Genomic DNA, 144,179 nt, shown 5'->3' on the forward strand with positions numbered 1-144,179 from the left:
TACGGTATGTTGCACTGCTGGCTGGCTGCGTGGGCAGCCATGTTTTTCAACTTATTTTCACTCTGGATAATTATCTTAGGGAAAATAAAATCTTAATTGTTTTGACACTGTGTTTCACACTACACAGTAAAAACAGTATGGACGTAATGTAAGGTGGGTTGGAGAAACAGGCTGTGACCCAGAGTAGGAAGAGACAGGATTTCTGTTTGAGTTTTCCTGTAGCAGTATGTCCACCCGAAAGCTGATTAGCAGTGTCCGGGGACAGGTGGTGCTAGGATACTTCTGCCACTTAAATTTTAATAGCATGTGAGTCAAGATATCTCCCCTGTCTGAAAGACTTTTCTACCTTATTTCTTTTCTTCTAGGGGAGGAAAACCACCTGAAAGATAGCAGAAGAAATCTTACTCTTCAGCTTGCTGACCTGTGTATCTGCTTTAGAGGGAAAAGGCAGCAGATGGAACATGTGGCCTTCAAAGGATTTATTTCACTTGAGCTGTAAGTATGGATGTTAAGAAGGACGTATGCAGAAGGCATGCGATCCCAAAACACTGCTTGGAATAAAACAGATCAATGTATGTTAACAGATTAGGTTTAAAAAGCGAGGCTAGTCAGCGACCCTCACCTGACACACATCTCGAGATTGTCTAATTGTGTGTAATAGGGAAAGAATTCCACAATATTTGCTATTTCGTGCTGGAAAACAAATTAGCTGAGCTTTTTTAAATGGCTTGTAGCCTGGCTTGTGATTTGTCAGAAAGGAAAGCTCTTCCATTATTTAAAATAACACTTAAGAGAAAAAAATATATTAGCAGCCAAGAGTTCGATGATTCTTAAGTTTGGGGCTACTTGCAAACATAAACACAGTATCGCAGTTAACAGCGTTTTCTGTCCGTGTGTGATTTAAGTTTCCATTCCACGGTATGAGCTGTTGCAGTAACCATTGCATGTACATTTTATTTCCTTGAGAGTTCTTTTTCCAAGCAAGGAAGACTTGAATTGCCAAAAATGCCCCTTCAAGCCTGTCCAGGACTGGGAACAGCAGTGTCCCTCTATTGTCAGTCTTGGCCACAGCCACCTGAAACCCCGTGTGAGCCGCGAATCTCTGCAGCCTCGGGGTGAGAAACGCCCACTTATGCCATGGAAAATCTCTGCTGGCTTTGGTAGGTTTTCCTTTATGAGCAGCTACGTCAGCTGCCAAAAGTGAGGGAAACGCCATAGAACGGTGGGACAAATGTGCCATGGTAACTTTTCATTTTCCTTAAAAACGCGTCCAGTATAAAATACGCAAGTGATGAAAATAAACAGAAACCTGAAGGTGTCTGAGGTGCGGTGAGTTTTACTAACGGGACGTGATCATGGTAGTTGTTTGCAAGAGGAACGTTTTCTCAGGCATTCGGACAGCTGGTACCTTCCAAGATGGCACCGTTTACACCTAGCCAGGAGTTTTGCTGGAGTTTTGATGGTTATCAGACTTGCAGATGACATCAAGCTGTCATGGCTTCCATATGCAGTCGGCCTCTTGTTGGCTGTGGTGTGACCGGCAGTGCTGGGAAAGAGCATCCCCTCTGATAAAGGCCCCACCACATTCCGTATGTGTTGCCTTTGAGGTGCTGGTTCTGCCGGCTGCTGTAGGCATAAACGAGACCTCATTATTGCGTTTAGCTGTGAACCCCTAACGATGCCGTTAGTCCCACCGCAAATCTCTCCCAGACCTTGTGGGAAGGAGAGCTTCCCGCTGGGTTTGCAGAGATGTGCTGTTGTCTGGAAGTTCTGGAATTGCATCTGGACCCTGGTAGGGGAGCAGAGAGGAAAACGTGCCTTTTTCTTTTTTTTTTCTTTTTTTTTTTCTTTTATTATCTTTCTGCTCCTGTTCCATGAAATGTTCCCCAAGAGTTGCTGTATTTTTCTTACGGAGAGATAGTGCTAAAAGCCTATTCAGCCTGGGTGCAATCTAAATAAGTAATGACGGATATCTTGTGATGAGCCCCACTGTATAATAGAGACCTTCCGAAGGGCTGTCTTTGTCCCTGAAAATGTGCCATTTCACATCTGAGACAAAAAAAAAAGAGCATTCTCAATCTCTTTTGAAGTGTCTAATTAGATATAATATATATGATGTTCCTTCTCAAGTGCATGAGGAGAGTATATTTCTTATTTGGCTAAGTGCTGGTAAAATCTCAAGCAAAGCTACACATTAAAAGAAAAATATTATTTTCTGATTTTACAACTTCGCTATTTAGTTGTTTTGCTAGTGTTCAATAATGATTATGTTTTGGTTTTCCATATAACGTACTTTCTAGTGTGAATTACGGAAAAGAAGCAGTGGGGTATGGACGGATGGGATTCCTTCTCCAGGGCTGTGTTTGCACTGTGCTTTTAATCTTACAACGGGCAAAATTAATGTGTAATGAAAAACATGTTCTGAGGAGTGTTTTAGTATCAAAAAAGTGCTGTGTGTATTTGTTCTGTTAGGTCCCATCCATCATTCATCCCACATGAAGTAACTGACCTTTTTATAGAGTCCTTCAATTTCTTTCTTTAAAATATGTTCTTACTCAGTTATAAATTATGGGCTTCGTGTAGGAATCACTTGATGAAACTTGCAGCCTGTGTGATGCATGAGTTTGGACAGACCATAATGGTCTCTTCTGGCTCCAAAATCTATGAACCTTTGAAAATCTCATCTAATTTAATAAGTGCAAAAGTACCGTGAGGATTTCACTTGGGTTCAGTGCTGCCACAGGGATAAGTAAGAAGAAAACAGATACGTTGGGTCAGACCAGCGTGAGGAATTGTGTTTCCAGCAGACGTTGAAGGCAGATACTTTGAGGAGGCTTATTATCTTATTTTTGAGTTGTGCTCAAAATATTTCTACTCATTTCCTTCTGACTGGGCAGAGTATATAGCTATGGAGACTCTACTTGTGGGGGTGATTATGGGATGCACCAAAACCATTCTTGGGTTTGTCCTCATTGGCAATGTGAGAGAGGACTGTTATGCAAATGGGATTGTACCTTGTCCGTTAGGTCAGGCTCCCTCAAACCTGCTGGTCTGGAGTAAGGCATTGCTAATTGTCCTTCCCTCACTTGAAATCAGCCTTTCACATGAAGAAAGGAACCCCAAAATAAGCTGTGCATCTTTGTCACCCTGCTGTATCCATGAGAAGAGGGCCAGCTTTCTTTGCTTATTTTTATTTCTCTGGTGAAACGGTATTTTTAAGTACTGTGAACCAAACTATTTAATGCTGAAGGAAATTCGATTCACAGAATTGACCTATGAAGCAAAGATCAAGTGATCTACTAATGATGCTCTTTAATGTGACCTTCATGATATAGACCTTTTTCCCTTTACTGATACCTTCCTAAAATGAAAATAAAAAAGTGCTATTTCCATTTTCATGCACCTAGATAAATCCTGCCCCCAATATCTAAACTGCAGTTATAGTGTGTAACTCCCATAGATTTCCTAAAAGACTAAATTCCTATGTTACAGTTCCCTAGCAGATCTGCTAATGGAAGTAATTTCTTCAAATTTATCTCTATGTGGCCAAGTCATGAGAGAGCTGGGGCTGTTCAGCCTGGAGAAGAGGAGGCTCCGGGGAGACCTGAGAGCGGCTCCCAGTGCCCAAAGGGGGCTGCAGGGAAGGTGGGGAGAGACTCTTCAGCAGGGCCTGGTCTGAAGGGATGAGGGGCAATGGTTTTAAACTAAAAGAGTGGAAATTTAGATTGGATATAAGGAAGCAATTTTTTACCCTGAGGGTGGGGAGGCACTGGCCCAGCTTGCCGAGAGAGGGGCGGAGGATTCCCCATCCCTGGAAACATTCCAGGCCAGGTTGGCCGGGGCTCTGAGCAACCTGATCTGGTTGGAGATGTCCCTGCTCCTGGCAGGGGGGTTGGACTGGGTGGCCTTGAAAGGTCCCTTCCCACCCAAACCATTCTGTGATTCCTGCCTCATTTTACTCCTTCCCCTCCTTTAACACAAAGCACGTTTCACCTGGAGAAGCAGCAGTTGTCACCGTTCAGGATGCAACTCCAGGGTGAAAGGTGCCTATAAAACTTAAGTGGTGCAGACAGCATACCGCATTTGCCTGATGTAATTATTCTCCCTCCTGACCCCCTATGTCCACTGGATTAATCAGTGACACCTCACGCTGAACAGCCAGGGAGGATTTTGACAGTGGGAAGCAAAAAGGAATGAGAAGTGACAAAAAAAAAAAAAAAAAGGAAAAAAACCAAGAATTAAATCTTACGCCTTACTCCTGCAGGTTTGTATCATTACCCATTTACAAAGCACAGTCATCATCCCAGCTTCATTTCTTTTGTGCCTTCCTCTCGTCTGAAACAGCTTTGTGTGGGAACATATGGTGATAACCTGAAAAATACTTCCTGGAAAATTCAAGTCGGGGAATAAAAGGAATCTGAGCTTTTCGAGATACTTCTCTTGACGTCTCAAGACAACAAGTGATATTTGATGACACGTTGCACCCGTACTGCTCGGGTCGTGCTGGGTGCCTAAATCATCACCACAGGCACTCCAGGTGTGCCTACACTGGCATTCCGGTGTGGAAGCACTTTTGAAGCAAATCTCCTGATTTTCTTGCTGACAACGCTCTGGTTCACAGTGCAAAGAGCCCAGCCCCACGCAGCTCGGGGTGAGCTGGATGATTGCCTCCAGAATGGATCCTGTGATCCAGCTGCAAATGGCTTTTCACTCTGCCTCATCCAAAATCAAGTAAAATACAGAAATGCCAACCCTGACCAGGAACGGAGTGGCTATTGGGATGGCTGCCACACTTTCGTCCTCCAGCTCTGCTCCCGCTCCGCGGTGTAACGCCGGCAAGGGCAGGCACGGCCGTAGCGCTTCAGTCCAGCGTGAGCTGGGAGCACTCCGCTGTTTTCAATGTGACAATTTACAAAGTCAGGCGTAAGTACAATTTAAATGCTTTGATTAATCTGAATTTTCCCTTTCGGGATTGCAAATGCAATATTTGCCTTTTCATAGCTTTTTTCTTTCTTCTTTTTCCTCTATGCCAGTTACCCCGACCCTCCGCATCTCCAAATTTCGTCACAAATCCAGTCAAAATCACTTAGCTGGAGCCTGACCTTTAAAGAACTACAGTTTTTGGAGTCAACCAACTAATGCACATGATCTCCAGCAGAAATAAAGTCAGGTGTAGGCAAGTTAGTTTTTTAACCAAAGACTTTAAAAAGAACCCAAAAATTAAAATTAAATTTTAATTTGTTATTCGTTCCCAAGTTTAATTATGCAGTACTCCTCCAGCAATAAATGTTTTAGTCTAGAGTGATTGTTAATTTATGAATGTATTCTGTATTGATTTTTGAGCAAAGCTATTTAAGAAACACTACCTTTCTTTCAGCATTTTATCTTTAGCAGGCTCTGGGTATTTGAATTTCTTATCTTCCAGTTCTGGTTCAAGGATTTATTGGAGCAAAGGCCAAATATAATTACATTAAAATATGAAATAAGCCTAATAATTGCAAGCAGATTTCTATGACACAAGAGATGAAATGGTGCCATTACAGCACATAAGCTGTCCGTAAGGAAGAGATGCCAGGCTTTTCAAAAAGCTTTCACTTTTTTAAAAAATTTTTTTCTTTTTTTTTTTTTTTTTTTTTACAGTAAATTGATATTAGGACACTGTATCAGAAATGTGGGGTTTTTGGGTAAAGAAATCTGGGTTTTAACTGATGGGAGAGCAATACGTTTTGGAAGTGACTTGTTTTGGGGATTTTTGTTTTGTTTTGTTTTTGTTTTCTGGGATGCAGAGCAGAGAAAGGCAGGTGTCAGATTGGGAAGGTAAGGGGAGAGCTTACAGGATTCAATGATCAGATGTGATTTAAAAATTTTTTTTTTGTCAAGTCAAGATCATTTTGTAAGGCTCTGTAAGCTCCCCCTTCACCCTCAACCAACCTTTTATTGAGGGGGCTGGCAAAAAGAAGACAGGAAAGAAAGATGCCTGGCATTGCAGAAGCAGAACAAACAATAATGGAATAATTGTGGGTTTTTTCTTGTTTCTGTAACCCTGCAAAGAAGAATGCTTTGTGGAGAAGTTGACAAAACAAAGTGAAACAACCCTGCCAAAAAGGCAGAGGATGTGTTCTGTTTAGCATCAGTTCATTCCAAGAGATGCCCCCAAATACAGAGTTATGGGAGGAGGGTTCACTGCAATAGCTGCAGAAAATTAAATTCACACAGAAGTTATTTTCTGCAGCAAAGTGACCTTGCTAACCAAACAAAAGCAATCCACCTCAATTTTTATATTATTTTTGCAAAGGTAGGCAAAATGTCATGCTCAGGTGGTTTTTCACATGACTATAAAGTCAGTTGGGAGGAAAACCAGAGGTGTTTCTGGGCATACCTTCACGTAGCTACGTCCTCCTTGTGCTGGTCCTTAAGTTTGCATCACGCTCTTTGGTGCGTTTTTTTTTATATCATAATTTCCCAAAGCAGCTTTGCTATTTGTTTTGTTATATTTAACAGCTTGTCTAGAAAACAGCTCCACTTGATTACAGCGCAGCCAATAAACAGGGTAAGTAATTAACTCAAGGCATATTTGCCTGATTAGCTGCAGCTATCTCTTATCTGAAAAAAAAAAAAAATCAAGTATTCCACATTATCTGGAGTACTTTCCCAAGCAGGGAGACAAGTTTTCTTGCCCATGTGGGTTCTCCACATTGAGTGCAACTCCTCTCCAAGTCCCAGCGGGATATGGCAACTTGGAAGTAGCGTTAAATTGCTTCTGGTCTGGACCTGTTTTAACTGGGGACATCTGCAGACCTCTTGGCTTGGGCATTGTGCCTTTTGCGAGAAGGTACCTCTGCAAGGTCGCATCCCGCATGCTCTGCGGCAGTGTGTCGGTGCACCGTGGAGGGTATGCTCACCAGGGACATGTGCAGGACCCAGAAGGTCCTAACGCGACTTGAAATGAAATTTCATTTTTGCATTGTGAGATCATGTATTGATCAAAAATCAGTATTGTAAATTCAATTCGTCCTGATGCACGACCACAGGCAGTAATACAGATTGGCATTTTTGAGTGAAATTTATTTCCTCCATAGTAAAAATACAGGACAAGGTCTGAGGCAACGAATAAAACAGCTTGTATATAGATACAGCAAAGACCCGGCCTGACTGTGCCTAACTAATGAGTGTTTTCTATTATTATACAAATGTAGAAACCTTAAACTTAGGAAAAATAGAGTTTTGCATTAAAAAAATGGTTCTGCATTAAGAGGAAGAAGATTCTCCGTGTGTAGGGAGTGTCCTCTGCCCATTGGTACCCATGTCCCAAGGGCTGCTCGTGAGGCAGGTGGCTAACGGTCACTTCATCCCTGCTTTGGAGATGGCCTGTCATCTACAATGACCTCTCTTGTCTTTATTTGATTTTTTTTTTTTTTTCAGTACTTGTGCTTTCTGTAGCAATTTGAGATTGAAGACTATCAACAAAGTCAATGGCTTTGGAGTATCAACGGTTGAAACGAAGAGGGTTTTGTAGACAGGCGGTAAGACTTGCTTCATTTTACAGAATAGGAGTAATTCCAGGGAAAAGTCTTGCAGTCATTTCAGCTTCTTGCTGTGATCCACCCCCTCCCCATTATATTATGTATTTTTATGTTATAAACCAAACAAATCTACCTGGCTGTAAAGTTTTATGTAGTCAAACTGTTTCACAGTGAGAACAATCATAGTGTGATCTTAAATGGGACAAGCGAGAGAAGTCTAATTGCTCATTTGAGAGAGCTCTTTTATGGATTCCTTGAAAAATAAGAAATAAAACCTCCAGGTATGGCAAAGAGAACAAAGTTTCATAGTGCAGAAAAAAAAAAATCCTTTGTTGCAATATTTATTTTGCCATCCAGCATATAAATAGTAGATGAGTGAGGGAGAGCGCTACATGCCTTTTAACCATGTAATCCAGAAAACAACGCTTTTGTTGAGTTTTGGGTTTTGCAATTCCCAAGGCTGTTACATCATTTATTGCTCTGTTGTTACTTGTCACACCTGGTTATTGCAGTTTTTATCAGCTGCGTTGTGTGATGCATCATGGAAATTGGCTACGGCTGGGGAAATGTTGAATAAATACAGACAAATGCTGTTAATGGCCATGTTTCAGAGTCTGTGGAATTGGATATTCCATTTGCTCCCTTCCCAAAATGTGAGGGGGCTGAGCGGAGGCGTTCCCATGGCAGCTTGTCTGGAGGCACGCGGGGGGGGGAGCAGGGGGAGCGCGCTGTCCCCAGCACCCGTGGGAGCACCTGGGGATGGGGCTGGGCGTTTCTGGAGCATGACGAATGGAAATGTGTCTTGCCTGGTGACTGGCAATGCTGCAGGAGCTTGCTGGAGGATGTGGTATCCTGCTTTATCAGCTACAGCAGTAAAAAAAAAAAACCCGCAACCCATAAAACCCCAAAACCAACCCAAAAGACACCAAAACAAAACAAACTGGAAAGTATGTTTCAAGTAGACATCTAGGAATCTAAAACATGTGTGGTGTGGTTTAAGGAAGGCCAGGTTGCTATAGGTATTTATATGCACATAGATTTTGTGGAAAAAAAAAACCCCTATGTACTTACAAATAGGAGATTCTGGTAGTTCATATTTCTTATTGTGATCCTGATTCGCCTTCAAAAATGAGCTCCTCTGCAAGCACGATTTTACTGCTCCTCTTCTCACTCCCCACATTTTTAGTGGTGGTTCTCCACTGTGTTGGCTCCTCTCCCCTCTTCACCACGAGTTTGTTCATAACTTGTATTGCGGTGGGATAACTTTGGCAGCACTCTTTCCCCAATGTGGTGCTGTTTCTTGACTGGGGCAGTCTCTGGGATCTCCCCCTCTGCGTGGTGGACGTCCATCTCACCAGCCCTGGCCCCAGCACATCCCACCACACCGTTACACAGCCTGACAACGTTCCCTTTTGTCATCACTGCTCTGAAGCTGCTGGTAATTCATCAGACGCCAGCATTAACCTTAGCAATTTACTTTGTTCTGCTTTCCTAGGCAATTAAATTTTAAACAAATCCATTTTTTTCTCAATGTTGACCCTCATATTTGACTGCTGGAAGAAGCATTGCTACAAATAAAACTATACTGAGAACATAATGAAGCTGGTCTGAAATTCATTTCAAATTCAGATGACAAAAGGTCACCTGTTAAGCAAGCTAATCCTTTTTAATGCATGCTTCAGTGAAAAAGTGTTTATTTCTGCTATGAAGTGAATATTTAACCTAACCCAAAATCTAAGTGTTTTGAAACAGGTTTTTTGGATTATTCCAGAGCAGTTGAATATGTTCAAACATGAAGTATAATCTAAAGAAGCCAGATTTCTCCGCGCTCCCTGTCCTGCAATGGTACTTGAGCACACCAGCCCTCCCGTTGAATCTTAGGTGTCGTTTAGTCGTTTTCAGTGGTAATCTACACTTAAATCATTACTGGTGCTAAAGTGCCTGACCTACTGCAAGGCAGGCTGCACGACCTATGGCGAGGGTAATGATCCAGATAGGCAAAGTGGATGGAGATCCTTCAAGTGGCTTTCAAGTGATGAAGACCCCTGCCAGTGACGGGCACAGTGACGGGAGTGTCAGGCTGCACAAGGTGCTCCCACCCCCTTTCCTCCCATTTTCCCTGTGGGAACAGACTTGTGTATCTCTCTGATAGTTGTTCTTCATAGCTCTGAATTTTTCCTCTTGTGGTTATCCGTGGCTTTTGAGAACGTACTTTTCCTTTGAATTTGGATGTGGTTCTTCTCAGGTAGAAATAATTAGTTACAGAATTTAATATGGCAGGTTGTTATTACAGACCAGCTTTAGCGATTTGGGCGCATCCCTCCCAAAAACTCAGGTATTTTTTGTTGGTTTTTTTTTGCTAGTATGGCTGAAAGTTCACCAAACACAGACCCTGTGGTTAGGATGTCCATGTCCTGCTGCTGGGGAGTCATCGCTAAAGTGAGGTCTGCAGTTAAAAGCAGGTAAATGAGGAGGGAGCAAGGCCGTTCTGGAACCACTGTGAGTTTACCTTCTTCAGGTAACAGTGATCTCTGGAAATGATCCTAGAACAAGGTCCCCAGATGGAAAAACCATACTTTATCCTACCAAACAGGAGGAGCAGCCGTAGTGACGGTGAGGTGAGGAGCGAAGGACCGCAGTTTGTGAATCTTTGGGCGGAGACTTCCCTGTGCATCCCGGCTCCTTGCTTTTTGGACTTGGTCTCCAGGTAGGATCTGTGCTCGGAAAACTCAGATTCTAGAGCTGAAAAACTGCAGAAAGAGCATGGGTTCATGGATTAGGCCATGTCGTCTTGCTCTCAGCAAGTTACCCCATAAAGCTTTCTACCATTTTTCACCTTGAGTTTAATATCGGATCAACATTAATTTTTTTATATATATAAAGAGTGGTTGCTGCTCCTAACACTTTTCCATTGTTTTTCATTAACTCTGTATGCAGATTCAGGTTGTTTCCAGATCACCAGGAGCCTTGGGCTTTCCATTTCATGCTGTTCGGCGCACACGCCGCAGGGCTCAGCACGGTTCTGCTATTTACACGTCCGCACCACAGGGTGATAGGAAAACCCTTCCAACAGCTTTGTTGGCATTAATATGAAATACGATGTGCAACATAAATATTTTCTTTTTTTAAAAATCTGAAAACAAACTTCCCTTGAAGCTTCAAAATCAATAATCTAACATAATTGCTTCTCATAAATGGGTTTCTGGACGGACGCTGCTATTTCAAAGCGTGACTCTTCTCTTGCTAAATAAAATAATGCTAATCTTATAGCAAGAACAATTACAAGCAGGGTGTAAGCTTCTGTGCCTTCCTTTTTAAGGTGGAAGAGTAGGGGCTGGGGCTTGTGTGTTCTGTTTCAGATGATATAAATTATTTGCATAACAATGGAAAAGTTTAATTTCTCTTTTATACTTGAATTTAACTTTTCATTGAAGAGACATGGTAATGTTTGCCTTGCCTGTGAGCCGAAACATTTGCTTAATGACTACAAATTGCTTTGAAAATTCTGCATTAAATGCTTTGATCGTGCCACGTTGTAATTACCAATTGCTTCTAAAGCGTGGAACAGTGAGTACTGCTGGTCGTGACTCCCCAGGAGTTTCTCCCTCCTTGCTTGGTCAGCTATGAGTGAATTGAAAAATCCTAGGATTTATATACTCTCCCTCCATATGTAGTTGTTACAGGATTTTTTTAATATCTATATAAAAGTATATATATAAAAATATATATAATATAGATAACAAATAAGAACTTCCTCCTTTTAGTCTTGGACTGATGTGGAAGAATGACAGAATGACAAAAGTGCATAGAACAATGAATTCTGCTGGAGGCTGCGGCTGGCTGTTGCTTTCCCTCACTCACCTTTGCAGTAACGGGGTGGGAGCACAGAGCTCTCCCTCAGTCACCCACACCACCTGGGATCCTTTGGCTTGCTCCTAGAAGATCCTCGAGTATATCCAAAAAATATTTATCCATAATGACATAACTTACCGTTAGTGCCCGGTACAGCTGGCCCCTGTGATGCACCCAGGTTGGGTGGTCACCAGGAGAGTCCTGGTGCACTGACCTCTTGTAGGAGTCCTTTTCAGAGGGACAAGGGGATGAAGCACACCTCTCTTTTCTTGCAGAGACCAAGGACAAATTAGTTGCTTCTTATTCATGCCCTACGTTTTGGTACGTGATTGAATTCCACTTTAATCAAACTTTGATCAAAGTATTTTTCAGTTAAAGGGAAGCATGTCATTAAAACCCAGAAAATATTTTTTTATATCCTAGGCACACATATTTCTGATTCTCAGGGTTCCATTTTTTTTTTTTTGTTTGCATTTTTAATAGACCTTGTTTTACTTAATTATTTATGCAGGGTGCCATGTATTTTTTTTTGGTTAGGAAATCAATCTTCACATTCTGAAGTCAAAATTCATTATTTCCAAGTGATACTAACAAGGCCTTGTCCGGAATTTGACCTTGCTAATTAACTAAAGTTTGAGATATAATTTTTTGGTTTACTTTGGGGAGTTTTTGTTCACCTTTCCAACACCAAGTATTTATTTGTTGAATTAAGTTCATCAAGCTACCCAGACATGAACAGAAATACTTTAGATTTGAAATATTGGAGTGGTGATGAAGCAGAACCCCTTGTTTTCAGTGAGTGAACTTGCTCAGAAAAGCTGAGATAGATGTCTTCAAAAGTAGCAAGCCAATATTTTTTCTTATTTATCACTGCAACATGAAACAGGTGAATTTTGTGTGTTTATCTGAAACAAGAGCTTCCCCTAAGCAGAGATTTTATGGCTTCAGTTTTCATACAGCATGTCTAGACCCTATTTGCTAGATGGTCTCTTCTAAAGCACTTTTATACATTGAATAAAAAGCCCCTGTGATCCAAGCGGAGGGACTGGCACTGGTTTTCTCTTTTCCGAGATGCGGGTTTGTAGCTGGCAGTAAGGGATCGTTTAAATTGGTACTGGCACTGGTAGGGAGTGGATGCCCGGGGTAGATCTAGTTGTAGGATATTTTCTGGCACATAAAATTTTCCTTGCTCAAAGAGCCTGTGATGGAGTTGTTCAGGCTGGTGTCACTGAAAAATACTAGTTATCGAAGGTTGTTTTCTGGATACAGGGTGTGTTTCTGCAGAGATCTGATGAGGAGTTTTGTTGTCACCAGCTGGGATGAGCGACATCCCTGCAGGTACTTAGCTATGGTCCTGGGTACTCCAGAGTAAGGTTAAGGCATTCTCTTAATCTCCTGTCCAAAACAGAGCCCAGGCGTTGCTCCTCACCCTTCTCTAGATCTGTTCCTGGAAGGTGAGACCTGGTGTTGCAATTTCCTCTCCTGGATGGGCTCCTCTGGTCTTTGCAGTTTTCTCTGTGATGGTCCCTTCATACCTCAGTGGCAGGTGACAACTGACACCAACAGGCTTGGGCTTCAAAGAGGGATTTTAGGACAATTACTCCCTAGATGGCATAAAGGAATACAGATACAGGGAGAATGTAAGACCTCCCGTTATTATTTCTTGCCTTGATTTTTTTAGCAGGCTTGAACATTTGTTGCTGTTTGGTTGGAGTTTCCATGGCAGGAGGTCTTACCTCCCTTTTGAGCAGATTGTACAAGACGAGGCAAAGGAACAAATATCAGAAAGTTTCAAAGCAGATGTCCTTTTTGACTTTTAATTTATTTTCCTTATGGATGAATGGAGAACTAATTTGTAAATAGATGTGTCACTTCTGCCAGCTGAAAAAAAACCACTACAAAGCAAAATCCCCCGCTCTCACACAGGCTTTGGGCTGCAGAGCTGTTCATGCTCACATAATTAATATTATGGCACGTTTTATGTCCTTTTAAGCTCTGTCTAAGTAGTCAGGAATCAGGATTCATTTTTCTGGGTAGCCTGTGAAGTACAGTGTGATGTGTTAATGGTCTGACCCCTCGGGTAATTTAATTATCTGTCAAGTCCATTCCTCTGTGCAGCTAACTGACCGCCTCAGCGGTCTGCGCACGGGCAGCTTTGGCAGAATTATTTCTGTGGCACTACCTGAGACCCTCTACATGACGCCCTGTGTGTTCTGGGTCTCTACGCCTCCCTGGGAGCCCAAATCTGCCCAACAAGGACTGGGAGCACAGGGAAGGTAAGGTGGGGTGAACGCCTGTGAATTCAAACACTGCTCTGCAGACACAGCGTGCTTTGCCCTCCAGAGAGGCTGTCATTGGTAAAATACCACCCCACCTACACTGCGTACCATGAACAACCACTACTGGGGCTCGTAGCAGTCAGAACGAAGGGAAGCGAGCTAAATAGTGCGTCTTTAATTTGAGTGGCCTTGAACCGTGAAATCTGCTTCCTTTGGTTACACGTTTGCACTCTTCATCAGCTGAAATTGCATACATCTCTGTCTTTTAAAAACCTTATTCAGTCAGAAAACATTAAGCTTGGAGCACTCCAGTCTTACATCATCACCGTTTGCACCATGTTATTGTTAATTTTAAAAAAATGGAGTTTGACTCCTTTAATCTATGCACAAAAGCTGCTTCAGCATCAAATGCCTTCACAAGGCATTCAACTAGAATCATAGAGTCACAGAAGGGTTTGAGTGGGAAGGGACTTTTAAAGCCCACCCAGTCCAACCCCCCTGCCAGGAGCAGGGACATCTCCAACCAGATCAGGTTGCTCAGAGCCCCGTCCAACCTGCACACCCTCTCTGCGCAGCCTCTCCCGCTGCTCCGCCGCCCTGCTGCCAGAGACAAATTTAGCAGATAAAATACAATATATGGATCAAATGGGCCTCTAGTCTTTATTTTGTTACATGACAAGAATAATATTGTGCACTAGATTAAACAGAGCCCTTCTTTGCTTCCTAATGCTTTAAGGAAAATTTATGAGTAATGAAAATGTGTTCAGAAAGATAAATTTGTATTTTGTTGCCTTGATTTTTATCACAGTTTCGATGCTGTCATTAAGCTTGACTGTAAATAACTGCACAAAAGAGCTTCTGGAAACACTGGGACTCTGGGTGGTTTCAGACCTGAATAAGCCCTTTTCATAAAAAATATGGAAAAACATTCCACAGGTGGTATAAATTTTATATATTCTTGATATGACTTCATTAAAACAAAGATACAAAAAAACCGGAATGACTAAGTTTTCAGCAGCCAGTCCTGAGAGACTCTTTTACCAAAGAAATTCTTTCAGGAGAGATTAGTGGTTCTGATTGAGATGGTTTATATCAGCACATGACAGCTGAAGAGCCTTTTATAGTCAGAAAAGCTTTTAGGATGTTGGAAAATGGCCGGACTTCAATAACGTTAAGCCAAATTGCCCTTCCTTCAAATGAACATCTCTATTGCTGTACCGCTAGAGAGGCTCGGCACATAATGGTTCTCTTTGCTGTCTTTATGGGGTCCACTTCTTCTCTCGCTCTAAAAAGTTCTCAGCAGGATAGTTCTAAAGGTCACTGTGGCACCGCGTTAATTATTGCTAAATCAAATCTTGATTTTGTTATTGGTTACGTGGTGTCTTTTTGATTGTTCTACCTCATGCTGTATTTTTAGGAGGTGACTTATATGGAATAGAGATGTACTGAACTCCTTATTCAGACTCTCACATAATGACACGTATTTTCTGGAGGGAGAGTAACACGCTCTAATTACCATCTTGTGCCCAGGATAGGGGAAGGGAAGAGAAATCAGCTAAAAACGCTAGGCAAAATTCCAAGCTTATTTCAAATTCTCTTTAATGCTCAAAGCCTTTTAGAAATCTTTAGAAACTCGTGATGAAGATCCATTTCATCATTAAATCTATTCCTGTGTTACAAATGAAGAGCTTTTCACCCTTCTTAGGTGAATGGATTACTTAAGACTTTCTTTATAAAATGTAGTTCTCTGCCTGGTATGCTCCCGCAAAGATGCGGTAAGGGTCTCGAGCAGGATAATACCAGTTCACATCCCTTCCCAGTGATACAGGAATTCCCCTGGTGACTATTACATTATCTGCACCATGTGCCACCATGTCCCTGCATGAGCTTCTTTGCATTTACATATGTAAGGAATTGGGTATTTGAGTTCACATCTAATTGTGATGCTAATTGATGGAAGGATCTTTGAAGCAAATGTTTACATTGTATGCAACAAAGAGTAAACAACTTAATGAGAAAATTTGATCAAATTTTTGGTGATTGATCAAGTCAAGAAAATCTTGTAGATCTTGACAGTTGACACTCTGCAACAGGCTGTGATGAAGGGTTACCTCAGAAGAGCAAGAAGTCACAGCCACTGCGCTGTTTTCTGTAGCAAAAGTTCCCCAAAATGAGACTATATGAAAAGGAAACACCAAGAATTTATAATTCTGGTCTTTGCAGTGACGGTCACTGTTTCTGATGGGCGTGAGGTTGTGGTCACAGGTTGGGATGGGAGGTCTTGCTTGGCTGAGGGACGCAGCCAGAGGGCTTTCCTGCTGGAGCTCGATGCCATTTGCTGTGGCGAGTCAGGGCTCATGCAGTTGCAGCCTCCACTCAAACCAGGAAGGGAAGAGGAGTTCTTTAGGGAAGAGGAGTTTCTTTTGCATTTCCTTGTGATGCACCTAAAAGTATCCTTCACTTTGTTTATTTTAGAAGATGTGGGTCTGTATGTAAGTATTTTTAAAGTTTAAAAAAAAAACCCACAAAAAAATGCCGAAACTGGAAAGCTCAGCCTCCGCGCCAGGACATCACTTATAACCAACCTTGGATGGTTGCTGCCAATTTTCTGTTAAATTGAGCAGAATAGGTACCAGCAAAGGGAAAATAGGTGCGGGAAAGCACAGCTTCGGCTGTTTTTCTGGGCTGCTTTTGCCATTTTACCTGCACACTTGGGCACTGAGCAATTACAGGCACAATACCTCTTCTTAGGTATTTTGACTCTGTGGGTTTATTTTTCCTTTTTATTTATTTATTTATTTTTTTTTTTCTAGTCCATAATTGTGAAAGCCAAAACATGACCTAGCTGGTAGCTTTTACGAGGGCTGCCAGCTTGAGTTGCTGCATGCAAATGAATGTCTGGCCTTCAGAAGACGTGCTGTGTTTTGTTATTTATACGTGCCCCTCTTGGGACAGAGGGCGTGTGTAGGGGAGGATTTATTCTTGCTCTTAGGCTCGGACTGAGAGGGATCTTGAGCGAAGGCTCCCCGTGGAGCTGGGCACTGGCTGTAGGGCCGGTGACTGACAGCAGGTGTCTACAGCACCGTGTCACTGATGTCACCTCTGCCGATGAGCTGCCCTGCAACACTGCACCGGTAGAGGGGTAATAAATCTGCAAGGACTGGAAAATCAAATGAGTATGTACGCAAATGAGTTATTTCAGCCCATTATCCTCTAACATAATGGCAGATAAAATAACCGTAGCACTGAAAGGCGTCAGGCTTCTTGACCCTCAACTCATCTCTTTTTCTCGCCCTTCCATTTCTGCACAACCTGCTAAGATCCCATGGCTGAATTCCAGCCTACCCACACCCAGAAGTGTTTGCCGTTCTGTACATTATTCATCAAAATGGAAATGAGATTATCCTTGACATTTCGCGAGTGCCAGGATCAGGGCAGTGCGTGGCTGTTGGCTTCATGAACTCAAAGGTTAGCTCTGCTTTCCTGACGGCTGAGAGGAGCTGAATTTTCTGCTAGGCACAAAAGGAAGATGTCTCTTACTGGAGATCTGTTTTTCTTGGAGGTTTTTTTCATTTGTTTGTTTGTTTTTTCTGCTTGCACATTATGTATTTGAATGAGCAGGAAGCGAATGCTTTTTGTTCCCATGAGTCTGATCCAGCAGTGCAGGGTTTTATTAGACTGTTCAGGGTGAATTTTCTTGATTGTATCACAATGGCAAAAGTGAAGAGGAAGATGCGCTTAAAGATAATGAATACTGAGACTACATAAATGTGAGCTTCTGTGAGTAGTTTGCTTGCAGCTATTATATTCAAGTGTTATAATGTATCTGAGAGGCGCTTAGACTGGTGGTCAAGGCTGGATAAAATGTTTGTGATAGGATTTGATGAAAATATTTTTTTTTCAAGGTCACTACCTTTTTTTTGAATGAATAAGAATAGCAACCAACAGCACTAGCGGAACAACTCGACTGGTTGTAGTCTAGAGTGCACGCAGCTGCAACTGAAGAGGGAGAGCAAATCTCGCTTTCTGAGCCCCGCAGCCTGCTTCGTAGCAATTTGTTATTTCTATGGGATTGGCATGCGGTGGGGTTGGTGTTTTAATTTTTTGAACTTGAAGTTTACTAGTGCCTTAAGACTTGAATTTAGAAATATTGGTAGAAAGCCACCAGCTTACTTGCTGCTATGCTATAGATGTGAATGACTGTATAGCTTAACCCCTCATATTAAATGTTCCTCCTTAAAGATGAAGAGTTTGAGTCTCAGGAGAATAAATCAATGTGTAAAAAGTGTCCAAAATGGTCCTTTTCTTGGCCATGGTCAGGCAGTTGCAAATGTGTCTGGTTTTGTACGTTAGTGTGTGTGCAGTACTTGCTCCGGGGATGTTATTCTATGATGACTTGTTTGGAAATGGTGATTTGGGAAAGCAGGAAAAATCATGTGAATTTTGGCAGGTGATCTGTGCCATTTTCACAGGTATTTGAAATGCCCTGCCTTTAGAGATGTGTCATGCTATGTGATGCATAAAAGAAATGCAAGAATGAAAGGGATGTGTTTCACCAGTTTTAACTCTTCTGGATCTGAGAACAGCGGGACTGAGATGTGAGGAAGATGCTGTTTAGTAAAATTAAGTTCAAGTGAAAAAATTTGGATGGACATGAAGCAAATCACAGATTATTTAGTTTCTCATTAAAAATAATAATCATGTGCTGATAGTGAAGACAACAGAACTCAAACTACTTAAAGCTGTTCTATATGAAGTAATGGAATGTGTAGAACGCATTTGTTGAATTGAACTGGACTTGCTGCTGTCCCCGGGGGGCACTGGTAAGAGAAGTGCTTTTTGGGTCCAAACTCTTTGAGAAGAGTGCGTTATACTCTGCAAACCACTTTGTCTTTGGTTGAAGATCTGCAAGCAGAAAACCTCTGATATTGCAGTCAGATCTGCCCAAGACTATTGCTAACTTGCGTACTGCCCCGTAAAATTTTACATTCCATGAACAGAGCAGTGGGCTCATCAGTTGGGCAGCCCTAAAACATCATCCGCTGATGGAGTCTGGTCTCTTGCAATTTTTACCGTCTTCATTAGACTCTGAATTGCAGTAAGTAGAGCTGGAAGCACACTCAGGAACGTATAAAAGCAGAGTCCTTATCAAGGAATGAAAGTTGGTCTTGCTGGCAGTAAGGAATTTTGATTCCAATTTAGGAGCAAATTAAGTGCTTGGGACTGACAGACAGATGTTCAGGCCCGAGGAGAAGGGGTGAGTCTATCGGTGCCACTCTCCAGCTGTGTCACATGTCCTGGGAAATGGGAGGAGACCTTTTGCGGTTGCTGGACTGGCTATGGGGAAGGCCCACAGTAGAACAGACCATCTCTCAAAATGTTCTCCACAGATGTATCTCCACCTGCAACTGCCGCAGACCTCAGAAGGGCACTGCAAAAAGTGCTGTGAAATAGAGAACTTGAAAAATTATGTTCATTCAACTCTGTAACTTTTTAGTACGTCTCAGCCCCTGCATTTGCAAATGAGGTTGGCTTTGGATAACAAAATCTAAGCATATATTGTAAAAAAGGCAGGGAAAAGAAGCTTGATATTTAAGATTTTTTGCATTTATGCCTTGATCCAGTTCTGCAAGTTTTATGATGCAGTCGTCTTGTAGAAGCACTCTGTTCAATGATAGGTTGCGTCTGTGGAAACAGTGCTGGTTTTGACTTCAATGATATATTCAACGTGTCAAAAAGCAGCATCTATATTCATAACCTGGAGAACCGAGCCTTAAATTTTATTGCTTGCTTTTCAATAGGCCCACTTAACTGTGTGAATTCCTTTTCTCTGTCTACTTTCCTATAAATCTGTGCAAGTTTAGCAGTGTCATCATGTGTTGTGGTCATTTTGAACTCAAACTAATTGGTAAGTTGACCTAGCTGACGGAGGCACATCAGGTTACCAGTGGTTTGTATCAGTTATTTTATTCAACTGGAGATGCTGATGATCTAGATAGGTTTTGACAATCTTGGAAACAAAAAATACTTGCCTTGTTTTAGTGTTAAAAAAAAAAAAAGAAGAAAAAGAGCTCTGATAACCTTTCTGTGACTAAATTCGATTACAGAGATGCTAGTCAATGCACTGAGTACTCAAGTATTGATTCCTTGGGAAGGAGGGAAGATTGCGAGGCAGCAGCGGTGACTGAAGAGCTTCCCAACCTCCCTGGTCCCATGACACCGTATTTTTCTGCCCATATATACCAAACATGGTTTAAATTATTAAGCATATGTGTGTTGAACCTTTATATTGCAAATGTATACGAAGATTGGACTGAAGCTGAAGCAATTCCTGATCTTCAGGGCTTGACTTTGCCTCATTTGTAAGGTTATTTTGGAGTAACTTTGATTTTGAGGATATACAATATAAACACACCTACACAATGTTGCCATTGGTTAAATTCTGTATTGTGTTGTACGCACTACGTCATATAATACAATATAGCTGACCTGAAATTTGCAGGAAAGGAGATTTATTTTCTATTGAAGAATCAGAAGAAAATGAAGAATTAAAAAACAGACTAGTCCTGCAAAATACTTACAAATATTTCATCTATTCACATAAAAAATGTGTAAATACTGATTGTTCATGCCAGCAATTCTAAGTGGTGTATCTGTTTGCGTGAGGGTTAAGTCTGTAGGTTCACATGCTGCTGTTCTTATTTTAAACTACGGTATGGCAGCAAAGTGCTAAGGAACAGTTGGTCCCATGAAAATTTCAGTACACTTATTTAACCTCTTCCACAGATCTCTCGAATTTGTCAGGTTACAGCAGCCACAACCCAAAACTGTGTTTCTCAAATAAGTTTTGAGTCATGAAGTTCTTAATTGCACAGTTGTTTTGTACTAATGCTCATGGCATCGGTGCAATTGAAGCAGTAATAGTTTTCTCTTCATTTTGTGCCAAAATAAAAACGAAACACAAACTCTGTGGGTGCAGATTACTGCAAGCACAGATGGATGGTGTAGAAACTGTTGAAACACGAGATTGATGATGTCCAGCATTGCTTCAGTGGTCAAAAAATCTTGATGATGAAATTAATCCTTTTTCAAAATTGACATGATACTTTACAGCTAGCGTGTAATGTCTTTTACGTATATACACACACATAACTAATCTGCCAACAATGTTTAAATTACTGTGCTTCCGGGATTTCAATTTTCTAAAGACTAAAAACTTAATTGCTGATGTTCCTTACATGTCTTCCTGATTTTGAGATTTGTCCATGTTGACTAAAGCAGGTGCTTGAGTGGCTGCATGGCACTCGATTGCTGACTGTAGTCAAACCATGACAAGACTTTAGGTCCATTTTTTTTTCCTCTACTGATAGTTTAGGCAGTACTGTGTTCCAAGACAAATATTTTGGAAATAAATGTTCAAGCTTGCCTGGCTGAGCTTTCAGAGGTTTTTGGGAAAGGTTATTATTTTGGAGACTTAGAATCACAGACTGGTTTGGGTGGGAAGGGACCTTCAAAGCCCACCCAGTCCAACCCCCTGCCAGGAGCAGGGACATCTCCAACCAGATCAGGTTGCTCAGAGCCCCGTCCAACCTGGCCTGGAATGTTTCCAGGGATGGGGCATTCACCACCTCTCTGGGCAACCTGGGACAGTGTTCTACAACTCTCATTGTGAAAAATTTCTTCCTTATGTCCAGTCTGAATCTCCCCTCTGTAAATTCAAAACCATTATCCCTTGTCCTGTCACTATGGGCTGTGTTAAAAAGTCTGCCCTCATCTTTCTTACAGAAAAGCGATAGTTTGTAAAAGATGGATCCAGCTGAACTGTGGGATTTATGCACATTTCTACTCTAGCCTCACTGAGTGCTTTCTTGAGCCTTTTAAATTTGGCTGCAAGACTGCAAAACCTTACTACTCCTGTAAGTATTTTAGAAAATGAAACTACTTTTTAGGCTAGTTTATTGAAATTATTGGGACTAAAATATTGCTGAGTAATCTTTAAGTAGTTTTGAAAGAAAATTTTCTCTAAACCTTTATAAAAACAAATGTTGATGTTGATTGCGGTATAAGCTACAGCCTGAACCTGACTTTAGCAAAAAGATCGATCTTGAGACAAGGTTGTACTCATAATATCTGTATAGAGAAGTCGTAAGTCCTTAATTAATTCCCACATCTGATTATTACGTATTTATTGTTTTTTAGTGATACCCATTTCATGGCTTTTATGAAAATATTTTGTGAAAAATATTTTTTGATATATATAGTAAAAAATAATCTGCTTCTTTCACTAGAAATTCTGACTGTTCAGCCTTAACGGCCTGATTACTGTTGTCACACCCAACAATTTAATTGAGCAGTTTATTTTGTACATGGCAGCTTACTGTCTAATACAGTGGGAGAAGCAGATTTTTCTTCTGTCATCTGTGTTAATAAGAGAAAGGAAAGTACCGCGTGTTCTCTCCAGAGTTTGAACACTTCCATTGGTAATTAAGAGCCAACATGTAGATTGCTTAATTAGACATCATTTTATTTAAAAACATTAATGCAAAGTCAAGGCATTTTAAACTTCACTGTGCAGTTCTGGGGTGTTTTTCTTTATCTCACTAGAAGAAGTTTGCTCAGCGCTTCAGCTAAATGGAAACCAGTGCCTGATGTTTATCGTTTGACACCTGCCTGTGCCCGTGCAGATGTTGAGACAGTCCATAGCACCTGAGATCCCCGGTGCGATGTTGTCCTTGCTGGGGTAGCCCAACCAACTGTTGGTGGAGGGAATGCATTCCAGACAGGCAGGCAAGCCTGATGCAGAGGACGCATGAGAACCTGGCTGTATCTGATTCTGAACGGATGCTATCAGGAAAGAGGCAGGGTGAATCCAACCAGGGGTTCCCAGGAGAGGCGGGGGCTGGAGCTTAGGTAGATGGGCTGGAAAGCCTGTACTGTGACCAAGGTTTTAAGTGCAGAAGTGAACTGAAAGGAAGAAAATAGGTTGATGATTTTCAACACATTAATTTTCAAATGTTCGTATACTTCATCTGTGCCACACAGACACCAGAGATTTAAAATAATCATGGAACGGATGCCTAGAAGCAGAAGGCATGTCACATTGAGTTCCATTTGTGGGACTGAATCGTTGTTATTCTTTATTGTGCTTTCCTGTTACAGCAAATGTAACCGGACATGAAAGGTGTAATTTCCCTGGAGATTGAAATGATACTTGGGTCAAATTTGGCCCCGCATCCTGTCATGCTGTCTCCCTCTCTGCCTGATTTTGTCATGTATCTGTCTGCACTGATAGTTACATAATTGCCTGAAGCTCTACTAATTAATAATTAGCATTCACTTTTGTCTTCTGCTTCTTGAACCTTTTTTGTTTTTGTGGGCTCTGGCAGAGCTGCTGCCTGTGAGGGTGCTGAGATGTCTCTTGTAGAGCAGAACTGTCACTGTTCATTAAAGGATGCTCCGTTGGGCCATGTTTGAAATCAAGTTGGTGCCTTAGCTTCTCTGTGCCAGGGACCCCTCTGAAAGGCGCTCTCCTTCCTTCCCAGCTCTGCGTGGCAACGATGACCCAACAAAGGCCCTGTGAGATCATTTTCCTGATGAAGGTGCAGCATGTGACCCAGGATACTGCTTTGATTTCCTCAGTAAGGTAAAGCACAGTTATTCAAAATGTTATTTAAGTGTCTGTTTTGTTGACTTGTTCAGGTATAACACCAAAGAATTTTGTGTCATTGAAGTCTGTTGTAATAGAGCACATTTTAGAAGTGGTTACAATTATATTTTCAAAGCAAAGGGTGTGAATATCAAGGGTCTACAGTCAGAGAAATTCTCAATCTCTGCTGAAAATGCTTCGGGGTAGATTTTTTGCGCGTAATTTGTGTTGAATTTAGGCTATTTTTATTTTCCTTGTGAGGGAGATTCTGCTAAGAATACTAATGAAATATTAAAATAATATAAGCTGAATGATTTTCTCTGTACCAAGTAGTTCTTCTGGTGAACCTCTGCTGTAGTATCTCTGCTAAGTATGATTCCTGTTCGTTAAACGTGATGACACAACACCAGAAGTTAAGATAAATGCTCTGCAATGGCCCTTGAGAGACCTGGGCTCTGAATCCCCTTCCTGCGTTTCACTTTAAATTCTAACTGTTTCTTTGATTTGCGTGTTCTTGATCTGTTCAAAAGAAGCGGACAGAGCCTTCTGAAGTTAGTGTAAAGGTCCTGTTGGTTTCAGAAGATTTTGGAATGGTCCCAAAATGAAGCACTAATCCTAAACTGCAGGTCTGCATTGCAACTATGGAAGGATCTTGTTTATTTATCTACTGGTAGGGTTTTTATTTACTGCTGCCAAAGATGTCAGTACTTATAGTTGTCTAGCCAAGTACACTTTTTCATAACTTCAGACTCACTTCAGTTACAAAATTTGCATTATGGCTTCTTAGTGCAGGTTCAGAGACTCCATTGTCACTGAACTAAACTGAAAATCCTTGTAATAACAAAGCTCCTCTGACACTAAGGCTGGGCAATCCTATTTAATTCCCCACCGCGGGATTTATTCTGCTCTGTCAATGGAGCAGGTGATGTCTTTAGTCACTCAGCAGCAAGTTATGTCAGGAGTCTTGTGAAAATAAGAGCAAGAAGCGCATCTGCTTTTGTGAGAGTTGATTGAGTTTGGAAGGAAAAGTTCCAAAAGTTCAACGTCTTGGTGTAGTTGAGCCTCTCTAGATGTCAGTTGTGGTCAAGAGGGAGAGTCCTTCTCTGTCAACATCCATCTCTTGCATTGCAACAGCGCTACAATTTGTCTGGCAATGCAAGGATCTGATTCAAGGAGTTAAATTTGAAAAAAAAATGTCTGCTGGCTTTGGAGGGTGATTTTTTTTCTGAAACAGGTTGTGGGGGGCTCAGAGAAGACCTAGTGCTGGTGGCCTGCAGTTGGACGACTCAACCAATCCCTGTAGAGCCATTCCTTAAAGAAAGTCTAAGCCATGGCTTAGGGCATTGAGTCATGAGGATTTTGTCTTGAAAAAACGAGCTCAGGAGACATCCTGCTCCTGCAAGTGTTTTATTTATTTATTTATTTACTTATACGGGTGTCATTATGACCATAATATATATTAGATAAAAAATGTGCTAGAGTGTTTTTCAGAAGCCTATCAGAATTTTTTTCTGACATATACTGGATGTCTAACTTCATTGTTCTTTCAGTTAGTTGTGTGCAGCCACTCCCTGCTTTTGAATTGTTTCCTCTCTAAGAAGGATACTTCAGTTGAGGTGTGGAGAGATGATTTTTGGCACACAGGTAGTCACTTCTGCAAGTGTGGGAAAAAATGTAAAGTTTTTTTTATTCACCAGTATTATGTTTCCTGTTCTGGAGAGTTGGTCATTTTAGGATGCTGGCTAAAATGAAGCTGCTGGTTTATCTGGGAGCTGTTCAGAAGGCGTTGTGACAAGAAACAACCGAGGCAGCAGCATACCTGCTCTGCTGTGTGCCATTTTGTTTTGTGGTGTTGCGCTGCTGACTGCAGATCGCTGTCATTGTACCCTTCCCAGCGTGAGGAAGAGGTCGTTAATGTCTGAATTTCCCAAGCTGCCAAGGGCAACAGCTGCAATTTACTGATATTGAATTTTGGAGCGAGCTGAAAGAGGGAACTTTGGTTACTGAAACTGTGTTCTGCCAGGTCCACCATTGTACTTGCGCAGATCAATACCTCTGGGCAACAAAAGGCAGGGCAGGTCACCATGGGCTTGGCAAGCGTTCGAGTTGCTCCAAACCCAGGGCGGCAATCTTTGGAGGAACTTGTGCAATGCATCACGCTGCTATGCTTTATCGACCTGGCAGAAAGTGATATACGAATATTTTTCAATTTCCCATATAAGAGACAAAGCACTGAATGTTTAAAATTATTTTTGCTATTTTATTTTCAATTATATATTGCTAAACACTATTAAAACTTTTATAATTTATAACAACTTTTTTGTTGTTTTCTAGCCTTAGAAAAAATACCTCCAGGTAAACAAGAATTTATAATGCTTTTTCTTTTTTTCTTGACTGTACATTCCATTTACTTCTGAATTTTCTGTAAAATGCATTCTAGTTTCACACACTCGTCCTCATATTCTGTAATGTTTAAAAAATATTGAAACCATTTATTTTAAAGATATCCATCAAACCTTTTGCCTACAAGAAATTTAGATATGGTCATTACTTTTGTGCTTCACTTCACATACAAATAAGATGTCGATGTGAGCGGAAAATGTCTATTTAGTAGAGTGAAATGCCTTTCAGTTTTGAGCATTTCTGTAAGGTTTGTCCGTTTGCAGTGGTGATGTAAATACGGTGTGTATAGATATATTAAAGTAAAGAGTGAGTCTAGGTACAGGTTAAGGCAAATAGAGTGACTCTAGAGATCTTTGTTCAGCATTGTGGATGGCATTGAAGTTGATGTTTTTAAGGAAAATAATTTCTTGTAATGTGCATTTTTAGGCTCTGGTCCTGTTTGTGTGTCGCTTCTTGTTGTTCTGGCTGTGCCCAGAGCCCCGTCTTTTTGGCTGTGCCGTACTCTTATCCTCTGGCTTTCCCACGTCACTGTTTTTGGCTCAGAGCTGACTCAAAACCCCATTATTTGCAGCTAATAACCAGTGGAAGGAGAGTCTCAGGAGATTAAACTGTCTGTGTCACTCTCTGCTTTAGTTTTTCCCCCATGCCATGGGAGCCTTCATTTTTGGTGGTTCCATAAGTCAGTGTCCCATCAGCTCCTGCAGAATATAGACTTGGAAAGAGGTCTCTTCTCCTCACTTCTACTCATGTTTCTGGGAGTTTTCTTCAATGCTTCCTGTGGCATGAGTGTGGAATTCTAAAAAAGACTGATGTACAGAGGTGAAAATACCAATTGCGCTGACAGAAATTATTTTTTGGTGGTTGACTGGCAGCATGAGAAGGCAAGGTTGTGTCCCTCAACCAAAGCCCAAAGGTGTTTCACAAACATGTATAGTGTCAGAGTCCTGCTTTGTCTGAAATACCAGTATGGACCACCTGGCAGAATGGGGTCCTGCCAGTGTAAGCTCTTGTTAGAAATGAAACTTTTCTATGTCTCTTGCATCTTCCAAAGGCAAAGCCATACACAAGGGTGTGAGGGTGAGAGAGAACTTACTGCTTTTCTTCTCCATTTCTGCTTGTTTTCACATAGTTTCTCTTTTTTTTTTTTCTCAGATATTTTCTCTTTCCTGACTCTCCATTCCTTTCTTTGAAATACTTTGCATTTAGTACCAACCAAAATTGAAGTACCTTTTGCCTTTAGTAGGAACAGGATCAATCAGATCCAGCCTGGCCTAGTCTCACACTACTGATGATTTATTTCTCTTCACAGTCTTGGTGTCCTCTACAATCCCAGTGTCTATACATTATCCATCTTCTACAATTAAATGCCTCAGACCTTGGCACCTCACTGGAAACTCCCTTGTAGCCTTCACAGATGTTGATAATCATGGACAGCATCCTTCTGACGGTCCCATATGCTGCTTTATGGGTGTACACACCCATCACTACTTTTATAGCAGTTGTTCGAATGGTACGGCTTGTCTTTATTTGTAAATGGATTAGATGTGTTCACCCAATCACTCCCAGTTGAGAGCAGCAACTTTTAATTGAGCTGTGATTAGCTTCTTAAACTACCTGAACCTGATGGCAGAAATACATTGCACCTTTTGTTAATTAGGAAATTGATTGCTTGGTTCTGCATCCCTGGTGGTAAATATGATAACCTTTAACAGACAGTGGATCGATAGTTCAGGGGCTTGATTTCTTTGTTTTAAGGCAATCAGACCTGAGTATACCATCCCCGTCCCTCCCTTTAAAAAAAAATATATATATAAAAAAAAATTTGAGGAGATCTAGGAGTTTTACACAGGCAATGTTGCATTGCATCCCTTCTTTCTGCTTCTGAGTGTGTAATCAGACTTGGGCTGATGAAAATAAAAATATGAAGCAGAAATTATAATTTCTGCCTAAAAACTTATTTTTTGTTGCCTTAGGGATGTCCCACCTCAGTATTTTTGTCTCAGAATTTGACACCTATGGAGTAATTACCCTGGGCAGCTCTAAATGACTCCTCTACCTACCCCTCCCATATGCATTTTGACTCAGTTGTTTCATTTGTGTTTTCACTGACTCTGAACTTACTTGTCCGAAATGCAACAAGCTGTGTTGCCTCAAGTTGTACTGGAATATTTTATATGTCTCTGTGTTAAGAATAGATTAAGAAAGCAAAGGGAACCACTCACTCTGTGCCTTAATTGGCAGTCTTGGGTCAAGTCCTTCCTGCACTAACCCCAATGCTTCCCCAGTAGTTGACTGCGATATATTTTGGGCAGAATTCTGATAAAGTCTTCTTATGTCATGGATCAAAGCCATGCAAGGCTGATGCCTTTCCAAATGATTGCCTGGAAATGGTTAAATCATCACCAATCTGTTTTAAGTACAGATTCAGTTCTTTTGAGTTGCTTGGCTGATATACGTTTCCATATCTTAGGTGATTATGCATGTGGTTTAGGTGCTTCCATTCTCAGCATGAAGTTTCTGAAGCTAAGACATCCCTAAATTTGTTTTTCAGCAGCTCGGTGACTTACCAAATAGTCATTGGCAGAAACGTCTCTGTACAGAACTTACCTCAAAACTTCTGCCCCACAGCAGACAGTTGCTGGTTTTTCAGTAAAATTGCCTTACATAGCTCCTTTTTAAAAAACCGTGCACATTCTACTTCCTCAGAGGACCCGGTACAGTGGATTTGAGCAAGCCTGGTTCTTCCTATTAAGTCTGTGCTCCTCGTGGTGGCTTGAGGTCTCCTCAATATTTCACACCCTGAAATTCCTTCAAGACCTGCCCTCCTGCAGCAGCGGGCGGAATTTGAGGGCAGGGAGCACAGTAATACAAACTCGGATGATCTCTTCCCAGCAAATTTGAACTTTCCAGTTCAAGTGGAAGCATGTTTCCGCTGAGACTGGTAATGTTTTGTCCTTCTTCCTATAAATCAGCCCTGAATTATGCAGCAGGATTTTCAGGAATCTCAGTGCCTGAAATGGGTGAGAATGGCAGGGACCAATTACTGTTAAACTATCAGCTGTAAAAAACCTGTCTGTATTCAGGTTTTTTTACAGACCAAAGGCATTATGGTTTTACAGTAGGCCAAAAGCTTTAATGTTCGTTACAGAAAAATAGTTCCAGTCCTCTTTTTAGGTGTATACAGCAGAGGTGTCATGTTAACGGCCTTACGCGTGGATGGGAATGTGCTGACTCAAAACGGCACGGATGATGCATAACGCTCATCATTCCTCATGAAAGACTGCTGCTCTGATGAGTCGCTTCAATGCCTCAAAGCCCAACTTTGGCCATTATTTATGTTCCACTGTATGTATGTATTTCATCATTTCTACTTCAGATTGAGTGTTAGAGTCGCTTATGGAAAGACAAAATTTGATTCAATAGGTATTGGTTTGGAAAGATTCCCAGGCGGAGATCTAAAACTCTGACAAAGCAGAATAAAATTTGCCTCCCCTCTGCCATCTTTTAAGGTAGAATGAGCTTCCTTCACTGAAATGGGCACATTAAAAACTTTTTGCATGCTGTCGGTTTTTAAATCTTGTTAGCTGCAAACAATTGAGTCATAACACTTGAAATGGGCTGAGCGGTCTGCAAAATACATGAAACGTGAATTTATATATGGAAAATGAGCTCTGGTGAGATGCCTGCCAGAGGAGCCTGGGGTGAGCTGGAGTTCTACAAAATTTACTGACCTGTTGGAGAACAAAGCAATTAGTGGATGTAGGACCTTTTCCTGTGGCTTTTCTTTCTTGCCTCTGCTGGGATTGACAGACGTGTAATCTAGTTCTAGTAAAAGTGTTCTACTGATATAGAGGGAAGAGTCTAGCTTTCAAAAAAAAAATCATAGATAACCATCAGTAACATCTGTGTCATGTGTAGGATATACAGAGTTGCTCACCACTGAAAGAACAGAGCAACCTCCTCTGGTTGGAGATGTCCCTGCTCCTTGCAGGGAGGCTGGACTGGATGGCCTTTAAAGGTCCCTTCCAACCCTAACGATTCTATGATTCTATAAAAAAATACTTTTTTAACACAAACCAGTTTCTAAATGTTTATTTATCATTGTGCTCCCAAACATCCGTTTCAGTGGTCACTTATCGCTTGTAATTACAGGTCTGTGATAAGATACACTAATTCCCTGTCATTGGAGGCATGGTTCTGATGATGAAAGGGTAGAAGACTTTGAAGTACAATAAACAGTGAAAATATGATTAGGAGGAGAATAAATGAGATCCCATAGGAGAAGAAAAATTGCTGTCACATTATATTTTTAACTCTTGAAGCCCTGTGTGTTGTGAGATCAGCAGTGAATCAAAGATTTTCTTTGAGGCTCAGGTTCAGGATGGTGGGTCAAGGTGGACCGTTACAGATGCTGTTAGACTAAGAAGACTTTATGTTAGCTAGACATCGTAGTGGTTAGACATCGCTAGTGGTTTGACCTCAGGTATGTCTTTGCACAAGTTTTGCAGAACAGGATCTTGGTTCATGCGTTACACAATCTGTTTTGTATATAACTGCTAAGCCTCATTTAGTTGATGTTTTTAAAATTACTTACTATTTGTTATAGTTAAGAGTAACTTTTCAGATCTGATGTCTTACAGATATTAAGAGCTTATCTGTACTCAGGGCTGTTCAAGGAGCACTGCAGTTTGAAATAGTTTCATACATATCTTCTCCAAAGACTGAGATGAGAATCAAAGCTAAAACGAATGTGCAGAAACAACATCGACATTTTGAAACTCAACATAATTTAGAGCATATTGCATGACTGAATTACAGCCTAATACCTCTTAATTTTTTCCACTTGTCAGAAAAGGTCACACGATGCTGTAAACAATTAATAGTTTTCATGTCTAAAACGAAGAAGTTCGAACAGTTTTTCATGAGCTGTGAAGGTTAAACGAGGCACTTGCCAAGATCTATTGAGAATCATCCAGGCTTTACATATTTTATAGTGTGCTTAGTGACATACTCATTACCATTACCATTAATGGCTTATGATTAATCAAAAGAATTTGGTTTAGATCCCACACATGGAAATTATATAATTTATCTCATCTTCAGGGGATTATCCTGAAGAAACTGCTGTATAACTGATCTTAAATGGACAGGGCAGTTTGTATGGTGTGTTATGTACCGCTATGCCAAACATTACAATCTGAGAAAGAAAAATATGCTATTTACGTATAATATCGCAGCGTTCACGTGTTCACAAAGCTTTGGTTAAGTAATTCTTGGCATATCCCTTAAACCATCATTGTTAGAGGCGTACGCTCGCCCAAATAGAAAACACTGTAGACTGAAACGTGGCGGTTGGCTTGTCATGACGGGGGAGCAAATGAGACTTAGATAATTTGGAGATATACTGGTGTGGCTGTGCGCTTCTATAAACAGATGTACATCTATGCAATGCATTCTCACAAAAGCCATTAAGGAGGCCTGGGAGGTTGATGTAGGGAATGGCAGATGGGTTCTTGCTTCAGTGGTGATTGGTTCAAGAGGGGTTGTACAGTAGGTTTTCCGAGGCAGCGATGGGTATATCTGTGGTCTCACAGGAGGGAATGAAAGGCCATGTAGGGGAAGAGTTTGTACGTTCAGAGTACTCACATCAGCCCCTTTTGCCAAATTTAAGGCTCAGTGGGAATTGGGAAGCACAGCCATCTTTCACCAGAGAGAGCGCAAAACCAGGGTGCAACCAGATAACAGCCCTGGACACCAAGAACTGCCATCTTTCTGAGGGACACCAGCCTCTGGTGTTTCCCAGACTGGGGTTTTGGCAGGAGAAAAGAGCCAAAAGCTGCTCTGCCCTGGGAGAGATGCCGTCAGGCATCAGCTTGGCTCTTGAGGAGGAGATGGGTCCTGGTCATCCCACCCTGCACTGAGCATTGCTGAGTGCCTGGAGGGGTGCTGGATACAGCCATTTCCCCCAAAATGTCAGTGTGGCGGTGCTTAGGAAGTGGAAAAACGACACGTTGTCGTGCACTACTTCATTCCAGAGTGGGCTGTCAACAGAGGGGAGGCAGTCGCAGTGTACATCGAAGTGCTGCCTCTTGACTTTTAAGTAGCACAGGTTTAGTGGTTGAGTTTGATAAATATCACCCAAGAATGCTTTGAGAAGCATTTCTGCCAGCCCTGCAGTGTGGAGGTGCCTGGAGATGCCTGAGTCAACCCGGGCTCTGGGCTCAGGACTCCGCTGCCCTCCTCGTGCTGCAGGCTGCCTCTCAGCCGTTCATCACGCCAGGGTTTGCTGTTGAGAGGAGAAGTTAATGCCCTCTCCAGCGACAGCAATAGCTGTTCACAGCTCTGTACCTACCTTTTAAAATAAGGCTTAAAATATTGTCAGCAACCTAAATCTTAGACAGAGAAGAGATGATAAAGGATTAGTAAATAAAGCAGGGCATCACTTTTGCCACTAGACCAGCTTATTGTTTAATCCTTGTATCTCGATTTCACTCTCCGTGGATAGGGAAGCTAATATCTATTTAGGGCTCTCCTGGGGTCTTTGGGAGGATTAATCACTGAGTGTTCATAACCTATTTTTTAAGTGCTAAGTATTATGAGCGATTTGTGGGGACAGCGCAAAGTAATAACCGTCGTGGCCAAGATGCGGTCTGATATGTTCACTCTGTTTTCTTCAGAAGGGTTTGAGAAATTAGATCAGATGAACTTTGTTTTATTGCTTAGGACTCATATGGTGACCAAGCAGCAGCAGGAATTTGTAGATAACCAAACCACTGATTTACTCTGGGCCTACTGAACTGAAGTAGTGCAAGTCTAGTTTCTGGTTTGCAGCCCCAAAAACTCCAGCTGCACCTGTTGATAGCACAGGGCTCCATCCTGACCAGGCTGCTCCTGTCTGCTTCTCTTACACACAGAGGTACGAAATGCACAAGTTTTTCTCTAATTCCAACAAAATAAATAAATGATTGAGGAAATGCAAATCATTCGAAGCTTGTGCAAACCTCTCCCTCCTCCCCAGTAAATAAGTTTGAAATGCTCTTTGGGCCTTAGAGATTACAGAAAGCCCAGGAATGCACCTAAGCCTGAGCTCTTGAGGAACATCAGCTCAATTCTGGTCTCAAATTGTCATTGTCTTTATTCTTAAACACCTGGGAATTAACTACTTTCAGCAGTTAATTTTAGTATCAGAAGCTTGCAATAATGTGATATGTTTGAAGGTTATAACTTTGAGGCCTTTGTAGTGCTATGCAGAGAAGTAGTTATGAAAGATTCTTTTTGGGGAAAAAAATACACTTCCTCTAATTTTAAAAATTGCAAAGAGAATGCAAAGGAAAAGACAGACCAGTCTTGACCTGGAGCATCAATGTCAGTTTTCCCTGTGTGCTCCGCATACCATTTTTACGGGACACCCACAACGGCGTTAGGAAGTTCGGCTGTAAGGCGCCATGCATGCAGGCAACGCTTGGCCGTAAATCAAGCGGCACTCCGCTCCGTTCTGCAATATTTCCCTAGTCTATTAATAGTAACTGTGTCTGAGCACCCTGCTGCCTTCAGTGCCTACACGTTACGTACAACACTTTGGGGGACATCCAGAAGCCTGTGAAGCCACTGCCACATTGGCTTCATCCTTAGGGTGAGAAGTCCCTGGTCAGGGATTTGGGCTTTGCACAGTGCCTAACCAAACCACGGGTTGTCTTGCTGTGACGGAAGGAATACTGGGTGTTTTGCTTATAAAAGAAAGGTCTTTCATGAACAGGAAGCGGTTTAGCAAGCAGAGAGAGGACGAGTGGGAAGGCAGAAAGTTCGTATATCAAAACCAGCGCTGTTCGATGGGAGACGATGGTCTTAAACGAGTCTCACAAGCTGCTGAATTGGCTGATGATATGGCTGAGCATATTTTTCAGTGAGGAAGAAATATTGATTAATAACATTGAGATTCATAAATAACCACTGAAGCTATGAATGCTTGGAATGGAGTTAAAAGGAAGAGTCCATGAGGGTAATAAGCCTACCCTGTTTTAACAGTGTTGGGCAGCAGCGTAAACAGCCTTTGACCTGGGGTTAAAGTCACGCAACATCTCATTCCTTGAAACCATGAGTAACTGAGTTTTCTCATTACCCAGATTATTCACTGTGACAAAAAAAAAAAAGCAGAGTTTTTACCTTGCCGGTCAGCTGAAGGCCATGGTTTGGTGTACTTGTGGGCACAGGAGCCGGGCATGCCAGCGGGATGAGGGGCAATTCCAGAGCCTCTTTGGAAATGGCGTCAGTGGAAACCCTCCCACGTGCAGGCACTCTGACTCGCTATGAGCTCAAAATATTGTGTGTTTTGAGACTTGTGTGTGGATTTTTTTTTAAATTATTTTGTTTGTTTTCTTTCTCTATAAGTTTGCAGCAGCAAAGGAAGTGGCTGAGCAGGCATTAGAAATGAATGATTTTATTGGACTACTTGCATGTTGGTGACGTTATTCTGCTAACAAGATGGCAGTGTAAATCTCAGGGCAAACAAATTCATTGCAGAAGGGTTATGCACATGTAGATTATTTGCATCCTAATCCCTGAGCGTGCCTGCCCTGCCCCAATACACGAACAGCTTTTTTGTGCTCCCGCAGTCTCTAAGGATGTCTGCAGAGATGAAGATGCGCCAAAGTCCTTGTAGGATGGAGCACTGAATGGGAAGCAAAACAAAATAGGCATATTGCCGCTGTCTCTCTCGTTTAAAAAGAATCGGGACTAAATTCTGTCTGTTGGGTCAGAAATACCCTCCTGGACCAGGTCATGGCTCTGTACTGCCTAGTTTGTCCTACTTCGGAACAGGACACATTTCTGGGCAACTTTAGGGTGAAATCAGAGTGACTGTGCTTGGAAAAAATTGCAGAACCTTCCCTTTTGAAAATGCCTACCACAAGAGTTGTGAGCGTTGTTTTCAGAATAGACGCCTCACCTCCTCTTCAGATGGGGGAAAAAACTCCCTCGCCTCGAATCCCAAGCTGATACTGTGTCATGGCGACAAACAAAAACCCGAAAAAACAATGACAGAATTATTCCTAGCAGCAGCTCGGGTACTGAAACAGGAGCTCCAAGGAGGCCCTTAGAGATTTTATTTTATTCTACTTTATGAGGCAGGAGATCAGGCACGGCGATGAAGAATACCAGCTTAAAAGCCTCTAAAATAAATGACAAGGTTTTACTCTCCCATTTTAAACTCTGGGCAGCTGGGTAGGGTTGGCCATAGAGTGGAAACCCAAAGTGGGGAGCAACCTGTGAGTCCCAGGGAGCCTGTGAATGTGCCTTTGAGGCTCATTGCACTCCGGGCAGCAGTGCCTGCCATCGACTCCCGTCTTGGACGTACCAGGCAGCAGTTTGCCGTTGTCCTTTACACACAGATTTGAGTGTCTTCTCTTGTCCTACAACATACCACGTTACTAACAAAACCGAGATGTCAGTATTGTTGCGTAGCGGTAGTGTAAAGTTAGATGTAATGAGTTTAATTAGCCTCTGCGTCAATAGTTTCACCGTCATCATCTTTTATCCTGCAACTCTGGGCGACTTTTACATGCCATTTAGGCAAAATTAAAGCCCTTGTTAGGTTCTTTACCTTTCAAGAAAGTGATGTTATGGCAAACTTTGATAAGTCCCGTTATGACAGTACTGTGATGAAGTTCAGTTATGGATTCATGAAGTCCCTCCATCTTCGTTTGATAAAGATCATTTTCCATTGGTGGCTGGCAGATCTTCCACGTCCTGTAGAACAATCCATCATCTTTTCCTAGCCCAGCTTCCAAGGCTGTCTCGCTGCTGAAAGCTGATGTCTGAGCAGCTATGAGAGGTGTGCGCATCAGGTGTCTGCTGTCGTGACTGAGTTGTCTGCTGTTATATATTGCTGTGCGTTGGGAAGGAATATACTGTGAGCGCGGTCCTTCTGGGAATGAGCTTTCAGTACCAGAAGCTAATTAACTAATGCAGTAGCTCTGGGTTTTTTAGTGACAAATCTCTGGTGTTTCTGCCAAAAATAAGTCACACCCTCAGCTGTGCAGATGTATGTGGCTACACATAGCTCACCAAATCTGTGCTCAGTCACCTGAACCTGCCTTTCAGGGGTGTTCGTTTTCCGTGGCACAGGTGAAAAAAAAGTAACGGATACTTGGCACCCCTTAAAATATAGGTTTTTCCTCTTTCTAGGGAAAAACGGAGCTACAGGCAGAGCCTCCCACCTGGATGGAAAGCGAGAATATTTATGGAGTCGCAGGAGCAGCTGCTTCTCTTTCGGTAATGAATAGTTGAACTCAAAAGGTCATGATCATATATAATACCATTGTTCCAGTAATGAACACACAATAAATACGTACAGTTCGCTGTCGCTGAATTTATCAACGCAGGGCTCTGGTCCTGCCAAGGCGCTGGCAAACCGGGTGCTAATCGGCATGAGGAAGGGTTTCTCGGTCTGCTTTCGCTGAGGGATGCTCGTACGAGCCCCAGGTCAATTGCTAAAATACCCAGCAGCTCCCACAAAGAGGCTCTGTAAAATGACCGCTGCTGTAAGGGTTTGGTGGCAGCTGTTCCTGTGGAAATCTTTAGAAAATTTGTATGCGTACAGCTGCGTCTTACAGATGTCCTCATCCACAGTGACATAGTACAGGAAATGAAGGAATTTAACTTATTTTCAGCTGAGAAAATGTGCTTCTGTAATTGGATTAGCTGGGTTCTCATTTGCACTTTTCCCCTTTGTTTCCGCTCTCTGCTAACATTATCCATGCTGCTGGTTTGCCCCAGCAAATAATTTTTAGCTTTTATTATAATCATTACAAGCTCACAAACACTTCAGAGCAGGTATATAGCTTACTGTGTAGTTAATTCCTAAATGCAGCATGCGTTTATGTGAACAGGCTGAATCTTAACAACAATTAACCGGTTGAACAACATAAAATGAGATAAAAGCGTTTTGTTTTACACACTTAACCAAGGTTTTAATCGCTAGTGCTCGTGGAGTGGCACTTGAAACTTTCTCTGCCTTGATGTGTCGGACTTGGGAAGTGAGTCGCTAATATTGTTTTATTTTTATTTACAAAGAGCCTCTCCGTCCTGCCTTTGGCTGCTGCTCCCTCCTGGGGTTTTCTCGCGGTGCTGCTCCCAGGCAGGGGCACGCAGGGTTTTTGGAGCCATTCTGGGGCACCCTCCTCATGCCTGGGACCAAGCTCCTGGGACCACCACCAGCTCTGGTGCCACCTGTGCTTACTAAACAGAGAGTCCTCTTAGACGGTGCTACCTATTTTTCCTAATTACTACTCATTACCAGAGATGTGCGTTCCTCACTGCACCGCTTCAGGGAGTTTGTAATTGCCTGTAATGAAATAAATAGCCATTAAAGCCACAATAAACATTTATTTCTTTTGCTTTGCCTTCCATCAGGAGGAACTCAAGAGCCCTGGCAAAATGTCCGTGATTGTAGCCTGGGCAAAAGCAGAAAGTCCTGACGAAGCAGCACGTCGCGGCGTGGGGAGGAGCAGGTGGGCTGGACGGAGGGCAAAAACGGCTTCGCTTCAGCCTTCCTGGCCTCCTCCCCCTCACACGTGGAGAAGATACCTTTTCAAACCTGAGTTTTATAAGGCCGCAGGGCTGTGGAAGAACAAGGTGAGGCTGGGTAAGGGGTTTTGGGAAAACCTCGGGGAAGCTGAGTGATGCCGAGATGAGCGCTGACACGCTGGAGTGGAGCGGTGCTGGGGAGGCTGCTGACCCAACTACCCGGGGCAGGAGGAACTTCGCTCACAAACAGCCCTCGGCTGTGTTTTCCTTTTCTATCTCTCTCACACCTATTACCAACTTTATTTCAGTCACACTTAGGTAAAAACTGACTGAATTTAATCTAGATTAAATGAATATAATGTGGGAATTAATACAGTAATTAAAGGAACTTGGGTTCTGCTTTCATTTTTCAACGTTAAGAACTTCAGGCATCCCCAGCTTCCATTGACAGAGTAACTCCAATGTTTTCTACTCAGAAATCTCACCGTCGACATCAGCTGGACAGTTGCTATTCTTTTTTATTGGTAGTGGTCAAAAAATATGTGCATCTGTTCTGGCAGTAAACCGAATTTTATTGAAGTAGAAAAAGTAATAAGACATCATCATGAATGATGTTTAGTACCACTAACCTTCTTAGGTTATGATGTCTGAAATGTCTTTTGTCTTAAATACATTTTTGCGGAAAATTGCATTTTCTTGCCCTGACTTTTAAAATGCAATGCGTCTCTCATGCTTCCAAATGGCAGTTCTCTACTTGTGATTCAATGACCGATATTGCCGGTCTTGTCCTCATGCCACGTTGTTGCTCCTCTCAGAGTTAGGAACAGATCCCACAGAAGAGAGATCTTTCCTTGACCCTCCACAGAAACGAACCCTCCTCCTGCTTTTTTGTCCCCAGTTTAGAGTGCTAGCACGGACCACTTGTGGAAATAGCAATTTCTGCCTAACAGCTTTGATATAGGCATGAAACTATGCGGTCTAATAAGCTGTACTCTTTAATGGTGTCCCGATAATGGTAGAATGAAAGAGGTTTGTTTTTTTTTTTTTTTTTTTAAATGTACAAAAGGCTGAGAGTAATGAAGTGTGGAAGGATGAACCCTTTGGGTGGAGCATTTTGAACTTTGGAGTCAGGCAGTTGCACTGCTTAAAAAAAAATTCCAGTGTTTCCCATAGTAACACTCCTTGTGATTTAAGAAGCTCATTACACCCTCTCTTAATTTTAACCCACGTGGTTACTCTTAATATGTATTTTAAATACCACGTGTCCCAGATGATCTGTGATAAGTTAGATTTAGTGGTACAAAGTAATGCTAAGCCTCCTAATGGCATCCAGATGATAATAACCATGTTAATTATGGATTTTATTACTCACCTAACTGATTCCAAGAAGGAAAAAACAGTCTGCGTGGAGCTACTAGTGAATGAGTTGCAAAAGAGTGGACTGGAAAACCAAGTTTAAAGCAGAATTACTTATCTTGTTTAGTTTTGAGAAAAAACGGAAGGTTATTTTTCCTTTCTTTGCTTTCTCACAGCTCAGTGCTGGGAACTGCTGACAGGCGTTTGGATTGGAACACTTTTGCATATATAATATAAATTTGTATGAAAAACAGCAAATTGTCTCCCCTGCTCCCGGTACCTTCAGGGATGCGGCAGTGGCCGGACACTCAAACAAGGTCTCACGGGATTGTACGGAGCAGACAGTTTTGCTGGCGTGGTTGTTTTGTTAATGACATTCGGGCTTTTTGTTCAGACCTATATTCAGATCTTTGCTTTCAGAGGAGCTGGATACTTTTGTATTGGTTTTGTCCCTGTATTTCTGCCCTGTACAGGGGGCTAAAAATGCTCTGGCAGCCCCTCGGTGTGGTCACACCATCTTGGGTGCCCTGGGCAGCCAGGGAAGAGACCAGACCACTGCACCTCATGCAAGTATTTTGTCAAAAATTGTAAATAAGATATGGAGGTTTTTATGTGGGGGGTTTTTTTTGTGGGTTTTGTTTTGTTTTGTTTTTTAATGCATGCAGATCTCCTAATAGGGAAAAAAGCTCAGATGAGAGAGCGCTCTTATGCATCTGTAAGACACTGTGACCATGTGCAAACTCAAGTGAAAGGTAAGGATCAAACTACCAAATCATTCCATCAGACTGCGACTATTCAAATTCATCATCTAAACTTCTGAATCTCATAGGGATTTATCAGGTGTCAGTATAAATTACTACTATTACTTTTCTGGCAAATAAATTTGGTTGTCCTGAACTTGCAAATGCTTTCACCAAATTGCTCCAACTGGCGATTTTTAAGGGGCCAATATTCACAGAACTGCTGCCAGCTCCTTAGCAGCGTGGACGGCCAGAGCCTTCGTCCAGCACGTGCGTGGACAGAGGAACGCAGAGCGATGAGAGCTGGAGCTGTGATCTCCTCGCTTGCCAATGCCTTCCCACATCTGTGGGAGTGTCGGCTGCTCCATGTCTGCACCTGCCGAACCTGGCTCCTGCGTTACCCCAAGTTGTGAGGACGCCTCTGTGGTTGGGTAGGTGTGGGACTTCAGTTCGGAGAAGTGAGAGGAGACGGTGGGGAGGAAAAAAAGGGAATTTTAGCAACAGGGCGAGCTTGTGTTTGCAGAGCGCGCTGGAGCTAATTGTGCAGCCGTTCCAGCGTACTGCTGGGCGGGCACGCAGACGAAGCACAGCGGAGCTGGTGAGGGGTCTGGAGCACAAGTCCCATGAGGAGCAGCTGAGGGAACTGGGGCTGTTTAGTCTGGAGAAAAGGAGGCTGAGGGGAGACCTCATCGCTCTCTACAACTGCCTGAAAGGAGGCTGTAGGGAGGTGGGTGTGGGTCTCTTCTCCCAAGTGAAAAGTGATAGGACGAGAGTAAATGGCCTCAAGTTGCCCCAGAGGAAATTTAGATTGGATATTGGGAAAAATTTCTCCACTAAAAGGGTTGTTAAGCACTGGAACAGGCTGCCCAGGGAAGTGATTGAGTCATCATCCCTGGGGGGATTTAAAAGACACGTAGAGTAGTGCTTAGGGAAATGGGTTAATGGTGCACCTTGATAATCTTAAAGGTCTTTTCCAACCTAACCGATTCTATAAATAGAAGGGAGAAGGTTTGTGAGATGCCTCCATTTCAGCTGCATAAACAAATGCTAATGTACACATAGCAGACTTCTGTCTAAATTTGTGGTCGGTTGGGTTGATTAGTGGCCTATATAACTGGCCTTCAAACCAGGACCTTTTGCAGGAGCTGAGCTTTGGAGAGAAACATTGCCCCAGCGGCCACAGAATGCCTTCTGAGCACTCGGACCAGGACAAGGCAATTCAGGGCCTTCTAGTTCAGCCTTATATTAAGTAAATAATTTTATGTAAGAGAGCTGAACTTGCTGAGGCAGTGTTTTCTCTCTCTTTTTATGGCGGTGGAGAAGCATCATGTGTGTGAGGACCTGCTGAGAGGGCAGAGGAGGGCCAGAGAGGACCTGTAGAGCACGGTAGGAGGGAAATACTTAACACAGCTCTTTAACCTGGACCTTTATTCCCTCTCCACTATCTCTTACCATGATTTATACAAGTGCAGTACAGCAGTGCCAGATCTGCATGAATGCTTCTCAGAACAGGAAAAAAAATATCCCAGGTGCTTGTCACAAAGCACTTGTCATTTTTTAACTGTTTTGAAAAATATTTTATTTATGCAGCACCATGTATTTTTTGCAAGTTTTACATAAATATTTATAAGCCCCTGCATATCTTTCATATGAAAGTAATTTCTCTTATGATTCTCGTTCAGGAAATTGCAGCCTTTTCAGCAGACGTTAGGGAAGCCCTTGTTCTTCATATCCCTTCTTCCCCCTGGGCTTGTGTGGAGGAATAATTTCTGTGGTCCCTTCTGAGGGTGACAAAGCACAGGCACAGCCCAATTATCATTAGCACTAAGTGATGTGTTAGGTCTTGTGAGTGTTGAGCATGTCTTAGCTTACTATTAATATCTCAAAATCGCTATGTAATGCAATCAAAGGGGCACCCTTTGCTCAGGGGAGAGCTGGGGCTCAATGACAGGGAGGCTGGGGGTCTGCTCCTGTGGCATCTCACCACCTGTGTCCTCGCAGGATGGGCAGAGCCTTGGTGCGATGCCACCGAACTTCATGGAGCAGCACCCTGCTCAGATTTGTCTCCCTACAGTTAGGCCCTCATCCTCATAAGCACGTACTTTAACTTGTTGAGCCACCTATTTACTTCACCAGATAATTGTTTTAGGAATTATTCATACTGTGTGCTTGACAAGATTCATAGAGGTTTCCTGGGGAAACTGCAGATCTTCAGGGACTCGCCTAGTTTATATTCACAGAGCTTATTTCTCAGAAATATCCAATTTTCTAACTATTCTTTTAAAAAAAATGAACTATTCTTTCCTCATCTGAGCTAGAAACACATTTCTCATGCAGAAAACTTGTTTTCTTTTACATTTTGGCAGTTGCTCTGTAAAGCAGAACAACAACAACATGCCAGTGACTGCAGAAGCTGAACACCTCACACCAAAACTTGTCCAAGGCTGGTGCTTTGAAGGGCTTCTTGGTACGTGGTGATATTTCTCATGGCAGTTCATGTGGCTTAGAAATTGGCATGGAGATCTAAGCTGTCTTATGGGTCTTGGGGAGTCTTGTGAGTGAAGCAAATCTGGCAGATGCCACCAGGACCAAACGTCGGTGAGATGTTGGAAGCAGGTAAGTTGGGTTATATCTCCTGGCAGTCATGCTTTGTGGGCCTGCTCAACACTTGCATTTCATTTTGACTTCAGTTATTGTGAAGACATATGAGTTCTTGGAAAAAAACCCTATCTGCCACCAGAGTGAGGCAGCATCTCTGTGGGCTTGAAATACCACAGTTTCTTTCAAAGGAGCTGCTGACAGCTCAGCCCAGCTGAGGATCTGACCATGTCTGTGATGCTTTTTTCCACCTGACATTGAGAACCAGCTGGGCCAGGATTTATCCATGAAAGGCTGGTGGTCCTCCCACCACAGGCTGCTCAAGGACCCAGAGGTGGGTAGATTTCCACTGGCACAAGCAGTGCTGGTAGGACAGCCTGGGCTTGAACAAGCACTTTGTTCCAGGGCACTCCTTGCACCCTTGATGTTTTCAGATGGCTGTGAAAACACACCTTGAGTTTTCAAGTCGGTATTTAATTTTCTGGGAAGGGACATGCAATTCTCCTGTCCCATCGCTGTGATCTCCTGCAGATAGGGCTCCTCACAGTGTGCCCAGAACAGGCTCGTGCCTATGGCAGTGTGCATGCCCTGAGAGTTAATGACTTATTAATTCACTAAATTGGCTCATTCTTCTTTTGCAAAGAACTCAATTGCTACTCAAAACCAGTTACCAATACAAGGTTAAGCTTATGAGCGTATCATTAAAAAAATTATCCTCTAAATCGTCTTATCTCCTGTACGAATTACGAAATTTGAGAGAAATATGTAAAAAGGTGAGCAAAAGAGCATGCAAAGTAACGATCTGATATTGCTCTTTCTGAGGGCATGCTTTTCAGTCGTGGTAACTTGAAGTAGGACAGGGTAGGATGTGGGACCGATCTCCTAAGCTGGCATAAGCTTTGATTCAAACTGAAATGATTTTGAGGATGATTGTATTAGTCCCTCCATAGCTGTTCTCTTTTATTAAGTTTTTCTGTCTCCTCTTGTCCCTATGAAGACACAAGTGAATTAGCATGGAAACACAGTTTGTGGTCTTCATAGTCAGGAAAAAAACAATTGAAAGCACAAAAGCCTAGCACTGAATTTGGTGAGATTGCTCCATGTAGTGTTTACCCAAGCGTATTTTCTAACCCCAGTGACAGGGATGTGGATGTGACTAATTTTTATGTAATTTGGTTGTTTAGGACAGATACTGTTCTCCAGCTTCACATGGTTCAGCCAGGAAAGAGCTGGTATGTCTCCGATCATATTCAGACATACCCACTCTCAGATGCCATCAAAACGATGCCATCGTTTGGAAAGCTAAGAGATAAGGTCAAGAGTTTTATTATGACCAATAGCTGAGTTGAATTACTTGTCCACAGTTGAGTGTATGATTTTTTTCACTTTACTTTTACCAGTCTCAGTGTTGTTCTGTTCAGATGCTTTTTCTCTACGTATCACTCTGCCTTAGCTTGGGGCACCCGATGCCGTCAGCTGCTCTTCGGCTTTTGTTCTTATTTGAAGCTGCACCAAGGAAGTGGAGACAAATCCTCACCAGCAGCCTTTATTTTTTTGTTTTGATCGCTTCCCTACTAACAAAGACAATCTTAGCTGCTGAGAATTAGCAACATTCTGGTGTCTACATGTCACTGAACAGCCCTAAAAAGAGTCTGCTGGGGCCAGAGCCACCACTGAGGGCTGAGTGTGGATGCTCTGCAGGTGGAAAAGGAGATCTTGAGCTTCCGTGCTTCCCAACCCAAATTCAGATGCTAATAAGCGAGTTGCTGTAAATTGCTTGTCAGTAGGTTTTACTGTCTTTTTAGGCTCAGCGAGTTTTCTCTCGGCATAATTACGCTTAATATACTAATGGGTGAGTCAGTGGGGATCTGTGTTGGTGTAATGAACAGGGTTTAACTAACTGCAAGTTATCATATAGATCACTCTGATTTAGAGACTCGGACTCTTTGGGATGCAAATTGCGTCTGTTTAGTCTCCTTGACGTATTGGTAAAATGGAAGTGGCCGCACATGAGGGATGTTACAAAACAGGCTTATTTTAAAGAGGATGCTTCCTGTGCCGTTTGAAGGCTCACACCTTGTGGAAGGAGACGGTAATTTGATTCACTGATGCTTTGGTGAGACAAGGGGAAACGGCATCAGCTCAGGAAGGAGCCCAGCCAAAGGTATGGGGGGGGTCAGGCTGCTACCCGCAGTTAAAATCTGTCATCCTAAATGATACCAACCAGTGTGAAAGGGGAGGACAGAGCTGGGGCCTTGTGCTCCAAGTCCTTTGATTTGTCACTTTCACAGGAGTTATTTCAATTTGAAACTATTATCCTCAAGAAAACGTAGTCAGTGATCTGGGTATTGAAATAGGAACATACATTGTGAAATGTCAAAAAAACCCCACTTTTTTTTTGTGAAGAACATTCCAGGGGTCTGTGACAGAGCCCGCCCGTTAGTCAGCCGAGAGCTGAGGCAGGGAGTACCTGATACGTGATTTTTGTAAAAAAAAAAAGGCTTTTGTCAAAACTGCGGAGCAAAGAGAAAAACATATTTTTAAGACCTCAGTTGCTGCATCTTAAGCTGATGCATCCTGTCAGATTGGATCTCCCCCGTCAAGTTGCAATCTGACTTCAGATGTCACAACCCAGCACATCAGCCACAAATCTGCCAAGCTTGGTCTTCGGGTGAGAGTTGTTCAAAGAGGAGGCTGATAGGAAGAGCCTTTATTTTTGAATCCACTTCTCACAGAATTTTTCAGACCCAACACTTCTTCTAAGAGCTCTCCTAGATGAAAATAAGTGTGGTATGAATATTCCTGCCTCATGCGAGGCTGTTTCAAGTACAAGACCAATGTCTGGTATCTTTTCGGTCTTGTTTGTCTTCAGCTGCTGTCTCCTCCTGTGCCAGCTATCAGGAGCCTGATCACCGCCGTGTACTCTATGCAAGATGGTGTTTATGTTTGTGGGACGCGTTGGCTTGAAAAGATCTGGTGTGAGTATCAGGTTTTCTTTTTGAATAGAAGCATTCACCATATCTTTTCCAAATCATACGTTTGGTGTGAGTAAACCCACCACTTTCAGTCCAGGGAGGCTGCTAATGTTGCCCGAGGACCTGTCCCAGAGCTCCTCTTGAAGCCAAGTTGTCTGCTATTTCTGTAAATAATGCACTTGGGCAAGTTTATGCCAGCAAAAATGCTGATTTGGCAAGCAAAAGAAGCCTTACTGACACAGTATTTTTGTGCTGCTCTACACGACTGGAGGATACGTTGGCCTTGTCTCAACACAGAAACATCTCCTCCTGACTGCACTAGAAAGTCTGCAGTGCAATTTAGGCTCTGTGGTTATCCGGGCTCTGCTTTGCAGCGATAAAGCACATCTCTCGCCTTACGTTGTATTAGCTTTGTGATGTGCATTCACATCATGTTAAATAAAAAAAAATTGCTTTACTTGTTCTTGAGTGACAGAGCAGGCTTGTGCTGCCACTTGGATTTTGGTTCTTACAGCTGCTAAAATAAAGATTCTATGCCATTTATGTGTGCAAATGTTAGATAAATACCCAATTTATCTTTTTAGTTAAGAGGTAACTAAACTAAAAGTTAGGCTGTAGATGAAGGGTTAGTGGCTACCATGCTCTTCAGCAGACATGAAGGCACAAGTGGGAGAGAGAAATTCTACATTTACATTTTTTAACAGAAATTTGTCTTGCAATGAAACCCTCTGCTAATCAAAAGTCTCCTCCTCATCTTTCTCCTTACATGACTTAATATCCTTTCACTGTGTTTGAGATGTATATGGTAGGTCCCAAAACGGGCCCCAGGAGGAGGTAGAGGGTCACTGTAGAGGGCTGGAGCCACAGAGAATGCCAAAGGCTGCACATCTGGTGCAACCTGGTTCCTCACATCTGGTTGATACAACCTGGTCCATCTTATCTGGTTGAATGAAAAAGGCTAATTTCATCCCTGGGAATCACGGGCATGGGAAAAATAGGATGGCGGTAATGCAAGATGTGTTTTCAGAGCACTGCTGACTGTCTGTCTCTGCTGTCCCACTTCTGTCACCAAAGATCAGACCCTTCCAGAGGTGAAAATGTCTTTAAAAACCTCTTTCTCTTTACACTTTATACTTGTGACTGTCCCCAGTGACAGGTCCGTAATGTGTTCCCATTATGTCGTCAGGCCGGAGATCAGAGCCTGCATGGATAATGGAAAAATATATCCTCTTTGTCAAGCTCCAGCCTCTGCCCTAATAGCAAATATTAAGTTGGTTGAAAATAACACTTTTTACAACCTGTTTCCTGCATAGTTAATTAATCTCCAAAACCAGAGTCTTATGCAATTTGCTAGACAGAAGATTTAATTAACATGACTCCAGGGAGGCGGTCGGCAGGGCAAGGTGTTCGCATAGTCATTGTCTGACCAGATCTGGGCAGGCGGAGTTTAACGTGAGTAAATAATTGTGTTTGGCACCTGCTTAGCGATGCACTTCATCTGCTGTTTCTCCAGACCTGCTTCTAGGAATTAAAATCATCACATTACATTTTACAATATTTTTTATGTATTATTGATGGCCCCTTATAAAATTAAATTGCATCGCATTCATAGTAACGCAATTGAAAATTTCCAGTCTATTAACGTTTTATTGCTGGAGGGGACAGTAGCTGGTTGTTTGAGCTACACAATATATCCCAAAGGGCACAGGAACTTGCTGAAAATATGGAAAATTTAGCTTCCAATAAATGTATTAAATTGTTACAACTTGTTCATGACAGTGATTCACGTACACTATGATATTATTTTCTCCAGCGTTTTGGAGGGAGTGGTGCCTCCTGCGGTGTTCGCTGTGTGCTGCAGAGGTACCACAATACAACGGGAGGACAACGTCTATTTAAGCTTCTTAGTATTTCTCAATGAGCAGCGTGGGGTGTTTTCTTGAGAGAAAGACCAATTCTTTTACTGCATTACTATGCTGAAATATCCACAGGATAGGGAGGCTTCATCTTCTTGAAGCTTGTTAGGAGTCCTTCCTAGCCAAACATGGGAAGCCGCGTCCTTGTTACCGCGAGTGCCGCTTCTCGTGATAAATTCCCTGCTTGTTTTTAGAGATTTGCCAGGCAGAAATTGCTCACGCTGTTTCCCCTTTACCTTGCATTGAGATACAGCGGCAGGGGCTCGGGCAGATGCTGCTGTTTGAGGAACGTTTTCTTGTGGATCCTTTCTCCGCTCTTCTTGCAGGGACAAAACTCTTCGTGACCCTCCGCTTTTCTGGAACGGTGACCCCCAAATCTACCAACACCCCCGCTGAGAGCCAGAGGGAAGCTGGGTGTGGGCCGAGTGAACTACGTCTGCCTGATGAGAGATGGCTCTTAAAGGAGGTGAGGAGCCCATGTAGAAGAAACCTGCCCTCAGAGAGGAAAATAATAGAGAAGTAAGACTTGAACCCAGCATTATCGCCGGTGTAGCTGCTTGCTTAGCTAGCGACATCGCTACCGGCAAACTTGGCAAACTAAAAGCAAAACTCTTTGTTTTGAGCTAAATGGGAATTTTAAAGTTAAAACAAGAAAAATAATTTTAAAATTGAGTAAATTTAGTTAAAATGGGAATTATGTCATCCAAAACCAGTGGAAAGCCACTGCAGAACTTAAATTTCACTAAGAGGGGGATGGATTAACATCAAAGTGATGCTGTTACATGTACAAAATACAGCTAAATAAATGGATATTTATACCATTATAAATAGAAAAGTGCTTGTCGGAGGGCAGTGTCTGCACACAGTGGAACACATCAGAGAGGGGGATGGTGTGCTGTGGGCCAGCACTGCACACATCTTTCATCGTCCTTTGTCACAAGGTTTTTTGATCTCTGAATGAGTCAGAGGTTGAGCTGTGCAGCATAAAACCTCAACTGTGGGATAAAAGAAGCAGTGACCTCTTATGACAAATATCGGTGCTATTTCTTTTGCTGGAACAAGAACATCTTTAAAACCGTCAGGCAAATGGGGAAAGCTGCCGTTGCATCGCTGAAGCCATTTTTAAGGCCATATTTCAGACTCTATTCTCTCCCAGTTTGCATTATAAAATACTGATGATCTCAAAGTACCCACTTCTGCTGCTCCTAAGAGCCGGTTGCTCCTTTTTCAGATTGCACTTATCTTGCTTAAGTGAAAATTTAGGTATGCAACAGAAGCGAGGATTTTCACATCTTTAATAAGTAAAATCATTTCTCAGCTGACTGTAGGCATGCCAAGCATCCATTTAGAGGGTAATTTCTATTCACTCTTTGTTTTTTGTCCTCCTTCCCAAGCAAACAAAGCAATAGTGAGCCCCAGAGTAAAAATGCTCTGAGGAAGCAGAAATAAAGACTACTCACTTGAACTCAGCCTAAAGTTACGCTTCAAAAGGCCTAGAGAAAAGTATAGATTACAAAGGAATCCCACTAGATTTTTGTATTCAAAGGAGAAAGTATTTCCCTTCTGGTGCCTGAAATCCAGTTAACAATGTTGAATGAGCGCCTGAAAGTTTTCAGATTAAATCTTCCTCAAGCCTGCGCAGCGATGGTTTTAGTCCTGGCCCCCAATGGTGAGGGTAGGGAAGGTTTCCTTGGTGAAGTTTCCTCATTCAAGATCAAATAATTTCAACTTATGACATTGCCCAAATATTAAAATGTGGTTTCTTTTATCTTTTTTTTTTTTTTTTTTTTTTTTTTTTTTTTTTTTTTGTCTTCAGAAGAAAGCAAACCCAATTTGTTGGCTTTCTGCTTTTTTCTTCTGGGCTTCTGGGCCGTGAGTGCTCAGCAGAGATTTCCTTTGCAGAAGAGGACTTTGAGCCAGAGGGAGCCTCTTCCACACAGCCCCACACCCCATAGCCAACTGGTCCCAGGCCATTTGCCTCTTGTCACTTGCTGGGAGAGTGTTTCTCTGCCACGTTTCCACAGCACTGAGCACAGCGTGGCCCTGGGCTTCCCTGGAGCAACCCGAAAGCAAATAATAACGATGTGCTTGGGCCAAGAGGAGCTGCGACACAGCTCTATATTGCTGAGCTTCCACAGATAGTACATTCCCACCAGGATCCTGGGATAACAGAATAGATTAGAGCAGCCTGAAAGCTGTTTTAAGTCACGCTCAAGCTGGCAGAGAGTAGCCCATTAGACCTGGGAAGAGTGAGTATCCCCCAGCGCCCTCCACCAAGGAGACCCCAGCATCAGGAGATGTTCAGTAGACACTCTTCAATTTTGCACTCTGTGTGAATGTAGAAGAGAAGACACAAGCCTTTCTGGTTGGGTTGTTTTACTTTTTTTCCTTCTATATGTAGCTGCCTCATTTTTTTTTCTGGTGCAGTTGCACTGGTTTAGTTGAAGGCATCATGCAGCCCTTCTGCTGGAGTAAATGCATAGAAAGGTAAGAACCCGCTCAGGTTCCTGTTTTCAAATTTGCAGGATTAACAATGAAATGGACAGAGGGGGCTGTTCTATTTATTCTGAAGGAGAAAGTTTTTGAAAATCTCTCACTGTAGAGAGATCAGTGAGAAAAAGGTAAGAAGAAAAGGTAAAAGAAAGGACCACGTAGAACTTCATAGACCTTTACTTTGGTTAGTAATTTTAGAGACAAGTAGGAGGAGAAATTACTTCAAGAAAGGTTCACTCACAAATAATTAATTAAGAAAATCTGTTATAAAATTCTCAGTTCCTGTTTATGTGATGAAAGGTGCTGTGTGTGTCTTTAGAAAGTTTAGTGTCCATGTTTAAGAACACAAGAAAAATCTTTTAACATAAAAAAAAAATAAATTATTGGTTCCTTCTTCCCACTCCCGCAAAATTCCTGTCAACTTCTGAGTTCATCCTTCCAAGATTCAAACTGCTTGATGTTGTTATTGAAATGGATTCTGAACAAAACACAAGAAGTAGTTTGGGTATTACTCAAGCACAAGTTTCTTCTAAAGATCTGAACACGGTAATGACGTGCTTTAAATCTAGCAGAATTCAGCTGAGTTTGAGAATTAATTACATTTGCAGCAAGAGGCTTTGCTTTCCATTCAAGACAGCTCCAGAGCGCTTTAATCACTAGCATGGAAAGGTTTACAGAAATGAATGATTCTGTACTCCGTTGTAGAATTATAAAATTTTGAAAACAAATTGAGAAAAGCAATTGTGAACAAAAACACTGCTGCAAAGTGAATGAAAATTAACAAAACCCTTTAATTTATAGTTTAAATATTTAATATTTATTTAATTTGCATGCTGACATCAGACTTTGAGAGTGCTCAGTCCCTCTGGCATCAAGAGTGGGGCAATCTGAGGGAGGTGGTGGGATCTCCATCAATGAGTTGGACAGAAATCTGGTGGAAGTTCTGTCGGGCCGGTTGGTCCTGCCTTTGGGCCAGGTCCTTCTGGCTGTGTTCTCCTGTACCTGCGTCTGCAGCTCGCTGCTTTGCTCCCCACCCTTTCTGGCAAGGGCTCCAGGAAGCACATCTGCAGCCAACAAATCTTTCCTGGGTTTGTAGTCTGCTTTTCCAATGACATGAAGATTCTCTCTTCAGCAAGAAATATATTTATAGGGTTTGAAAGGATTAGCTAGGCACCTTTTAGCAATTCAATAAGTATTTTATGATCAATTTTAGCTAACACCAGCATTTCTGCAGGCAATTGGTCTCTGGTTTTGACAGGACTTTTGCTGGGTTTCACTGACGTGAATGGGAGCTGAAGGGTCTCACCACCTGACGGGGATTAGAACGCTGAGAACAGCAATCAATTTCTGAAAAGTACAACTTCTGATGAAATTCCCAAAGCATCAACAGCAATGTATTTGGCTGGTATAAACCAGGGAAGTTACACTAGGCTTAGCAAAGCTAGCTTACATCACTGGGAGGTGTCATCTTGTTTTCAGACGCTTTTGAGAAAACAGCGAAAGAGGGTTTTTTTTGTGTTTCTGAGCCTTTTGAATTACCAGCAAAATAGGCCAACCATGAAGAAAAATGTAAAATGATCCAGAAAGTCTCTCTAAGTCATTCTGGTGAAAACTAGGTCTTATCAACATTGTAATTAAACATGTTTCCAAACTCCCATCTAATTTAAATAGGCTTCACTTCTCACAGTTCAGGGGTGCCTGCGAAGCTTCCTTACACTGGCTTTTTTTTTACAAAAAAAAAAAAAAATCACTGCTTGGTTGTATTTTAAGGTTAAGCTTTCACTCCCTATACCCTGTAAGATGATGCTAATGTTTAACTTCCATGGGAACTGGCAGTGGGTGCTCACTCCAAAAGCTTCAGTCGCTCATACCTCAAAGTTCGGGACTGTAGTGTGCAGGAGTAAAAATTTCACCAATGAATTAAAACCAAATGCAGTCGTTTTAGTGGCATAAACAGAAATACACGTTGCTACACCAGTGCCTGAGGCATTGCCTCTGTATGCGGTGGGTGAACCACTGCATTGAGTGCGTGTGCTTGCTCTTCTGGAGGTTCCCGGTTCGGTCCCTGGTGTTTTGGTTGCGATGGCAGTCGTTGCCAACGACTACGGGGAATTTTTCATCTGAATCAGGTACAAGATATCTCACACTGCAGATACGCACTGGTCTGGACATTTGTAGCTGCATAAATATAAGTTTTTAAAATGTTCTGCTCTTTAATTCCCTACAAATATTTCATATTTCAGGTGGTCTCAAAGATGCTCTCTTGCCTTTTGAGTTTTCTTGGCTTTTTGGATATTTGAATGGTGTGTGTGTGTGTTGCGTGGGTAGTTCAGTTTCCTAGCTGAAGGAACAGCGTTTCAGCAACGCACACGTACAAAAAAAACTTAACTATTCCTTTTGTAGTTGTTGGAGTCTGCATGGTACAGGGTGTCCAAACCAAAGAGCTAATTTTCCTTGTGGAAGTCTCTTTAGGAAGTAATTCTGATGGGTTATTCAACAAACTACCTCTCGTTAGTGTAGGTGACGCTTCATCTTTGGCACAGTGAGTCTTTCTGAAAATCAAAATAGATGAACTGCCCCAGGTGTCTTTTCTTTTAAGAGAAAAATAAAAGAACAGCAAGGAGAAAAAAAATAAAACCAACAAAAAGGCTGTATTGCAGCAGAAGAAACAGACACTGTTAGCTCATCCTAAGCATTTTCACTCATGAGATACAGCACAGTTCAGTTTTTAAATCAAGCCAGCTCATACAATTTCATGGCGGCCAAATTGGAGTGTGGAGGATTAAGAGTGGGTAAATGGTAGTCTGTCCCCTTCAAGAAAAGAGAGAAAACATAACAAGTGATTGTTTTTCCAGTAAGGGACAGATCTGTGGTTTTGTTTTGTGCTTCCTATTTTTCCCCGAGGGACGCAGCAGATGGTTTGAAAAAGCAAGAGGAGGTTTGGCTCCGGTTCGAGTGTTCTCTCTGGCCGGGGAGTCCGACAGCCTTCACGGCCGTGTGCTCTCTCTGGGAAGACTCTTAAGAAATTCATTACTCCAGGAGAGGAGGAAAAAAGCTTATTTACCTCCACAGCACAGCTAGTACTCCTGGGAGAGATGGCGCTGATTCACGAGCGCTGCCGTGCTGCGGAGGCAGGAGAGCGCGGCCTGGCAGGGCCAGGGAGCTGGCCTTATCCTCCCTCCTTAAGTACTGCCTGGTTTTGCATTTGGACTGTTTTCTGCCAGAAACCAAAGAATCAGTGATTCTTGCAACAGCAAGTTCAATAAATGTAAATTATTGATTTCCTTCCTAGCCCTGAACAGGCACTCAGAGAATAACTTCAGTCAAGCCAGAGTGGAAAGCATCTTTTCAAAGTGGCAAGCAGTATTAAAGTGTATTTCCTGAATGACAAAGTTTTTATGATAATGGCAATTACTGTTCAACCTAAGGGCTAGTTGGAATTTAACTCCTGGTTTTGATATACAGAAATACAGTATTTTGTGTGATGAGTTATAGACAATTCTGATTTTTACCTCTTGCTTTTCCAGCCTCTTTCTCGGCCTGCGGAGGTATTCCAAGGCATTTCCCAGCCCGAGGGAGGAGACCCCTGCCCACTTCCCTACCATTGCGCTTGGTGGATGAGATGTTGTGTTCATCTCACTCCTGCTACCGGTGCAATAACCTCCAAGAACAAAGCTGGGGTTTGTGTTTTTTTTTTTTGCTACCAGTGCAATAATCTCCAAGAAAAAGCTGGGAGAATTTGGGGGAATTTTAGCGCTTCCTCCTACCGCTATGAATGCAGGCTTTGTATTCAGCGGCAGCCCAGGCATCTCCTCAGTTCATCCCATTCCACTCCTGGCTGGTCTCTGAGCTCAGCCTCATGAGCCCCAGGCTTGGTTTTTTTTTTTTGTTTCATTCTCTCTTGCATTCCGATTTCCATCACTTAAAACTCATGAATTACCTCTTCTGAAACTTCAACCTGAGTGTGTTCAGTTTGCAATCTTGACGGCATAACCATCTCTTGATGATATAAAGGTGTGGACTCTGATGTTGCTTCTTAACCAGCGCTACACGGAGTTCATCACCTCGGCGCTGGGCGTGACAGCACAGCCCAGCCAGTGATGCTGGAGGCAGCGCAGGAGCTCGTTAACCAGCCTGCGCTAATGATGGCAGGGGAGGAGACATTTGCCTTCCCAGCACAAGCAAAACCAACTGCTAGTAGATTAACACAATAGTTTTTCTCAGCACGGTCTCAAAGAGGTCTTGGCTTTCCTCAAACAATGTCTTTGGAGCTGGTTCTCCGGCTGTCATTTTAACGACTTCAATGAATAATATTTTTCCTTCCCTGTTGAAAAAAAAATATTTCAGATACTAAGATACTCCTAATATTCAGGAGAAAACAGCTTGTCTGTACAGTGGATAAGAATGTATCTTCCTCTGTTGCTTCAAATTCCCTTAAACATTGAGAGAAGAGATTGGAAAAAGATGCTTTGGGAGTATTTCCTGAAATCTCTGGTTATAAGGGTAAACATTTTTTGTACCACATTCTTTTGTTTTTAGCAAGAAAGAATAATGGATCACAGATCACGGAACGGCATAACCGAGTTGCAAGACTAGACATTAAAACCAGAATCATGCAGGCATCTACAGACACATTGATTTTGCGTATCTAAGTATATTCTCTTTCTAGAGCTATTTTTTAAAGAGAGGAAATTCTCATGATATATGACAACAGCATGGCTCGAGGAACAGAGAGCCAACACCCCACCCAAACATGTTCGGTGCTCTCAATGGTGCTGGTACAAAAGGCTGGTGAAGACCTTTCAGGGCTGTGTTTTGCTGGATAACACGTGCTCTCTTTATAACACGTGCTCTCTTTATCCAACCATACCTAGGATTTGTTAAACTTTATGATAACGCTTCTTTAATTTTACTTTTCTGGACAGGCAGAGTTTGTTCTCATGTTCTATGGAAACGTTTTTACCATTTCAGTGTTATTATGCATGAAGATCAGTTATATATTTTGATCCATGTGTAGTGCCTGTAGATAATTCTGCTCCAGAATTTGGGCTGTTTATCCAATGAGCATTTGAAATTTGAGGGCTGTGGATGTGAGCCGCTGTAGTAGCAATAATTTACTTTCTTATTCCAATATGATGTCTTGATACGGTGGTACCAAGTGCAGTAGAGTCATAAAATCATCATCATGACTGAAAGAGGGGAAAATAGTGGGATGCAATGCTGTGACCATTTTCCTGCTGATCTGAGATAACATTCCTGAGCTGAGCTCTGCAAAATGAAATATCTGTGGCCATTCCAGCTTTTGAATGCTCACTTTATTTTGACCGTCTTGTCACCCATTTTTGTACATCACCCTATTCATTCCTTCCTTTCTAAGTGTGTTTGTTACTATGGAGACAGGAAAATAATTCATGGGAGGGGAACTTCACAGCATGGATGGGGCATAGCAACACATTGGTTTATAGAGTGGCAGGAAAATTATATGTTGGCTAGTGGATAAACAGGTATTTTATATAAGAGTTATATATTTGCAATATAACAGGATGCCTGTTCCATTTCTTCTTTTGGAGATTTGTTCATGCTTAAAAAAGAGAGAAACAAGCAGCCTTAATTGAAGACCTTAGAGCATAACACACAGAAATGGCCCTTCCAAATATTGCGCTTTTACCGAAACTGATATTTTATGCTTCTGTGAGATTTTATTGGTGGCAGTTTTGTTTATTGTAGTCTTTGTAATATGTTCATTTACTGGTGTATGCACTTGAAGAAAGAGATGTCCTTGAAATTGGAATAGTTTAATGCAAGATAAAAAATGAGCACATATAAAATGATCCTTATCAGAGCACGGAGAAGTGGACGGAGGAGCATGAGAGATCTCATTGGAACCCAAATCTGCATTTTGATTTCTGAGTCTGCTTCCGTTACAGGGTTTCTGTCCATGGAAGTGATAAATGCAGGGGCTCAGCCTCACATGGCCAGGCATACATTCACGTGCCATTATTAAACTGAATGCAAATTTTAATTACAGGGGCTAAAAGGGAGATATGATTATTTAAAAAAAATTCTATATCTTTTAGCTTACAGAAATTATATTTATTCAAACATAGCCTTTTTTTAATTTCCTATTGTTCCATAACTCAAAACTACTTACTGTGTTTTGTTCTTTGTCTTCTGCATTGGTAGGATTATCAATGTTATGTTGGTTTGATGGTGGACGAAGAGGAACAAGACTGAGGTGATGTATTTTGAATTGTTCGTTATTTCAGCAGTATTGATCGTGGGTATCTTATGGCTGTACTCCATTTGACCTTTCCTTGTCGGGTTATTTTTAGGACAGGTTGTTTATAGAATTGCTGAAGAAAAGCTAACCTGAGATAAGCATTTTAGGATGTTTTGCAGATGTTAGCTCTTCAGTATGAACTCTTTGAATTCCTAGCGGGAAAAGTTTTCTGGACAATCTCCAAATAGTAGACTTCCAGTTTCAGCATAGCAGGTCTGTATGTTTGCCGTGTGAGCCGTGTGCGTAAGAGCAAGTCAAACATGAGAAAACCATCCGCTCCGGCACCGGCCATCACTCTAATTCCCAAAGCCCTCCCCGGCATGGCTTTGCCTTGTACCAACCGATGCCTTCCCACCCTCTGTCCCGTGGCTCTCAGTCCCAAATAACGCTGTGGTTCAGGAGACAATATGCACCGGGGACCTATTTTGGAAGAAAATGGGGAGGACAGCCAGCTATATATGAGCCGGATCACTTGCCAGAAGGCTCAAAGAGGAGACTATGGCCTGTTCGGCTACTCGTGTAGCCATAACTTTATCGCTTGCTTCTCCTACGTGTTATTAAATATTCATAAATATGTTCACAACACATTAATGTAATTTACAACATTCTGGTTTTTGCCTACACCACTATGAGACCTAGACTGTGATGAAGATCCTACTGACCAGCACTGACCCTATGATATACTCATTTTTCCTCCACCTCGAATAGGACCTCACAACCCGCGCTTTACACAGCCTTGGATGGGGATCTGCGGTTATATGAGAGTTTTCTGACTTTCCCCGTTCTTGCTTGTCTGATACCTCAGGGAAAAGAAAGAGGCGGAAGAAAAATACATTTTTTTTTTCTTCAAAGACAAGCTATTTCTGGGCAGGAGCCCTGCAGCATCGGTTGCAGCAGCCACTCCGGGAAGGAACAGGCGAGTTGCACACAAATAGTCAACAAATTCTCCAAAGCAGCTGTGGGTCATGATGAACCCCACAGATTCCTCTAAGGACCACTGGCTGCCTGTCAGGTTCATGCTGTTGAGTGTTAAAAAGGAAAACACCTAAACCAGTGACCACTTGTAAAAATGTTGGCCTGCAGGCACGTTGTGGCATGCATGAGGAGAATACTTGATCTCAAACATGTGTATGATTTTGATTAGTGCAAAAAAGAGGCCCAGAAGGCACAGTTTGCAATGACAAATATCAAGAGTAAGGGAAAATATCAGCATTAACTCCGTGTAAAATCTGGGGATTTTCTTGCAGTGGGAGGATGAATGCTTGTGAGGGGTGATGTGAGGTGGGGGTGAAATTGCCTGGAAGGAACTCGTGTGAATTGCTCAGAAAGTTGACTTTTTAGAGACATTGATGTACAGGTGGATGAAGCGGGCAGTGGCTAAGCTGGCTAGCACTTTGGTGCAAAGCATGGTGAACTGCCTTTCTCCTCTGAGCGTAGAGAAAAGCTTGATGATGCTGGTGGTGAGTCTTCTAAAGCTGCTTGATGGACCATGTCTCCCATAAATTTAATGGGAATTTGCCATCCAAAGCCTTTTTCTAGCCTTGCAAGTCTCACCCCAGCTCGCTGTGAAGTCTCCAGCACATCTGATGGGCTCTGGGGATTGCCAGAGGTCATGGTGCTGAGGAGGGTTTAGTCGAGGTTCACCTCAATTCTGGAAAGCTTTGTTTGATTTGACACAGCACAATTTGCAGGATTTCTAATTATGGACTCAATCTTGCTTCTTGTGCAGTGGAGGGTGTCAAGCAGTGTCTTTGCACTGTATTCTGTCTTACTTGCTCTGGGTTTTGTCCGCAATCTTGTTCCTTTGCATTGATTTAAAATTAGTAAAGACAGTTTTTTTTCTTATATTTTTCTTTATTTTGTCATAATATTCAATTGAGAAAACTGATCTCTGCTTCCCCAGTGCGTAATTATGTGGCCACATATTATGTGCTCTTGAGAGTCCTCCCCTCCTTCGGAAGGAGTGAGGAGAGGCCGAAAGAGCTAAAGACTGGGACTGTGGATGTGTGTGTTACTGGGGCGGGGTGCGGGAGAGCCGGAGCCCGTGCGTGGCTCTGCCCCAGCTCCCACACCCAGCACGCAGGATGCTGCTGCTTTGAATCTCCAAGGGAAGAAACAAAACATCAGAGGCAATTTTGGTTCTGACATATTCAGGTTTTCACAGGTTCTTGTTTCCCGGAGGCCTGGTAAGTGAGATCATGCACTTGGTTTCTTTTTTCCTGTGAAAATTCCTCTTTCTGTGGCCAGAGAAGACATTCGTACAAATATTGCTGTGTATAAATCTGAAAATCCTTTTCTCTGCAATCTGAAGGGCTGCAAATCTGTGTGAAGATATAGACACTGAGAGCCCAGGTACGTTCTCCATCCCTGCATTGATCTATTTTGCCTTTCAAAAAGGTAATCGATCAAACCAGGAGATTACGAGGTGGATTTGAGAGGGAAGAAGCTGATGCTGTCAGACTTAGAGTGATATTGCAAAAATCAGAGTTTGGCTCTGTGGCGCTTCAAATGAGGAGTTATGAAAGGACTGAAATTACATCGGAAAAAAAGATGGATTTGAATTCTTTTGGTGCAGTCCTGACTCTTTCAAGAAAGTGGGAGCCCAAAGGAAGGAGGGTGCAAAGCCACCTGCCTGCTTAAGGGGCTGGATGCTTTCTAGGGCCGGACACAGCTTGCTGGCTTGCGAAGGCGCACAGCTCCCCTCACCCCAAAACCCAGGCAGGGCTTCGTGAGGCTTTCCTTGCAGAGGCACGGACTTGGCCCTGGGCTGTTCCCTGCTGTTCGGCTGATTGAGGAAAAACAGCAAGTATTTACAAACACAAGCTAAGAGGGCATTATCAAGCAGCTATTAAAATGTGTTTATTCCTAATGTGCTGCGGATTGTAGATTTTTTGCAATTTCTTGTTTTCTAATGAACACTTGTAGCCCGAAGCAGCAGTTAGAAAGAAAAACGTGGTCTGTTCTTTGACGATGAGCTATTTCTGTGCAGTAAAACTGATCCAACAGTGGGAATGTTGTTGGTCTTTCATAGGGAATGCATCCCTTGGGCTGTGCCAGCGGTGCAAGAGGTGGAGGGGGACCAGGCTCCACAGTGTCAGTGGGATGCTCGGCATTGCTGTGCAGAGGATGCGCTCAGGGAAGACGAGGTTGGGATTGGCTTGGAGGGGAGCGTGGCCGTGCCCGGGCTGTTGGAGTTGTGCCTGTGGCCTGGGCTGTCCTGGGCTCCCTGGCAAGAGGCAGGAGGACCATGGGGTTTGGATAATAACGGGGTACAGGTCACAGGGACTCCCCTCCAGCCGTCACCACTGCGTCCGGCGAGGCCGACTGTCAGTGCAGATCCCGTTGCAGACTGAAGCGAGAAGAGGGGTGTTGAAGTGAGAGACACCCACGCAAATGCGACCCTCACCCCGGCAGCACACACCTTGTGTAGACCCCGGCCATCCCAGAGGCAAAGGCACTGCTCCTCGGCTCCCTGTCCCTTCTCACTGAAACGCTGCCCTGGGAACCGTGCTTTTCATCCGTCTTCTCTGATTTGAGTGTTTTAGCATCCTGGAGTTCATTGACCTCAACAAATGGAAGGAATGACTCTTGTTTTCAGAGGTAACAGTAAATGGGATTTGAGGCTCTCAATGAATTCTCTGCAGCTCTGTGCACAGTTATAGCAGAGTTTTGTGAAATCCAAGATGAGTTCTGGTGCTTTAATTAGAGCAGAAATAAACTGAGATCTTTTTAATGCCTGTCAGTACTGAGACTTCACGGTGCCGAGCAGAACAGCTGTTAAATGGTGATTTGCCAAAATACCTCCGTTTAATTTGGACAGTTGGTGAACTGTAGTATTTGGCAAATTGTGAACCAGACGGACACTTATTCCAATTATAGGGTCTTATTTGCTACAGCAATCGGTTTGGGGTCAAAAAGCTACAGCGTAAATGGAAGGGAAAGCACTGCGGCTAAGTGACTTAAACTGTGCTGCGTTCCGCCGCAGCTCGGCCGCAGGACGTACGGCGTGTAAGCGCCGAAATGAAAATGATGAAAAATGTTAACAGTGCTTGAGCAGGATAGGACCCAAAAAGTTAAGACATGTTTATTCACGACTTTCAGTGCGACAAATGTCACGTAGTGGAAACGGCTGACAGGTCACCGAATTCATACAGGGCATCGTGCCGGCAGAGTGCCTTCGCTGTAGAAATAGATGAGCGCAATTTGCAGTCGAGTAATGGGGATGAAAGAAAGGCAGTTACGTTGGGTAACTTAGCATTCATTTTTTTATTAACTCGTGGGGAATAGACTAACAAATCGGGGTGTATTTTTTGGGCACCTGGAGACCACCAGGTCCAGCTCTGCAGCAACGTTTGCTCTGGCCCTAAAGGGAAGGTGCGCGGCTGGGTGGAGAGACCGAGGTGGTGGGACTGGGCTCTGCTCTGCTGGCACTGAGTCCATTGGATCGGATAATGGGAAAAACGTCAAGGAAAACCAGTGAGAAACCAGAGCAGTTGTAGATTATTTTAAAAAAAAATTACATTTTGCACTCTTCCATAATTCTTCCTCCTGCTCAGTAGCTCTCACTCATTCTCTTCAGTTCCAGCTTCCACCACTGGGCAAACAGAGGAGCTGGTAAACCAGCCAGGAGCTCTGATTCTGTGTGCGTACCTGGCTGGAGAAAACCGTTGCTTGTGCTCTCAGTAGGTTGTTACAAAGCCTCTTGTAGAGTAGAGGACTCAGCTATAGCATCCAAAGTGAAGATTTCCAAGTCCTTTGTAAATTTTTTTCCTGAATCAAAGTTTTCCCCAGGCTTGAGAAAATCTGTCTGGGAGAGAGGGCGAAGAACTTAATTTTCCATGGGGATTTTTTTGGTTTTGCATTTAAAGCACAATTACCAAGTAAGAGCTTTTTGGCTTTTTTGCAATGTTTTTTCCTAATGAATTACAAGCACACTGTGTTTGCAAGCTGCAAATTGCAGAATAAACTGCCAGCTAATAGAATTTAGTGCATGTTTTTAATTTGATACCACTGCCTACAGCACTGCAAAATGTTATTGTGACAGAGTGCTTATAGCAGTGCGCTTCCATCGTTGGGTACCTTCATTTAGAGATTCCTAAGACAACATTATTGCGATAATATTGTCCCCATCTGTACCACGGCAGTCCACACAATGCTTTCCTCCAACGTGCTGGCAACGGGCTGCATGCAATTTACTCTTGTGTTAAAGTGACAGATGAGTTTCAAGACTCGAACACTGTAAATTTCCCTGTAAAATATACCAAGAAAATTAAAAACCGACCTTATTTTCATGGGAGGAAAATATTCACCCAAATGTTTATCTAAAAATAGCAATATTAATTCCTTAGTGTCACAGGAGGCCGAGTGCATTTTTGTTTGGTTTTAACTAACATTCTTTGAGCATCTCTACATTTTCAGAGCAGATTTCTCAGAAAGGCATCAAAGCATTATGTAGCTTGTTTTCACCATACAAGACTGAGGAGAAATTTTTTTTGAAAAAGAAAAATCCTGTGGCTAGATATCCCGCATGCACAGCTGAAGGTGGGTTTTGATAGGGCTCACTTACTCGTTACAAAAAGCTCAGCAGGAGGCCAGAGTTTTCAAAGGACAGCACCTTCTGTAGACGTCCCCTGGCCAGTGAGTAGTACCTCAGGTCCTTCAAACTTGGGGCTAAATAATAACATTTGTCGCTGTGATTCAAAAAAGGGCTTTTCCTGTAGCAGGAATGACTGGGTCTGGGATGTGCTGGAGGATAAAGTCTGATTTGGTTTTACCCTTGCATGGGGTAGATGGTATATGTATATGCATATGCATTGCCACGAATTCTGGAATACATTTTGAGGACAACATCGGCCTAAATATAAAAAAAAAAAAAAACAAACCAAAAAAAAACCCCAACAGTTTGATGAAAGCACCTGTATTTTGAAAAATAGTGAAAAATTATCTCCTGCTTTCGCAAATATCTCTCATACTTGACTCAGGTTTGAAACGTTGCATGTATTGACCTGGAGCTTGAGAAATATCCCCGTGCTTTCGCCCGTCCTCTCCGAGCTGTACACAAGTGCATCCTTCCCTGCCCGGTTGCAGAGCAGGTGGCCCGTTCCTCCTCCCGCTCCAGAAAAACGGGACACGCTTTTCTCCCCTCTCCTTTGTAAATAATCTTGTCGTGAGGGGAACGGAGTGAACAACTGTCTTGAAAGTGAAAGGTGCCAGTGTTTTCAAAAAATACCAATCCTCTTGATGCCTGCGAGCGGGAGCGGGGACGTAGCCACCCTGCCTGGTCCCGTTATCAGCCCATGGGCAGGGACGTGGGAGGACGGTGACAAATAACTACAAAATCCTACCCCGTGCCCCACTCAGGGTTTGTCCCCTATGGGGCGGGTGGAGATGGCCTGGGGGATTATACTGCACGTTTGGCTGCTACATCTGGGGACGTGAGCTGGGCTGTTCTGAGAGCTGGAGATCCACGGTGCTGAGCGCAGCTATCTGCGGAACAAAATCTTGCTTCAAGCCGGTGCCAGACGCATGAAAGGTACCATTTTATGGAGGCACCGTCAAACAGAAAGTAAAGTCTACACATTGTGGGATCAAAGGCTGTACAACCAGCAGAGAGGAAATATGAAACATCTTACAGCACTTCCCACTTCAAAACTTCCTCTGAGAGCGCCCTGCTCTTCTAATTGTTCCGAAATTGTAAAAGCTGCAACGGGAATGAGCAGCTCAGCCATTTAAACCAGTCAAGGATAACTGCTGCTGTGCCTGTCTAAAGTTTAAAATATTGACATAAAACACCTTTAGTTTGGGTTCAGTGAAAAATGGTGCTGAAGCTTGCTTGGGAAAAAAAAAATGCTTATCATCCAGAAGAAGGCAGGCGTTTGTGGTTACCAGCTTGCATTGTACTTCAACTCACTTGGCAGTATTTTCTGTAGCTTTTATAAGTATGTTACTTGCTAAATAAAAGCCTTTAATATTTAAAGTCAGTGATAGGATGGGCAAGCAGCGTAGGGTGGAAGCATTGTGGGCCATCCCAGCAGCCCAAAGCTCGTGGATGCAGGATTTTGTGAACCTTTTCTGTGAATATTGTGCAATTTGCATTTGGAGCCTCATCACCCTTTAATGAAAGCACTGTTAATTATGTCGTGGGGGACCTCTCGCAGTGCAGTACGTTTTCCCCACCGCAGATGAGCTCTGATAAAAGCATCTGCTGCTGAGAGAAGGTGCCGATGACACAAGAGGTGAGCTGTGCGGTTTGTGATTTAGATGCACGTTTCCCAAGAATAAACCCTGTTCGAAATCACTGCAGAACCTGGCTCAACAAGCACCCACCGAGAGCATTGTCGAGTCGTTCTGCACAGGATGCTTCCTTCGGGGGCAGACAGAGGGAGGCTGTGACTGGAGAGGGTTCCGTTTGCCTTAGCAGCAATAAGCCATCACTTCTGTGCTCTGCTTCAAGCTTCCCTGCGATTAACCGCGTGGAAAGGATCCATGTTCCCTTAAAGTGATGATAGTTACAACAGCGACTGTAGAAAAATGCTATTTTCTGATGGAGCAGACTGGCTCAGCTGAGCGCTCTGGTAGTTTGGACTTACCTCAGTGTGTTTTATTTCATTTGTTTCTTTCTCTGTGTTTTATTCTGTAGGTTCTGCAGAGCATTTTATAGAGACTTGGTGCAGGAAGTAGCAGACCTGCGCTTTCCAGAGGAACAGATGATCTTGTAATGGTTCTGGTTTCAATGATCTGATTAGAAACAGCACAAAAATTCTTTGAAAAATCTTCACTTTACGTATCTCAACGCCATGGATGATCAAGGTGACACGTCACTCTTGAAAGCTCAGGTACAGTGGTTTTGTGTTTTTAATGAGAACTATTCGGCACGTCTTTGTGAGTTTCCAGCCAAGCTGGATGTTGGGATGTTCCCATTTTGGTTGACTGAGGAAAGACTTGGTAAGACTTCAACAGCTGAAGTGAAAATCAACAGCTAACTTCTTACCTGCAGTAATAAATTAAAATTACTTTTCTGTAGGAAACATTGCAACGCTTGCAGGTTTCTGGATGGTATTATGAGACAGTGCTGCAAGAAGCCGTAAAGGGCTATCAGCTCTGCCAAGAAAAGTGGTGGTGGCTCCTCCTCAGACTCTCAAAGACCAAGCTGGGCTGGTTTTGTGGTGCTGCTGGCTGGGAGTTTGTGGTTCCTGATGACTGCTGGAAATCCGCACCAAAAGTGCAGCTAAGGACATGGTTTAGTGGGCATGGTGGTGTTGGGTTGACGGTTGGACTTAATGATCTTGGAGATCTCTTCCAACCTTAAGATTCTATGATGCTATGATTCTAAGCAGCTTTCTACGATGCACAGCACACAGCAAAACACGACACAGGAGCTGGAGCTAGCGAGGCTGTTGGGGCTTCCCTGGGAGAGCTCCCAGCATCTTTGAAGGGAAGGCCAGCATCTGCTAGATGTGACCAGAGACCTCACTTCCTCACAACCGACAGAACTCCTGATTTCTATCTGTACACATAGTTGTGTCTACTGTATGCAGTGGCATGTTAAAATACTCCCTGAAATACAATCTGAGTGAAAAACATACTTAAATTTTGCTGAAACTGATGTTTCTGCAAAGCATTTTTAACCATGACAGAATATTCATGTTCAGTGCTATTTTTTTCATTTCACCTTCAATATTAGCATGTTCCACGCAACCTGCTTTATTACAGAGAATTTTCTTGAATGCATTCAGATTGCAATCCAACAAATACTTGAAAAAGTCACCCTCCTCTAGAGACGACCGAGGGCTTTAAAACTGAAATTTGGGGGTTGTAAGGAAGCAGTTTCTGTGAAAAAATGTTGATATTGGTATAAATTTCACCGTCTCTATTATTAAACATTCAGAAATCCACTGGCTGTATATGGCTACTGCACCAAAATTGCGACGATCTCACACTGGCCCAGGTAGGGAAGGAGGTTTGTAAATTGGGTTTTTTCCATCCCTGCGGTGGATGTTGCTGTGTTGGGTTTCTTCATGGCCCATTGACTTTCTCTATAGTTACAGGGAGCTCTGCCTGGAAGGTTTCTTCTTCCATTATTGTTTAACAGCATGCCTCAGCTGGAGTCTTAGGTTGTTACTAAAAAAAAGAGCGCAGGAGGCAAAGCATCACTTGAGAACACGTTTTAAGTTTATCCTTACTCTTTTTTTTTGTTTTGTCCATCCTCATAAAGCGAGCATCTCTGCCAGGCAGCCTTGTGCTCTCCTTCTGGTCCTGGAGCAGTGTGGGAGAAAGGATTTAGGGCTAGAAATGGGCCTCAGTAATAAAATTTGCGCCTAGGTTTGGATCCTGATCTTATTTCTCTTCAGCAGTTCAAAGGCGTGTGCTCATTAGTTGGTTTGAATTCACCTCTATTTAGCTAAAAAAAGAAGTGAGGTTAACTGTAAGTTACCTATTGCCCAGATAAATAATAAATTTTGTCGAATTACAATTTTTTTTTTTCTTCTAAAGGACTGGTTCTTCCCCAGGGTGTAAACTCTCAATTCCTTGTGAAGCTGAGAGAGTGCAGCTCCTGGTCGGGTCCCCATCGCCTGCTGCTCAGCTCAGCAGGGCCATGGGACGCTGTGAAGCTGCCGCAAACCGCACCAACTCTCTGCGTGCAGTTGTCTTGAAAACTTCTGATATTGTAAGAAATCTTTTCTTTTTTTTTTTTTTTTCTGTTGAAGCAATTGCTGTAAAAATTTGCTGATTATGCTACAAGGAGAAGATCTTTAATGAAAGAAAAGATAATGCGTTAGTGTGTAGCATATGAGCTATGCGGCCAGAGAATTTTGTAACTTATAGAGGGATTTTTGGTAATGAGCTTTGTTGAAGTGAATTTGATGGACACGGTGCTCTTGACTGAAAGCGAGGTGGAGAAAGTCCGCAGTGTCATACACTGAGCCCTATCAAGGACACAGATTCGTTGCACTGTGCCCTCCCTGACCTGTCCTTGGTCTGTTTTCCTGCTGCTCCGAAGGAAAGGAAGGGCCATGGAAGGGGAAGTTGCCATGTTTTGTGGCGAATGTCTCCTCACCAGGGCTGTGACTCCAGTACTTCTCAAAATCTAAGTTTACTGTAATTCGAAGTTGCTCCAGGGTCTCAGAAAGGAAACTTTATTGTCTGATTGAAATTGTATATAATATTATGAGCAAACCTTGCCATATGAATGGAAAAAGAAACAGAATGATGTAACGTATCACCTTTTAAAATTATTTTGTTTAATGTCGGTGTTAGATATTAAATATTATGTCATAAAATGTGTGGCTATAGAGGATTTCAAGAGGTTTGACATCAAAGTAAGAGAAAAATAATAAAAACATCCCAGTCTCTTTCATAACACAGCCCTGTGTAACCAGGGAACACTAAAGATAAAATGACTTTTTTGCCAATAATTGTCTTCTGGTTCTTTAGAGCAATATAGTCAAACCTCCCTAGACTTAATACGTCTGGTGATGGGATTTGTATCTCTGCTAAATGCCAAATTTAATTCAGTGTTCAGTTGTTTAAAATTTAAAAGCTAAACTTTAGTATGTCATAAAAATTGGCCTGCATCTGATACTTAGTCTGGGAAAAAAAAATTGCCTAATTCAATAGAATTCATGGGCATTGATACTGAATTGAAGTTTATTAAAGAGCCAAGGTGGTTTTAATATACAAACCATGAAAAGGCTGCACCATCAAGCAGATTATGCAAATTCAATTGTCTAAAAAAAAGAGTCATATCTGCATTACCTGAAAACTTAGAAAGGCTGTTCCTTACTGGATTTTGACTGTGAAGGTTGTCTGTAAGGCTTGCACAGTGTTACGTGCACGGTCAAATTGCATTGCACCACTTCTTCTCCTGTTGGCCACACAGGTCCAATATGCTAACACATTATGGAAATTAAAAATAACAGATATTGGAGGACCCAGTAGAATGTGAAGCTTTATTATGCCAGGCAATGAATGCAGCCTCACCGTCTGCAGTGGTTCGGTCTGCAGCGTGCAGTTAATGTGTGGAGCTGCATCCACGTGATGGAATTTGTTGCATGTATTTACTGGCAAGAAGGCAAGGTTTGCAAGACTGGTTTGAAAGATGGCGAGTGCCTGAGCCTGGTGTTGGTGGCTGCAGACGGACCGTTGCGTGGGCATAGCGTCCTCTCCTCGCATCCTCTGGGTGCTGTTCACACCATTGGAATAATGGTGGGAAAGCATCGGAAATGTTGGTTTGTTGAGAACTGAGCACTTCTCCAAGAACTGCCACAGATAGGTCCCTTTCATCTCCCTTTCAAAAATTAGCTCTGTCCTAAGTTCGAGCACTGTAGCAGCAGACTGTGTTTAAATTAAATTATCTCCAGTGTGATCAATGCCCTGCTTGAGGCCATCATTTTCATAGCACTGGTAGTGCAGCATTTCGTGGCTCTATAAAGCACACTTGCAACTGAGATGCAGCCCCCAGTCTTTCATCATGGCGACTTTGAAAGAGGTTTTGTAGTATCCGGGCATCTTCATTTTGGTGAAAAATATTCCCATGAAATTTAATAATGCCATAGGCAGTGGCCATAACAGGCCAGATCCAATGCCTCACCCTTTTCCTAAATTCCTGCTGCTGGTGGCCACCGAAACCTCTGCCTGCCCAGCTGCTGCGGCAGCCGGGAAGGAGAATCCGTGGCCGTCGTTTTCCTTCCCTCACTAGGTACAAATATCCACCCGGCGACCATGTGGGTTCAGACTCGTGCATTTGAAGTGTAAGGAGAGAAAGCAGGTATGTTTGAAAAATTCCTGGTGTTATTGTGAAATGATTGTGGACGGATCACAAATGGATTGTGCCTCTCAGTTTTGGTGGGGCAGTGGAGACTGAGCGAGTCAAGGCAGTGGACCTCTCTTTCTCCCCCCTCAAACAAAGGCTTTTTGTCATCTTGAGTATTAAATCTCAAATTACAGACGAACAGGCAGCGATAGAAGTAATTAGAGTCATACAGGACATTTTGAACTTTCGGGGCAAAAGTACTTTGAAAATACCATTATGTGAATTTTTTTAAATTACTGTATCTTGAAAATACTATCTATGCATTTAATGCACTAAGACAATAATGGAACATTCTAAGATACTTTCAGAGATTTTAATGAAAATATTCACAAAAGATTGAAGAAAACATTTCTAAAAGTAGACATAGTTCCAGTAAAAGTATACAAATAAGTCATACTCCTTCCAGCACAATGCAGGCTTTTATGGAGAAAAGAAAATTACATATCATACCAATACTGCCGCATATTAAAGAAGGCATGAAAATGTCTCAGAACTGAAAGTGAAATGTAATACATTGCATGAGAGTGCAATCTAAGAAAAGTTCCATTAAAAATGCAGTTTCTAAACATAAATCTGTGGTCTAAGTACTTAAGTTTTCATAACACTATACAAAACCAAGCGTGGAATATTTCATTTCAGCCTGAAAAAAAATCTCCCTGAAATTCTAATGAAGAATTAATAAAATATAAATGACAAATGTGCAGGAGAGTAAAGGGGACACAGCCAAAAATTCACTGAAATTTGAGATTTAAGTTTAAATGTCTCCTCTTTTAGAAAACAAAGATCTCTTTTGGTGGCTTATAATTGTCTGAAAGAGTCTGAGTCACTGACAGCTGTGGCCCTGCTCCCTTAGCCCATGGGCACGAAGAAGAAGAGTAGGGTTTTTATCGTGACGTTAATTATTATCCCAGACAGGCACGAATGGAAAGGTCCCTGCATCCAGCACCCTCGAACACGGGACATCAACCTCAGCCTCTGCAGAAAGGTCAAAGGGAACTGCAATTTTTTTTCCTTCAGTTATGTTTCTATCTCGCCCATCCTGTGGGAGTTTTAGAGTGTGTGTTAGCCCCATGCACACAGTTTTGCAATAATTTGGTCCCCTGGCTCCAACGTCCAGGCTTGCTGTGCAGGTCAGCACCAAGCATGCAGAACAGGGCACACAGGGAATAATGACACTTTTTAACCTTGAAACTTAAGCTAAATCTGAGCCTAAAAGTATCTGAAGAAATCCTTGTCTGTGGTTTAAAATGTCCTTAAAAAGAGCAGTGATATTCTTAATACTCCTCACAAGTAGAAAGATTCACCCTTTCCCCTTAAAGATACACCTGGGACTCCTGGGCATGAAGTTGCCTTGATTATGAAGATATTTGGGATTTTATCGGTTTCCATTTTCAGCAATTTTTCCAATGTAAGTGTTGGATTTATAGTCTCCTGTCAGACCTTGTGTAAAGGGAATAATAATCACATACTAACATTTATTTGCTTTACAGCTTAATGTAAATCTTTACTAAAGTTTGCAAGTAGCGAAATGACCTTTGGCGTGAAGCACTTAGGAGGTGATGTAAAACCCTCCTGCAGCCGAGGGGAAGGCGGCGGTTGGGCTCAGCAGATGCTCAGCCCGGCTCGTGGGTTTCCCTTGGCTCTCTATTCGGAGACGTCGGTCGTCCATCACTTTATTTAAATTCCCTTTTCTCTTTACGAACTTGCTACTGGTTCATCCTTATTCATCTGGATAGTCAATGGGAGAAAAAAAGAAAAGATGGCATGCCAAGAAACCGGGGAAAGTCTTGTGAGGCAGAGGTAAGGCTGGAGTATATTGTCCTTTAGCATGAAGACCGCAAGGCAAGCGCTGTTATAGATGCCTACCTTTAGTATGTTGGGTTACATGCATGTTACATAGCAGCTTTGATTGTTTATCAGCCTGAGATTTGTGTCAGAACATACATATAATCCACAATGGTAGGTTAATTTATTGTGGTTCAACTCTCCTATATCTATATTAAAATTAAAAAACCCAAGCTTTTCAGCCTTGTTTGGTGAATTAGCAACAGCTCTAGGAATTTTGGCAACCAATGCTTGCTGAGATTCCCAGTGTTGTAGCTAATTTGAGTGTAACTTAATACGTTTATTAAAGGAAATAACAAACTAATTATTTTTTTTTAAATAATTTCATTCTTTGGCAGCAGATTTTCATTTGCGTTGCAAATTCTTTCATGAATTCTCTCAAAATATTTGTAAGAATTCCTTTTGTGCTTAGGATAAGGTCCAATACACTCCAAGGGAGGAGAGTGGTAATTTCCCTCAGAGCAATAAGTGTATCATTGCGGATTTGCACAGAAGTTTGCCAGACTGCTTTCTGCTGAAGTTAAGCAACCTGGTAAACTATCTATCAGTGAGAAGTTACCGCTGACAGCTTTGGGAGATGGATGGGCCTTGGCTGGCATTTGGGGTTGTGTCAGACTTGTTCTCCGCTGGCAATTACTGAGAGAGCACGGCCCATGGCCGTCCTATTGATTCACCACTTGACCCTCAGACCACGATTTTCAGCCCACACTAGGCAGTAACGTTCTCATTAGCTATCAAATAAACTGTAGAACTCTCTTAGCTGGTTTCTTTGGAGCTGGTATTTCCATCTTTTTGTCATAGGAGAAAACAAGGCTGATTTGATGGAATTTGTTGATGACATACTCATTTTGGTTGTTTCTCATTTGCTGGTTGGGGTGTTGGTGTTTGCAAAGAGTTGTTCCAGCATTTGGGAAGGAGACGAAGTTAAACTGACTGGCACAAACTCTAAAAAGCAAGACTTGCACACTATTAAATAGATTTAAAATTCAATCGCAGGTGTAACATCTCATTTCAGGTGGTCTCTTTGCAATGACGGCTCACGAACTGGGTGCAGACCACTCCACGAGAGGGATGAGAGAAAGGAGATGCTGCTTGGTGCACATGCGCAGGTATTCGGGACTGTGACTCTCCTCACGTCATAGATGTTTCTCCCAACCGTTCGTGCAAAATACAAATCCTAAGAGCAGACACAAGAGGGAGGAGGATCATGGGACGACAGTAGTAAAATCCCAGTGAAGAAGATTTAGAGTGAAAGGGACGTACTCGTGTGTGATGGGGTGAAGAAAAGGAGGGTTCAGGCAAAAGCTGAACGTTTGTGGAACAGAGGCCGGGGAGAAGTTGTTGGAGACCTGTGCTTAAAACGGAAAATAACAGGAAAAAATACTCCGAGAAAACATCTGCCATGGGTAGCGAGGCGGAAGGCTGTCCCCGGAGCTCTGCCCATTGCTGCTTATGTCCCTTTTCTGCAGCTCTCCATGCTCGTCACAGAAAGGGCTGCTTTGCTCTTGAACTGGTTAGACAGCAGAGAAAGGGTCATTGCCTTGGAGTTTCTCTTCTGTGTTGTACTTCTTACTTAATTAAAACACCGATAGGCCAGAGGAGGCAGTTTGTTGTTTTTCTGCAGTCAGCACTGTAACGCTCAAGTCATATCTGTTTGAAGTGAATGCCATGCTTTGCATTGAGGTCTATTTTAGGAAAGAAAGGTGTAACTTTCCTGCATTGTAGAATGATGTGTTTAACACAAAAACTCCAATCAATGGGATATAGATTTTGTGTTCTTTCTTGCCCTGTATTTCATACCCACACTGTACATGCTTGGTGTTGGCTTCAACTCTGCTCTGTGGTCATTGAAAATTCACAAAGCCAGGCAGGATTCACCCTTGCCTGTGAGTAGCTGGTTGCTATTAAAAGTACATTCATGGTGAAACACTTCTCTGGTGTTTTAAAGCTGCCAGAAACCCTTAGTGCTGGCTATTGTGTGACAGTGATAATGCTGGAAATGACATTTTATGATGTCTGTTGCCTTAGGGATGCTGCCGTCTGTCTGTCTTTGTGCTTGTGCTTTGATTTTTTTCAAATATATTTATTACAAATACTTATAAACATCAGTGGCTGCCGTTAGTCATCTATCTCGGATGCTGCGTTGAAAGGTAAGAGGTTCCACCCACAGGACACTTGGGTGGGGGTGGAAATACGGTCTCATAATTAAGGGGGAATTGGGGAGTGTAAGGAAGCAAAAAAACACTCGAGGCAAATCTTTGTGTATGTGTAATTAGATTAGCTTTCAGGGCCTGCTTAATTTTAGAGATGTTCTCAACTTGCGGAAAGGGCAAAACTGGGATAAACAAAAAAAAATAGCTAAGTATAACTGAAACCAGTTCTTGGTCTAATTACCAGAAGACATATTTCCTCATGGAAAATAACATAATTAGTGGTATACTGTACTTAAAACCTCTTTAGTGGTAGTTATTAAATTCCATGACATTTCAGCTTGATTAACTTTTTAACAGATATGACTGGAGGCCCTTACAGGGAGCCTTCTGAGGTGGATGGTATATCTGATGACCTACCCCACCGACAGTCCCAATTATTCAAGCTGAAAAAAATGTATTATAAAACTTCATTAGCAGAAAGGATTAAACTCTAAACCTAATCAACAGAAACTGATATCTCCGTTGTGTGATTTTTTTTTGTCCTGTTTTAATGTTGGCTGAGATGAAGGGATGAGATGTGAAGGAAAGCGTCCTCCTGCCCGGCGGGTAGAGGGAGAGCAACGAGGTTTCCTGAACTCCAGCTCTACATCTGCCTTAATGATGATATTTCACAGGAGTTAATTATGACTTTTGTCTAGTATATTTATTTATAGGGGGTTATTCTGTTCTTGACAGTGCCCCAGCACTGCGTTTGGGAGTGTCTTTCCTCCTCTCTCCAGTAACCCATAGCATTCAGCTGCATGGACAAAGCTGTGCAGCAGCTTGGCCATGGTTGCTGCTTCCTTCCAGCCTCTCTCCGTTCAACAACGATGACAGCCTTGGGTGTAATAAAGGGAATGAGGCTTCAGGTAAGTGGAGAGTAATTGGTGGCATTTCCCAGAAAAATGGTAATAGAAAACCTTCTCTCATGCCACGAGATCCCTGAGTGCTGCCCCAGGTCTGCGCGCTCTCCAAACCACTGCCCCGTGCTGTGCCGGGTTTTTGGGTGGAAGGAACAACCCGGCGTTACCATTGCCATTTCCACTGGCAGTCAGGTGTTTGAGATGAGCCTGTGGATCAAAGCAGATGAGTCTCTCCTCTTGTGGTTTATCGAGCTCACAGCACAAGGGCAAGAAGAAACGCGTACATGAATGTTAATAGTTCCCTCCTTGATACTGGAAATATTATACATATATAGAATCATAGAATCACAGATGGTTTGTGTGGGAAGGGCCCGTTCAAGGCCGTCCAGCCCAACCCCCTGCCAGGAGCAGGGACATCTCCAACCAGATCAGGTTGCTCAGAGCCCCGGCCAACCTGGCCTGGAATGTTTCCAGGGATGGGGCATCCACCGCCTCTCTGGGCAGCCTGGGCCAGTGCTCCACCACCCTCAGTGTGAAAAATTTCTGCCTTATATCCAGTCTGAATCTGCTTCCTCCTATTTTAAAACCATCACCCCTCATCCTATCACAACAGGCTCTGCTGAAGAGTAAGCCATACTCATGTCAGCATTGCCCAGTCTAATCTCTGATGGTGTTTGCCTACACTCTCTAGGTTACAGAACATATATATATCATTTATATATATATTATTTAATATATATATTATTTAATTTATACATTAAAAAATATATACATTTTAAATTCTTCCTGAAAGAGGAAAAGTATGGTGTTATTTAGTGGATTTATTTCATTTTTTTTTTATCTGAACTTGTTCCTGTGCTGCACAAACCCGCTTGATGTAAAGTCTATAAATAACGGCTGTTGAGGCAATATTTGCTGCCTCTATTACAGCTGGCTGTGGTAGGTCTGGGGCTTGAGCCCCCTGGTGCACGACCACAGGGCGGGTGCTCACCACCACCGTTCCCCGTGTGCTCCCAGGTCCGATGCTGCAGACCTCCAAAAATTTGTCCATTTGCAAGGCTTCATGGAAGAAAAAGACAAAAATGTAAATATAATGTGAGGGCCTGTCCTGGAAAACAATTACAAACCACGATATTTATATCAAATATTCTATGATTCTATGAAATATTTGTATAAGTCATTTTCTTTGGGTGGGATGTCATCCCTCGATTCTTCAGGAGTCTTCTGTGCAAGGGATCACAGATATAAATCTAGCTGATTCTCATACCATTGGTTGTTTTACCACACAGTATAGAGGGAAAAGTAAAATAATCTGGGTAAAAAAGCTAATTTTTGAAAAATGTTTACAAAATACCGAACCCTAAAGTGAAACAAATCCAAAGAAATAAAGCTCCAAAGCAAAGTGAAATTGGCTGAGTTAGTGAATAATGGTCAGGGACATCAGGAAATTCATTTCAAATTGCTCTGTGCTCCAAAATACCGAAAGTGAATATAATGAAGTATTAATGGAATTTACTTTTGTCTTTCTGTAAAGAAAAAAAAAGCCTACTTAAGTCAGTAGTGTGCTTGTTATGCATACGAAGACACAAAGGTTATGAAAACACGGCACAATCTCCTCAATTCTGTGATTTAATTAAGATACGCCTCTGAGGGAAAGCTGCAAAAGGGATGCTCGCTGTAAGTGTAATTGGTAAACCTGTGTTCCTTTCCTCGAAGGTGTGAAACAACAGCGGTAATAAATGACTACTTAATAGTGTAAAATGTCAGGAGAGGAGCAGCTGGAATCACTTTGGAGGAAAAAGGGATAATGTCGATTTTACCGATTCTGTGAGAATACCGGTGGAACAGCGTAACTGGAAGAGCCCAAGGCTTTACAAAAACGCCGCAGGGCTGAGCTCTCTGGAGGTTTCTGACTGACCTGAGAGTGCAAATAGAAGACTTTTTCTGACAGCATTTTACCGGTATCCATAGAGAATATATAAAAAAAATATAAATTGCCATGCTTTAAACCTGATCCTCAGCTAACACTGTCTTCCTAGATATGTCACTGGCCTTTCCTCCCATGAGAGTCCTTCTCAAGGGTTGATTAACACTAAGTTTTTAATAGGAAAAAAACATGTGGCAAGGCAAGTTTTTAGCTGTTCTGCCTCCTTTCTCAGCTGAGAGACTTGCCAGATTTTGTAGGCTGCTCCAAAAGTTTCCTTAACTGCTTAGTAATCCTTTGCTGCCATTACGTGGGGATACAAGTGTAACTTTTTTTTTTTTAAATGAAGATAAAATAAATTCATTGTTATCCATTTAAAATAGAAAATGTTCATAATAGTTCCCACAGGAGGATAGCTTTGGGCTCTCATACTAGAAATACAGCCTCAGACAGCTTGAGGCCTCGCCGTCGGAAGTATTGGGTCTCACTTGGGACACATGCCCTTGGCTGAGCTTAGGGCTCGGCCTTGCACACCAGTTCTCTGCGTCAACTGGAAATTGTCCATAGTTAAGGATCTCCCTGAGCCTTCTCTGGACCATCCCTCTGAGTCAGGGAGCAGAGCACGTGTGGTTTCTTGGAGTTTACTCTCCTGTCTAATTTAAAAAAAAAAAAAAAAAAAAAAAAGGGTTGTCCTAGCAACTATTTTTTTTTCCAGTTAAAATGATAATTTCTTACTGTCAGTACCTTATTGTCAGCCTGAACTGCTGAGAGATAATCTAACAATTACGTCCTAATGAGTCTTTCTGCTGCAGCATCCCAGACACTGGCTGAAGAGTTGGAAGATAATTATTGTTTAACCAGTTAAGCTTGTTGCAAGTTCATTAATACAGCTCTTAGATGTTTTTTCTCTGGAAAATTCAGAGTGAATGCAGTAATTTAACAGCATTTTCAGAAATAAGCAGAGGAGCTGGTCAAAGGGATTCTTTTATTTTAATTTTAACAGCAACTACGGGATTTCACCTTTCCCTCCCAGCTGTCTCCCAAGCTCCCTCCGATTTCTCATTAGACATCGTTAGTATATAGCTATTAGATTACGGCTCTGACCTCAGGTAGCCCCATAGCGTTTGTTTCCACATATCCTTAACGTAAAAAAGTAGAAATACCAGTTTGTGGCTGTGATAAAGATCAATGCGGTTTTCTTTCCCTTTTTCTTGCAGAATGTGGCCATGTCACAGCCAAGCAATTCCCAGAGTTGCCATTAATGTTTGTGTTGATTACTAATTGACATATTAATTGCTGCTAATTTTTGTAACGCAAATTACGTAGACCTCAAGTGAAAGTTAACCTTCTTGTCTAGTGATCATTTCTTGCAATTGACGCAGTGGCTAACTACGAGGGTTGCCTGTATGGTCTGGTACTGAGATGTCTTTGAGTGTGAAATGACAGTTCAAACCAGAGTTGGGCACCTCAGGATTCTTCCATCCCTTTCGGTTGAATCCCTCACATGGGTGAAGCAGGGGGACAGGGCTCTTCTGGTGGTGGGTAAGGGTCAGCATCACCTTCAGCATCTGTGTACAGGAGAGCTTTCCAACGGCACCAATTTTGAGGGACGTGCTATGCCTCGTTACATGCATTGGACTGTTGGATTTGATGGTCAGGTATGGTCCCATCAGAAGAATTCTTTAAATATTGCCTTCTTGTGTATGAAGATTTTCTTTCCAGATCTCTCAACTCATGATTTTTTTTTAACTTCATGTAGGATTTTACCTTAGAGGTGTTGGTTTGCAGGTTATGATGGGTGTGCCAACATAGTAACAGCACTTTAAAGCTGGGTAGAAATGAGAGGTTCTTGTCCTGTGACTCGTGGGTGTTAGTCAGAGCTGATGGACTGAGACAACAGCTGAGAGCTGAGGGAGCAACCTGGGGAGCACCGGGCTCAGTGGTGATGGGGGATCTGGGTGCTACTGGAGACGTGCAAAACCTTCTACCTCTGCTTATGCTGGAGGATCTAACGCAACTGTGCTTATAAATGAGCCTAAGGAAATGTTTAATGACCGTATTTATGAAAAACTAAACATTTGTAAAAAAACATATCTCAGAAAAAATGACTGATGAGAAATTGTAGGTAAATTCACTGCCGCCTCAACCGAACTGCTCTACCTATGGTTGTACATTTACGCGTGTCCCATCTGAAGGACTGCGCAAGGAAGCCCAAGGTAGGAGCTTTTTCTTGTTGTGTCAGTTCATCACCTGGTTTCTGCAGAAACTGCACTGGTTTATCCCCCCTGAGAGCAAACCACTCTTTCATCTACTGTTCCCCTTACTGCAAACTCCTTTGCTGTGTGTGAGCTGAGGGAAGAGCACCAAGAGACCGCTTTAATTAAGATACACCGGAGCAAAGTTAGTTTTCTGGGTTTCTTTCAGACACTGACAGGAACACACCGTAATTATTACACAGTTAGGGTAACTGACTTTTATTTAATGTGGTGCTTGCTTACAAACATCCAGTCGAACACACCAGTGCAAGCAATGATGAAATGGGAAAATAGCAAAAACTTGTCTTATAGTTCGGCGAACAATGTAAATATTGGCAGTGGAGATGGTCTAGTAGAAAGAATTTTTAATCTTTCTTCAACTAGGTTTTACATATTTGAGTAGCGGAAGAAAGGCATTTCTCAGATAAATTTGTTTAAAAAAAAAAAGGGGAAACAAAAAGAAAAAAAAACGTGGGAAAAATGGAGGAGAAAAAAAAAAGAAAAAAAAAAGAAACTGCTGAGGATGTCCGTCAGCCTGCACAATTAGGAGGGAGCCCTGACAAATCCTCAGCAGAACCCTCTGCAGATCTTCCCCGGAGAGGGTTTGTAACTCCTCCCGTGTTCAGGATTCACAAGCCGTATCCGGATAAACTGTTATTGCATTTAAAAAGTCAGGCTCTGCCGGAGCTGGGGGTTTGTTTCTGAGGCAGTGACGGGAAGGAGAAGCCTTGTCATGCGTGTGACACACAAGAGTTTCTGCCTCATCTGCAAGAGATGGCCAAGCTATAAATTTTGTAGACAAGCAAAGGAACCCTGACAAGCTATTTGTAGGCAAAATATACTAGAGAAATATTTTAAAAAAATAATATTCTAGCTTTTGTTCATATACACTTTGAGTGACCTGTATTAATTTTTCCTACGGCACTGAATAATTAATTCTCACTGAGAAAGCTGGAATTACAGACTGCAAGCTTCAAGCATCAGTGCAATCTGAAATGAACCCTGTAATATTTATCCTGTATTTATTCGTGCCTTTAGCATTCAAGCGCTGCAGTAGATAATTCAGAAGAATATATGATCAAATGCAGCTTTTGAGCAGGGAGGGCAGCCAGCGATAAGAACTCTGCTGAAATAACCTTTCGTGATGCCTTTCCCCGGCTGCTGTCTGCCTTTTCCTCTAACTCTGCTTTTAATTTGACTCTGAGCTATGAAAAATGCCAACCTTGTCTGCTTCCCACTTAGACAGAGATCTGCATCTTCCGAGTGCTGTAGAAGTGTTAATTAATTTGTTCTTGCTACGTATCTCACCAGGCGAAACGAGACGGAACCACTGACCCCTGCCTGGGCTGTGGTGTGCGATGCACAGACCGTCGTCTTCATGACGTCGTGGCTGGTGGACTGGGTGAAAATCCACCATTTCCAGCTTCTTTAGGGAGAAAAGGTGGTGTTGGGGAAAAAAGTATCGAAATTCGTGAAGGGTCTGCTTCAGTGTGGAGGTCTCGCTGGTCAAGGTGATTCAGGCACCCCCTTCAAGAGGAACTCACCTTGCGCTGCATTTCTGCTTCGAAGTTTAAAAAATCAGGGCTCAAAGTGCCAAACTAATGAAAGCTGAGTGAGGGGCTCACCCAAAGAGCTGAACTGAGCAGCCTGTAGAGTTGAATATAAATGGATTAAAGATTTTTATGTTCTTATTTAGGGTTTTGCAATGTGGCAGTTGAAGCAAAATCTGAACTTTTTTTAAAAAAAGACAAAGCAGTGAGTAGAGCAAAAGAGTACGAAATTATGACCCCTCTGTATTTGCCACTTTCTGGTGTCAAAAGTACTCTGGCACCTGTGACATCAGCATATCGTCTGCAGAAACCTCACCTGATGGCTGCAGCTCTCCGTCAGGAACGTGCTGGCACTTTCCAAATGCTGGTGCCGAAAAGGATGTCACAAAAATTGTATTTCTGAGACAGGTTTCTGTAACACGTCGATACTGAAGAAAGATACTCTGTCAAAGTCAAATCCTTGTCAGGTTCACGTGTAATCTTTCCTGTGACCTCTCTATTTCATGTCCTGGGATGTCCGTCGCGCATCATGGCAGGTGGCCGTCGCTCCGAGCAGCGCCGTGTGCTCCGCAACCAGTGAGCTCTCCCTGACGTGTAGCCTTGGTCTGGTCGCACTCCCGCGTGCCAGGGCATTCAGATTTGATATGCCATCCTAACAGCGTGGCGCGAACACGCGTCAGCAGGATTTGTTAAAGCGTTAGGTAGGAAAAGGAAAGCAATGACACTGGAAGCATGGCAAGTATGTAAAGAGCATAAGAAAAACATGTGTGTTCTCCATCTATTAATCTCTAAGTGAAGTAATAGCAGAACCAAAAATGTCTTTCATCTAACATGGAAAAGCACACCTTCTTCTCAAGAACATACCTTTTTGACCTTCATTTCTTTCTTGGCTATTTCTAGCTGCTTTTTGTGGTGGTGATTCAGGCAAGCGTGTACACACTGGCTGCCTTAAACATGGGTTTAAAATTTAACCAAGTGGTGAAGCAGAGTGCGTGTTCCAGAGCAATTTTAAGCGCCACAAATAAACATTTCCAAGTACTGTCTTGAGGGCTTGATCCTGTGACTGCCTGAGGGACACTATTTTTCGTAAGAGGAAATAAAATCACATTGCTAAAAATTACTGCACATCAGAGCTGTTCAAATCACGGAGGGCGACGTTCGTGTCAGCAGTTACTCACTTGTTATTTCCAAGGGCTTGCAAGTTGGGTACAAAAAACATATTTAGATAAAAGTTTAAAATTTCAGTTCAAACAAATTTCTTAGCTATGCAAATTAGAAGCAAACAGAAATTATGTCTTAGAGGTGCCAGAAGTGCTGAAAGTGACTGTTTCAGAGAGGATTTCATCAAGTTAATTTGACCATGCACGAGCACTATGGCGATCTGGTACAACATGTTGAGCTTTTTAGCATGCAGTATAGAAAGATAAACTGCTTCTATCTGTCATTGACAGATGGCTCGTTTCATAGAATACCATCAGGAAGTGTATTAAAAAAAAAAAGAAATCCAGAAAGTTTCTCGAGGGGCTATGGGTTTGAGTTGCAGAGAGCATGAATCTATGTAGGGTGTTCAAAATGACAGCCGGTAATTCACATTTTCTGTAATTGCAGAGCTTGAAATGAGCTGTGCTTGTCTTACTTGTGACTTTTCCTGTTTCTATATATTGCTAACGTTATTATTGAGACTGCTCTGTTGGATTTAAATTATTATTCATATGCAAGAGTGAACAATTCCTCTGGTGGAGAGGTTGAGAGAAAGTCAACATGGTGACGGACATTGATATTGTGCTACGGCAGCTTAGCGGAGCAGGAAAGAGCTGAGCTGTATGGAGTCTTGAATGTCAAGGCTGTAAGAACAAAACTACATCAGGAGTAGTACCAGACATCTTTTAAAACCAAAATTTGGTTTCTTTTTTGGTATGTTGGAACTCTGGAGTTTCTGACTCTGGATCATGTTTGTATTCACTCGCCCATTGAGGAGCATAACATCCCCATCCCAGCCACGTGTCTGAAAGGCAATTTTTTCAGTATTGATCTTCTAATCCTGATAATTGAGGTTTGATACAAACCTAATAATTTGAGACATCTTATCCTAGGCATACAGTCCTTCTGTTGAACATTTAATGTGTTAGTGGTGTTGGGGAGACTTATCAGAAACAATAAGAGAGGAAACTCAAAATTTGAATAGGAGAGATGTGGAGAGGTTTTCTGGTAAAACTCTTCAGACTGAAACTGTGATGAAGACAGCTTGTTCTCCAGAGTCTTGCATTGCAGGTGACAGAAACAACTACTCTATCTTATGGTGAAAAAGGTCTTAATTATCTGATTTCTTTTTTTTTTTTCTTTTTTTCTTCCATATTGAAGTTGGCTTGTTGTACTAGCAGAGCTAAGAAATGGCTATTTAGGAGCTCTGCAGAGGCTGAAAGGAAGAGATGAGCCTCAAAAAAGTAATCTTACCAAAGCGATTAGTGACATAAAAAAAAATTGAATTAGTGTGTAGCTGCAGCTAATGGGCCTTACAACGTCTTGAATTCTCCTGCTGGGAACCAGAGGCAGTTGCAGAGGGTGGATGAGCTATTAATATTTGCACTAAACTTTAATCCTTGCAGTTGTAGTCCAAAGAAAATGTCGGTGTCATTCCAAGCTTTCCCCTCAGAGACGGCAGGGGAAAGGCAACACTGAAGTAAATGATAGATTAAGTATTGGAACAGTTGTTTCTTAATTTTCTTAATATTCAGTTATGGTGCCTGACCAACTCAGGAAAACCTTTTCTTTGAAGTTTCAGAGATGCAGATAATTTCCACCAAGTGCATTGTCTAAACTCAGTGCCAGCAGGTGGAAAACTGGGCAGAAAGATTTAAATCCATTTACTTACAGTGGAATTGTGAAACAGCAACTTAAAATTAAGTCTAGCCTGGAACCGTGACTTCACAACAATCTGCAGCCCTGTGGCTCTTGAGGGTTGATCAGTCACTTCTGCACGGTGACTGACAAATCATTAACTTCTCATTATCAAATTCATTCCAGGGAATGAATTATCTGACAAATGACCACAACCACCTTACTGGATAAGGTTGTTTTTTAATGTGTGCGAGGGTCAGTTCAAACATGTATCCTCAGTTTTATGGGAGGAAAGTCTTCAAAATGGAAGGATATTTAAATTTTTTAAGCCAATATCCTGGCACAAAGTTTTTCAGTTGACTTCTATGCTCATGCTCTTCTCCCAACAAGAATCCAAGATTTCATCAGTCATTCAGTTTTTCTGTCTATAAAGTTTTTTTAGAACTCAGTGCTGCAGAATTTCAGTTTGAAAGTCAAGAAATTAATCTGAACTTGGAAAATGTGAGCTAAAGAGAGCAATTACCTGTTGGGGACCCAAACCAAGCTAGCCACAGATGTCAAGAACATCAATGTTAGTGGTTCCCTGAGCTTGCAGAAACCCTGTGGGCAGAGCAGGGGTGGGTGCAATGAGAGTTCCTCATGCTCAGTGTTAGAAACAAAACTGGTAACAGGGCTTAAAAATATAAAAGCACAGGAAAGATGTTCTATTTATTGTCTTTTTTTCCCACTTGCAATGGAAGAAAAACCCCACAATTTGATATTCTGAATAAACCCGAGGACGCTTGCCTCTGGTAATGATGGAAATAAGCAAATGATCCTTTTATTGCTTCATTCTCAAGTCTTTATATAATTCTCCTTATATCTTTCTTGTTATTGCAGTATCTGAATATCTCCCATTTAAACAGCGTGACTGCTTTCTCTTGTAAGTTTTTTTTTCTTTCCTTCTTTTTAGAGGGAGACATATAAGCTGTAATTACCTGGGTTTTTTCAAGTTTCTAGGTTTTATTTTCTCTTCAGTTTTTAAATGAAGCCTAATGATTAACTGAGTATTTGTTAAGGAAAAAACAGAGTTATAAGACCTCACCAAGCCCAGAAGCAGAGGCAGTTTTGTAACTGATGTGGTATAAAGTTATCCCCACGGAAGCTTCTGGCCAGGTGGACAGAGTAATTGAAAAGGCACGAGACGGTGGGAGGCAGGGCACGGTGTCGTTAGAAAGGTCTGCGTTACTGGGAAACGGCAATATAACGCTGGAACTGCATGAAGAGCGACGATCCAGGGGAGCTGCGGTGACAAAGGCTGGGTCAAACTCTTTGCTCTTGGTGGATTGTCTCCAGGCGAGGCAGAGCTTGGCTGCCGCTGCGAGCATCCAGTGCTTTGTACTTTATTGTTTAATAGCCTCTTCCAGACCCACCTGAGCTCTGATACTGATGTGTCTGAACCTGGTATATGGTGCCTTTATTTGTATCGTTACACAGGTGTTACAAGCTCCAGCTGAAGTAGCTATTACAGGCATAACTTTATTAGATGTTGCAAGTCACTTAACCACCTTGTTCGTGCGTCCAAATGTGCATTTTGATTTGGCTGCATGTAGGGTTTCTTGGTGAAGAGCAGACTTTTGATGTGTGTTTTTATTCAAAAAGAATAGCAACTCATTAAGTTTCCTTTAAATGGCTTTCATAATAAGATACTCGCAAAAAAAACCCCCCACAAATAAATAATTTGCAAATAAAATATTTGCTCATTTTTAGAGTTACCTGAATTTCCAGGGAACTTTCATGTAGCAGAAAGAATGCACAAGGAATGCTTGTTTCCCTGAAACCATCCATTCTTGGAAGTTAAGTTCTCAAAACAGTTTCTTACCATATTAAATGTCTTAGGGCAAATTCAAATGCTTGTGCGATGAACTCTGAGGTTGTGGATCTTTGATTCGAAGATCGTGAGGGCCACCCCCAGCACCCCGTGCAAAGGTGACCCAAAACCACCTGAAATCCCTTCCATCCTGAAACGCTTTATGGCTCTGTGTCTAAGAAATACGGAAGAAGTGTTAGCGTAGTGCTGAATCCCTGTGTTCAAATGGATGGATTACATCCAGAAAATGTACCTGTTATTTTGGGTTCTTGGACAGGTGATACCTGAGATCTAGGAGCTTGACTGAAGGAAAAACATCCCCTTCAATATCAAAATTGTTCTTCCAGGCAACAAGCAGGACCCGAGGAAATGGGGTTGTACACAAGTTGTACCAGAGGAGGTTTAGATTGGACTTGAGGAAAAACTTTTTCTCTCAAAGAGTGGTCAGGCACTGGAACGGCCTGCCCAGGGAGGTGGTGAAGTCTCCGTCCCTGGCAGTGTTCAAGCGGTGGCTTGATGAGAAGCTACAGGATATGGTTTAGTAGCTGTGGCAGCAATGGTAGTGGGAAGACGGTTGGACTAGATGATCTTATAGGTCCCATCCAACCATGTGATTCTATGATTCTATGGTTCTATGAAAATAATAATGCGAAACAAGCAAAGCACTTGATAACAGTGAAGTTTTTTGTAGAACATGACCTCCTAATAGAAGAAGCAGAAAACGAAATAATGTGGCCATGTCTCCATTCACGTGATGAGTTACCAGGAGCTGTCCGCTTTTCATGTGAGCTGGTTCCCTCCAATATGGCCACTCTGCACCTCCACAGCCTGGGCCTTGGTCCTTTTCCCCTCTTCTTCCCGCACGCCGGGACATGTCTGTGCCTCTTGTTTGCGGTGCCGGGTCGCCGGGTTTGGCGGGACACCAATGTTGCGGTGTATTTGCAACGCGCAGGAAGCGTGTTGATTGATGCTCTCAGGGAGGGGAAGCACACATGGGAAAGCAGGGGGTTTGTTAGCGATGCCATGAAATTTTTTCCTGTCTCAGTAATGCAATATTGGTGTTTTGCTATGGATAAGTATTCTCTTGGATATGATGACTCTGGGAGGGATAGCATGTTTCCTGCTGCAGATTGCTTTCCTTGTTTTTATGGGGTTTTTTTTCTACTAGTTTTTTGTTTGTTTTGTGTTATTTTTTTCTCTACTTCTTTTTACAGATTTCATATAAGAACTCATGCTTCAGGTGATGTGCCCACCTGGGATTGAGTTGGAATTGCCTCAGTACCATCTAAGGGGAAATGCAGGAAATAATTGTCTTCTTTTGATATCTCCCTTTCTTCACGCCCCTCCCTTCTTCCAAAGAGAAAACAACAAAGACGTGGGAGGAAAAACATGGACTGCACCAATCTGCAGCAGAGACCACAGAGGAAACAGCCTCTCTTGGTGGTTTGGCCACTTCTGGGAGGGATTCCCTCTGGTGTGTGACTGGAACAGAGGGTCGCTGAGCCTCACCACTCCCCGGTTCCCCGTGATCCTGTTGTCAGGGTTTACTTATCTTCCTTTGCACTAATGACTGCATTAATTACTGCGTGGTGGTGTTTGTCCATGTGATGAATCTGGCAGTTCTAGTTCATGTGTTGACCCACATGTGTGTGTGTGCATGTAGAGACCTCGGGACTATTGAGATGTTTGCATGTGTGGGCGTGTGTGTGTACACATGTGTGTGTGTACATGTATGTGTATGTGTGTACGTGCACATCTCACCTAGAGGGCGGAGTTTCTGTGAGTTTTTAACAGCTTAAAAGAAACCCAATCGATAACAAACAACTCAGGCTGCAAAGTCAAAACCACGAGGAATAAAACATATCAGCACTGAGATTTCATTTCTCTTGTAAGTGTTTCCTGTGCTAACGAAGCCTGGATGAAGCACTTCTCCAGAAGAGTGGAGACCCCCAGGAGACCCCTCCCCAAAATCCTGACTCGCCCCTGCTTGGGGACCCTGGGCTTGTTTGCTCAGGAGGTTTTTGTGCCTCCTCTCCACTGAAGTCTTTTTTTTGGTGTATTTGTTTGTTTTCCCTTGGGAGACGTGTGAGATCAGGAGAGAGGGGCAAGCGGCAATTAGGGACCTCAGATTTAAGACACCAAAAAGAAGCTTTAGAGCTGGACCGTCTCTGCGGAATACATTGAGAGGAGGCAGCTGAGCACCCCCTCCTCTGCATCACCCAGCCCACTGTAAAGGTCGATCTGGGACCATGCCTTGGACCTGCGATGGTAGCTATTATCCTTTTTTTTCCTGTCTTTTCCTTTTCACTCCCTTTCACCTATCGCATGCTGCTTTACAGGCAAAATAATAAAGCTTGTACTGTTTGATTGAAACCAACCCCTTTGGCGTGTTCTCCATAATTTTGTACTTCGAGATCACACTAAAAGAACCATCACGAGTCCCGAGTGGGCTGTGACACCCACCCAACGTGAGAGATTGCGCTGAAGGCTCCTGGGAAGCACTTACGCACACAATGAAGCCCAGCTGGTGCTTGAGTACTTGGTTAAGAGGGGGCCTGAAACAGGGAATACGGAATTTCTCTGAGGGTAAGAGCTGTATAAGACAAAATGCCCTGAGGTAAATAAAATTCTTTCTCATGGGCCTTTTAGCTGATGTATGATTGCAGTGAATAAAACCACTAAAGTGACAATAAAGATTTTCTTCCCTTCGGTAATATTTTACATCAGTTACTCTGAGAGCCAGTCATTAATTTTATATATTGCTTTTACTAAACTCATTTTCTTTTAAGTGATCTTTTCAATTCAATGTATTATTTCCTGGTGGGTGGTGATTTTTGGTTGGGATTTTTTGGGTTTTTTTGTCTTTTTTTTTTTCCCCAAGCACAGAAATGCCTTTATTTTCTCTGAACAGAGGGATCATTTTTCTGCTCATGAAGATGAAGGGCCAGAAGCACCGTGGACCAAAGCCCTGGGTTTATATCCGCAGGTCAGGTGTCACACCGGTCCATCCCATAGCTCCGTTTAACGCGGGTTTGGAGGTAATCCATGGGATACTATGGGCACATCCTGGGCTCTGCTGAGCAGAGGTTACGTTTGCTATGCACTGATGAACTGGAATGCTTTTTGCTAGAATAATCTTCTCTTTTGCACAAGTTATTGCACACTAGGAGATGGGTTGGGTTTTGTACAGTACCTTTCCTGGTGTTGTCCCATTGACTCACCCTGGTTTCCCCTTCCTGTTTCCAGACCTCCAGGCATAACAAGAGCTTTCCATATGAGATTTATTACAACTACAATTTGCTGTAGAAGCTTTAATTTATTCAGTGGAAATCACCCCTGACTGCCCAGCGCGATGGACAGCTGAGGCAGGGGAATACAATCCAATACACTCTTACAGAGTAGGGAGGCAGAAAGAAAAAGGAGCTTCAGACAATTTTGTCTCCTGAAAAGGTGGGGAAAAAAAAGTTTCTATAGCAAACTGCTTTTAGTCTCTAGAGCATTTCACTGTATCAAGAGCTTCAGCACCGCACGGTTCAGCGGTTGTCACAGATATTTACAACCTGAGAGCAAGGAAACCGTCGCAGATGGAAAGCGGAAAAAAGTACAGGAGCATAAATTTGGCAAACGTACATCTGACGGACTGTGGGTGCAACTGCAAAGCACGCGCCTCTGAAAGAAAAGGGAAAAGGCAGTCAGGAAGAAATATGGGTAGCATTAGTCTCCCATGATGGATGCGATGACATCGTCTTTCTAATGCAGGGGCTTTTCATTCCACTTTAAGAGACTTTGTCTTGGCTGCCAACAGGAAAAATGAGTTTTTTAGGAAAAAGATTGTGAAGACACTGCAATTAATCTTGAGGCAAATCTCAGACTTTTCTGAAGAAGTCTCTATTAAGCAAGACCCTAATTTTATCCTTTCCCCACTTTTCCACATTTTCCTTTTGGATATACTCAGAAATTCCGAGCGTTAAACAAAGCCAGGCCCCTGGTTTTCCATCTAAAGCAAGCAAACAGGACCGCCCGGGATGGATGAACTTCTGTTCGGTTCTACACGAGTCTCTCCATTTAAGTAACACTGTCAGAGCCTTAATTTATTACCTAATTGATAAGAAATGTAGCATGGGAAGCCGAGACGACGAAAGCAATTTCTACAGGAAATATTTTACTAAGAGGGTGCTACATGGGCATGTAACAGGAGCAGAAAAGTCAGTTATAAATTAAAAAGGTAAAAAATATGTCTTTATATATAAGAAAATTCTACTTTTTTTTTTTTTTAAAGGAACTTGGGAGGGCCTGGCATTATTCATTTGTAGATAGGGAAAGAATAGAAAGGGAGAGGGAAGCTAAAGGGGAAGGGAGAAGAGCTGGGAGAGGCTGGAGGAATTAGGGACTGAAGAAATAAGTGGAAAGATGGGGAGTGGTTTATAAAAGAGGGAAAGAGGCAGCACGATGGCACTTCTGAGCTCTGGGGGTATCTTGAGGTGTGAAAAGCTGGAAGGTGCCTCGTGGTGGGCTCTCTGAGGCACATCACCTGCCTGGGGGCAGAACCCAGCGCTGTCGGGGACGCGCTCATGCCTCTGCAAAAGGAATTCCTGCTGCAGCAGAGGGTCCTTTCAGATTCACTCGTACGCCTCTTTTTAGGAGTTTGAGATCGTCTAATAGATGCTGCTCCATGGAAGTGTTACTGCTGAGTGCATGATGATTTCTCACTTCTCTACGTGCTTTGTAAATGTAAGAAGTCTGTTCCTAGATGAATTTCTGTTTCTCGCATGCTGTGACCAGGGAGAGGTTTGATTTACCAGCTGCTCCTTTGCAATTTATCCTTTGCCATCGTTACCCCTGGGGATAACAACACTTCTTCCCTGCCCTCCTCCAAGATGCAAATGAGGCAGCAAAATCTGCTCTGATTTCAGGTGGGCAGAACAAGAAGACGTTATTTAAACTATCAAATATTCCATGTTTTAACAGTTTTGCCCTTGCAAACTGTAAACAGGAGAGGTGATTTCTCTGTAAAACCCACAGATAGTCACATCGGGCTGCCCACCTCTGTTTCTCTCACTCCTCTAGCTCTTCCCAACGTGTCCCTGCTCTGTGCATCCCTCCACCCACACGTTCCAGCTCTCTCCTCAATGTGAATCCTCAACACACGCTGAAACCAGTCCCTTCCTTTGCCCCGCTACTTCAATATTCACCCTTGGGTTACAGAAATTCAGGAGAAAGCCTGACATGAGGGATAGAAAAAGGGACATGGGGAAAAACCCATCAAATCCTTGACAAGTTGCCAAAGTGACTTCGGGAAGATGGTCGCCCATGTTGGGAAAGGAGCAGCAGGTTACCGGGAGGGGTGCTGCGGGCGGAGGAGCGGGTCAGAGCACTGTGCCGGGCCAGTAAGGGCCAATAGTTTGGAATTCATTCAAAGTCACTATGAATGGAATAAATGGAGGGGAAACTTGTTGTTTCTACCTCACAGGCTTTTCAGCCTTCTTTATAACAAAGACGCCACTCCCGGTTTCAAGGCTGGTTTCCAAAACTAGCATGTTTTTCTCCCTCAGATATACCTTTGCTCTATTCTGTATCAAATGCCATAAAATATGGAAGACATTAATGTTTCTAATTAAGATTTTGATGCTCTATGCCAAACCTCTCAGGGAGGAGAGAATACAAATCACTTCATGATTATTTCTAACAATGGTCAACCAATCGGTGTGAGAAATACAGATCAAAAGGTTGATTCTCAAATATTTATTATAATAAGCTGAACAAGCAGCAGGCCGTAATTCATACGGTAGAATGAAATCCTTGCTAAATCATCACATCATAAAGAAAATTGGTTTTTTAATTTAATATTTCTCTTTTGGCTGTTTCTATAGAGACATGCTAATTTAGGAGCTTAATTTATTATCTGGAAGAATATTATGCTAGGTACAAGTTTTCCCCAAATCACTTTCAAGTGAAACCAAAGGCTCACGTAAGCGAAACATGTGAGCAAAAGTGCAAATTGCCTCCTTCATTATGGCATAATGGGAAATCGTGTAACGGCTCATCGTTCCCCTGGCAGCAAAGGAGTGGATAATGATGCTCTTGGCCGCTAGTTCGGTCACCAAAATACTGTACACTCAGCAGTGAAAGACCAGCAGCCTTTTTGCTGGAGATGTAGCAGGGCAAAGTGGCAAAAAAACCATTTATTCCTTGAGATAATGTTAGTCCTGTCTCGCAGTTGACCCAGCACGTGATAAGAATTGCTAACAACAACTAACCACTTGGCTACAATCCTGCCACCGGAGCCTCGTTAGCTTTTTGACAGTTGGATGAAAAACCTTTGGTACATATTTTCCTCTCTAACTTACCCAGCCTGAAGGCTTAGATCCACAAAGAGTAAGATGAAGAGGAAACATCTGCATCATCGTCAGGGATGAGCATCCCTTCCCATCCCTCGTCCCACCAGGGTGCTGCGTGGCCATGCACCAGCCCTCCTCCACCCTGGCTCGACAAGGGCCAGGACAAAGCACAAAGGGTTTGGAGGAGTTCGCCTCCTCAGGTTCACTCTGGTCCTCTCAGTCTCACCTCTGTGCTTCTCAGCTATGGCACAGGTCTTGGGGTGAAGTGCAGAAGGTGCCACTGGTTTTCCCAGATAACCAGTTAGTCCTGCAAGGGGGTGGGATTAGCCACCCATGAGGGATGCTAAATGGGCACGCTGTAGATCCCAGGAGCACTGCGTTTCCAAAAGCTGCCTGGTAAAGGAACAAAGGTGGCACCATGGCTTTGTGAAGTTTCTTCTGTGAACTCAAACTGCCACTTAGCTCTTTTCAGAAATATGTTATTGAAAATATTGCAGAGAGAGGACAGCTTGGCCAAGTGGATTAGCTTTAGTTTGAGTGACCTGGTTTATACCACACTGTTTTGTGAGTCAGTCTACATCAGAAGTGACCATACACTACCAAATAATCCATATTTCATAAAGACTGGGAGTGAAGGGATGATAATTGAGTCCAGTTCCAATAGAGACGTCTTCCCATTAAGAAATTGCCAGCTAATGGCCATCTTTGTTAAAGCACAGAAATAAGTGATTTTTTAAATGTACTTTAAATGTGTGTTCTGGTTTTGTTAGTGAGGGGGGGCCTAAGGTGGCAGCTTCTGTAGGAAACTGCTAGAAGTCGCTCCCCGTTGTTCAGTGGACTCGGCCGGGCCTAGGGCGGACCCGCTGCTGGCCAAGGCCGAGCCAATTGGTAGCAGAATGTCCCGTGATAACGCCTCTGCGATAACGTATTTAAATAGGGGAAAACAGGAAAAAGAGGAGGAGAAGATGTGAAGCAGCTGAGCGGGGGGCAGAGAGGGGGAGGCGCGAGCCTCATGGGCCTTGCAGGCCTCACCCTCTGGCCTCCCGCCGGGTAGCCGACTGGGCCCAACTCGGCCCGGCCCGGCTGCAAGAAGTGGAGAGGAGATGAGAAGTGAATAAGATGTAAAAAGGATCCTGAGAGGCGTCTGCCAGCCTGTTGTGAGGAACGGCTGCAGACGCCAAGGTCAGTGAAGGAGGAGGGGGAGGAGTAATATGGCTCCTGGCCAAGATTCCTCTGCAACTCGTGGTGAAGACCATGGTGGAGCGGGTTGTCCCCCTGCAGCCCATGGAGGTCCACGGAGGGGCAGAGATCCACCTGCAGCTCGTGGAGGACCCCACGCCAGAGCAGGTGGAGGCCTGAAGGAGGCTGTGGCCCGTGGAGGGCCTGCTGGGACAGCTGCTCTAGAGGGACTGCACCCCGTGGAAGAGATGACCCACGCCGGAGCAGTTTCACGAAGGACTGTGGCCCGTGGGAGGGACCCCACGCTGGAGCAGAGGAGGAATGCGAGGAGTTCTTCCCCCGACGATCATACAGTGGCGTGAAACAACGTGTGATGAACTGACCGCGACCCCCATTCCCTTTTCCCCCCCCGTGCCGCTCGGGAGGGGAAGGTAGTAGAGATAATGTTAAGCCCGGGAAGAGGGAGGGGTGGGGGGAGGTTATCTTGTTCCCTGTCTCATTCTCCTGCTAATTTTAGAAAATAAATGAATAGTTTTCCCCAAGTTGAGTCTGTTTTGCCCGTGACGGTAACTTTAAGGATTTCTCCCCGTCTTTATCTCAAACCTTGAGCCGTTTTTCTTATATCATCTCCCCCTGTTCTCTCGGAGGGTGGGGGGAGCGGGAGAGAGACTGCGTAGTCTGGTCCTGATCAGGGCTGAACTACGACAATGTGTTTTTTACAGAGCACAAACTATGTTACAGACTCGACATTAAAAAAAATAACAAGAAAAATGATGCTCTGCTGGTCTAGTGCAGTAAACAATCTCTGGAAGATTAGTAATGCTAACCATTTGTATCCTTTATACATGATGTATGATTGAAAAATGTAGATATGGGAAAAGACTATCTGGTCCTTGGTGTGCTACTGGTATTTAGAAGTTTTTTTTTATGTGGTAAGGGAAAGCTAGCAGGCTGGGAAATGCCAGGGAGACAGCACTGCAATCAGTGAAATTATTTTTGCTTCCAGTCACCTGCAGCGGCACAGAGATTCACTCGGCGTTCAGGTTTCTGCATCTCAGCGGTGTCAGGTGAGCCCACCAGCCTGGACCTGTTCCACGCAGTCCGCAGCGGTCGTCGCCCTGCACAGTGCTTTCCCACGGCACTGCGCGTACCCCAACCCTGATAACACCGCAGGCGGAGGTGTTCTGGACCCACCTGGGAGCCCAGCTCCACAGGAGGCCTGTTATTATAACAGACAATATCAAATGCTTTTAATGTTTTCAAAAATTTCCTATTTTGCTTTTTTTTTCCTTTTACACTGCAGACGCCCACCCTGGTTTTATACGGGAAGCGCTGCTCTTTTACTACTTACAGGTATTTCTACAGCACAAGGATCTAAATATTAACTTTGGGATCATTCTCTCATCACGTTGCCACAACCAATCATTACCTGCTGTTTGCAATTAATTTCCCTTTCTAAAAGAACTTCTTGTTAAATTTCCCAGAGGTTGATCTTCAGCCTACCAAAGGCTAAAAATTTGGGGTTTTTTTCTCAAGTGCTTTTGTGTCCCCAGCCTGTGAGCCTGGAGGACATCATTGCTGCTCTCCCTTTGTGCTCTGCCTGTGGGGCTTCATGCTGAAGACACCAGCTTCTGGCACGGAGATAAAAAGGCACCCAAAACCTAAATACAAATGTTTTTTGCCTGTCAGCGCAAAGGTGACGGTTGCTGTCCCACACAACCCCAACTGCAGGGTTTGCTGTTACTGCGTCCCTATGTTGGTGTCTCCCGTGGGGTGATGCCCACCTCCGTCCCTGCCTTCAGTGCTCACCATTGGCTAAACTGCTGGGATTGCTTGTTTATTTATTTATTTATCTGTTATTATTTTTTATCTTTATGACTTATCTGCAGAATTGCTTGGAACGTTTTGTTTAACGTATAGATTACTTTGGAACTTGTCAAACTATTACTATTAATTTCATCAACCTACAAATCCAGCTGCCCCAGGTAGTTGCCTAAAACACAGACATCACTTTATATGAGGGAAGTATTTTGAAAACATCACGATAAAATGATTATGTGCATTCAGTTTGTGGCTTTTAGCAGGGAGAAAGCAGTGTTGGTGGCCTGTTTCTTAAAGCTAAGCTTGGGGAATTAAATTTATTGTTAATGGTTTTATTTTCATTTTCTGGCCTGGTAATTGGATGCTATTAATTTAAAGAACTACTTTATTTTCATAACATAGATCTACAAAAAAAAAGAAAATATTTCTTGGCTTCTTCTGGCTTAGAGGTAGAATGGTGGCTAGGAAAACACCATTCACTGGAGCCCTGGAGAAAAATGTTGTCTTCCTACTGCTTCTCTAGGAGTTAGGAAGGCAAGATTTTGGAATTTTTCTGAGGGGAAGCTAAGAATTAGTCATTGTTCAAAGGGCTGTAACTGACTCCTGTGCTGCAGCTGCATCATCAGTGGAGCCGCTGCTGAGTAGCACCAAGGAAGTGTTGAGATAGTGCAGAAAATCCTCAGAAGAACTGTTCAACTTAATTTACTGAATATAAACATCTCTGTGTTTTCACCTCTTTTGAAGAGTTTGATGTGATTTGAAAGTGGCGTACCTAACTGCAAAATTAAGGATTTTTCAGGGAATTATAATGAGTGGCTGTGTTTTTACCAAATAGCTGTTCTGCCTCTGAGCAACCTGTGACAAGTCACTTGACCTGATTGCAAGGGATAATTTGGATTAGATATTCGGGCATTTTTCTTTGGATATTTCTCTAGGAATTGTTAGGATCTTACCAGGGGCGGGGAGAGAGAGAGAGAGAGTGTATACTATTTTTATGTTGCTTTTTTGGGGTGACAATGAAGCATGAGGTCATTATGGAGAAGTTAAGATCAAAATCGTCTTCTGGGGTTGTTGCTTTTGTTGCTTAGTTTGAGATGTTTTAGGTCTTATCTGCTTGACCACCTTCTCCCTTCTAAGTGCTGGTCCAGTAGAGGCTTTTGCAGGCTTACAGGAGCCTGCAGCAGTTCTGTAAATCTGTCTGATGTCTCACCTTCAGCTGTTCGGAGAAGAAGTTGTGAATAACAGTAAACTGTGAGATGCTGAGTTTAAGCAGTGAGCTCAGCGTCAAAGAGAATTCTGTTTCAGGGCAGGATCAGAAGTTTTAGAGCAAGGTAAGTGCCTTTTTTTTTTTTTTTCTCTGGTGTGAGCATCCTGTTTTCTTGGAGTGCCTTGATGCACTCACCGAACGATGGTTCCCTGGACCAGGGTTGGTTATGCTCCCCTTGCTCACCCAGCAGACACTGAGGCAAATGTCTACTGGTGAAAATGGTGATTTTTGGAGCATTAGAAATGCCTCAATGGGTCAGATTGAAGGTCCAGAAACATCCTGGTCATTACCCCAAGGGTGTTAAGCCTCCTTGCCTAAAGACATGATCAGCAGCTCTGAAAAAATGAGAGAATTTCTGTCAGTTTGCATATACAGTTATGTTATGTCTGCTTGTTTGGGTTTTTTTTTTTTTTTTTTTGCGGTGTGCTATTTCTAATACACTTCACAAAATCACTTATCTGTATTACCACCCCAGCTTCTGGCCTTAACAGGAGAAAATAAAAACTAAGATATAGTCTTTCCCAGAATTTGTGCATTGCTCTTTCATGAAGTGGGAAGATCACAAGGCGATAAAAGCATCTTCAAAGAGAATGGCAGATTTTAGCGAGGAGCATGTCTCCTGTGCCTCCAAACCACACATCAACCCTTTCTTATCAAGAGTGTAGCTGCTCTGTGTGTGTGAGCGTGTTATCTGTAGACCAAATTTACTTGTGGTACTTTCCAGTCTGGAGTAGACTTTTAATTGAACAGCCAGCACAGGAGGAGTGCAATTGATTTTCTTTGTCTGAAGATACAGGGCAGTTGTTGGAGAAGAAATGCGATCCTTGCCTGAGGAAGGATTACTCAATCTGTGCTAGACTGAGATGAAAAAAACAACTGTTAAGCAGCATCAAATACAAGTTCAGCATACAGATTTTGTAATTGCCATGTATCAAATCAAATATTTTTTTATGATGTCCACAAGCGTATCTATAAAAAGACTAAAGAAAAATGTTGTGATGATTTACCGATGATAGTGTGTAGACTCTAGTAAGGTTTTCATTCAACTTGAATAATTCTTCTCAGTGTAAGCAGGACAGGTCCCATAGAACAATGAAGCCCTTGGATCAAACACTTCACGCTATGGGGTTACATGGCCGTTTGCAGAGTTTTTTATTCTTGCAAATGCATTAAGTCATGGTAGATGCTTAACAAGTCTATGGGTTTGCCTGCTATGGAAGTTATTGATGAGCAGAGGAAAGGAAGAAGTGAATGACTGAGTAAAGGCTAAAAGTGACTGAAAGAAATAGGGTAATAAAAATAATATACATACATGGGAAAGAAGAAGCATGATACCATGACTGGTCAAATGATGGAAAGCACAGAAATGGAGCTAGAGGAAGAAGATGGAGGAAGAAACACATGACAGGGTTAGGAATATTTCAGGAAAAGAAGAGGAAGATTTGAAAAAACCTTATGTGCTAGGTTGAGGTTTTTTCAAATCTTCCTTTTCTATTGCCGTCTTCAGTATTTCAGCAGATCCATTAGCACACATTAAAAATTACTAAAGATATTTGTGCTTCTGTCCTGGTTCTGGCTAGGATAGAGTTAATTTTCACAGGAAGCTGGGAGGGGACACAGCTGGGATCGTTACCAGTTACCCCACAGCTGGGACAGGTTACCCCAATGAGCCCCAGGGCTGGTCCACCCCATGGGACTCCTGCTCAGGGGATAAAGTGGGGACGGGGCTGGGGGGCAGGTTTGGCTGCTGGGGAGGGAGCTGGGCATCAGGATCCACTGTGAGTTATTGTGCCATGAATCTTATGGTGAGTATCTTCTATTGTTTGTGTTTTTTCCTCTCTCTTTTTTTCTTTTCCTTTGCTGTTCTGTTAAAGTGTTTCTATCCCAACCCATGGGTTTTGTCTTTCTCTCCCCATTCTCCTCCCCATTGTGGCGTTTTAGTTGCTGAGGGGAGTTAACCCACGACAGCTTCTTCTTCTGCTATAATTTCTACCATGTTTCTGCATCAAGGATAACTTCATTATTTCTGATTGATTGTATATAAGTAGTATTGAGGAGGAAAGTATGGTGCTTGGGCTCTCATAGATGAGTTTCCAATACTGAGCCTATGAACTAATTTTTTTTTTCTGTCGTAACAAACCATTTAAAGCAGCTGTATTTTGTTAGAATGGACTGAAAAAAAAATAATCCCTGCTGATAAAGTTTTTGTATTCCTTTAATTGGTCTGAAAATCAAACTGATTTTTTTTGTTGTTGTCTTTGGCTTAATAGAAATAATCTTTTCCTCGTAAATAATTACATATGGACTGCTGATGTGCATTCACTGCTGAATATATTTTGAGAAAGATAGAGTTTTATTAAAAACTGGGAATGTCAGTGCAACAAGCTTGGTGGAAGACTTGCTATATATGGCCAGCTTCTGCGGGAAAGTATGGTGGGTATTGGTTTAGGACTAGGAAAACATAACTTTTCATTTATTTTTTTCTGAACTATTATTTTGGCAAACAAAGCTAGGTATTGCTTTGCAGAAAGGCAGGATTGAATGTCCTGGAAGCATCCCTAAGTGTTTAAGGACTTTAAACGTGACATTTTTGCTGCGTGTTTTCGTGGACTGGGATGAATATGAGCTGCAAGTCTTGGGGGAGGCTTTTCTGTGACCGTGGCCACCCCAGTAATTCCACAGAAACGCGTGTGGCTGTGGGGAGCAGCATCTCTGAAGCTGTTTTTCTGTGCTGCAGTTTGCTTTGCAGCTCTGTCATCCTTTGCTGAACGTGCTCCGATATATTAATATCCCAACTATCAAACCATAAAAGTCTGCCAGTGAGTTAATTACATTAGAGGTTACTTTTAAAATTTGCCAGTGCTTCTCTCCTGAGGACTCTCCTGGGGAGTCGTGTTTCAAAGGCGCCGTTCCTCAGCATCCCCTCTCGTGAGAGCGTTCCTCGACTAAACTGAGAGCAAAGAGGATTGAATGTTCTCAGCACTTCTTTAAATTGATGTCTGTGAGAGTAGCTGTGGTGCCAAGTACTTGGAAAAAAAACCAAAAACCGCAGGCACGCTGGAGATGAAATCTGAATAACCAATTTTAGCTGATGTTCAGGTTTCGGTGTTGTGGGGTCCTTAAGCACACATTGCTTCTCACCAACTTAAACATGATTTTCTCACGTGGCCAGCGGTGGTGAGCGCTGTGTCAGCATGGCAGCAGTGCTGTACTTCTGAATTTATGGTTTCAAAGGGATAGAAAACTAACTGGGAGGCAGGATCCCACGTGCTTCCTCCCTGGCATGGCTCTGCAGCCGGGCGTCATCCCCTCTGCTCCCGTGCACAGCTCGCTGGGGCGGGATGCGCGTTGCACGGATGCTGTTTGCCGGGGCTGTGTTAGAAACATGGGTAGCAGTAGGGCTGGGTGAATCAAAGTATCTTCTGACTTTGGGTCTTCCCCAGACTGAATTGAGCTATTTAAAAAAAAAAAAATCCAGCTTTGAGGTTTTTTTCTTCCAAAGAAGGCAGCGAGTGGGTAGTGAAGCTCCTATGGCTGTTCTGGTTGAGCAGAAAAATGAAGACCATCCAGTTGAATTTCAGACAACTAATAAACCCTTTATTTTTTTTTGTATGAGCCATAGTTGGCTAGTGTAGATCATCAGTACCAACATTGTTGAGTCAAAGGTTTTAAGGAGATTTGAAAAAGATCAAATATTTTTATGGTAATAAGAATATTCAGTTATTAAGTAGAGTGAGTTTACTGAAGGGACCTAAAATGTCCCTTCATACCACTGAAGGCTGAAATTAGGAAGATTTTCGCCATGATCTGTTGAATGTTTGTCCATGGTGAGGTTTGTTATCCAGAACCATCAAAGGTGGGAGGCACTCCCAGGGGAGCGGCATGTCAACTGGGTTGTGCGACCATTGAAATAGATGCTTGGTTGTCTGAGTGTCTTGAGGAACCAGGTCATTCCAGGCAAGAGCATTTTGAAATCACGAATGCATTTATTACTTGTTCTGTTCCTACAAAATGAGATTTGGATATGGTTGGTTTGATCCATGCTGCGTAAGAGATCTACGTATGGGAAAGGGGAAATTATCTGTGGAAACCCTGAGAGCAAATCGGCCAAGTCTTGTTGTCCTAAAACCCAAGTGTTTGTACAGAGACTGGAAATAAGTCTTGTATAGATATGATAATCCATGAAGTGCCAACTGAAAAAAATAATATGTATCAAATATCCTGATATATTGAAATTAACAGGCAAGCCTTTTTACCTAATTGATTAATTATGAAGTGGCAGGCTGCATTGGGTAAATTAATTAGGAAAGAAGGAAAGACAGAAGAAAGTGAAACACTGTCGCTATTGTAGCAGTATTAATTGTCCTCCATCTGTCTGTGGAAATGGAAGTGAAACGGGAGAGATCAGATCTCCTGGAACAAAAAAAAAAATAAGAGCTCAAAATGTTGGTTATTAATATCAGAAGTAATCATTAAAATTTTGAGGTTCCCTGAAGTCCAGAAAACATGCTATTAAGGAAAAAAAAAATCAGATCTGAAGAAAGTAAAAATGATAAAGCCATAATTCTCTCGGACTTTGGCAGCTGAGGGAAAATTCCCCAGAGAGGACAGCGTTAGCCCAGCTTTTTGCCCAAAAACCCCTCAAGCTCCTCCCGAAAGGGGTCTGGAGCCTGTGAGGAGAGATGCTGAGCTCAGCAGAGCTGGCTCTCCAGCTCCCTTGGGCTCCGAGGTTGATAAACTGGTGCCTTTCCCTTGGATTTATGAAAGGTAGTGTTCAAAATGGGAGCAAAACTTAAATTGATAGCTGGCTTAGACACCAATACAGCTCGCATTAGTGCTTAATTAAAAAATAAAAGTACAAAAGTCTTTTTATCTTAGTAAGGGACATAGTTCAGAAGCTCACTGAGATAACTCAGTGTTAGCTTTGTGATGTTTTTCACTGTTGACCAAAATGTAAAAACAACAAAAAAAAAGAGGTTTATTGGTTGCATAATGCCTTAATCAGATAGCCTCATTAACAGATTATCCTGTTTCTAGAGGCAGAAATTTTAATTAATCTGAGAACTGAGGGGCAAAACTCTGACTGTAATGAAACCACATTTAGTCTTCTCTTTTATCACGATGGTGTTATGAGGTGATGGAGTCTGGGGTGTGGATACAGCTTGTGGTAAGAAGTAGATCACAACTTCTTCACATGTGAAGAGAATATGCTTTTTTAAGAATGCAGAGCAGCTTAGCATGGTGTTCGGCAGCCGTGCCTCGTCTGCACGTGCGGGGAGTGCAGCTTCTGTTCAAAGTGATTTGAGGATGCTCCTGGTTTTGTACTGTCCTGAGGGCTACATTTGCTAAAGAGTCCTAATTTGGAATTCCCAAATGTGTACTTCATTTTAAAGTTTTTTTACCTAGAGCTCATAGGGAGCTAAAGGCAGTCTTTAGTTATAGAATCGTTTAGGTTGGAAAAGACCCTCAAGGTCATTGAGTCCAACAGTCATCCTTGGGAACACAATTATTGCATGGGAATCCAACATTTCAGTTGGACCCCTTGTTGCCTTTTGGGTCCCTATCTTGATATTCTACAGCTGTTCAGAACTGCCAGTGAGCCACGCCTGTCATCTCAAAAAAATCCTCAGAATAAATCTTCTGATTAGAGATTTACAAGAACATATCTTTAGATTTTTTTTTTTCCCCCAAGATCTTTGATATCACTCTTTCTCTTCAATCTTTCATTTTAACATCGAACACTCTAACAGTGAGGCATCTCTGAAAATCCCAGATCCTTGTTGGTGGTGTTGGTATTTAAGCGCCGTGTTGGAGGAGAAGGGCCCTGGGAAGTTACCCTGGGACCGAAGGGTCCCTGTAGGCACAAGTGTGAGACAAAGCTTTTTCTCTCGTACTAGGTTCAAGAAGAAAAATTAAAATGCAAATTTAAAAATAAGTTTATGGATTTTTACTGGCTGATTGTTGCCTCTATATACCTACCAGTGAGATGCTTAGCAAAAAGTCTCAAACCTGTGTTCCAGGTTTCCATTTTGCTGATGTTTTCACACAGTTTATATATATTTTCCTAAGTAGCATAACAAGGGAACCTAAACAGCATCCAAACCCATTAGATATTTGTATTTTGTATTCAAGAAAAAAGAAAACATTATCTGGGATATAATTCCCGGTCTCATGACAAAAGTGTTGATGTTATGAGTAAAAAATTGCAAGTGCATTATATGATGGAAAAAGCAAGAGAAAAAAAAAAAGGAACAATAAAAGAACTTAAAATCAAAACAGCCAGGAGGCAAGAAAGATGCAGACGTGTTCCCTCCTGTGTTAATTTATGAACTGGCCGTTAGCCTCTGGCCCACTATTCCACAGCAATCACCAGAATATAGAAGTCAGAAAATTATTTTTTCCTCAAGTATGAAAATGGTGCAAGGTGTTTCATCCTCCTGGGGTGAGCTAAGGAAAAGTCTGTGCTCCCCAGCAAGGGCACTCAGCTGTATCTCAGGGACATAAATTGTGTAGAGCCAGTTTGTCTGTTAGAGTCTGTTCTTTGCATTTGTTACATACAAAATAGAAACCTGAAGTCCTCTAGCATAGGATCTGGTGTTCTCACCCTTCACCTGGGTGCTACCATAGGATATTGTGACCTAAATCTCTGCATTTGGGAAAGGAAATATCAGTTACATAAACAAATACATGCATCTTGTTTTTTATACAGAAATAAAAAATTCTGCATTACCATGTTGACAATCCAGAAGAACATCAGCTGAGATTATGGCCCAACATTTGCTATAATATATTCTTCCTCTTTCTGCAGTTACATAGAAGGGAATGATTGAAAAATGAGGAGAAAACGTGAAAACACTCTGTAAGTCATAGGAGAAAAAAAATCTTAACCAACTCTGGCTGCAGTTTTAATTCTCTTTTGGACAGAAATGCGGTATGAAGAAGATGCATGTTGGTTAAAGGCAAGGAGTTATGATATAAGCAGATGTGCAGTATAACTCATAGCGATCAGTTTGGTCAAATTGCTATAAAACTCTCATATACACAACAGAAGGCAGACAATTTACTTATCATTTCAATCAGAGCAAAGGTTCCCGTAAAATCAGAATTCTTCTAAATGTTACAGTGCATTCCGTTTCTAAGCAGAGCTGCTGTGTTTAATATAGAATCGCCAAATCACAGGAGGGTTTGGGAGGGAAGGGACCGTTAAAGCCCACCCAGTCCAACCCCCCTGCCAGGAGAAGGGGCATCTCCAACCAGATCAGCTTGCTCAGAGCCCCATCCAACCTGGCCTGGAATGTTTCCAGGGATGGGGCATCCACCACCTCTCTGGGCAACCTGGGCCAGTGTTCCACCACCCTCAATGTAAAAAATTTTTTTCCTAAATATGTTCACACTCAGTGCTTTTATTGGGGCATGCACGTACACATGCAAGTCTGGTGGCCTTTTTTAATGTGGTTCCACTCAACAGTACAGCAAATAGCACAGTTCAAAAGTGACTGAAAAGCGCAGGCTGCAATTTCCCTCTGCGGCGGCTGGACGGGAGTTTCTCATTTCATACATCATTTACAACTTGCTGAGGTGACTCTACAAAGTCAGTGCACATCCTCCAGACAAAGCAGAGAGCAGAAGTCCATAGATTTGTTTCTAAGATCTCTCTTGTCATCATTATGTGTGTTTGGCACCAATTTTGTTTTACTGAATCTTGCCAAATTGCCCAGAGCACTCTTTGGCACCTGGATATGGAGTTTGGCTAATTTAGTTCCTAAAGTCAGTCTTGTAATTGCATTTTTTTTCCCCATCGCATGTGTATGTACCTGCCAGCCTGCCCTCAAGGGCCGGGGGAGGCTGGGAGGTCTGTCCATTTGAAACCTTTTGTCTCCCACCACATACACACACAGCAAACCTGCTTCTTCCTAATCTGCTTTCCCTCCCCTCCTCTTTCGGCTTGACCACCTCCTCCCCTTCCTTGAGGGCTGCTGGTTCCTGCCTTCTCCCCCTTTTTGCGTAGGACGCTGCAAGGTAGCAGTCATCAACAATTTTTCAGGTTTTATTTTACTGTCTTTGAACGCAATAAGAAAACTAGAAAGTTCCTGGGTTTACCTGTGATAAAATTTTCTTCAAAACGGCTCATCCTTCTAAAACCCCCCTTGAGATGTTTTTGCAGCTGTCTCTTTGTAGTGAGCTTTCAGTAAACTCTGTCTTGAAGTGTGTAAAATAGGCAGGGTAATATTTTGCTGCCATTAATTTGCATGTTGGAACAACAGAGCTTAAAGGCTACTGCTGTCTGGGGCTTTGGTTGAGGAGATGCCAATAATTTTGGAGGTACGGTGCTTGACAATCCATCTTAACTTTTGTTTTGCACAATGAGTCTGGATGTTTCAAGACAAGTTGTGTCTCAAGATTTTCTCTTGGCAGTGGAAAGAGAATCATACAATCAGAGTCATTTGGGTTGGAAAAGACTTTAAGAACATCAGGGCCAACCAAGAAAGAAGCAGTGATCATCTCTTGATGTCTGAGAACTGCTCTTGCTCAATGGAGATGGAAGGACAAATAACGCAGTACACAGTTCCAATAATTTTGAAGTTTGAAGTATTTCTGCCATTTACTGCTGCAGCCCTGTGCTCCTCCTTTTCCCTGGCTCGTGGCTGGTGTTTTCCCTACTTCGCTGTTCTTTTTATTGGGAAGAGCCTGTTCTCAGATTAAACAACATTATTATTATTATCAATTCCAACTCCATTAAACACGTCTAGATACCATGTACTGTCAAATTATACACATTTTAATAAGTCGGTTAGTTTTCAGCATTCCCTTCATTAGATTTAATTGAACTTTAACTTCAGTCATTTAAGACTTGATCATTACTTTCAGGGCATGTTAAAGTGGGTAGTAATTATATCTATGTGGTATAACGTAAGAATCCCGATGAGTTTGAGACACTTTCTCAGTTCCTCCACTGTAATTAACGAATTATGTAAAACTATCTAAGAGGTTATTATTTTTGAAAGGTGATTTGGTATTTTGACCCTTTTTCATGCAAGAAATAAATTATTTGGAAACCTGCAAACATTTGCAGGTAAGCAAGGAAGTGAAGCAGGTTGAATCACTCTTCAGAAACAGAGGGAAAAATTAAAAGAATTGTGAAGTGGTTGCAGTGCAATTGTCTGTGTGGCTGAGAAATGCAATAAAACTGGGCATACAGCAAAGGTTAATGGTTTTGCAGTGTTAGCTTTCTTGTAAAAATGAGTCCTTGGACAGACAGACTTATTAATGCCTTCTTTTGAGAACTTTACTGAAAGGATATCTACCAAAGGGAGAGAAATTAATAAAGCTGTAACATAGCCAATGCTATAAGCTTGATAAAATGAAAGCCAAGTCTGGTCTGAGCCTGGCTGTATAGAGGTACAAAAACCATTGTCGACCACACTGGCTTGATGCTTAGTAGGTGAGGGTCTTGCTCTACGTTATCTTGAACCCATCCTTGAGGACTAGAATGGGTTTGCCACCAGTGAACTTCCACTGGCTTCATCCGGGAAGGTGCTGGGCTCTTTTTTTTTTAATGTTGGACACTAAGAAAGATGCTGGGATCTGGGAATGTCTGGGCTGTGTGTGGTGCCACTGTGTCCTGGCCTTGTCTTAATTGCAGAGGTAGGAACAGGTACGGGGGACGTACACCACGTTAGTTAATAGTGTTTGACTATGTCATTTTCCTATTTTTCTGTCTTCACAGTGACTGTTCAAGTTAATCTGAAGACCAAAAGTTTTGCAGAAGGGCCAGACTAAAAGTGGACAGAAAACAGTAAGGAAAGCCATGTCCAGAGTTTGGTAAAATAAATTGTAGGGCCTCTGACATCTTACTACAAGTTTGAGTGGGGTTTGGAATAACTTTGAGTAAAAAAAAATACAGCAAATAAATCAAAAGATTGGAGCATCTCAGTGTTTACATGATCTTTCAACCCTGACGGTACTCAATAGACTGCTTTAGAATGGGGATGATGATGATGGTATTGTAGGCTGCATTATTTGTTCACAGCCTAGCAAACTCAGACTTACATATTCAGTTCATAGGCCATTAATTCACAATCATTCCAAGAATATAACCAGAATTAGCATTAAAGTGAATTTTGCAGCCTATAGAAGAACACATTCATTCCCTAAAGTTTAATGGAAAGTTTCCTATTGAACAAATAAATTTCCACTGCTAATTAAATGCAGAATTTTAAGAATAAATCCCCACTAATGCTAGAATAAGGGTTCAAAAATAATACATTTTCAAGAAAATCCTATACTTCTATTTAATACCTAATCAGAGTATAAAATAGTAGAAACACTAAAAGTTGTAATAATAAAGGATATAGAGTATTTATTTCTGGGTTTAATCTATACAAATTTATCATTATGTTATCTTTAGGAAACTGGTGTTTTGTCAGCCCAAGTGATAAAACAGATGAGGAAAAAAAGACCCTACTTCTTGTTTTGTATTGAAAACCTTCACTATGCCTCCTAACTCTACTCTCTCTAAAGTTCTATATTTCATCTCAGCTTTTGCAATTTTTCTTAATATAACTGTGATGACTGCTGAATTTTGAAGCTGTCCCTACTGCGGAGAATGATGTCCAGCCTAATTTCTAGCAAATAACAGAACAATATTATCATGAAACCATCCTTATATTAATTATTTTAAAGTATGTGGTAAATAGACCAAGAGCCATGACTCATTATCAGTTTTTAATTGAAATCTCAACTGCCTCATCACTGAAATAGAAATGTCTTTTTTCTCTAGGACACCTCAAAAAGCAGAATGGAGCCATGAGTTCCTTGTGACCAATGACAGCATTTGCTATTAACCATAATTGAAACTAGCAGTCCCCAAAAATATAGGATTAGCTTCCGTAAGATCATAGAAAGAAGAATCTTAAGTGTACCACTACAGGTCTGGAAAACAGCGTGATACAGAACTTGAGTGGGTGACCCCTGGAGTGTTTAAATAGGCATTTATGAGCAAAGAGAATCAGAAGAAATAAATTATGCAGCTTTTCAGTCGTGTTCATTTGCAGTCAAGTGTGATTGGGGCTGGCATGAGAAACTGACACGGTGTAGTGCAAAGGATCAGAAACCCTAAAGAAAATGGGCTGTGTTGGGCACTTATTACCCGTTCGTACAGGGGGTGCTGGAGATAGAATTTACATGTCCTGCTCTCGGCACCGATTTCTTAGGAGGAAAGTTACGACCATGAAGAACCCACAGTTCCTGTTCACTGAAAGGAAAGTATAAGTAAAATCTTGATTGCTTAAGTGAGTAACAGCTTTTCTTAATACCTAAAACAATGAAGAATACAGGTTTTGAACTGTTTTACTGTTTTAAATTAATAACTTCACATCTGCTTGAAAAGATAACACTGTCCTGAATAAAGCATGACTTTCCAGCTTTGTATAATGACTCTTTTTCAGGTGATATTACAGAGAGCCACGGAATATGAGATGAACCTTAATTAATATTCTTTCAATTACAATATATTTCACTGTCATATTCTTCTAATATTCATGAACTAGCAAGGAACAGCTTATAAATCTAATGACTGGGAAACTAAAGGAATGCGAGAGTGCGGCTCCATCTCCTCCTCCAGAAGACAACTACTTAATTCCTACTTTCCATGCATTATTCAAACCTTTGCCTTTAAAAGTGCAGACAGTGATCCAAATTCTGCTGTCACTCATATGCAGAAAGTACATAACTATTAAAATTTCATTGAAAGTTCATTTCATTTTTTTCAAGTTTCTTGACGGGAAACGTAGCCTTGTGTGGATTACTTTCTGGGGCAGTATAAAGCTTTTTTGGCCACTTTGCTTTGAAGATGCTGTAGTGACTGTGCTGCTTTAGTGATGGTGGGGTTTCAGCTCTTTCTGAAGCGAGCTTAGGTTGCTCGTTGCCATCGACAGGAGCCCAAGAGCTGGTGGTACTGGGCTCTGGTGCTTGCTGTCAGATTATACTTCTGCTTGTTTAAATTGGAAAAAAAAAAAAAGAAGCTATAAAGCAGTAGAAGTAGTTTTTACCCAGCATGTTGGAAGGGATTAGTGCCACACGTTCTCCCTTTTGATGTGTATTCCTGATAATTTAAGTTTTATGTATCTGTGTATCCTGTTGACCTCCACTCATGATGCTTTGCCCATCATCTCTGTTTGACCCTGTTCTGAGTAGCTTTCGGCTGATTATGGAGGAACCCAGAACAAGCCATGCTTGATCCTGAAGTAAGAGATGGATTATTGGGTTTGAGACAGCCAAAGAAATCTTTACTTTAGACTGTGGACAGGATGGAATTAAAAAATAAAAATAGATTATTGCAACAGTGAATTGGTATGACTTAAATTGATTTTTCCTATATTTTTTCCCTGGCCAAGGCCAGTTGCGTTTAGGCAATGCAGCTGGCTCTGTACAGCCCACACTCAGGATCTGACCTCAGACCATGGTTGGTGGCCTTTGGAGTCTGGTGCTGCTGGCCAGGCTCCTTGCCACCACCATTGCCAGCTCCCAGTGGGTGCAGAGCTTCCTTTGGGATGACTCCCAGGATAACAGCCATTTCCCTGGAAAGGCTGCTCCCACATAAGCGTGCTTTCTGGTCCACACATTTGAGATAAAAAGCACATTTAATAAAAATTGGCAAGGTTTATAGGGTTTTTTTTGTAACTAGGAAACAGCTTTCCTTTGCTATGGCATTTGAGATATAAGATAGAACAGTCATAAAATAATAACTTCTCAAAATGAGCTGCATTGTGAGTGAAAAAAAATAATAATTTTTAACAATAAATAAAAAAAAAATATGTACAGCTCTTGTATTGTAGAAATAATAGCTGAAGAAGGAAATAAAACCTTGATAGTAACATGTAAGTGTGGAAGAAACCACTTTTCAGTTGACCTACTCTAGAGGTCATTAACTAGCAATGTGCTGACAACACAGGAAAAATAAACTCAGAGACTTGTATTAGTTTTCCTACTGAGCTTCAAGTAACATCAGAGCCAGTTTAGGAATTTAACGCAACAATTATATAGCATATCTGTAATTATTTCATATTGCATTATTTGGGTGGGTTTTGTTGACTAGTTCACAAAATGTAAAACTCTTCATTTCAAACATTATGCACCAATTACTTTCATAATGAAAATTGATCCTACTTGTAATTTAAGATCAAACCAATAACCATGCTCCTGAGGTAACAGGATTTTTGATATTGTTAATAGACACTATGGTTTAAATTCTGTCCTCACTTCCCAATTTACTTAAATAGCCTGTTCTTAGAACTACCACATTCAAGAAACTACTTTCTCAGCGCAGATTGCCTGACCCCGTGGATAAATTGGCACCATCAGCTGTTGCCTGGGCTGGGACACAGCAGTCGGTGATTTGCTTTGATGGAGCCGAAGTGATGCAACAAACTGGAATTTGATTTGTTATCTGTGTCTACATATAGAATGTTTTAATTGTGACACTTTTTCTACATCTATTTATAAAGAGGACAACAAATAGCAAAACCCACTGTTGTTTGTAGTGTTTTGAGACAACCCTGTAATGACTGGAGCATGAGTGAGTGATGCTACGTCATTTCAAGATGATACAAACAAGATGGGCAATTCCCTTCCCTCTGGCCACTTTGTAATAATGCTAGCTGTGCGTTACCCAGAATAAATCATATTTTCTGTCAAGAAGGGAATATTTTTCAACAAAGGAAACACTGAACTCCTGAAATCAGTTTTTATGTAGTTTTGTTTTTAATATAAGTGTCTCTAACTCTTTTTCAGGGCTAAAGTACACTTGTGCTCCCGCACTTGGGGATCAGACCTTCAACATCCAGTGTGTTACATCTTCTGTAAGTTAGCAATTATGGGGTTTGAGTGAAATTCTCATAGCCTTTATTGTTATTTCAAGTGTTCCAGTTATTGAAGGACATGATCATGTTAATTCTTCCACCCTCCCTACCCCTTCCAAAGAAAGACAATGTTAAATTTGATAAGATATAGGTCCAAGATGTGACTAGACAATAACAGGTGATCTTATCTAGGCTCCCATTCCCATGAAAGGTTGGACCAGATGGTCCTTCCAGGTCCCTTCCAACCCATGATGCTCTGTGAAGATCACGGTGTGTCCTGATGTCTCTGGGACATCGGTTGCCTGCCCAGAGGTGCTCTGAAAAGGGCAATCCAAATAAACACCAGACAAACAAAAACACAGAAAGAGTGAGGACTCAACTAAACAAAGTACTCAAATAGTTTTAAAAACGCTTGGGTTTTTAAAAGTAGCTGGCACACAGGCAGGCTGGCTGTCAGGAAGGAAGGGACCCCATTAACTCGGCAGTCAGTGCAAGCCCAATCCCATGGGTTATGTTCCCACAGAACAGGGGTGATGCTGCGGGACTGCATCAAGGGGAGCGAGGGTCCAGGGCCATGCTGCCCCAAAAAATTCCCTCTACTTTTTGCAATGTCTTTTTCCTTAATGCTCTCAGTCACACAAGCTTTAAAAAGGTTAAAAAAAAATAATCTGGATGTAGCAAATAATATGTAATACAATTTTTTCTTTAAAGGTCAGGTCCACTTTCTGTGCTGCTTGACCTCCAGTAGAGACTTCTCAAAGGTGAGGGAATCCAGCTGTGTCAGATTTACCCCATGTTGGGTTCTCAGCACTTGCCTGGTGGGTGAGAGCACCGAGGTACTGCTGCTGCACTCCCAAGTGGGAGGGACACAACACGATCTCTGCAAAGCCCTTGGATTTCAAATGTATTTCCCTCTCCATTTGAAATAATCCAGATATCCTGATTTTTATTTTATTTTTGAAAAGGCTTATTTTTCCAACTCGGAGGAATAAGCTGAAAAATAGCTGTCCCAGAGGAATGAGCCAAAAATCTTTTCTATATGCTTAAAGTGAACTTTCTGCTGTCATAAGTTGTGCTGCAATAACTGTATTTTCCTCCTTTGTTAGGATTGATAATTGTTGTTAAAGCAAATGGTTAAGATGAGTGTGCCAGGCAATATAAAGCAGTTAGCAATAAAGAAAAATAGTTGGCATTTTTAAATACAATACTTTAATATTTTTCTAATATTTAAAAAAATATAATTTAAAATACATATTTTCAGCGGTGCTACTTATTTTGTTTAAAGATAAAAAACGGTTTAAAATGTTATGCTTATTTCACTGTCTTCCCTCTACCAAAAAAAAAAATATAAACCACCATCTGACATATTTGATCCTCTTAATGTCTCAGCTCAGTAACTTGGAGGAAGTGTTTGGGATTTTATTGCAGATACGACAATTTAGCTTTTACAAAGCTAGCTGAAATAACTGGTATACCTTCCCTGCAACGTTCATTATCTGCAAAACTGGGCATTCAGTGAATAACGGCTCGTAGGCAAAGGTAGACATTTTTGAGAGAAACAATTATTTAATTAGTTTTAACGGGTGCAGTCACCACTGAATACACCACGTATTACGAGGATGTCAGTGATAATATAACGCCCTGCCTCCGGTAAATTGTAGATCGGACCTCAGAAATCCACTGGCTCTCTGACACAGATACCGCTGTGTTGTAATTGCTGTACAAATTGCTTTCCGAGGAGATGGCGTTAAGCTCCTGATTTCTTCCCTGATGTTCCCGAAGAGGTGCAGTACTTCACACTTATCATTAAAACCCAGCGATCTACACAAATCGTTTCCCAGTGTGGCATTCGCCCTCTTACTCCATGACACAAAGCCGGTGCATCCCGGATGAGCTTCAGCTTGCATCTGGGTGACGGATAAGAAATTTCCTTGGACAGGTTTTGGCTGTGATGGACAGAAGTAATATCTCCAGCAGCGGGAGTACTCTGCCACTTCAGTCTCTATAAAGTTACTTTGGGAGTAAACAGTCTTTATTCAAAAGGAGATTTACGGAACATCTTGGGAAATACTCCACCGCTTGTGCTGCCGGTTGAGTTAACATCTCGGGTGCAGATAGAGAGGCACTGCGTATCACCTGATGCTTAAACACCGACCCAGAAATGTAGACATGACCCGGAATTGTCTGAGTGAACTTTTAGTGAGGGAAGCTGATTAAATCAAAGAGTTTTCACGGGGAAGTTTCCGTATCAGTAAAATTGTCCACCCGTATCTGGCAGATGAGGGGAGAGAGGAGAGGTCCAATAACTCTGTATGAAAAGCTGTTCTTCAGCATCACTTATTTGGAAATTTAAGATTAAAAATTATTCTGATTGGCCTAGACTTATTGTTTTCATCTCTTTCAGATGTGGCAGTGGAAAACTGTGGGAAAAAAAAAAAAAGACTACAAACAACATAGGAAAATGTAATCTACCCTCACAGGGTGTTTTCCATTTTTGTACCCACAGTTGCCCTCTAAATACAGCGGGGCCAAACCCAGACAGGAGGTTTGAGCTGCTGAGTACCTCCATCCCTTCCTGATGCCTCTCTCGTTGTGCGTGTTCAGCTGAAGGCAGAAGGTATCTTGGGTTCTTGGGGTAATTTTGAGTACTGGTGGCAGTCTTTCCCATGGCACACAGGCAAATCCTACGCATTCAGTAGGTGTCGGTATTTTCACCTGGAAAATAAGCAAGGTGTAATGAAAACAAGATGTCAAGGCCTCCTCTTGACGCAGTGGCCAGTATATTAATGTCTACATGAGGAGGCAGCACAGGTAGGGAATATTATACTAGGACTGAAGGGTCAAAATTTTAAAAGCCAATTCACGACCTTACACTTAAAGTACTAACCTGGCAGATCATTGCTTCGTTTTCAGTTAAACGAATTTCAGACATTGTGTTCTCATGGGGAAACCGGAGAGGACAAACCTTTAGGAGGTAGAAAAATAATCTCTGAGTTTTGAGATTTCACAACACATTAGGATGTTTATTGTATCTCCTCCAGGTAGTAAAATTATTTCTAGTTTTGTCTTGCAAAAAGTATTTTGTGCCCGCAACATCAGGAGACATTTCAGAAAAATAACAAGGAGCAAAAATTTAAACCCTCCGAAGTCAGGGTTCAGTTTTTAGGGCTACTCAAAGGGAAGGTCCCCGTGCCCCGAGGCAGCAGGCAGAACAGTTCATAAAAATACCTCTGTGTTTGCATCATAGTTCATTGGTTCCTAAGAAAGCTTCTCTGTAGCCATGATGTTTCCTCATATAATCAAATTTTAGCAAAAAATAATTTAGTGGTTAAAGAAAGTTGTTACTGTGTTTTTTTCCTTTTTATAAAGTGTAGGTTTTGAACTTTGGCCATTCAATCATTCATGTTGTCAGTGATGTGGTTGTTATTACATAATTAGGTAGAGCAAAACGGCAGAAACTGTCTCTAATCATGATGATGTTCATTCTGTCCCTCTGCCATAAAATGACTGCACAATTAAATGCAATGTAGGCAGGAAGCAGAACTGGTTTTGCCGTTGATCTAGTTAGAAAATAACACACTCTTCCCTTTAGAAAACACAAGCTAAGCTGCCCTGGGTAAAATGTTCGGGTTTTTTCTTTTTCTATGATAGCCATAAAAGGGGACTGGAACATAGACACTGCTGGGAAACAAGCCTGCGGACAACGCGTCCGTGCTGATGACAAATGCTGTTGTGCCAAAAGAGCGTTGCAGTGCTGTTTTGCAGGGTGGTGAAGAGTTGGAATTCTGTACGCTCAGCAGCTTTGAAAAAGATCATCCTGAAAGGATGAAATTCGGGAGGGATGACAGAAGACAAGACGTGCCATCAGCACTGTTCCCGGCAGCACAGGCAGGGACAGAGATCCAGGGACAGGGAGCGTGGGTGAAAAAACCTTAAATAAAGTAAAATTAGAACTAGTAGGAGAACAAGGAAAGAGAGAGAGTGCTCCTTGGTTTGCTATTTATATTGTCTTTATTACGTTCTTAGTGGTAACTTGGACTTTGTACAGAAGAGTAGGTTGTTTATTTCCAAAGTCATATAAAGAAGAGTTTTGATGGGAAAGCTGTGTTGGCTCCCCGGGAGGCATGGAGCTGGAGGGTGCAGGTTCCACCAGGCTCGCTCCCCGCATCCTGGGGGCACCTGAGAAACAGCTTCTTATAGTCCCTTAAAAACAAACTTGGGAACAAAACAAATCAAATAATATTTTCCCTTCCTGTGCCTTCTGAAGTACTTTCCGTATCTTTCCAAACTCACCCGTAACATTGTTTTTCTGACTGAAGGAGGAAAAGGAAACAGAGAGGAAAAGTCTTGTTGAGAGCAGACGGCTTGTGTGAAGAGCAGGGGAAATCCAACGCTCCCCTAAAACAGAGAAAAGAAAGCAATGCATCTTCTGAAGTGACTGTCTCACAACAGAGACAAAATGAGGAGTTTGATGTGTGTTGTCGAAGGCGGGGAGGTTCTGTGCAGCTTCACTCATCTCGCGCAAGCTGTGGTGTTGGACTGGGGTTGTGGCGAGAAGAGAACTCGGGACGCTATGGCTTAACACACAAACGAGTAAAATAGCATTTCCCTACATAAATAAAACTACAGTAATGAGTTATTCATATTCTATGCTGACGTATTTTTATTAACTCAAAAGATGAAAGTATATAATATGTCTCTGAAGATTTTTATAGCATTTATGGAAACAATAAAATTAAATCCCACTAGTTCTAGATTAGCAGTTGTCATTTGTCAGGTTAATAACTTTGGTTAGAGGGGACACCTAGGCTCTCAATAACGCTTAATGGGTTTTCTTTCTGATATCTATTTGGCAGTGTTGGTTTTTTTCTTACTTATACAAATGGTACTGATCTAACAGGATTGCATTTTTATCTGAGGTGCAATCTTTAATCTGTCCTCTTCTGCCAGCTACCTATATGCACGCGTTCAGTTGGCATATCCAGCTAAACCACTTCTCGTATTTTTTGTGTGGTTAACAATCGGCCTACGCACGTCGATTCAGCCCCATTAATAACAGCTAAATCATATATTTTTATGTCAATGCTGACAAAGTTGTTTATATGGTTTACCTGTATGTTTGAAAGGAAGATTGTCTTGGTTGATTAATACATCACAAATGTTTATGAAGCATGTCCGCTTGGCTGTCACTCTATACCAGAGAAAATTTTTACAGAGGTTTTTTAAGATATGTATCTTACTTCCCTGGGCAAACACAATTCGGGAAGTAATAACTACATCAAACAGGTATGTGTTCTCACCTGATTTAAATATTGTAATAGAACAAGTTTCACGCTTTGTAGATGGAAAAAACTTTGATGTCTAGGAGTTTAAGGTCATTCCAATATATTCTTTACAATTGCACTGAGTTGTCTTAGATAGCTGGAAATGAGAATCTGAGAGGGGTATCTTTACCAAAGCGGTTATACACCTGTGTTTCCACCCTGCAGGTTCCTGGTTGCACAGTATGTAACGGTTAGGAAGAAATGGCTAATAAGAATGTCCTTATTAGATGCTTAAATCTTATTATCTTAATTACAGTAGGGTTTCTCCCTTACTATAGTCTCCACCTTTACCTTCAGCCTCCTCCCTCATCACCTAGGCTAAATCTACAGACAGAAAGCCCTGCCATCGTAGGTGACATGGATATTTTCATGAGTTATCATTTACTGAAAATGTAATTACAGTATTTATTTTGTCTTCCAGCTCCGTCTACATGGTCATTGAGGAAGTGCCTGTTTTCACCTGGGAGCTTATTATTTCTATGTGGAATTGTGCTGACTTTGACCGTGAAGGTAAGAAAACAAATCTGAGTTCCAACAAAAGGGCTGGAAACTATAGAGGTGGACTAGCAGTAAGTAGAAGCTCACACTTGAGGCAGTGAAAGAAATGCCTCTGGGTACGTGCTCTCGTATGAGCATTTTGGCCTCTGGCTTGATATCAGCTCTAAAGTCCAGAATCGAATGCCTTCCCAGGGAGAAAGTGTCTGCTTGATGCCTTGGCTGCGTTTCCCTCCATATAACAGGGAAGGGAATCACGTTTGAAGCATCTGATCTACCAAACATGCAAGTTTGGTTTATTTTGGGACCTAACCAGAGCAGGTATGTGCTAAATGCTGGTGAATTTGTAGCACATAAAGAGTAAACTAACCTGGCATGAATTACCAGGCAATTCACTCTGAGTACGGTCTGCTGAATCTTTCCCACAGCCCTTCAAAACCGTTTGAACTTGAACTTTGAAACTTCTCCTGTGGCTTTAAAACACTTTCATTTAAGCCAAATACAGGTTTAGCCAGCAACAAAACGTCACGGTAAGACTTTGCAAATCCCGGAGGTCCCATTGACCTCTTTGGGTGCGGGTGGGGTGTCAGGGATCTGCGCTGCGAGATCTGCTCACAGTCAGTATGAGAAACTGGTCACAGCATCAGGTGTTTCTGGTAGAAAGGTATGTTTATTATGGAGAGCACAAAAAGTCTTATTTTTCTTGAAGAATCAGAAAAAAGAAAGCCTCTTATCTCCCACTTCTGTAGCTTCCTTTGGGTCAAGGCTTAGCTCAAAAGCTCTTTTGTGGAGGTTTTCCTGTGATTCCAGTATTCTTCTCTCTTTTTTTTTTTTTTTTTTTTCTATCTCCAACTTCAAAACTAGCAGCTTGCACTTGCTTTCTACATGCCTTTTTTTTTTTTGAGGGGTAAATATATTTATCTTTAGACTAGAAAATACAGTTAGTGCTACTATCTTGCTCCAAAATGGAACATAATGAATTAAGCTAACTGATTTAAAGGTAAAACAGTGGTAATTTCAGTGAGTAGGAAGTTCTTCAGTAGGTTAGGAAAAAAAAGAAAAGAACAAAAAGGATAAATTATAATAGATAAATGAAAATGAAAAAAGATCAGCTTGTATGCAAAATAATCATTGTGTACATCATAAATGTTTTCCTTGTTATATAGCACCTACCACCAAAAATACACTGCTAGCTGTAAGAACATGTTAAAGGCTATTAAAACTCAGATCTGTGATATAAGTTATTAAGTGTAAAAAAATACAGGAATTATTTATAGTGCTTATTACAGTTTCTGGAATAATTCTTTAAGACCTCTCACAGGTATTTCTTCTTCTTTGGAATGCTTGTATTGGAAAACCAGGGTTCCCTTGAGCCTTTTGTGGGGATAAAATTAAAAGGGCCAAAGCCCAACTAGAACTTAATCTGTCTACTGTTATGAAAGAAAATAAAAATGCTTCTATAAATACATTAGCAACAAAAGGAGGGCTAAGGAGGACCTCCATCCTTTGTTGGATGTGAGGAGAAACATAGTGACAGAGGATAAGGAAAAGGCTGAGATACTTAACGCTGCCTTTGCCTCAGTCTTAACAGTAAGGCCAGTTGTTCTCAGGGTACCCAGCCCCTGAGCTGGAAGACAGGAATGGGGAGCGGAATGATGCCCCGATAATCCAAGGGGAAGTGGTTAGCGACCTGCTACGCCACTTAGACACACACTAGTCTATAGGACTCAGGTTGTGCCAGGGGAGATTTATTTTGGATATTAGGAAAAGTTTCTTGACCAAAAGGGTTGTCAGGTACTGGAACAGGCTGCCCAGGGAAATGGTGGAGTCACCATTGCTGGAGGGATTTAAAAGATGTGTAGATGCGGCACTTAGGGACATAGGTTAGTGGTGGACAGGGCAGTGTTGGGTTAATGGTTGACCTTAATGATCTTAAAGGTCTTTTCCAACCTAAACAATGTCATGATTCTGTGAGAACAAACCGGGGATCTTATTAAACAGGGGCGCACTTGGTGAGTTTAGATGCCTTCAGCTGGGGTAGAAGCTGCATGAGATAGGTCTGTGTGTTTCACATGTTCACTCTCCTGCTTCTGTCCAAGCTTTACAAAACATAAGGAGCATCTATAGTGGAACATATAGAGGATGAAATAAGTAGGATAATCTATAGCATATTCACTAATTTTCCGTGGACTGTGGGATGTTAATGGAGCACGTCTCACCCACTGTTTCTCTGGGTGGCGCGTGTTAATGACTTTTTAGTGTGGCAGCAGCTTTGTCTTCAAGGGCAAACACTGCTTAATGAGGTGATCTGGTGAGAAATCACACAGGAGCTCCCATTATGTGCGCTGTTTATTTCCTCATCATTGTGTCAGTCATTGTCATCTGTCACACGCATTGTACTCCAAATACCAATACCTGAGGGTAGCACTTCTCTAGGTGGGAGTACTGTGACTCCATGGGATCTCCATCTGTGACTCCAACCACCTGGAGAGGTGCAGCAAAGTGGGAATGGGGTTAGAGTTAATTAATGCCTGCAGACAACGAGAGGAAGGCAATTTGAGCTGAATACAGCCCTCGTTGTGTCTGAGAGACCCCCGTTGTCAAGGCAAGGAACTGAGGAGGGCTGAAGAGGGCATTGTCTGGGGCACAGCACACTTGCTGGCTTTAGCACGAAGCTTTCGAAGAATTTTATAAGCGCGTTTATTATTCAGTTACTCACTTCTCAGTCTTTTAATGGTTTCTCGCATATTCCTTGTACTAAAAAGACACATTTCCAGTACGATACAAAATTAGCCGTAACTCAGGAAAAACATCTAGGGATCATTGCAGCTAGACTGATAAATATTGTATGACTGCTGAATGTTCAGTAGCTGCAATTAAAGCTAATGGGAGGCTTGCAATTAGTAATAGGGAGAGAGGAATCATAAAAAAGTAAAGCTACTCAAATTATTTATTGCAGATGTTTAGGCCTTGATCATTCAGAGACCCTCGTGTTTAATAAGTGTGTACTAACCAGCTCTTTTGAGTTTGGCTGTCGTCTGCAAAATGTATCTTCTTTTCTTTTTTTTTTTTTTTTTTTTTGGAAATGTGCTGTCTATGTACAAATGAGGATTTTCCCCACACCTTTTAGGGGGCCATATATGAACAGCTGGTTGTGTGGGTGGCTGCTCTTCATGCCAGAACTGAGCCCTGTTGTACCATAGCTGTTGCTTGATGAGAAGACTAAACCCTCACTAATTATTGCTACACCAAGTAAAGAGTGTCTCTTTTCCAGTCGATGTGGGTTTTTGATATATCTGGCAAATGTAGCACGTTTTGCTTACAGAAGAGAGTTCTTTGACCTGAAGTTGATAATTGTCTGTGAAGACATAGGCATGTATAGGGGCCTGCCAGGGCAGCACTTGCAGGAACCCCAGGGCAGGAGCATCCCTACGGCCCGGGAGGCTGGGGCAGCTGGCAAGCAAGGGTGGTGTACTGGGAGACCGACTGACTTGGCAGGCAATCAGTAAGATTAAAAAAAAAAAAAAAATATATATATATATAAAAAATACAATTAATTGCTATGAAATAACAATTTGTTTCCTGTTTCCTATCCAAAAGTATTTTTTCCTAACTTTCTGAATAATTTCTGATGAGTTAGGGACCAGCCTGTAGCTTCATTGCTTCATTCCCTCATAAACAGACACTATTGACCTTTAAAGGTGTTTTAAAGGTATTGCCTGAGGTAGGAGCTTGACAAGGGAAGGGATTTCTAAGCAGTGTTTGTGGTCCGCGTTTTGGTTTATGTTCTAGAGAAGAGTTACTAGACTCTGTATGGAGCAGATCAAAGAACTGTAGTTGTTTGCTGTTCATCGTAAGTATAATTAAAGAAAGAGTTTAGGACAATTGTGTTCCATACAGCTTAGCTGAGGCCAAAATGAATTCACAGGCTAGAATCTAAGGGTTTGTGGATCCTGAAAGGTTTCCTGAGCCCATGGGGTGGTCAGGATGTACAAGTGCTGAAGAAGGGGACAAAGGGTCTGCCCTGCATATCCATGCTCATAGAATCATAAGAACAGTTTGGGTGGGAAGGGACCTTTAAAGGCCACCCAGTCCAACCCCCTGCCAGGAGCAGGGACATCTCCAACCAGATCAGGTTGCTCAGGGCCCCATCCAAACTGGCCTGGAATGTTTCCAGGGATGGGGCATCCACCACGTCTCTGGGCAACCTGGGCTCCACCACCCTCAGTGTAATTTTTTTTTTTCCTAGTGTCCACTCTGAATCTACCTCCCTCTATTTTAAAACCATTACTCTTCGTACTATCACAACAGGCCCTCAAATTAGGCACAAAGAGGAAATGAGGAACAGTACCTGCTATTACCATCCCAAATTTTAATCTTCTCTAATAAGCATCACAATTCTGGTGAAATGAATTGAGCTTTATGTTGATATGTAATACACCCATCTGCTGCAGTAGCCCAGGAGGAGAAATAATTATGGATGTAGGCAAGAGATCTTGTTATGTGTTGGAAAGATGCCAAAGCAGACAAAAAGACGTTTTTTCAATCTTGAGATCTTGGCTTCTGTAATCTGAAAGGCTCTCATCTTTGTTAAGCAATAGAAGATTTCCATTAGTTTGTTTTTTTTTTTCTCGTACAGTGCACAAATCTCAGTTTTACTGGGCAGAAAAATAGCACTGGGGGCTGAAGCTCAGTATGGAATTGGATGATTTACAAGAATTAAATCAGAGGAAGGAAATGTAAATTCATACTGGCATACCAGCAACAGGCTGGGCCAAAAAAATACTCATCAAAACTACTTTTAATTGATTTTTTTTTTCCAAAGTAAAACTAGGATCACTACATTAGATTGAGCTTAGACATGACACAATATTGATTCTTTCCCTTGAATTTCACGTCCATACTGAGATGATCACAGAAAATCACAGCTGTATTTCAGCAAAATTCAAATTAACACCATGTGATAAAAGGATGATGGTGAAAGAATCACAAGACTTCCAAAGAATCAGTCTCCTACTTGACTTCAATATATTTTTGTCTGGTTTAATTTCCCAATCTTCTCTCCACTACTAGATACCTTACAATATCCATAAATATATATTCACATTTACTATAAGAATTGCTAATTTATATTTTTGTCAGTCTCTCATGAACATGTTAGTTTATTACCATGGTTATGTTGTTATTAGTGTTGGTTAAGCTCGATCTTAATTAATATTGAAACCAATTTTACCAAACAGCTCGAATGTTCTGACAAAAATGCCTCATTTGCATTCTCCCTTCTAAGAGCCATCTAAGGTATAAATGATTGAATTATGTTAAGTCAACTTGTTAAGCTTATATTTTACATCCTTGCATTTTTGAAAAGCTAGGAAGTATCATAATAGGATTGCAAGGAAATTTTCCAACAAAAGACGTGTGCGTTTTATGGGAAATATCAATTATTGAGGCAAACCAGAAATACCCCCATGAGGAATTATCTTCTACTGAGAATTATAAAAAAAAACCTGGGAAAAAGCAAACAATTCAATTTCTGACATTGGCTGTGGGCTGAGTGAGGGGGCGTTGTCCTGCAGGTGAGTCTGGGCCAACACGCATGGTTCGTTCCTGTTCAAAGAAATCTACTATATTCCCCCCCAAAACATATTATTGGGAAATCATAAGTGAGTAGACTGCACTGAATCACACTTAGTTTTTATTCTGGTATTTGGGTGGTTTTTTTCCCCTTTTGCAATTGAGCTTCTATTAAATGGGGAAAAAAAAAATGCTGTATATAAAATTAAAATAAAGCACAAAGTCAAGGTAACGTCAATTTGCTTACTGCCTTCCAGGAACAATTAGAAATTGCCTATGTGCTATGGATATCCAGATATCTCCTTGTTTGTCATAATTCATGGTAATTTGATGGTAAGAAAAATTTATAATGTGGTTTTACAAGAAGCATTTACTGAGCCAGTTTGTATGCTGAGTTCACCTTGGGGGGGGAAGGGTTGCAAAATCTGGTAGATAATATCTCTGAATATCTCTGATAATAGAAGTTACTTTTTGAAGCTGATTCCTGGACGTACATCAATTTTTCATATCGAGAGAGGTGGCTGTATTTTTATCATTGTGACTTGAAGGACTGAGTTTAACTTGATTTGTTTGTCAGTCATCTGAAGAACTGTGAAGCCACATACCCTCATGGGGGATGCAGCCGAACCATCTCCCTGCTCCAGTCCTTTCGTCATCTTCGTGGTCCGTTGCCAGACGAACTCCAGCCCCGATTGTCCTGGGGATCCTAGAACTGGTCCCAGTCCTTCAGATGTGCCTCACCAGCGCTGAGCAAGTGCACAAGGAGTTCAAAAGGTCAGAGAAGATCAGAGTGTTGGCTAAAAATGTATATGGGAAAGCAAGATGTCTGGGCAAAATCTTCAAAACGGATCAACCAACAGAGAAATCTGAATTGACTTTCAGTTGAGGCATTGTAACTCATTTTTGAAACTGAATCTCTGGTTTCTGTGTCACCTACACAGTTTTGAAGGGGTCATCTTTGACTGCTATCACATTGTGCAGAATTTACAACCTGGATGGGAGAATTTGCAGGGAAAATGAGATGGCAGTAAAATGAAAATGAAGGAAATGAACTGTAGAGAAATGTCAAGTGAATTATTTCAGAAATTTCTTCCATTTCACTGTGTCTTATCTAAAAATCTGTGTTAAATGGAACCTTTAAGTATTTATATTATCTTAACTTTCACCTGACGTGAAACAGATTAGCTAACACTAGCACATTTAGTATGCAGGAAAATGGAAGATGGATTTAAATAACAAATGTATGCAAGAATCACCACAGAAAACATGCTGAGAGCCATTTTTACAAACTCTACTCTGAACTTTATAATCAGATGTGTTAATAATTCACCCAGGACTGCTTTCTGCTTGGGGATGATACAGTTTAGGGTATGGAGTGAGGGTCCTACTTCTTCAGGACTCCAGGTTACTCTCTGCCAGGGGTTGGTGGTTTTGACCCATTGCGTGCATCTATGGTCCTCTGGTGACCCAAAGCCTTCAGCTTCTAGTGGTGATAACGCAGACGTAGACACTAGAGGTTTTTTTTAAACAGACCTTGGAGGTATGGAGGGGATGGGTCCAAAATTACAAATATGCTTGAGTTGACTCTCCCCTTCTCCCAGAGTACAAAAACTGCTCTGTATTTTGAAGCTGCAGGGCATCCTGTTGTCTTTGGTCTCTCCAGGAGCACAGTAGCAAAGGCTTCAGATCTGGAAGTAACAGCCTTGGCTCATCTTCTCCCATCAACACGGTGCTTGTCATGTTCATGTCTTGCCTGTCTCCAGGCAATGGTAATTATGAGTCCTCAGCACACTTTTTTTTTCTTTTTTTTTTTTTTTTTTTTTTAAAGTAGGGAGCCATTCACTTAGGGGAAAAAGCATTACTAAGTAAATATATGTTGTAGAGAGAAGGTGTCGCTTTCCTGGACGCATACCATAACTCCCTACCTTCCTCCAGGGTCTTGCAGGTCCCAATTGTTTGGTACGTGCTGGGTTTGTTCCTTTTTGAGTGGTTCATGGCTGCGCCTTTATGCAATTTTCGTTTGTACAGCAAGCTTCTTGAGGCAGAACAAGTGTATATACGAGCATGTGGAGCAGTGATTTGCATTAATTACTGCCTCCATGAGCGGTTTCCCCAGGAAACTCTCCCACTGCGCGATGTATGTAGGTGCACACAGAACTCGCCACGATGATGTGCTGCTCTCTGAAGATTTCATGCTTCCTGCACCACAGCTGAATGTGTCGTGTTGGAGGGTACCCGCCTTTCAGGAGCTGCTACGCTAGAAAGGGAAACAACATATGCTAGAAAAGCAAACACGTGTCGTTGCATCTACTGAGGGAGCTGCCGATGGAAAGTGCATAGAGAACAGGTCTGTCGTACACTGAGCTTGATCACTTTTATGCATCACAGGTGAAAATGATATCACCACTTTGATTAGCACCGAGATTATAGAAATTGGTAAACAACAAAAAGCTTGTTTTCTAGACCCATAATATAATTTATTATTTTATCTTGGTTTTGAAGGGAGAAGGAAAAGGAAATTTAATGTCATCTGAACAAAGAGATGGAAAGCTTAAGCTGTAAAAAAGTCACGGTTGTACTGAAAGCATTGCACTAATATAGATATTTAAAGATACGTAGTCATTTGAAACATGAAAAACTGTTGATCCTCTACCTTTGAGTCTTGAAAATGCACAGCTGTCTAGGAAGGATTAGTTGCTTTTGTATAAAAATTACCTCCACCAGACAAAAGGTGTGGATGGCTACCTGCTGCCCCACTTGTGTTTCTCATGAGCTGATCTGTCCACAGCGAGATTCAGAATAGTTTGATTATTATTCCAAATCTGGTACAATGCTGCAAATGCCCACCACGCTGCTAAGCTTTCCATGCCAGTAATGTTTGTTGTGTCTTCGTTGCGTTTGGCATATTGAGTGTTTCTTGTTTTCCATTTGCAATAGGCGAAGGAGGCACTTCGGTTTTTCTCACCCGGCTTCAAGGACAACAGGTCATGGACTGATTTTCTGCCAAGATTCCCACTGGAGATCCTCCTAGGTGTTTCAGGTAGCTATGACGTACCCTTCACTAGGAGGAGGTGGCATGGCCACGCTGGTTGAGTGTTTTGGGACCCAGGACAGGTAGATGGGGGTCAGCCCTGGCGCTGTTGCCTGTGGGCTGTGCAGGGATGATGTCTGGGCACCACGGTGAGTAGCAACCAGCAAGTGCTTGTCAGGAAGAAACGTATGTCAAATGAAATTCACTTCTTTCTGTGGAAAAGTGAGAGACCTCAAGGTCTGGGGAGCAAAGGAAGAGGTCACAGGCTTTGACTCAGTGGTTTGTTAGAAAAGAGCCTCCGCGAGGAAGAGACCTCATACATCACCTCCAGCATTGCTGAGCATGAGCTGTCCTGGCTCATTGTTTCCCTGGCAATGGATATTACTCTTTTCTTTGGTGATGAACAAACTAGAAAATATTTCAGGTTCCTTGTAGAGCACAACAGTAGCATTCTGCTTTTTTATGAATTCAGAAAGAAAATATTCATTGAATAGCCTTGATTTCTGTCCTTCACTATTAATATTTTTTGTAAGCCCCATCCTCGAATAGGCTCACACAATTCCTGTGGTTCCTTTTGTTCCTATTACACTTAAAACCCCTCAAACCCTTTCTCTCCTACGTTGATGTTACTGCTCCCTGAAACGTATTTTCCTCTGATGTCGCTCGTACAAACCAGCTCTCCGTGCTTCACAGGCTACTTGGAAAGGTGGTTGGCACCGCACCTGAGAACCAGCGTGGGATCCCTCCGCATCGCTGCTGGCACCAGCCGTGAGTGTCGGAGCTTCCTACTGCCTCTGCTCTGCATCCCAGAGGGTAAATCGTGCTTTGCAGGGACTTTTCCTTTGGTATTTGATATGTATGTATGTATACAGATTCACAGACAGTTCCCTATGCACCAAGTGGAGGATAGCAAATGCTGCATTCACTCTAAGTGCACAATTCTGTGTTTATAATGCACTTTTTTTTTTTTTAAGATAAAGGCAATATTATCTATGGGGGGAAAAAAAAGAAAAATAGAATTGTTAAAAAATAAGATTTTTAGTATCTTTTGGAAATTCTGAAGAATTAGAAGGTGAAAAATCCCATCATTTTATTGTGACGCTGATATATTAAATCCTTGAACTCTTAAGCTTCTGTGGAAACAAGGAGGTCTGTAAGCGGAATTTTAGACATGTTTCTCTATTACCGTTAGCTGTGGTGTCTGACAAATCTGTCTGCGTACGGATATTCCTCCTGGCTGGATACGGCAAGCCAAAAAACCAAACTGAATAAGAATATAATCACCCTCCTCCTCCTCATCCAATATCCATTTATGTTCCACACGTTCGCAGCCGGGAGGATCGGAGCTGGAGTGGTTCTGTTGTGTTCCGGCCCTTACTGACTTATTTGCCGAGGGATGGAATAGTCCCGAGGGAAGTCTCTCCAGTGGAAAGTGAATCTGTTTTGAATACCTCTATCAAAAAATGCCCCCCAGACAGATGCAAAAGCTAGTTTACATCTGTTTTCCTCTGAAATAGGCTCTGACTTGGCAATTGAGTACTACCATGTACTCTTTCCATCCCACTGACGTCTCTGGATCTGCTGCATGTTTTTACATTTTCTCTGTCCAAGCTTGCAGTGCACGACCAAACATGCACTTTGTAGCTATGACAATGTCTGAACGGAGCAATGTGGCTTCATCAAGGAGAGTAAATAGAAGGCAGATGCAGACCTTGCAGATGAAAATTGCTGTCATGGTAATCCAGAGTAGAAGGTAATGAGTGGCTAAACAGAATTAAATCATTTAGCTTTTGCTTAAACTGAGAACCAAAGGAAAAAAAAAAAAAACATAAATTGTCAAACAAACAAGAGGAAACAGGCCTAAGAAATTAATTTAAATACCCTCTAAAAATGCAAAAGACAAAGAGCTATCATTCTCAAATAGACGGAAACCCACTGTATGCAAACATCTCAGTGTCCTTTGGTATGAAACTTGGTGCTGTATTGTAGAACAAAGACCTCAGCAGTCCTAAAGCTGGTCCTGAAATGTTGGTCCTAAAACATCTGGAAATTAGTTAGTTAGTCCTAAACTATCTTTGGTTAGTCCTAAATGAGTCCTAAAATGTTAACTTCACCCACCATCCCTTTAATGCAACAGAAACAAATTTTGAATGTGGATCATAAAAACCCCCACTATTTTAATTTAAGATGTATTCATTACATGTCACTGCAAAATACAGAAGAACATCTGAATTGGGAGGAGCAGGAGCGACCAGAAGGAACCAAACTCAAGAGCTCAGTCCCTTCCTGCCCGTTAAAGGGGTTGTACCAGAGGAGCCTTTCTTGCCCAGGCTGTTTTCCGTATAGCTCTGTCACACAGAAGCTTGCAGTTGCGTCCCGACGCACGTTGTTACTGGTGTGGATAAGACGTGGGCACTGCAGTCTTCTGAGCCCGTCCTTCCCTCCGTGTTGACTGAAAAGAGATTTTGCACACTTTAAGGAAATGTGCATATCGCGGGCAATAACTACACACACTGTGGAAAAAAAGTTCTCTTGGGTTAAAAGCAGAATTTTTGGGCAGACTTAAATACCAGTGGACTTAGGAGCAGAGTGTGGTGTTAATGCATTACACCTGCTGAGACGGTGGCATAAAAATGGCGTCGCAACCATCTACTAATAATTATGGAAGATATTAACAGTTTCCAGTGGCTGGTTTAATTGCTTCTTCCCTCAGCAAAAGAAATTTCACAAACCTCAGCCTGTTGCTATTTGTGACTCATTTAAAGAGTTTTCAGTAGTCCCAGCAGTGAGTTACCGTACATGCTTGGAACATGCGGCAGTCAGATGTTCTAATGCCCGTGGTTATCGTTGAATATTTGCACCATTGTTTTTGTTGCCACCGTTTGTTTTCCCACCCGGACATTAAACTCTGAGACTGGCTATAACAATCTTTGAACAATAAAACTAAAGATAATAGCTTTTGAAACAGGCTTTCAGAGTAACAAGATACAGTAACATCATTTCTTTCTTTATTTGTGTCTGTTTACTGAACAGGGCAGAAGCGTGAGGCTGCAGCGAGGCAAACTCACCCCCCCTGCCCAGCGTTTCGGTGCTGCTGTTGTCACCCAGACCATCACCAAACCGATGCTTTTGCTGGCAAAAAACTGAGGGGTCAGAAAGGGGCTGGGATGTACCCGGGATGTCTAGCGGTGCAGTTGGGGAACGGGGAACTTTGCACTCAAAGCATCACTGGGGGAGGCGGGACGTGCGGGGAGACAGCCTGCGGGAGGACGATGGGTCGGGATGCAGAACAGCCAGAACCTCTTTGGTTTAAAGTCACCCAGGGAAAAGCAGACTTTGTATCTAAATTAATTGCATTTAATCCCTGTGGTAGAAAGAGTTTCCCTTTGGCCACCTGTGGTATTCCTCCGTGCCGGCTGTGCGCTCATCACCTCGCGTCTCATTGAGCGCAGGATGTGCCTCAGCACAGTACCACGTCGTGCCGTGCAGACCGACTTCATCCCCAGAGAACGCCTCTGCAATGCCATGAGCATCGCGGCAGGAGGAAGCCAGGTGCTTTAGATGCATGAGAAAAACAGGTACGAAGAAATGAAACTGCTGCACGGCCGCTGGGTGAGGTGTCCTCTCACTGCGTGGCTGTCGGAAGCATTGCCCTTGCTTAACTTCTCTGTCCGCACGTGCCCGTGACTGAATTTTGCTTGCAATGTTCTACTTTTTATGGGTTTTTTGACCACGCACCTGTCAAAGTAGAAACTTCCCCTGCTTGTCGCAGCCTGGCAAACCAGGCCACTGTATAATTGACATAGTTTTTAAAAAGCGACGCTAAAAGGAAGTTTTTTAGATTGTAAAGGCAAGCACTTGAAGGTCAAATTCATATTTGTCCCTGCAGCCTTAGTGCTTCTCCATACATTTCTGTCCTGTGCATCGAACGGAGAAGATATCATGTGAGTATGTAATTACAGACGGTATTATAGCGCAATAATTCCCCAGCAAGACAGCTGAAGACTGACTGAGAGCTAATCTATCCAAAACCAATATACCAGTCCCAGCACAAGCTGGACTCAGGCCAGTGTGCAAGCCAGGAGCAGCTTTCGTGACACTGATTAATGGGATTTAGCTGCTGATGGATGGAGAACAGACATCCCCTTTTATCCTTCTTGACCACTCGGGTGTTCAGTCCTGTACCGCTATCCTGCCTCAAAGTAGGGGCAAAATGTTACAGAACATGTTTACACGATGTGAGGTTGTTTCCCAAGAAGCAATGGCAGAAAATTGCATTTCTGTTGCTAGGGCTGAGCGAGGAGCTTGGCAAGATGAAGCAGATCTTGGCCAGCAGCAGAGCTTGAATCCCCCGCACCTATTCAGTGCTAAAAACGCAAAGATAGCCCTGTCCCGGGAAAGGGTCCGCTCACGGCTCCGCAGAGAGCGGCACCGGGGTCTGCAGGAGGCAGCCGCAGCGGGGAGCTGAGGACGTACTGCAATATTGCATTTTTTTATTATTTATAGAATAGTGAGGTGAGTGCTGAACCCACGCACATTGGCCATGTCCTGTCGTTGGTTTTGACAGCTTGCTGAAGAACACAACCGAGAGGAAGAAAACGGCAATTTTGGGCAATCCGTGGCTCAGAGCTGAAAGGAGCGCGAGGGGAGGAGGGAGTAGACATCTCCAATGGCAAGGCTTTGTTCTCCCTAAATTTGAAAAACCTGCCTGGAAGAATGGCTTTAATAGCTTTTCTTAATCCCCCACTCAGCAGTGATAATTCTCATAATGGGAAATAGGAAGGAGTTTAAGAGAAAGTGCTTATTATGCAATTTCCTGTGTTACTTAAAGTCTCAGCCTATCAAACCAAATTCAAAGCAACTTTGGGAATGTTCAGGTACTTTTAAAATAAGTGGATGTTGCTGCTATATTTTTGTCTCCTGGATCAGCCAAAGTGACAGCTAAACAGAAAATCCATTAGAAAATTTATATCTGCGCCGCTGTTTGGAAGTTGGAAGAAAACATATTTTGATGTTTAGATACAAGAAGTATGATGTTCGGGGACTGGAATAATCCCCACAGGACACAGTTCATTCGCAGTACATCATCTGCGGACAGCCTGCTGCGGGCTCTGCTTTAATTTCCTGGTGAGCTTCCCAGTCATATTTATTGTGCAGACAAAAGAAACTGCATCTAGTGAATATTTATATCAGAAAGGGAAGGATTTTTTAATAACTGATAGTACATAAATCCGGGAATAGGAGGGACTGGAACAAAAATCGAAAGGTCTAAGTAGGCGGATAGTTTGGTTGTAATTTCTAATTAGAAAGGCGTATGGAAGGTGATCATTACAGCTGTGATTCATTTTTATATAGATGGAAGAACAGGAGTTTCGAGCCAATATTTTGCAAGAATTTCCACCCAAGTGTAAATCCACCCACTGCTGTAAATCACATCACCTGCTGCCCATCACCCTGGGCAACCGCCTTAGCGTAGCGCTGTCACCCCGCGTGGGGTGCACCCACCACTCCCACCCCGGCGCAGAGGTGTGGGTCTGCGCACCGTCACCCGGGGTGGAAATCGGGAGGAACGAGAGGGAGCCGGGCTGGTAAGGAGCAGGGCGCAGGGAAACGAGCTCTTCCCTGGAAATGCCTATGCCAAGGGGAAATCATGCCTGGGAGGTATTTATTTTATAAGGATACATAAAATGCAAAGATTTGCAGTTCTTTAGCAAAAACTATAGCACTTTATGTTGTCTGACAGCAACACGCAGCACCTGCTGCCTAGTACGTACACAGTACTCCGGGATACAGTCAAGGTAAAAGGGCCTCTGGTAAAGAAATAATAACAAAAATGCACATTAAGAAGCGCTTTAAATCCCTTCTGAGTATTCAAATGAGTTGAAAACGCAGCAAATGGCAGTATCTATGGTGTCTTAAAAAAAAAAATTACTAAAAACATTTCCAAAAAATTTTACCATTTATTGAGGAAAAAAAGTAATCAGAGAATGATGTGGGTGGAAACAGATCTCCAGAGCTCCTCCAGTCCAGCCCCCTCCTGGGAGTGGACCAATGCGAGGAGGACGGGTAGGGTCCTGCCCTGTTGAGTTGTCAGCATCTCCAAGGATATTAAAAGAAGATTAAAGGCAGAAATCACCGTAGTTCAGACAACGGCTTTGGCATTGAGCGTCGTGTAAACTTCAGGTTGGAAAGCCTTACTCTGAGAGCAAAAGCCACTGCTGAAAGTGTGCAGATCTGCTCTGCCTCTTCCAGTTGGCAGCTGAGATCAGTCAAAATCTCAGTAAGCAAATGCCTTCATTACGTAAGGAGGATGGGGGGGGAGCTGTCTGTATTTCTGAGCAACCATTTAAGAAAAGATAACAGGTGTTAGGAAAAAAAAATAGCAGTTAAGAATTTGCAAATATTTTGACTGTGGTAACAAAATCTAGCTGATGGAGAGATTTGGCAAAGGGAAAATATCCCGTTGGAAGCAACGTTAGAGATGGACGGGAATTTCCCCAGCAGGAAAAACTCCCTGAGCAGCAGAGACAAACGCACCAGAAATTATAGCGGTGGCTTTTCAGTGAGTTCCCGAGCTGGCTTTCCCTTTGTTGTGTCAAACCCAGCTTGTGCATCATCGTCAGGGAGCAGAAAGACAGTGAAAGGCTTTTTAAATTGTTACTTTGCACTCCGACAAGTGCCAGGCCGGGAAGTGAGCAGGAACGCGTTGGGTGCGGATGAATAATGCCATCGCTTGGCCTTGCTGGTAGAGCAGTTGAAATGTGAACGTTAGTGATTGCCAAGAAGGCGCGGTTGGGAGCTCGCTGGTGGAACAGATGTGGAAACGTACGTTATGGCCTCTCGGTGATTCGTTGGCAGCCCTCGGCTGAGGCGCGGTGGCTAAGGAGCTCACCGCCGCTTGTTGCTCTGCGAAGAAAAGCAGATTAATATAAACCCTGTTCAGCAGCAGTTTGAGCTAATCCGATCTGCTTTGCAACAGATGAGGAGGCAAGGTGGGTTCCTGCATCCCGGAGGATGGACAGATGGATGGATGGGAGCGGCTGGAGAGGGGCATCTCCTCACCGCTGCCGCCCCTCCGCCACAAAGGGTTTGGGGAAGATGCTGTGATACCAACACAGTGCCGCACAGATCTTTGGGCTTGCTGGGCGTATCTCCTGTCCCTCCTAAGCCCAACGCCCAAAAGCCAAGGTCAAAGTCTTGCTCTGGGTTCAGAGGCTGGGCTGTGAGGGCTCTGGGGGTGCCTCAGTGCCAGCCCACCTCACCCTTTCAACAGAGCCATGAAGGCAACTTAAAATGAGAAAAGGTAAAGAAACGCATCAGTAAATACTGCCTTTTTCCAACACCTGCAAATTTTTCATAGAAAAAAATGAAGTGATAGTAGGAGAGAATAGTATTTCAAATCAAGCTGTATTTCTATTATAATGGTGAAGGGAGAACATACTTTCTATATGCTAAATATATCCATGGATTTATATTATAGTAACATTCCTTAAATTGATGATATTTATCAGCTGGGGAAAACAAATTGCTATATACAGAAGAAAATAATTAAAAGAAAGGGAAGAGTAATAGCAGCATCGCAGCAGTCAAGTCTAGCAATGTCTTAACAGAAATATTGATGTTCTGGATGCACGTCAGGAGAAATGGAAAGATAGCAGGGCAATTTCTTCTACAGTTATAACTACAAAATATCTTTAAACACTTGCAGTCATACGTATCCAGGACGGAATTCTGTTTCCAGCAGACTGCCTTGTCTTTGCTTTCTCTGATAGGGAAAAGAAAAATGGGTTACAAGGGAATTTTTGTTTATTTGTCTTTCTGAAAACTGTTGAGTGTCATCTATGCTTAACCTAATGTATCACCAGGAAAGGAGGAAAAACCACAACCTGCAAGTACAGGGGTCATTATGGTGAGGCCCAGAGGTGCTGTTACACTTATTTAAGGGGGCTATTGGTGCTTCCATCATTTCCCCTCCTTTTTTTTTCCAGTTGCTAATAATTTGTCTGATATGTATGCCCAGGGTGGAACTTTGTGTGGAAATTTCCAGGTGAGGAGCAGGCTCCTTTCACGCAAGTGCCTTGAACTCAGCTCCGTGTTTGTAAGGCAAGGCCCTGCATTCAAGGTAAGGAGTGCACATCTGGGAGCATCTGGCGTACAAGAGGTAGTGCAGCATCCGTGTCTGGGACTCTGTAGCGATGTGCGAAGCAGGTGGGAAGGGCACGGGTCAGCTCATTATCAGTCTGCCAGAGCCTAATCCAACAGCCGCAGAGCGGTTGTGGCATTACAGGTACGGTCACCTCATGTATACAGGTACCCGAGGGGCTCCATGGGCCTTTTAGTGCAATCCTGGAGTGTAGCACTGTTGCTGAAGCTTTCAGGGCTTGTATCACTAGGAAAATAATTGTCTTCTGTGAACCTGGTTAGTCCTTAGCACAACAGTTTTCTAGGTCATAATACGTGGCGTGACATTGGTGGACTGCTTCCCCACCTCATGATGCCAAATGCCAAAGCTGACGTCCAAGGCCCCACGTTTCTCTGGCTTTGCTAGGAGCTTTCACGCTAAAATCGTAAATATTTGTGCCAAACTCACTTCCAGAGCTCCCCCTTGAAGGAGGCAATATTGATTGTAAATACTCTGGTCCCAGCACACTTGTAGCAATGAAGAAGGTGTGAACATCAGATTTTGCTGCCGCTTTCCCCATCCCCAGCTTGTGGAGGATTCTCTCTTTCTCCACAGGCACCCGATGGGCAGCAACCAGGCAATGTTGTATCCGAATTGCTCTGGAACTGTCTCTTAACTGTGACTTTGCCCAACACCTCCCCTTAGGAGATCTGATAGATTGAGCCTTACGTAGTAAGGAAGAATACGTGGGAAAGGATAGAAAACTTCTCTCAAGTCTTTCTAAACTCTGCTTGCTTATTTTTAACTTCATCTTCCTTTATAGATATTCTTATAAACAGAAAACAGCTTGTTAACAGTAACAAAAAGGAAATTTCCTCTGTGAAAAATAAACTTAACTGATATGGAACAGGTTGCCCAGAGACGTGGTGGATGCCCCATCCCTGGAAACATTCCAGGCCAGGTTGGCCGGGGCTCTGAGCAACTTGATCTGGTTGGAGATGTCCCTGCTCCTGGCAGGGGGTTGGGCTGGGTGGGCTTTAACGGCCCCTTCCCACCCAAACCACTCTGTGTGATTCTATGATATGCATTTATGAATATAAAACACTTGGTGTAAAACTACACTCTTCTTTGCAAAAAAAATGAATGTGCCTCTATGTCATCCATGAAACTAGTAAATTACACTCATTAAGAAATATATAACATTGACATTAAATGAAGAGAAATGAGGGCACGCTTGACTAATAGAACTGAGGGAAAACATGTGAATTGAGTTTTGTAACTGATGGAGCTGCTCTGCAGGAGAATTTCTGGGCGTGCTGTGGCTGTAGTCCATCAACAGCATGGTAAGCAAACGGGATTTTGGTAAAAGCATCTGCCCAGATGTAGATTTTTGTTGTAGCTTCACACGAATGGCTGTGCTCACCTGTTACAGTTGTCACAGAGGAGCAAAACTGAGTTCACAGGTTGGGACCATAACCTCACCCGGTCACGTTCCCCTCCTGGAGACAGAGGAACGAGGTGCCGTGTAGCACTAGGAGCAAATAAATGGTATGTCTTTCTAAATTTTCCCAGTTGTTTGAATGTGCAACTAATATACTTCTTTCAACTATCTGTCTCTTTTTGATGATGATATATTTTTATTGTACCTCTACTGCCCCGTACCATATAATATACAAATCCTCTACTCACCAAAGGAGTACTCGATCTTGTGAAACAGGGCAATCGTTATTGGGACCCCGAAGGGAAGGGAAGCATAATGGGTCAGGAAAGGGGTGTTTATGAACTCTGATGTTTCCAGTGCAACATTTATGTTGTGTTCATACAACCAAAAAATGACCAGCCTGACGCTGACAGAAATCTGGTATCAAGTGAAGGAAGGGTACAATTCTTTGCTAATGGATTGTAACATTTCATTTACATATCTCTTCCCAACAATTTGATGCTTAAAAAAATTATTGCCCTTTTGAATTATATGAGGTTCTTTTTGCTATGAGGCTCCAGCAATTTGCCATCCTCATGTGTGTAATTAGCTTAATTAGCACTACAGCTTTAATGAGAACATCAGTGTCTGCTGTATGCACTCTGTTCTTCACTGGACAAAGTAAAAAATTGTATTTCTTAATCAGCTGCAGCTGAAGTACTCCAGTCCTTACAAGTCTTCATGTAGTGCCTGAACAGAGGTAATGTATTTTGCTTTTTCTTAAAGCATCACACTCTTTGTTTTGGCTAAAATGCCTGCATCCATCTGGGCTGCACTTAGAAAATGTACAGACACGTTGGGTATGCTCAGTGGTTTTCACAGCTTTTAAAATACGTTGCCTTGGCCTTTCAGGTAATCCCTAATTATTAATGGTACACAAAATAAATAGTATTCTTATTGTCTGAACTGTTCCTGCATCACGGGTGGGGTGAACGAGGTGCAATGCATCTTTTTCCTACAGGATAAGGACGTTTCACCAAAGCCAGAGAAAGCTTGACATTGAAAACAACTCTTGGGGAACTGTCGAGACGACAATAGAAAAAACATTAACGATTTATCAACGTGCCATTAGCCCTGCACGTTAGACCTGACAATGTACGAAGTCTGTGAATCATTTTTATGTTCCACAATAGAAAAATTGGAGTGGAAATGGAAGCGTATGACCTCTAGGCTACATTAAATCAGTATTAAGAAAAAGATCATTATCTGAAAGGTATAAAATCATATGAATTCTGCCTTCTTGTCTGTACTCTGAGCCGTTCTGATTTGTTTGCTCTTGTGTCACCTGGGTATCAACGCAGAAGTGCACAATAGAAGTTCTCTAACTCAAGCGCAGCGTTCAGAAAGCGAACAGATTCCCCAGTACCAATGTCATACTTTTTAAAGCAAATGGTGGGGGTTTTTTTTGTACTGCAAACTCCTCTTTCTGGGCTGGTTGTGGCCACATTGGAATTCAAGTATCCCTTAAAAAAAAAAAGAATTTTGTGTTCTCTATATGTTTTAAGAGAAACAATTTTAAGCGATCACAACACGCACACCTACAAAAATCAACATTTTTCTCCTTAAAAGCATAGTTCTTTAAAAAGGAAATTTTCAGGAGGGAAGCTCAGCTGTTTTGGTTCAAAGGACCATGTTTTTGCTCACCACGCAAATTCCACAAGCATAATAATTTCCACGCTTTAGCTGCAATGCCAACCTTTGCGAGGAGTCTGAGATCAGCTACTCTAAAAGTAAAGCTCCATGATGGGCTGCTTTATTGCGAGAGAGAAATGATCACCATCAAAGCACCACAGTGTGTCTTCTTCATTTTACGTCTGAAGGCCAAACTGCTTTGGAAGATTACATTTTACCTGCAGATATTTGTAATAAAGAGTATCCGAGTGTTTCTCTTGTTTATGTGTTGACGGTAGCAAAACTCATATAGCTCTTGGTGTTGTGTTCCTTCTCATTGCAGAGCTGGTGCTGTCGGTCTGGGAGCCCACTGTGATGACATTTCTGGACTCGCTACTGGTCCGGGCACGGCCTAAGCTGACAACAATTTTTGGTTTGTATTGCACACGGAGAAATGGAATAGGATGTCTGCTGGCGGGGGAACTGCTCCCAGGCCCGTACCACTTTGGTTTTAATGTCTGCGCTCACCAGCGTTTTCAATTTGTTTTATTTTGATTTCAGTTGAGTGTATTACTCCATTGCACGTTGATTTCTAAACACCTATTTTTATTGATGCAAGACAATAAAGCTGTCGGAACAACGCGGTAATAATACAATAAAACAACACTAGATTGTCTTTTTGCTTGGCGGCAGAACAGTCTGGAGCACGCAGCGAGTCCTCGATGGAAATGCCCGCCATGGTGCTGCAGTTTGGCACGTAAACACGCGTTTAGACAGCTAACCGCATGGTCGGATTTTCACAGGAATGAGAAAACGTCAACTAACATAAATACCAGCTGTGAGCGTTCACCCCCTCATCAATCAGGCGGCATCTGAAAGAGCAACCGAAGGGAAACTGGTAGGAAAGCTTATAACTGGGGCTGCTCTCGGGCGTGTTGTGTAAACCAGGAAAACTTCACAGATGCTGCTGGATTAAGCTGGTCTAAAACCCTCAAGGAGAGGAAACCCATTGGAAGTTTTGCTTTTGCCCAGCCAGCACAGAAACTCACAGTGAGTGTTTGTCCTCATTTTAACACGGTTTCCACCATTGTGTATTCCAAACCCTGTTCATTTAGGGTTTTTTTTAATTCCTAATTTTAAGGTTGGAGGCTTTAACTGCTATTTCTTCTCCTAGCTCAATCCAAGGGTTGTAGTATTTTTGTTTGAAAGAGGAACGAGTCTGGTTTAGAAGCTGTTATAACCCACAACGACACTAACCCGTTGTAGACTGCTGTATAAGCTGTCGGGGGAAATTAAATTAGCAACAGGTTTTTGAATCAGAGCAATAGGAGACTTTGTGCGGCTCTGCCCCAGGCTGCAGCAGGGACTGGGGAGGATGGGCCAGGGGTGGGACTTGTGGAGGCAGCTCTGCAGGAGGAGCTGGAGGGATGCTCAGCCCCCTGAGCCTGGGTCAATGAAAAGCAACATCAAATCTCACTTTTTCTTTAACAGAAAGGTGCGCAGAGTTGGTACTGGCAAGAATTATGGAACTGGAAATAATCCTATCATTATATACAATTATGATGACTTTAATTTTTTCCTTGCCTTATATTATTTTGGCTAAAGGTTTCTTACGTGCTCTCTGGCAGCTGGGAAGGGTTTACTCCAGAAGAAAGCAGCTCTTTTTTTCAAGTGCTGTGGGGCACCAGTGCTTTGATTTTAGTTCCAGCACTAACCAGTCCAGTGTTGAAGGACCAGTGTCCCGCTGTGCCAGTGGCGTTAAAGGTGCATTTCATGTGGCTCCATTTCACATAAACACTCTTTAAAATACAATATTAATAGCTAAGTAGCCACATATATATATGTGTGTGTGTGTGTATATGTATGTATCTCAAATGCTATGGGGAAAAACATAGTACTTTGTGCCTAAAGGGTCAGGAGAAGAATTATCGCATTATTTTGTTAAATTTTTTTTTTTTTTCCTTTCTTACCAGGGAAGGCAAGAAAAAGTGGGAAAGATTCAGTTGCAGAAATGCTGTGACACGTGTTTGGGCTTGACAAGGGCCCTTGCTTCCCTTCCTGAGATTTTTCTTAGGCATCTGTGCTGGGGACATACACGTTTGGTGCTCTGGGGCACAGAGACAGGGGAGTGGGATCCCTAAAACTGGCTTAATAAAAACCTCACATCTGTATATGGATAAATTAAGATTAGATTCTGGCCAATGAAATATTTAAATAAATTTTGATTGATGTGTTGCAAATAAGATCCACATCACTCAATGAGTACAGCAGGCTTGCTGTCAGTGGCTTCTTCCAACAAAAGGTGACAACTTAAATACCTGTCAGGTGTTATAGAAACATGAATTAGAGACATAACCGGCATTTTTCCCTACACTGGAGAAGAGGAGGCTCCGGGGACACCTTATAGCAGTCTTCCAGTACCTCAAGGGGGCCTACAAGAAAGATGGGGAGAGGCTGTTCAGTAGGGCCTGTTGCAACAGGACGAGGGGTAATGGTTTTAAAATAGAGGGAGGTAGATTTAGATTAGATATAAGGAAGAAAGTTTTTACAATGAGGGTGGTAGAACACTGGAACAGGTTGCCCAGAGAGGTGGTGGAGGCCCCATCCCTGGAAACGTTCAAGGCCAGGTTGGACGGGGCTCTGAGCAACCTGATCTGGTTGGAGATGTCCCTGCTTCTTGCAGGGGGGTTGGACTGGGTGGCCTTTGACGGTCCCTTCCAACCCAAACCAGTCTGTGATTCTGTAAGTGGGTCACATCTGGAATCACAGCCCAAGCCAGGACGAAGCAGGAGCCATGAGGATGCTCAGCGCACCCAAGAAGCCAAGAGTGGGACAGCTTGGCAGAGAACGTCAGTACTGCTGTCCCCTGTCACTGTGGGGTTGTAGTCGCATCCCGAGCAGTGGTAGGTTGGAATGGATCGCCCTGCTTCTGGGTTTGGGGTGGGGGGTTTTTTGAGGATGCGACCACTGCTTTGTTGCCAGATAGCTACGCTCCTCACGAGGCTGGGAACCTTCAGACGAGCCAGGGGCTGCAGAGGCTGTGTTTCGTGCTTCATGACCCCAGATGCATTTGTCCAATTTCTTGCCTACAGGTCTGCTCATTTCTCTAAAATAAGCATTTAATTAGTATGCAAGAAATCAGCCATTCAGGAGTGTCCATACTGAATAAAACAAAAGGAAAATATTTAGGTTTTTTTTTTTATTTTACAGGATTAATAGCTTTGTTGCACAAGTATTATCTTAATTATCTTAATCCAGTAACTGTCCTTCAACAAGTTATAAATGGGAGCAATGTCTTTCTGTCAATGGATTTTATTTATCCGCCTCAGATTATTTATGAGATGTTTGCAATTCTGAGTCCCTAAGAGTAATAACTTGTCCAAATAATTAACATGAAAATTCCCTTGATACCCCCCAAATAATCAAATTCTTTTGTCAACAACATCCCCAAACCGTTTGCATTGACTTTAGCAAAAGTTTGTTTGAATTACAGACGACTTATGAGGGATGACTCTTCCTCTGCAGTTGGAGGGCTGTTAATTTCCAGGTTAAATAATTGCTCTGTTTTGCAAAGATGTCTCATCAAGCTCTTTGTACAGCAAAAATGGATCACCAGAAATGAAAACTAAGGTTGTACAGTGAGATACATCAAACGGAACGCAACCTGACTCCCACCCTCCTTGGCTTCACAGCTTCGGTGAGTAACGTCTTAAACCTTCCAGCAGCAAAAACTGCAGAACTGCATTTTCTCACGAAGGCTCTCCTGAATTGCTGGGCGCTAGAAATATTGTGATGCATGGAGAAGTATCGCAACAGCAAGGAGCTGTGCTGGATTAAACCGTCTAGCGGGGCTCGTTTGCTGCGGCTTCATATGTTGCTCAAAACAGAACCAGATGTTTTTTTCCCCTCTTTTTCCTTCAGGGATAATTTGGTAGAGCAGTACACATAGGAACAGTAGATATTTTATGCACAGGAAAATAGTACAAAACAATTTTCATAAAATATTTGAAACTCCTCAAGGATCTTTGTGTCAGGAGCTGAGCAGGCTGTAAATAATTGAAGCGTTAATGATAATTTACACCCCTGGGACCAGCTGTAGAGGATTACAACTCATGGAACCATTTACCTTGAGAGAATGACAAAATTTTCAAGGACTGCTGGTTCCTTGAGAGAAGATTTGAAGCGGAGGTTGCACTTGGCTTGAGCCTGTCCGCTATCAATCCCAGTTCATACAAAGACGTTTGCTCTGATTATTATTATGCCCCTGCCCTTTCTTGCCCTTGAAGTATTGGCATTGTGACTCCGAAGACAGATTCAATTAACAAACCGGATAGACGCTGACCTTTCAGAGGCTGTTATTCTGTTTGCTTTAGGGGAGAAATATTTATTTCGTGTATAAATATGAAATAACAGATAACCAACAATTGATTTGTAGTTAAAAAAAAAAAAAGAAAAGAGAGACAGAAAGGAAAGAAATTAACTGGTTGAGTATAGAGACTGGTATTAGCTGCGTGGTCTCATGACTTTGGGCTGGGATCACTCACTGAGCTGGCTGCTGTTTGTCACGATTAAAGAGTTGTCAGAGGATTTCTAGAGTAGTTTTTCCAGGGAATCAGGTACCTTAGCTTAGTGCTTTTCACGTTTTTAGCTTTGTGATTGATTTTCTACCGACCAACAAGGAAATGTTCTTTTTGTTGCTTTTTCTCACGTTACAGCCCACTGTTTCACGCCATGGTGTATAATTGCCAGGCTGGCGGGGCCAGGGCCAGGATGTTGGTCAACAAATGCATCTAGCCAACAACCTGCTTTGTTTATATTCACAGTCCAAAAAATGTTAGTTTTGTGCTTTGAATCAGCATTCTTGCCCTCTCCTCCCCATTTCCCACCATGCACGTACTTGGAAAAGCTCAAAGAGTGCTTTGTTTTTCTTTAACAATGATGTCATTGTTAGACAATAGTAATGGCAAAGAAATGTTGAGATAACCTTGCTCATCATGTAAGAATTTATAGTTGTCATAATTTTAATTATAATTATTCTTTATAATGATCATAATTATTTTAAGCATTTCCATACTATCGTGTTAGAAGTGTTACATTTAAATATTTTTAAATACTTGTCCAGAATCTGTTACTTTTTTGCAACTACCACATTATCCCATCGATTGTGCCACATCAGTGGCACTGTCTTGTTGCTGATTTTTACTATTTCTGCTAAAGTCACTTTAATTCTTGAGCTCAGATTTATCTCCTTTTTTTTTTTTTTTCTCCCATCCTTTGGATTTGCGTTAGTCAGACGGATGTTATCTAGCCTCCTTGTTGCGTCCTTTTTGGGAGAGAGCTTTTGGGAGGAAAGCCAAACCCTATGGATGGTACGTCTTGATCTCCTGCAGGGAAGCTCAAGCTGAACGGCTAGAGTAAAGCAAGGTGGGGATTCTGGCACTGCTAGCCCAGAGTATGGGTTTTTTTTTAAACTTTGTATAATGCTTGTTCGTTTAAGATTGTCTACACCCAGTCAATCTGATTTTATTACAGCAGGGTGCTGGATAAACGTGATGGCACCAGCTGCCATCTCCTAGTGTTCTTATGATATGAGCGTACAATGAGCAAAAGGACTTTTATTCATTCTTCCTCCTTGCTGTTTGAGTCCTGTGAATTCCCATCTTTCCATTTTCTCTCTCACCTCCTCTGTCTGTTTTCCTGTCCGCTTTTATAAATTAATGAAATTCCATACTCAGTTACACAAAGTCTAGCAATTCCCTTCCTCAGAGCCAGACTTTATGGTTGATCTGCCTTTCTGATCGTGGCTTGGAAAGAAGAGGTGAAATCTTCCTGCCTGTTGGAAATAGGAGAAAATGTTTCAGATTATAAATGTCTGTAACTCTACCAAAAAAAAAAAAAAGAGACCAAAAGATTTCTATCTTGGACACCATGGTAGATGAAGGAAAAAGTCAATTTTACTATTAGGTCACAAAAACAGTTCTTTGCAGGTGCTGGAAATTGTAAAGTCTTATTATATCATACAACTAATTTATTTCTCACTGGATTAAGTAGTGTTTATTCTTAAATAAGCCCCCAGGGAACCAAACACCACCATCTCACAAGGTGCAAGGTACTGAGAGTTCAGTGATGGAGCAGCCCAGCAGGGTGGAGTGGGGATGTCAGGACTCCTCTGCTCCCCTCTGATGGGTCCTGGGTTGGAGGAAAAAGGCCTGGTCCACTGAGATTTGGCAAATCTCGGGGTTCCTGCAGCACTAATGGCCTGCCTCAGAAATTGTCCATTAACTCGTCAGGTCCTGGGCACCCACTGCTGCTGAAAAGCAGAGTGGCAGATGTACAGTTACGTCGGTTATACCAATTATCACACCTAGATCATCTTTATTTTGTGTGCTGCTGAAAACCTACTGATCACCTAGTTTTTTAACATGATGTCAACAGCCTTACAGATTTGATTTATAAAAGAGATTTATCTTCTTTTTTGACAGAAACTGCAGAATTTTCTGCATAACTTATTAAAGCACAGATTAAAAATGATGTGTTGATTTGCTACAGACTTTGAGGATTTCTTTCTGTGCTGTTTGCCTCCGGCTTTAGCAGTCCGCTGAACACGTAGCTTGTGTTGAATCCTCCTTTTTTTCAGTCTTGAGACTCATTCTAGCATTCTGCCTGCTGCATTCAGCCAGTGAAAAGGTAAACAGAAAGACTCGGTTTATGCTAGCAAGTCGCAATAAGCTGTGCATTTGTAAAATATTTAATCCTGCTAAAATTGGAAGCTAGACCCTCCCACACGGCTTTATTTTGGCACTGCAAAATGCACATTTTTTTAAAGGTCAACATTTCCAATCTTCATATTCTTCCACTGCCTTTTTTTTCTGATAATTCAGTTCCTTTTGTTAGGCTGTTATCTAATATTTCCCTACCAGGACTTCTGACCTTTTCTGTAATTTTTTTTACCTCTGCAGATGAGCTGTCCTTACTGCATATTAGTCCTGCAGGGACACTCTCATGTACCCGTTTCTGGTTATCCGAACATGAGGGTAAGAGTAGGTGATGGAGGATGCTGGGAGGAGCAGGTGTGCTGCGTACCCGAGTGCATCGGCACTGCGCCGTGGTCTGTAGGACCACCCACATTTAGAAGAGTCTAACTTCAATCATTTAGCTCTTCCACGTTAGGAACAAGACACAACCCAAATCAATCACACGGTCTCGGTTTTGCTCCCTGCTTTACTGGCTGTAAGATACTCAGCAGCAGGGCAGGAACTGGTAAATACCCAGCTCGGTTTCTGACCTGTCTCACACAGGAATATGACTAAAAACCTTGATCTTACACAAATTGTGCATCAGCCTTGTGTAAATAGCAGTACTAGGGCTCTGTAATGTGATCCAACAGCCACAGGCTACCGTGGCATTGAAAACAATTCTCAGAGTTAAAAGCACATTTGTTATTTTCTATTAAATGTTAAAGTAATAGGCAGTTCTAGAAATCTGACTGGATACACAATTTATTTCATTTGAGACCATTGTACCTGGCCATCTCTCACAGTTTTCTCTTCAGTAGGGTGGATGGTATCATTATTTTGTTGTTGTTCGTTTTGGTTTTTTTTTTTTAGCATATCCTCTTATTACTCAGTTTTTTAATCAGCAGTCACACACTTGACAAGTATCATATTGAGCAAAGGTAGTTTGAGAATACTTTCCTTAGTTTGGCTTGCATTTTCTGTTGCTAAAGCATTCCTGAAATTCCTTTTCCTAGCATCAGCCTGAGGCCTCATACAAATGGATCTGCATGGTACAGCTTCTGCCACAAAATGCTCTGACTGTGAGTCATATTGCTGGGCTGCCTGTGTGACGCGGTACACGACGTTGGTTTGGCATGGTTTGACGGGGATGTCAAGCCAAACACTGACGTGAACCTAGATGGAAAGATTTCCCTTCTACTTCACCATTTCCAGTTCAGCCCAACAGAGTAATGACAATGCAGTTGCCGTCTGTTTAATGCGAACAACAAATGAGGAGCCAAAAATCCAACCTGAAGTGATGTTGTCCATGGATGACCTCTATTTTCTTTGTCTAGGAGAAGGAAGCAGATTTACAGCAGGTGCTGCTTAGGTGATCAAGGGTTTTTGCAGCGTCGTGCTTACCAAAGCAGTTATACTTCAGCACAACTGTTTCTTCAGTCCCATCCAGACAGTAAAACCTTCCGTGCCGAAGCTGGGTCCTCTAAGGCTCCTGAAAGTCGATTCTACTCCAGATTGTGGGAATAAATCTGGATGCAAAAGCCCCTTTGTGATTTTGCTCCTCATGATTCCAGTCTCAGGTAGTTGGAAAAGAGAGGTAAAGAGGTGGTGCTGTCTTCTACCTTGTGTTAAGAAAAACTCAATGAGAGTTGCTTTGCTTCAAGAGGTTTGGTTGGGGAAGGTCACCTGGGGGCCTGGGGCACAGCATGGAACTCATCCCCCACATCGCCAGCTAATGCCATTGTGGCTGTGTCAGTTTTCCTCGTCATTTGTCACCTGCAGAGCATCCTTATAAGCAGTACAGCATAACAGGAGATGATGTTATCATTTTCTTTCTTTTTCTTCCCATCTTCCCCCCAAATTGGGGAGTTGTTCACATCTGTCTCCTTGGGATTTTTGCAGATCTCTAAAGTAGTGAATTAGGTATTGGTGGAAATTAGAGATAGAAATAACATGTATTTATAGATCATATAATCTTTTCTCTAGAAAACAGAAAATAAATTACTTTTAAGTAATTTTCCATTTCTCAGATGTAAAAAAAAATAAGATTATAACCCTTATAGGTAGTAAGACGACCATTCTCAGGTCAAAACGCCTGACACTGCGGTACTTTCACAAACATTATGTGCTTTCTGATGGATGAATATGAACAGAAAGGAAAATCAGAAGCTTGACAATCTAACCCCAGCAGTGTTAATTTTTTACAGTTTTGTCATTTACTTGCAAGAAACATAATATATTTCTGCTATAGCTTTATCACTCCTTCTATCAAAGGTCTGTAGTCTGTAATATTGTGCTCAGTGAGCTGAGATATCTGCCAGTATAAAAGCATCTGCTCGTAAAAGCGCTGGGAACCGTTATGGAATATTGTTATGTACACTAGTATTACCTAAGGAAACATTTAAAGGCTTGAAGAATAGATGTTTTTCAGAGAGAATGGAAAACAAAACTTCTAAATTAAAAATACAATTTTTTTTTCTTGATTTAATTCAACAAGTTATTTTATCCATCTAAGAAAAATAATCCTTTAATGAGAAACAAAGAAAACAAACCAGTTTTTTGGTGTCTGGAGTGATATGCTGTGGTTGGCTCCCTGTCTGTAAAAATGAAGCCTCATCTCCTCTCCTTTGCCTGATGTTTCCACTCAGGGAGCCCGCACACCCCACCAGCGTCGCAGAGACACGGCTGTACTGCTTCACCCTCCAAAAAACAGGCTCTGGGGCTTGGGACAGCAAACAAGGTGGGGGTTTTTGGTCTTTGGAAACCTTAATTTTCATTACTTTGCCGAAATGAACCTTATTTATCAGTAAAACGACACACAGACTGCTGTGCTGGGGTCAAAGGGGATGCGAGCTGGCCAAGGAATGGAAATATGTCACCTTCCCAGCCCTGACCCTCGTCCCAAACACGGATCGGGAGGCTGGGGGGGGAAAAGCAAGTCAGATTAAATAAGAAAACACAAGGCTCTATATCGTAATTTTTTTCCCCAAGACCACAGTTTCTTGCTTGAACGCTGGGGTCAAACGTAACCACCTCCTCCGTGACATTTGCACCGTGTGGTCGTTGGCTCCTTGCAAGGTGGGTCCCTGAGGCAGCTGCATCTCCAGGAAAGTCATCAGGCAAAGAGCAGCCAGTGCCAGGAGACCTCGCTGTGCAAAGCAAGCCTGTCGAGCCGCAGTGCTGGGATTGCCTTCGCCGCAACCTTAAAGAGGAGGAAACGGTAGGAAAAGGTTATGAACGATGTGAATAGAAAATGGAGCATTTTGGGGAAAAGTTTGGTGGAGTCAGGGGCACGTTGACATTCATTTCAGTAGAAATTGGGTTACTGCTTGTATTTTTGTTCTGCTGCCTATGATAACAGGGTACACACTACTTCCATCCTCATTTTATTCCATTTCATACATTTTCCAGTTTTTTGGGTCATTGAGTTTCTTCATGAGTTTAACATCAGACAGTACTGTGCACACTGTAAATATTAGAACTTTACTGAGCAGATAGCTGCGATGAAAGGCTGCTGATATAATGCAAATATGCTTATTACTTTTAGAACTTCAGCCAGGGAAAAGTCCAGACATCATCGTTTTGAGAAATGGTTATTTTTTCCATCTTATTTACAATGCACGGTTCACCGGTAAAGACTGTTAGGGCTGAAATTGCTAAAGGAACTCAGCCTCAAATGTGTTTGAAGACATTCCCTGAGTGAAGCAGGGACTCGGAATGACGGCAATAAGTAGCTCATCACAAGGCATTTTCTGGAAAACTTGACAGGACTGCGGGAATTATGTGCAGAAAATGCCAACGCTCGCACTCGCCTTTGGTTTAATATCAGCATTTTGTACTTTCTGTCATATTTACCCAAAGGATTGTGACTACAGGCGTGTGTCTGTCTGTCCAGCCAGGATTTTCCGCAGGGACTTGGGCAGGGGGAGATTCTGGGGAAACTCCTGAGTGTTGCCTTGATGTGGGCTGGGGGTCCTGTGCCTCCGTCGGCTTTGGCATCTGGAAAACACCAAAACCAGGCATTTCCACTCTGAACGGCCACCTGACACTGGTCTTGGCTACAGCTATTGCCAAGCAGTTTAACTGACTGCTGCCTCAGTTTGTCCTCTCTGTCAAACACCCAGAATCACCCCTGCACGTTACCGCGACTCAGCTCAGGGATGCGCTGGGAACCAACTAAAACGTCTGGAAAGTGATTTTCATTGGGAAGCTCTGAAAATAATGTCTTGTCTGTAGAGGGAGTGACAGTTATAAACATATGATATTTTTAAGGTAAACTTGAAAAAATGCATATATCTTAATGAACTGGGAATTAATTTTATTTTATTGTATGTAGTGCTGTAGATGTATTTGCAGCAGTACATTAACAGACCCTTGAAGTAATTTAAGTGGACATGACTAAACACTCAGGTTGGTGACCTGAAGTGTTTTCATTTTTAACGCAGCTTAAACCATTGAAGAGTGCTTGAAACAAGGACATTTATTAGTCCTTTGCTTTCACAATAAATTACTTAGCACCAAGCCATCTAATCATGGAAAGAGACAGAAATAGTTGATTAGAAACCAAAGACAGCTGAAATAAAGAGTTTACCAACAAACTGGGCTACGAAACCTCACGCAGAACCTAGTGCA

Source organism: Chlamydotis macqueenii, chromosome 7 (assembly GCF_036417535.1).
Source record: "Chlamydotis macqueenii isolate bChlMac1 chromosome 7, bChlMac1.mat, whole genome shotgun sequence".
NCBI lineage: Eukaryota > Metazoa > Chordata > Aves > Otidiformes > Otididae > Chlamydotis > Chlamydotis macqueenii.